General features: G+C 44.4%; 1 protein-coding gene across 1 annotated transcript; it reads right to left on the bottom strand.

The window, feature by feature from the left end:
• Positions 1–52,837: 52,837 nt before the first annotated feature.
• Positions 52,838–107,882, bottom strand: LOC308372709 (ephrin-A5-like). Its single transcript, XM_080847994.1, has 5 exons — positions 107,022–107,882; positions 63,484–63,776; positions 57,697–57,762; positions 56,820–56,900; positions 52,838–55,858 (listed from the first exon to the last, which is right to left on the bottom strand). Exons 1-5 carry the CDS (start codon positions 107,147–107,149, stop codon positions 55,734–55,736), a joined length of 693 nt encoding a protein of 230 aa, XP_080704120.1. The 5' UTR covers positions 107,150–107,882; the 3' UTR covers positions 52,838–55,733.
• Positions 107,883–117,500: the final 9,618 nt, after the last annotated feature.

Consider the following 117,500-nt stretch of genomic DNA (forward strand, 5'->3'; position numbering starts at 1 on the left):
TTGTATTAGTTAGTGCATGCACTGAATTGATGCTGACATGGCATGCAAACTGTTTAGGTGCAACATTGCCAAATGTAAACAATGTGTGGAGATGTATGTTGCTGAGAGCATGATATTAATGACAGTTTTCACTGAAATGTTCCAGCAAACTGAATAGCAGCTGTTGCATTGGAGAAACCCAATGACCTGCTTTCATTATTATCACTGTTGCTGATACACAGTGGACAACCCAGAAACCTGGCTGGTTGCAGTGCTAGTTGCGCCCCCTCGTGGCCATCATACAAATGGCATACAATTGTTTGGATTTTCATTATTCTTATTGACAATTTTCATTATTCTTATTGACATTCTCATCACAATTTTTGTCTGCCAATTATTTCTGTTTATTGACCTAAAACTGGATTGTCATTTTAAGCCAGTCAAAATGAATCATACAGACACACACTAGTTGTGCGTCCTTTATTCTACTCGGCTGAAGTAGACGCGGCAGCAGTGAGACTGCATCAGAACGACAGTTCCATCTAGTGGCCAAAACTAGAAATTGAAAAGATATGACAGGACGATCAGAATAGGTCTATTTATTTTAATCGATCGGTGAATAATGCTGTTCTCTCACAAAGATGATTTGGTTTAGAAAATATCATTCATGCACATTGTTTGGTCGAGTGTCATAATCGGATCCTATAGATCATTAAAATGATCAATTCAAAATTGTAATTTAATTTAGAGCAACATGAATATCACTGTATTTTGTTGTGGCATAAAAACAACATTGAACAGTAATTTGCAGAGAAATAATGAAGGGGTATGAAAAACAAGGGTAGTTTTTTAGGGCAAATGTCAAGTTGTGCATAATAGAAAACGCCAAATAACCAATTTAGCACACTAATGAGACAAAGCAGGGAACTGGGTACATCTATAATTACAGTCTGTGAGAGGTAAATAATATAGATGAGGTCAACACCAAAAGCAAAATGGCTCCAAAACAAAATCTTGAGGGCAGAGAAGTAACTGGTATCTGTCAACGTGGTCAGCCTGCCCTTAGAAACGTGCCCAATCATCTGAGCTGGAACGGGCACGGACAGAAGGGGCGAAGGCTGCCTCACCATGCCAAATGGACCACCCACCACGCCTGTAATTCTCACTAGCACGTGCTCCGCAGAGAAATCATTTTCAGTCCTGCAGTCAACTGGAGCATCGATTTCCCCTCTAACAGCCTGCTGAAAGGCTTTAGCCACATTTGTATGCAATCTGCCAAGCAAGCAGGACCCCGAAGGCCAGAGGGGAGCTGTGCACGTAAAAAAAATATCCAAGAAAATCAGGAAATGTACGAATATGTTAAAGACATGGAGGTGTGGGGCCTTTGTGAAACATATGTGAATGTGTGACAGGCTGTAAGGTTATATGCACATATAAACACACACTGACAGACTGGCATACATGACCTTACATAAACAACCACATACACACATTCACAGACTGCACACACAAGGACAGATAGCACACACACACACACACACACACACACACACACACACACACACACACACACACACACAGTCACACACACACACACACACACACACACGTGCACACACACACACACACACACACACACACACACACACGCGCGCACACACACACACACACACACACACACACACATGTGCACACACACACAGAGGGAAAGTTCACATAAATGATGATGATAGTGTTTGAGAAGGCAATCCAGGAAAGAGAATAATCAATTACTCAGTTGCACGTTAGGCTGAGATCACATTTTTTGACAATTCCTCTCCGGCTTAACCAAGCAGGATGAAGTCTGACAGGAATCTGGTCAGCCACAGCTATGAATTTATCAGCGGCTCACACCAACTAAGGCAAAAGGTTCAGAAGTGAGCACTGATGTGGCCCTGCATGTCAGACTGATGCTGCCGGCAAACCACATTACACTGCACTGCCATTTATAAGCAGCGGTGAGGGGGAGTGAACACGGCTGACTAATTATGATCTGGCCCACCACTGAGAAATGACAACTTAGAGCCGCTGGGAGGGTTTGCTGCATCATTTGATCTCTGCAATACAAAATTTGACTCATGGCTGTCAGCCAACACTGTTCCCACACCAACAAACCTACGTTGCACACTGTTTTGTCTTTCTGTATCTCTTTCTTTTCTCTCTCTATCTCTCTCTCTCTCTCTCTTGTTCCCTCTCCGACCGCAAGAGAAAAGCACAAGACGTTTCACAGCGGGAGCGGCGTTTTTAATCTGTAATTTTACGAGGAAGACCTCCCGTTAGAAATTTCCATCTCTGTTCTTGGGCGGCTTGCTGCATCATTTTGAATGTACCAGACCAAGGATAATGAGCAGCACATAAAGCTGAATGTTTTTGTTTTCATACCCGCCAAGGCAATTAACTGGGATCTGCCACTGACAGTTAAGGGGGTGTCAAAACAGTATTGGCGCCTGGCTCAAAGATGAATCTTGGCTCCAGTGAAAATGGCTTTTGTAAAGAACAGCAGCCCCATTAGCCAGTGAAACCTAAAAGAAGACCTCTGCAGGATGCCACAGATGGATATCTCATTACAGCAAACAGAGGAATTCAATTAACATCTAGTGGTTGCTGATGAGGCAACATGGCAGCTAGATGTCGTGATGGATTACCCACCCTTTACTGTAATGCTCTCTTACAATTATTCTACCATTGCGACTCTGCCTCATTGGGGTTTTCTGATGACAACAGGTTAAGGATATAAGCTGTGTCCGAACCATATTAATCAGGTCCCACTCTTTCTGCTGTTCCATGTTGCCTCCCCAGTGCCTCCAACTCAACTTAGTGACAAACATCAGAGGTTATTATTTCTAGAAGACAAGGAGACAAGGACACATGAGATGATAATGAAATGCTGCCTTGAGACGTTGACTGGGATGGGATTTAGGGCCAGGCGAGTGTGGGGCAGTCCACGCCAGGCACATGTGAGTTCATCAGAGTTTCCACAGGAGGCCTTAATCCTGGGAGAAAAGGCCTCTGCAGATGAGCTCATTATCAGTCGCCCCACTGCACAGCCCAGAGACACGGGCGCCGCTGCATAGAAGTAAACCGGGCTTATTGTGGTCATCCGATAGACATTTCCACCGCCATGACCCCCGCAGTCATTAAGAGGACCTCATGCAGAGGAACACAGGCGCTGCATAATAGCGGCACGGATCTGATAACATTTAGGCTTTTGTATTGGTTGTAATAAACCCTGTCAGAGACCAGGAGGCAATGTGGAGTCTTCTTCCTTTGTCACAAGTGAACAGCACTAGTGATTCAGATGCCCAGAGCACAATAACCTGTGTGAGCACGTATTGGACTACTGTTGCTTTTCATCAGGAAGCTGTCAGTCTGTGTCTGCTATCAGCGAGATGAAGATAAGGCCGACACCATCCATGACTATTACAAGCTGTAGCCCACTTTTTGTCACCTCTTTATCCGTGCTGTCCAAAAAAACCTTGCCATCCAAGCATAATCAAATTAGCCCTTCACGCCCTATTCCACACCTCGGTCTGCCTTTGCTATTGTTGGCGCTGATTCAAGTAGGAGCTAGAGTAACATGGTATTAACACAGACATAATATGAGCTAATATGTCACCATTGAAATCAGGCGTAAATGGAGCTGAGTGTTCATTTCTTCCTCTGGAAGACAGGGACAGAGGCATTGGTACGGGTGAATCACACTTTCATGTGGCTGCTTCACTGGAGCCAGTGTTCTCTGGAGCAAGCATGTAATAACACAAGGGTTAGTGTGTGTCTAATGAGGGTATTAATAGTGTGTGGCTGACTGAATCATTCGATGAGAAAGAAAGATGAGGGAAAGAAAGAGAGAGAGGGGGAGGAGGTACAAGGCTGCTGTAAAGTCTGACTGGATATGAAGCGAATGCTAATGCTATTTAAAGAAGGACTTGTAAACTTGACGCAGAAGAAACTCCTAAAATATTGAAAAGTTCAATTTAAAAGGTGTCTGGTGTTAAAAATTGTGAGACTTTTTTAGTCTTCTGGAGATGTTGTGACTACCTTCAAGGTTGAGGGCAGGGTCAAGCTGATAGTGTTGTATGCTTTGTAAATAAATGTGGCTATAGGCTAATGTCTTTAGAATATATTCAAGCATCTCCATTCGTTCAATCGGCATGAAAGCCTGCTTATGAAACAGATTTCATCAACTGAATGTGCAGGGTTTCTTTTAATAAATTCAACATTACGAAACATTATTCACAGCCTTAAAAAATGCAAACAATAAATATGCATTTTCCACTACATTACCAGCATTTTGTAAGGTTTATGTGTTGTGGTACCACAGGCAACACAATGACACCAGTGATAAATGGATCCAAAACAAATGTAAAGTTGCTGCATATTTAATTCAGCTGAAATAAATGATATACTGATGGTTCATTATTACAATGCTGAAACGAATGCAACTGTTCGATTGGGCTGAGCAATGTGTCTAAAGGCTGAAATATGCACAGCTGCAGGGGGCATAAATTACCTCAGCCCCTCTCTCTGTCTCTTGTTCTGTCTCACTCTCTCTGTCACACACACAAACACACATACATGCACATGCACACACACACACACACACACACACACACACACACACACACACCATATTACAGTTTGCGTTGCGATATATTTTCTCTCTGTTCTGCATGGCGTCAGGAATGAGAAAACCATTAGAGTAGATGTGCAACAACAAATAAATATAGCCATAGATTATGTCTCTCTCCCTATCTTTCTGATTTTTAATGTTACTTATAACTTTTGTATGTTAATTGCCTTTTTGTGTCAGTGTACACGTGGGTTTCTGTGTGTGTGTGTGTGTGTGTGTGTGTGTGTGTGTGTGTGTGTGTGTGTGTGTGAGTGTGAGTGAGTCACAGAGTAAAGCTGCCATTATACTTGCCATAATGGTCCCTGATATCGAGTTGTTGCCTTCATTTAAGACACAATGAGATCCTGAGAGTAGGTTGCATGTCCCAAATGGCTGTCACTGATAGACCCGGTGAAGACGTCTCATTTTGTTGATAGTAATAGGCAGTTGCACTCTGCAAGTGCTATCACTTCAGAGCCAGATGAAATGTGAGGTTTAAATGCACATGCTGGCAATCTTTCTCAGGCAAGGCTATCAAGGCTGGAAAAAATTGCGTTACCGATGTACATTTGGGGCTATTGATGTCAAAAAAGACGGCGTATAAATATCAATATAACACAATAAAAAAAAATGCTTTGTGGGCCCCAACAGCTTCACAATTGACCCTTCCGCGACCACTCCCCAAAACGGTAACTGATCAATCATAGCATAGCAACGGTTAATAAGCTCGGGACCTCAGTCAAGCGAGCCATTTTGATGAATGGAAGTCAATGAGAGAGACGTCTGCTCGAGAAGAGAAAATTAAACGTTGCGCTTATGGAGTGTGTAATTCTGACAGCCGATATCCAAAAAGGCTGGAGGGAGGGGTAACATTTTATCCCTTCCCGAAACCCAACACCCAGAGAGAGAAATGCCTGCTGTGGATCAAACAATGTGGACGACCCCCCCCATCAGCTGAATGTCAACAACGTAAACAGAAGCACCTACGTTTGTTCCAAGAAGCTATGTGGCTAAAATCTGCCCACTGCATCGAAAACGTGAGAAAACCCTTGCTTAAAATACGATTCAGTTTTACCACCTTACATGTTTGCGTAGCGGCGACTGTGTAAATAATAGAACACATAAACATAGCTGGAATGAACCTGTTAGCCTTAGCATTTGTCTGTCTACAAACACGGCATTTAATGTCGTGGTTGTAGCCTATATAAGCATATTGCAGACCATTTTGCCTGCTTCGATCTGAGATCTTGCCGTTTTTCCAAAAAATGCTTGTGATTTCTTTGGGTAGAGCTGAAATTGACACGGTTGAAAACATGTTGCCACGCCATTCATACCAATGCTGAGAACCTGGGAAACGTGAATGCTTGACTGATATAGCAGTGGCGGTCCGTCAGGGCCTTCAAGGCCTTCTCTGCTGGCCTAAACATCATCAGAAAATAAATGTAATAAAATACATTTAATTTTAATATTTTATTTTCATAAATATGTATTAAATGATTCCCCATAGTCCATTATCTTCATTTCATGCTTCCAGCGTTGTTCATTTATGTTAGAGCTTTCATCCAATCATATTTCCGCTATCATGTGTTGCCACGCTCCTTGAAATCTTCCCCGAGAACAGAAATCTTCCCTGAGGCCTTCAGAATTCACATTGAAGGCCCGTGTACATCTGATTGGCTATCACAACTTGCTGTTTCAGTTCGTTTAAGTTGAATGAACTGAAACAGACAGTTGTGACAACCAATCAGATTTCGAGTTGGCGACACTGGGCCCTCTAGAAGGCCCGGAAAATTTCTTTCCTCGCGTTGAACGTGACACGTAAACGTCCTTTGATTGGATACTGAGGCAGACCGGTGCAGTGCTTCAGTGCTCAGTTTAGCTGGCTAAAACGACGTACATCGGTTTCAATGCTTATTCTTCTAGTTGTTTCAATTGGTAAGACTAAATATAATTACATTAACCAACTCAAATAAATTAGTTTACACAAACTTGATAATTCCAGTTTTGATACAATTACAACGCCATTTTCAAGACGGAACTTTCAAGAAAAACTGGATATCGTGAGGATGGGAAGTTTAATGAAACTGCTTTGCAGGTGGGACAATGCGATGTTACTTGTTAAACTTGTTAAACCTCACATTGAGTCACATAGGCTACTTTTGGTGGACTTAATAAAACTTTGTAGACTAATCCCTGAAAATCGCCTTTTATTTTTAAGTTGTGACAGTAATATCCAAGCGATCATATAACTTAGAGTTTACTACTCTTAATGTATTGTTAATACGGGTGTATTGATTTGAAATGCTCCGGAAATATTAATAAAGTCTGTTGTACTCGACTATGTTAAGGTGATGCAATGCTCACTTATACTGCCTTTCTGTATAAAATATACTGGTTCGAGAGCCATGGCGTCATAATGATGGTATTAGGAGGTGGATTCACTCAGTTTAACATCGTGTAGGACATCGCTGAAGGCCTAGTCGTGAAATGCACGGACCGCCACTGTGATATAGCAACCGTTGCTAAGGGGGGCGGAGTTTGCGGAAGGGTCCATTGTAATCACACTATTGTGCAACATCTGTATTGTTTTTTAAATTAAGTTGATCTTCATACACACCTAACAGAGAGGAGTTTGTCAGTTTCCAGAACTGACTAGGCCTACCAGTTCAGAACTGACTAGGCCTACACAGAGCCATAGAAAAGAGAGTTGCGACACGCTTTGATGTCGTCGCTAGGGCTGTCACGCCTCAATAGTTCCTAAGAAACCGCAAGCTGTCATTGACTTGTATGGTACAGTGAGCTATTGCATTGTAAATATCAAATCGTAAGCACATTTATGCTGTATGTTTAAGCAATAAGCCCCAAGAGGCCGTGCTTTGCGCTGATTTTAGAACAGGTAAGGGAGTTGTTAGGCACGACGCGAAGCGGAGTGCCGTTAAACCCCCTTACCTGTTCTAAAATCAGCGCAAAGCACGGACTCGCGGGGCTTATTGCTTTTCTAAACCTGTTACTACACATATTTGATATGGTTTCATAAATAAAGACAATTCAATTTAAGAAACAATAGTTTAATGATAAACCGTCATTCTTCCGCCACTAAAAATTATAGTTCCTAAATAAATCGTTGCCACGCAACCCTTGAAGCAACGCAACAGCCAGATGGAACACTGGGTATGAAATGCGCTATATGAATGCCTTGCCATTCGCTGCGCAGTAATATGGAATGTAATCAGGTCAAATTGTAAGGTAATGCTGGATTTTACAACGGCTTTTAGCCAATCACAATCAAGGATTTGAACAATCAGGTTTAGAAAACGTATTTTAGTGTGGTATGCTTTTGAGCTGTGGTTAAACATGGGAAGTACTGCATTTATTACTTTTGAATAATAATAATAATAATACACGTTTGGAGGGAACAGTTCGTGTTAGCTTGGATAGGTTACTTACGTGAGTGGTGCTTACCTTACGTTCTGCATTTGCACTTAGATAACCAAGTTACCATCTAATTTATTGGACTCTAAGCACTCTCAGCACTTTTGTTACATATCAGCTTTTCCAAAAAAAAGTACTTTTTATCTTTATTACCAAGTTTAGTTATTTTGAAAGGACATGTAGACTAAAGGACATTAAATGACATTACATTTTAGTTATTTTCGTAGGACATGCATCAGAACCATGGAGATTTTAATATGGAGCCATGTATCAGATCTATCAAACAGCCACTCATTATGACTGAATATGTCAAAACAGTCAATAGAACCAAATCTAACTCTACAAGCAACTATTCACAGTTGCAATTTATGTCAGAGATGATGAACTGGAATAATAATATGGACTGGAATAGACCAATACACAAGCAAACAAGATCTTTTATTAAAGTTCCATTCACACCGTTCTCATGCTTTTCATCGGTATTGATATAAGCCTGGCTCAGAGCAGGGAACAGAGAAGGGAAGGCCACACGCAGAGTAGCTATGTATGTATTAGATTTATTAAATGAATCAAACTGAACAGAAGTCAGTATTTGAGTTGGAAAATAAAAGTGTAAGCAATCAGTATAATGCGGTGCAGTGAATAAGCAAACAAAATCCAAAATCGGTGCGGGAGAGAGACAGAGCAGCGGCGGACCCCCTCCAGTCTCGTCTGAAGCGCTTTTAAAGGCCCAGACCCCAGATTAGTGCGACTCCAAGCACCTGCGCCCGGCTCACCTGTAGGAATCAGATGCAGAACACAGACAGGAGGAGGAGCCAGGCAAAGCCGTAAAAAAGTAAACAGGGTCAGGGAAAATGGTTAGATAACACAGCAGTTAGTACTTAATCTATACTTGATATAACACATTGCCAGCATCATATCAATGGGTGATATAGGTGAGATAGACTGCTAGATAATGGCATGGGCTTGGGTTGACCAGCGCCAGGAGGAGGCCTGCTATTGGTGGACTGCCTGTGTGCACTGAGGAGGAGGAGGAGAGGAAGAGGAGTAAGGAGAGGATGAGGGGGAGAGGAGAGGAGGAGGGGGAGAGGAGAGGAGGAGGAAGAACAAGAAGAGACAGAGGATGAAGAGGTGATGGAGAGAGAGCAGGAGTAGTAGAGCGGAGAAGAGGAGACAGAGAGGGAGAAAGAAGAGAATGAAGATGAAGAGAAGGAAGAGAGGGAGACAAGAGGAGGAAGAACAGGTTTTTAGCTTTGGCTCTCTCTAGTAAACCCACTGATCAAAACACAGGCTTACTTCAGAAGAGCCACACTCTATATACACTCTCATTACACACACACACACACACACGTAACACTGAACACGTGTCCAACACTGCGATACCCTCTTCAGACACACATTGAAAGCACACCAGCCTGGCAACACTATATTACAGCACTAATATTATTGTATGTGTGTGTGTGTGTGTGTGTGTGTGTGCAGACCAGCCTGGCAACAATTACTGCACTAATAGTATTAGCAGCAGTGGAATTATTTTGGTAATGTTTTAAAACCTAACAATCAAAACAACTTTACATAATAATGTCACCTGACAACAAAAAGTTAACGGACTTTTCACGTTAATTACCTCACGAAATGATCACGTTAATTACAGTGCATGAAATGCCCTGTATTGTTATTCCTAGGCTTCTTCTTCTTCTTCTTCTTCTTATTCTTCTTATTCTTGTTACTTTTTTCTGCGATTAATTCAGCCCGAACCGCTTAACGTAGAAACTTCATTCAAACTTTGTCGCGTAGGTCTTGTAAAGGACACTTATGCTATGTATTTTTCACTTTTCTAAACTTTATACTTTTTAAGATATTAAATAAAAACTAATCGAAATTTTCCCATTGACTTACATTGGGCCATTATGACATCATAATAGGATCTTTAAACTGGCTTGCACCTGTGCTTCACTGACAGCTGCGCCAAATCAAAGGAACCTCTTCTCTGTCCCTCTCAATTTAACTGTTACTAGGAACATTAAGACAACTTCCATTCTCTACTTTTTTTCTCTCCATCTCTCCATCTTTCTCTCTATCCCTCTCAGTCTACTTTCTCTCACAATCAATCTCTCTTCTTCACTCCGTTTTTATCTCCTTTTTTCAATATTTTCACTCTATTTTTCTCTTTCACTCTTCTTTCCTTCTTCCACTCATCTTTCCTTCTTCCACTCTTCTTTCCTTCTTTCACTTTTCTTTCCTTTCTTCACTCTCCTTTCTTCTTTCCTTCTTTCACTCTTCTTTCCTTCATCCTCTCTTCTCTACTTTCTTCACTCTTCTATCCTTTCTTCTTTCATTCTTCCACTCTTCTTTCCTTTCTTCTTTCCTTCTTTCACTCTTCTTTCTTTTCTTCTTTCTTTCCTAACTTTTGCATTTCATGCACTGGTATTTCCTTCAGGAAATGCATTTTCTAGTTACCTCACGTTAGCCTCCGTTACCAAGCTTTAAAATGCTGTTATTTCATCAACTTACCAGTAATTGTTCTTGACAAGCCGTTGAAATGAACGGGGCTACGTCTTGTGTTGGGAACTATTGGTGTCTCCATAACCCGGAAGTGTCGTCCGCCATTTTTTACAACGGGAGTCAATGGAAGTGTCGCAACTCTGTTTTCTATGGCTCTGGGCCTACAGTACCAGTTCAGAACTGACTAGGTTTACAGTACCAGTTCAGAACTGACTACGCCTACAGTACCAGTTCAGAACTGACTACACCTAAAGTGGCAGTTCAGAACTGACTACACCTACAGTGGCAGTTCAGAACTGACTACGCCTACAGTACCAGTTCAGAACTGACTACGCCTACAGTAACAGTTCCGAACTGACTACGCCTACAGTACCAGTTCAGAACCTCCAGTGGCAGTTCGGATACAGAACTTTTACAGTTTACTAGAAGCACAAGCCAACAGTTATTTTCCTAATGTATTCCTTTCCTGTGCATTTTCCTGTGAAGCACAATGAGCACTTTCCTGTAAAATATGATCTGACAAGAGAAGGTAATGTACTTTATGCCTCTGCATGTAGAGTAGGAAGACACTATGAAAAAAATTGTGAAAAGAGTCGTTGCCGGGTGTGACAGGTGTACCAACTGTAGTGCTAAAACAGCATCTCCAGTGGTGAATGTGACACCTCTCCCATGAGCATTGCCCTGACCACCCACTGGCAACTAGGAACATAATTAAGGGTCACTCACTCACCACACATTCAAAGGCCCAATTCCCACTCAAACTGAAAGCTATTTAAAGAAGTCAGTTTTACATTTCTTTGTTGTATTAATCTTTTCAAATCATTGTTCATTAACATTTATCCATAATTCCCTCTCACAAAATCTCGGCCTTTGCAAAGGGACTTAAACCACCAAGTTTCAACAAGAATTCAGGCATAGGAACCCCTGGCACATTCAACCTGCCCAGTACTGTCACTCTGTTCATGAGATTACAATGAAAAGTGTAATAATAATAATAAAATAAATACATAATATAATAATAATAACAATAATAATAAAGTGGAATATAATAATGACTTAATGCATTGTAAAGTAATAACTTAATTGTGCTGTTTTCCCATAAAGTTTAAGATAAGATTATGTTCTCAATATTCAGTTATTTGGAACAGTCTTATTGGATTTGTGACTCATCACGGTTATTGTTAATACACAGTGGGCCCTAATTCCATTGATGGGCAACTTGCAACGAGCAAAGCAACGCAAGAATTCACGCTATTAAAATTACTTTGCAAAATAATTTTGCTAATTTAATACCCTAAATTTGCAAGATCCTAAGCGCTAACATGGGTGGGTCAGCGCAATGCCCACATGCCACACGATGAGCTTTAGTTTAAAGTGACGGACTTTGCTTGTTGCTTTGCTAGTTGCCTGTAGTTTAGTTTCAATGAAATTAGGGCTCCATATTTTTTTAAGAATCCCTTAGCCATTTATTTTAATTTATTTAATTATAAATATTATGAACAGCCATGATGAAAAAATGTGAACTGAAAATGAAGGTTGCAGTTGGGCTCAACATACTTAGTCAAATGGCTGTAAGTCCGTCAATAGCAAAAGCACAAAGGAGGCCTTTGGCAAACTGACAGAAATCCCAAAGTAGCAAACCTAAACTCTTTCACTTCAATAACTCAAAGGCCTAATTCCATTTTCAGTCATTTGCCTTGCAGATCTGAACCGCAAATTAATGAAAAATAATTACATGAAAAAACATTTCATAACATTTGGTCAAACTGCGGCATGGTTGTGTGTCAGAGATGAAAAATCTGCTCTGGAATATTCTTGGCTCTGCATTAGCCAACCACTCCTGCCTTCCCCAGTCAGAGAGTGCACCCTTGGGTGCAGCATGTTCCAGAAAGATTGCTTCATTAAAGGTGATGGAGCCTCCTAACAGCCCCCAGACCTCCGTCAGCATGTGTAGGCCACAGGTCTGCCCGCTCTCAGGCACTGTGGCCCAGGAAGGTTGCAAGACATTGACGTTTGTGACGTTATTGATTTTCTGTGCATTAATGACAGGACTGTGGTACACTGCGTCTTCAGAGAAGCTTGTTGGTTTAGCCCCAAAACGCCCTTCTTTTCCACATCCAACCCCACTAACTACCCAATTACATCTGCCCACACTCCAACCCTCCCTTACCCACCTTACCCACGCCACATGCGCATCCTGCCAGTGCAGGCGGAGGCCCTTGGCTCAGCAGTTGTGTGAGCGGAGTGCGTGTTGGATGTGGGGAGCTGAAAAAGTTCCATGATAAATAAACGCGGGGCTTCTGGCGTGAGCGGGTGGGGTTGGGTGAGGCGGGGGGGGGGTGAGTGAGTGGGAGGTAAATACATTAAAAGGGTTTAAGCCAAAAGAGACATAGAGAGCTGGGCTGCTCTGACACACTGTCTGGCAGCGGCTAAAGTCCACTAATCAGCAGACTTTACTGCTTACGCTGCCTTGAAACGGGTCTCTCTTCCCCCCCTCTGTTTCTCTTATTTGCCTCCTCTCTCGCCCACTCATTCTCTCTCTCATTCTTTTTTCTTTTCACTCTTTCTCTCTCTGATATCCCACCCTCTCCGTCTCCTTCTTGCCAGATGGATACAAGGGAGAGAGTGCAGAGCCTGCATTCCGTGGGTCAGGAGAGAGAACCACATGTTTTTCAATGAGCCTCGCAAACTGGACTCAATGTTGGGACCACATGCGATGCAGGGTGCATTCAGCCATACTAAAAGTGCTGTGCTAAATGTTTGCATAGGGTCTTGTTTTCCGACGTGTCTGTCACTTGACAAGAATTAAAGAGACTGAGATACAAATCTAATCCAGAAACTTCTAATACAGGGGGGGGGGGGGGGGGGGGGCTCTAGTCCAAGTCGTTTATGGGGTACAGGAATGATTTTATGGGAACAGGCATAATTTTCTCTGGTATTGAATTCTAATCCAGTAATAATTTTCTACAGTTAAAGGTTTATTCTAATTTTATGAAAAAATTAAAAGCAATTCTGGAACAGGTGGTAGTGAAGGTCAACGCCAGACTTTTGAAAAAAAAAGAAAAAAAATGGATTGCTTTGAAAGACCTCAGGCTGAATACCTCCTCTGTATGAGTTAGTGAATGTCTGATCTGTGTCCTTTTAAGTGTCGAGGACAGTATCTAGAACTGCGCTTCCACCTGAGGTTAGAGCAGTGGTGTAGTGGTCCCTGGAGAAGTGGGTATAATCTACATTTTTTTAAGCAGCCCATACAGCACCAGATAAACGCCCTGTTTTGAGAAGTGGGTATATGCAATGCTGACTGAAAAATAAGTGGGTATACTCCGCATTCCTGCGTATACCCTGGACTACACCACTGGGTTAGAGTATATGACTTAAAACACATACACATGCCCATAGACACACTCTTAATGAGTTTCAATTTAGAAAAGGATCACTAAAGGCCGAATTATGCTCTGTTTTAGACGTAACGCCTAAGCACGTAATTTACACAAGGCACTTGTTTTAGACAAGTTTTGATTTAAGGTTCGTTTTAGACGCAGAGCGTGTTGCAAGGCTTGTGTTGCGTGTTGCAAAGCAAATTGACGCCAGAACTGTAGATTTATTTTGAGTTAAGTAAGCCTATTTATTGCAGCAGGACAAAGGAAAAAAACTTACCGGAGCATGAAAGTGTAGTGGGCGAAAGGCTTGATGTTATGAATACATGTGTTACACAAAATACAAATGTTGGCAATTCAGTACCAGTGGCGAAAAAGACATGACGCAAAAGTTCGTTTATTGACATCTTTTAATGACTGCGACAGGCTTTAAAACGATGTGTTTATGAATTACATTATTTAAGATGAGGTGGTAAACGGTGAGAGAATCTCATCATGTTGTCAATGCTTGTAACTACAATGGTGCTGGCCATCAGTTAAGCCCACGTTAATGTTAACTTTTGTATATGAGCAGACCGGGCTCATTCTATCAAAATCGCGGGTGCAATTGATTGATTCACGTCAATATGAACTCAATGAATGATACCACCATGACTCACAAGTGGTGGAAAATGAATATGAAAGTATTTGTTCGTGAATTAGCACATTTTCTCCTAACAATCGCGGGTGAGAATGGGATATTCTCTGAGGTAACGGCAGGTTACTGTTAACTTTTGTAGCCTATATGAGCAGACCGGGCTCATTCTATCAATCTCGCTGGTGCAATTGATGATTCACGTCAATATGAACTCAATGAAAGATATCACCATGACTCACAAGTGGCGGAAAATGAATATGAAAGTACCTATTTGTTCGTGAATTACCACATTCTCTCCAAACAATCGCGGGTGAGAATGGGATATTCTCTCCATAAATTCGCGGTAATTTAAGCATTCTATAAGTGTTTAAAGAGGATTTGTAAAGGAGTTCATGTCTTTGGACCTCTTCTGTTATGTTTGTTCCTAATCGATAAGAAAAGGCTTGTGAGACGGTCTGCAGGGTATTCATGATTTTAAAAAATGTCTGGGTCTAAAAAAGGCTGTAGTATGCTATTAACCCGGAAACGTGAGACTCTGTGAAAGGTTGTTGTAGCCGGCCAATCACAGCCTTTGCGAGCTGTGTAGGGCCGTAGTGTTTTAGTCGCATAGTCAGGAATTTTGGGCGACGCACTTAAGCACGTAAGGGGGGATATTTTACCCCGCAAGGGGGGGTTATGTATCTTACGTGCTTACGCGTTACGTCTAAAACAGAGCATAATTCGGCCTTAAGCTGTTGCCCTGTTACGTAATGTCAGAAACAATAGCAGGGAAGTGCACACCTCAACTAAGGTGGATGTTGTAAGGTGCATAGACATGCCCCGTGTCCAGGAGACCCATGGGCGGTGGGGACGAACGGGCAAACCGGGCAGTTGCCCAGGGCCTCGGCCACCAGGGGGGCCTCGTCGTAGTTCCGATTTGTTTTTTTTCGAATTAAAATAAATCACTTGTCATTGCTAAAGAATGACAATTCATAATAAGCATGAAAAAACGATTATTTTATTTTCAGTATCAGCCTAAAATGTATCTTAATTCCATCATGAAACAAATTATTCCAGGTCACGTGACTTTTCTGTCACAGACAATTTTTCGTGTGGTGACGTGTGTGGTTGCAAAGTTAAGCGTGAAACGATTTTTAAGTGGAGGAAGAGGAAAGGGGAGGATGAGAAGTTCAGGGAGAAATAACCTAAGGTAACACACAATTTCCAATTAAGGAATTTGTCCGTGGAAGTGGAAGAAATATCTGATAATGTTTCGAGTTCATCTGATAATGTTTCAAGTGCTGCTGAGCCAAGTTTAGCGAATGCTAGCAGCAGCAGACAAGCAGCTTGTAGTAGCACCAACTAGCTCTGCCTGCTTTGCTTCTACAAACGGTGAGCCATCATGGGGACTGTGACAGGTGATGACAATCAAGGCAGTGCAGACAATGAGACCCAGGAGGACTAAACGAGGGAAACTAACAGGACACAGGAGAAACCAATAAGACAAACAAACCCGGTGATGATTAGGAAAAGGTGAGGGGTGGAGAGACAGACAACAACACGAGGGCACATGGCAAACACAAACAAACACGGGAAAGCACATGGTGAAAAGCAGGAAGTGCAATGACTAGACAAGGGAACCGAGATCACCTGACACACAAGGGAGACGAACTAATAAACAGAACAAGCGGAATGACAAGGGGAGGGCGTGAGGAGACAGACACGAAGATACAAAGGTAAACAGACACAAATGAAGAAACACGTAACACGAGGGATACATACAAGGACACAAGACAGTGAACGATGTGACCGAACGTGACTGTGAAAGTGCAGATTGGCAGAGTGGGTGATCTGAAAAGGGGGCGTGGTCGGCTCAACATTGTTCTTTGCCCAGGGCCTCCAATTTGCTAAAACCGCCCCTGAGGAGACCCTTTGGTCTACCGTACCAACTACCTTAGCCAACATAACTTTGTCCACACCTGCCGTATTCACAAAATCAAGCCATCAAAATGTCGACTCACAAATCTGGCACTCATAAGACACTATATAACATTCTATAGGCAAGGGAGCGATTGGCTACATTTCTTAAACAAAACCAACATGTTTAGGCATCAACACAGCAAGGTGGGACATTGCTTTCAGAGCCAGCTGGCGCAGACTCTAGACCTGAAACATGACTTCGCTATCAAAAAGGTGTGGCGGACAGTGGCGTGTTCAGGGAGTGGCCTAGGGTGGCACGGGCCACCCCTGAAATCTGATTGGCCACCCCAATATTAGTATGTAAATTATGTGAAAGTGATAGATGCGATATTAGTATGTAAACTAGAAAATGCATTTCCTGAAGGAAATACCAGTGCATGAAATGCAAAGGTTAAGAAAGGAAGAAGAAAAGAAAGAAGAGTGAAAGAAGGAAAGAAGAAAGGAAAGAAGAGTGGAAGAAGGAAAGACAAAAGGAAAGAAGAGTGAAGAAAGGAGAGAAGAGCGGAAGAAGGAAAGAAGAGTGAAAGAAGGAAAGAAGAAAAGAAAGAAGAGTGAAGAAAGGAAAGAAGAGTGGAAGAAGGAAAGAAGAAAAGAAAGAAGAGTGAAATAATGAAAGAAGAAAGGAAAGAAGAGTGAAGGAAGGAAAGAAGAGTGGAAGAAGGAAATAAGAAAAGAAAGAAGAGTGAAAGAAGGAAAGAACAAAGGAAAGAAGAGTGAAAGAAGAAAATAAGAAAGGAAAGAAGAGTGGAAGAAGGAAAGAAGAGTGAACAAGAGTGGCTCTGGATGAAGAGATAAAGAGAGAGTGAAAATATTGAAAAAAGGAGATAAAAATTGAGTGAAGAAGAGAGATTGAGTGTGAGAGAAAGTTGACTGAGAGAGAAAGATGGAGAGATGGAGAGAAAAAAAAGTAGAGAATGGATGGTGTCTTAATGTTCCTAGTTACAGTTAAATTGAGAGGGACAGAGAGAGTAGAGGTTCCTTTGATTTGGTGCAGCTGTCAGTGAAGCACAGGTGCAAGCCAGTTTAAAGACCCTATTATGATGTCATAATGGCCCAATGTAAGTCAATGGGAGAAATTTATATTTGTTTTTCTTTAATATCTTAAAAAGTATAAAGTTTAGAAAAGTGAAAAATACATAGCATAAGTGTCGTTTACAAGACCTACGCGTCAAAGTTTGAATGAAGTTTCTACGTTACAGTATTTCTCTGTTCCTAAAACACATTTTTTCAAAACATGCCTCGGTTTCTCTGAACACTAAACCCAAGTGCCAACTCCCTAAACCAATTCTGCTAAACTTTAAGCACAATTCTCTGCTTTCAACACAGATTTCAATTGTTAACCGCACTTTCTTCAAACCACAACACACAATTCTCTGCTTTAGACACAGTTTTCAATTGTTAACCACATTTTCTTCAAAACACTAAACACCATCCTCCCTACTTTGCATGCTTCATCAATGCCAAAACCTCATTGTGTTCAAACAGAAAACACTGCTAATCAAATGACAAAACTTCCATTTCCAAAGCTGTTGTGCAATTTGAAATCAAAACTTTAGCTCCTAGTTTGGAGAACAATTTATGGCAACATTGAAGTGAGTGGTGATCAGAGGGGCAGAGGAGTGAGAGTAAGAGGAGGAGGAGGAGGAAAATGATGAAGAGGAAGAGCAAGACGGAGAGACATTACTGTATCTCTGATGAGATTCAGGCCAATGTGTTCAACCATGTGGTCAACATGGGTTTGACCATGCAGGAGGCTGGCAAGGCTGGCCAGAGGGTTCAACCAAACATAAGCCGCTTCTCAGTTGCACCGATTCTCCAGACATTCAGAAGAGAGAATGGGTAAGAAACACTACTATGACAGTAAAACACTAGTTTGAATGCCTTACTGTATCAGGAGCATAGTATTCTTGTATTTTACTGTAGAATATTTTACATTGTACTGTATTTGTAAAATTACAGTATACGTAAACAAATACAAAGTGCAACCATTGATGACCAAGACATATTCCTAAACATCAATACAAAGAGCCTAGCCACAGTGGACCATGTTCTAAGGCAGAACATCTCGAGAATGAAGCAGGTGTACAGGGTGCCTTTTGACAAAAACTCTGATAGAGTCAAACAATTACAGTATGATATGACTATGTGCAAGTAAGTCATATACGTTTCCACAACTGATTACGTCCTATCAGCACAGAAACATTACTGTACTGTATTGTAATCCAATCAAATGTTCAAATCAAACTTTATTTTCAGATGTTTCACAACACAACAATTGTCGATATTGTCTTGAGCAAGAACAGGATGCAGTCTAGTTTTTTTGTCCTTTTATTGTTTTACATTTTTCTTTCATTTTTGAGTTAAAACATTATACAGTTACAATATTTTACAACAGAAGAAAGCGTACAGTAACACTGGAGATGAAAAGGCATAATACTCCTGATAAGGCCTTCATACTAGTGTTTTCCCATTTCATAGTAGTGTTTTCCATTGAGCACATCAGTGTTCAATCAATGCTTAGAATGTCTACTCAAATAATGGTCTGTGTTTGTTGTTTGAAAACAAAATGCCCTTTTGAGGTGATATAATAGTGTTTTGAAACCAAAGTGTCATTTTGCAAGAGATATAAAGGGTTTTGCATTTTGTGTGAGTGGTTTTGGGATTTGTGTTTAGAGCTAAGAGAAACCGAGGCATGCTTTGAAAAAATGTGTTTTAGGAACAGAGAAATACTGTAAGCGGTTCGGGCTGAATTAATCGCAGAAAAAGGTAACAAGAACTAGAAAATGCATTTCCTGAAGGAAATACCAGTGCATGAAATGCAAAGGTTAAGAAAGGAAGAAGAAAAGAAAGAAGAGTGAAAGAAGGAAAGAAGAAAGGAAAGAAGAGTGGAAGAAGGAAAGACAAAAGGAAAGAAGAGTGAAGAAAGGAGAGAAGAGCGGAAGAAGGAAAGAAGAGTGAAAGAAGGAAAGAAGAAAAGAAAGAAGAGTGAAGAAAGGAAAGAAGAGTGGAAGAAGGAAAGAAGAAAAGAAAGAAGAGTGAAATAATGAAAGAAGAAAGGAAAGAAGAGTGAAGGAAGGAAAGAAGAGTGGAAGAAGGAAATAAGAAAAGAAAGAAGAGTGAAAGAAGGAAAGAACAAAGGAAAGAAGAGTGAAAGAAGAAAATAAGAAAGGAAAGAAGAGTGGAAGAAGGAAAGAAGAGTGAACAAGAGTGGCTCTGGATGAAGAGATAAAGAGAGAGTGAAAATATTGAAAAAAGGAGATAAAAATGGAGTGAAGAAGAGAGATTGAGGGTGAGAGAAAGTTGACTGAGAGAGAAAGATGGAGAGATGGAGAGAAAAAAAAGTAGAGAATGGATGGTGTCTTAATGTTCCTAGTTACAGTTAAATTGAGAGGGACAGAGAGAGTAGAGGTTCCTTTGATTTGGTGCAGCTGTCAGTGAAGCACAGGTGCAAGCCAGTTTAAAGACCCTATTATGATGTCGTAATGGCCCAATGTAAGTCAATGGGAGAAATTTATATTTGTTTTTCTTTAATATCTTAAAAAGTATAAAGTTTAGAAAAGTGAAAAATACATAGCATAAGTGTCGTTTACAAGACCTACGCGTCAAAGTTTGAATGAAGTTTCTACGTTACAGTATTTCTCTGTTCCTAAAACACATTTTTTCAAAACATGCCTCGGTTTCTCTGAACACTAAACCCAAGTGCCAACTCCCTAAACCAATTCTGCTAAACTTTAAGCACAATTCTCTGCTTTCAACACAGATTTCAATTGTTAACCGCACTTTCTTCAAACCACAACACACAATTCTCTGCTTTAGACACAGTTTTCAATTGTTAACCACATTTTCTTCAAAACACTAAACACCATCCTCCCTACTTTGCATGCTTCATCAATGCCAAAACCTCATTGTGTTCAAACAGAAAACACTGCTAATCAAATGACAAAACTTCCATTTCCAAAGCTGTTGTGCAATTTGAAATCAAAACTTTAGCTCCTAGTTTGGAGAACAATTTATGGCAACATTGAAGTGAGTGGTGATCAGAGGGGCAGAGGAGTGAGAGTAAGAGGAGGAGGAGGAGGAAAATGATGAAGAGGAAGAGCAAGACGGAGAGACATTACTGTATCTCTGATGAGATTCAGGCCAATGTGTTCAACCATGTGGTCAACATGGGTTTGACCATGCAGGAGGCTGGCAAGGCTGGCCAGAGGGTTCAACCAAACATAAGCCGCTTCTCAGTTGCACCGATTCTCCAGACATTCAGAAGAGAGAATGGGTAAGAAACACTACTATGACAGTAAAACACTAGTTTGAATGCCTTACTGTATCAGGAGCATAGTATTCTTGTATTTTACTGTAGAATATTTTACATTGTACTGTATTTGTAAAATTACAGTATACGTAAACAAATACAAAGTGCAACCATTGATGACCAAGACATATTCCTAAACATCAATACAAAGAGCCTAGCCACAGTGGACCATGTTCTAAGGCAGAACATCTCGAGAATGAAGCAGGTGTACAGGGTGCCTTTTGACAAAAACTCTGATAGAGTCAAACAATTACAGTATGATATGACTATGTGCAAGTAAGTCATATACGTTTCCACAACTGATTACGTCCTATCAGCACAGAAACATTACTGTACTGTATTGTAATCCAATCAAATGTTCAAATCAAACTTTATTTTCAGATGTTTCACAACACAACAATTGTCGATATTGTCTTGAGCAAGAACAGGATGCAGTCTAGTTTTTTTGTCCTTTTATTGTTTTACATTTTTCTTTCATTTTTGAGTTAAAACATTATACAGTTACAATATTTTACAACAGAAGAAAGCGTACAGTAACACTGGAGATGAAAAGGCATAATACTCCTGATAAGGCCTTCATACTAGTGTTTTCCCATTTCATAGTAGTGTTTTCCATTGAGCACATCAGTGTTCAATCAATGCTTAGAATGTCTACTCAAATAATGGTCTGTGTTTGTTGTTTGAAAACAAAATGCCCTTTTGAGGTGATATAATAGTGTTTTGAAACCAAAGTGTCATTTTGCAAGAGATATAAAGGGTTTTGCATTTTGTGTGAGTGGTTTTGGGATTTGTGTTTAGAGCTAAGAGAAACCGAGGCATGCTTTGAAAAAATGTGTTTTAGGAACAGAGAAATACTGTAAGCGGTTCGGGCTGAATTAATCGCAGAAAAAGGTAACAAGAACTAGAAAATGCATTTCCTGAAGGAAATACCAGTGCATGAAATGCAAAGGTTAAGAAAGGAAGAAGAAAAGAAAGAAGAGTGAAAGAAGGAAAGAAGAAAGGAAAGAAGAGTGGAAGAAGGAAAGACAAAAGGAAAGAAGAGTGAAGAAAGGAGAGAAGAGCGGAAGAAGGAAAGAAGAGTGAAAGAAGGAAAGAAGAAAAGAAAGAAGAGTGAAGAAAGGAAAGAAGAGTGGAAGAAGGAAAGAAGAAAAGAAAGAAGAGTGAAATAATGAAAGAAGAAAGGAAAGAAGAGTGAAGGAAGGAAAGAAGAGTGGAAGAAGGAAATAAGAAAAGAAAGAAGAGTGAAAGAAGGAAAGAACAAAGGAAAGAAGAGTGAAAGAAGAAAATAAGAAAGGAAAGAAGAGTGGAAGAAGGAAAGAAGAGTGAACAAGAGTGGCTCTGGATGAAGAGATAAAGAGAGAGTGAAAATATTGAAAAAAGGAGATAAAAATGGAGTGAAGAAGAGAGATTGAGGGTGAGAGAAAGTTGACTGAGAGAGAAAGATGGAGAGATGGAGAGAAAAAAAAGTAGAGAATGGATGGTGTCTTAATGTTCCTAGTTACAGTTAAATTGAGAGGGACAGAGAGAGTAGAGGTTCCTTTGATTTGGTGCAGCTGTCAGTGAAGCACAGGTGCAAGCCAGTTTAAAGACCCTATTATGATGTCGTAATGGCCCAATGTAAGTCAATGGGAGAAATTTATATTTGTTTTTCTTTAATATCTTAAAAAGTATAAAGTTTAGAAAAGTGAAAAATACATAGCATAAGTGTCGTTTACAAGACCTACGCGTCAAAGTTTGAATGAAGTTTCTACGTTACAGTATTTCTCTGTTCCTAAAACACATTTTTTCAAAACATGCCTCGGTTTCTCTGAACACTAAACCCAAGTGCCAACTCCCTAAACCAATTCTGCTAAACTTTAAGCACAATTCTCTGCTTTCAACACAGATTTCAATTGTTAACCGCACTTTCTTCAAACCACAACACACAATTCTCTGCTTTAGACACAGTTTTCAATTGTTAACCACATTTTCTTCAAAACACTAAACACCATCCTCCCTACTTTGCATGCTTCATCAATGCCAAAACCTCATTGTGTTCAAACAGAAAACACTGCTAATCAAATGACAAAACTTCCATTTCCAAAGCTGTTGTGCAATTTGAAATCAAAACTTTAGCTCCTAGTTTGGAGAACAATTTATGGCAACATTGAAGTGAGTGGTGATCAGAGGGGCAGAGGAGTGAGAGTAAGAGGAGGAGGAGGAGGAAAATGATGAAGAGGAAGAGCAAGACGGAGAGACATTACTGTATCTCTGATGAGATTCAGGCCAATGTGTTCAACCATGTGGTCAACATGGGTTTGACCATGCAGGAGGCTGGCAAGGCTGGCCAGAGGGTTCAACCAAACATAAGCCGCTTCTCAGTTGCACCGATTCTCCAGACATTCAGAAGAGAGAATGGGTAAGAAACACTACTATGACAGTAAAACACTAGTTTGAATGCCTTACTGTATCAGGAGCATAGTATTCTTGTATTTTACTGTAGAATATTTTACATTGTACTGTATTTGTAAAATTACAGTATACGTAAACAAATACAAAGTGCAACCATTGATGACCAAGACATATTCCTAAACATCAATACAAAGAGCCTAGCCACAGTGGACCATGTTCTAAGGCAGAACATCTCGAGAATGAAGCAGGTGTACAGGGTGCCTTTTGACAAAAACTCTGATAGAGTCAAACAATTACAGTATGATATGACTATGTGCAAGTAAGTCATATACGTTTCCACAACTGATTACGTCCTATCAGCACAGAAACATTACTGTACTGTATTGTAATCCAATCAAATGTTCAAATCAAACTTTATTTTCAGATGTTTCACAACACAACAATTGTCGATATTGTCTTGAGCAAGAACAGGATGCAGTCTAGTTTTTTTGTCCTTTTATTGTTTTACATTTTTCTTTCATTTTTGAGTTAAAACATTATACAGTTACAATATTTTACAACAGAAGAAAGCGTACAGTAACACTGGAGATGAAAAGGCATAATACTCCTGATAAGGCCTTCATACTAGTGTTTTCCCATTTCATAGTAGTGTTTTCCATTGAGCACATCAGTGTTCAATCAATGCTTAGAATGTCTACTCAAATAATGGTCTGTGTTTGTTGTTTGAAAACAAAATGCCCTTTTGAGGTGATATAATAGTGTTTTGAAACCAAAGTGTCATTTTGCAAGAGATATAAAGGGTTTTGCATTTTGTGTGAGTGGTTTTGGGATTTGTGTTTAGAGCTAAGAGAAACCGAGGCATGCTTTGAAAAAATGTGTTTTAGGAACAGAGAAATACTGTAAGCGGTTCGGGCTGAATTAATCGCAGAAAAAGGTAACAAGAACTAGAAAATGCATTTCCTGAAGGAAATACCAGTGCATGAAATGCAAAGGTTAAGAAAGGAAGAAGAAAAGAAAGAAGAGTGAAAGAAGGAAAGAAGAAAGGAAAGGAGAGTGGAAGAAGGAAAGACAAAAGGAAAGAAGAGTGAAGAAAGGAGAGAAGAGCGGAAGAAGGAAAGAAGAGTGAAAGAAGGAAAGAAGAAAAGAAAGAAGAGTGAAGAAAGGAAAGAAGAGTGGAAGAAGGAAAGAAGAAAAGAAAGAAGAGTGAAATAATGAAAGAAGAAAGGAAAGAAGAGTGAAGGAAGGAAAGAAGAGTGGAAGAAGGAAATAAGAAAAGAAAGAAGAGTGAAAGAAGGAAAGAACAAAGGAAAGAAGAGTGAAAGAAGAAAATAAGAAAGGAAAGAAGAGTGGAAGAAGGAAAGAAGAGTGAACAAGAGTGGCTCTGGATGAAGAGATAAAGAGAGAGTGAAAATATTGAAAAAAGGAGATAAAAATGGAGTGAAGAAGAGAGATTGAGGGTGAGAGAAAGTTGACTGAGAGAGAAAGATGGAGAGATGGAGAGAAAAAAAAGTAGAGAATGGATGGTGTCTTAATGTTCCTAGTTACAGTTAAATTGAGAGGGACAGAGAGAGTAGAGGTTCCTTTGATTTGGTGCAGCTGTCAGTGAAGCACAGGTGCAAGCCAGTTTAAAGACCCTATTATGATGTCATAATGGCCCAATGTAAGTCAATGGGAGAAATTTATATTTGTTTTTCTTTAATATCTTAAAAAGTATAAAGTTTAGAAAAGGGAAAAATACATAGCATAAGTGTCGTTTACAAGACCTACGCGTCAAAGTTTGAATGAAGTTTCTACTTAAGCGGTTCGGGCTGAATTAATCGCAGAAAAAGGTAACAAGAATAAGAAGAAGAAGAAGAAGAAGAAGCCTAGGAATAACAATACAGGGCATTTCATGCACTGTAATTACGTGCACGATGACATCCTCACATTATGAACACCTGCCTGGCTGCGTGTGGAGCAGAGGAGTTATGAATAAAATTTTCTTTAAACCGTTGAAGGCAACACAAGTCTAGTTTTCTTTAAGATATATAACAATTAAGTTGCACTGACTGATTTTTATACTCCTACTCGCGATCTGTCTTCACACTTATGGTGACTATTTTTCGATTTTTTTTTTCACTTAAATGTGTTTTACGGACTTCGGAAGTTCAACGTAAGAAAATATCTCCACCATATTAATTAACACCTGAAAATTGGTTCTAACACAGCCGAAGTGTTATCAGCTGTGCCGATTGAGGTAGAGGATTCTTAAATTTGGATTTGCATACATACACGCAACACGCCCCGCCAGGGCACGCAACCGTAGTGACGTGTGCAGTCAGCCCTTCTAACACGGATGAGGCAAAGCTCGTGGCTGCCTCTGTCAATCTGTTCAGTCAGTCTAATTTGGTTTTAGGTGTTATTAAATATCAATTACTCTAGCCTGCATTTAATTTGGAAAACCACCGACTGGTAACAGTGATAAGGTAAGATGTGGCGTTGACTTTGCCAAATGTAAGCTTGCTATTCACAGATGAGGTAACGTTCCCTACAGCTAGCCTAGCTAACGGTATGTCTTAAATTGAGACCGTTATGATCTGGTAAAATAAGCAAGCTGGTGCTGTTGTCAACATAGAGTTATCAATTTTGTATTGTTCGAATGGGATTTTCAACACCTGACAATACACTGTAGAGCATATTGTAATGCAACGTTGAATGGATGAATAGCTTACATAAGGGTACCCAGCACTTTTCAAACCACACTCAAGCTTATGGTTATTATCCCCACCACTTCTAAAAACAAACTGACACCCTTGCATATCGCACATTGCAACGTGTTAGTATTGCTGTGTTAACCATGCTAACCACGGTTCCACTTATGCATGTGAGAAATCTATCTTTAAATCTTTCTCACATATGAAAAATATAAAGACGAACCTGCGCTAGCGGTTAAATTATGAAAGCCTCAATGCTTGAATGAAGCTTCACTCCACTGAATATGAGCCAGACGACAAGGCCATCAGCAAGTCGCATTAATCTCTGGGTAGGCCTAATGTTCAATTAAAAAATGGTAAATTAATGCTTCTAGTGCAGTGCCCGTAGGAATTATGCATTCTGTAGTGTTAGCAGACGTAGGTGTAGCTGTTGGGTAGTGTAATAGCAAGACAAATTTGCACTCCACATAGGTACAGGTTACACTGAAGTATTATTGTGATGCATGTTTCCTTTTCATTAAGAAATGTTTTAATGTTGTATAGCCTTTTTGGAGATACACCAACAAATAAAGTGTGACCGGACTGTCATGAATATTGACAAAGACTTTGAAATCGACAGCAAAGATGTACTAAAACAATTTGATGCAACTGACAGAAGGAGAATTAACTTCAATTAGAACCCATTCTTTACGCGCGCGTGTGTGAATGTGCGTGCGGGGTTTTTTTTGTGTGTGTTGCCTACTTCACAACTTTTTTCTGCAGGCGCCCCTGCCTGTTGACATAATATCAAACGGACATGCGAATGAGAACAACTATAACTATTTTAAGCAGTCTGCTTCTAGAATCTCTCTCGTAGCCCCTGCCTGTTGACATGCTATCAAACGGATATAATTTTAGCAACGAAAACAGGTAAGAGACATTTTTGTAAGTAGGTAGGCTATTAGTGGCCTTCAGGTTTTAGGGGGGAGGGGTGAATGGGGGTCATTCCATTCTATAAAAAATAGGTCCCTAACTTTCAAAGAATAGGTCCCTATGCAACTTTCAAAATGAATCAGTTCGATGCACGTCAATAGGCTAGCTAATTCCAATGCAATTAACGTAAACAGGTTACATTTACTTACAGATGAGCAGGCCTACTCCAGACGTCGAAGTGTGTGTTCATCGAAGTGTGTGTTCCTCATGAATAGCCTACACTATAGGCAATTTTACGCGACAAACCCTGGGCCGCGCCCTCTACAAACGCAGTTCACCTCTTTCTCTGAATTACTACACTACCCATACTGCCTCACTACCCATACGGCAAACGATTACCCAAAGTGCCTACGGCAAACGATAAAATACAAATATCTCGCGAACTATGGATTCAAAAATCTTCAAAATCAAGGATGCACAGGTTCATGACATGCGTAAGCTACATGCGAAATCTCATAACTAACGTAACTAACGTCGGGGAGATACGCCCTAGACTGACTGACTGACACACAGAGATTTCTGGATTTATAGATAGATGCCGACACCTGGGTGTGGGTGTGTATTTTCTTGTGTGTGTGTGTGTGTGTGCATACGTGAGTGTATATGTCTGCGCAGGCGCTCCTGCTCACACTTCATGCCACCCGTGCATATGTCAGTGCCCCACTGGTGCCACCCCTATCAAAAATGTCTGGACACGCCCCTGGTGTCGGATGGCAACATAAGGGCGTAAATTCACTTTTTACATACGCTCGCTTAGCTCACATGTGTTATTGACCAGGGCCTAGTTTCCCGAACGCTAAAAAGGACTTGAAATCGGTCGTAAGAGGGATCCTTGCAGAGCGGTTTCCAGACGCCGCACTTACGGCTATGATGAGTCTACGATGTCGCCAAAATCCACGTAGGCCGTTAAGATACGTCGTTATCGGGAAACGAGGCCCAGAGGTGTAAAAAGTACTGAAATATTGTACTCAAGTAAAAGTACCTTTACTTTGATTACATTTTACTTAAATCCCCGGGGACAAAGGCCTGCTAGACTTTTTTAGGTAGCCTGGCATGCTATGAAGTTTTTGTATATTTCCTCTTACTAAAAACATTGATGCACGGGTGGCATATATAAATGTTTCTGGGGGTGTTCTTTTTATGACTCTAGGACAAAAACTCACAGAGCTTTAAAGGCATTTTGACAACAAGAACAAAACATTTAAATATCCCTCCACAAAGGGATAGATTACCAAACGGGCCAACTGGGCCCAGGCCCAGGGGCACATGAACTCAGGGGGCCCCTAAGCCAGAGCTTCTGCGTGAAGTCGCTGTTATGTATCTCTTATTTGTGGTGGACAGAGGTGTATTTTGTTGATTTGCTGTTGGCTTTATTTCAGTGTATTTGCGCTGTGTTAGAAAATGTGCATGTGCACCAGGGGCATAACTATAGACAATGCAGCCAGTGCGGAGGGTTCGTAGGCAAAAGAGACCCTGCCTTGTTATTTTGCTCGGACATATGACTGACAGATTGTTAGAGTTTTGCTAGTTTAATTTGACTGTGATCAACAATGAATTTGTTTTTAAATTACTTTAGACACCTTATGCTATATTTGCCCTCGAAATGGCAAACCTGTCTCTGTCATGGTTTTCATAATTTTTGGGGGGAAATCGTCAGTAGCAATCTATAACACAGTTATATGCTTATCCTACAGAAACTATATAAAAAACGATTCAATCTTTATTTATCAATATTTTCTTTGTTATTTTTGTCATATACAGATATACAATGATGATTGCTGGGTAATATGTATCTTGTTGTCCAATGTCAAGTCTCTATTTGATCATGTGACGAGACGGTACAATATAGCTTGTTTAGGCGCAAAATCTGAACTTCAAGACCGATAAGCTGACCGACACAGCCAGAGACACAGCACACCTGCAAGCCGAACTATGCCTTTCAAACATAAAAGTGGTGATGCATGTTTTGCTTTTTGAGTGGACAGGGTAGCCAGCCCATTCAGCCTCTCCTGCCCCAAGCTGCCCCTCAGGTAGGTCTTAATGAGTTTCAATTTAGAACAGGATCACTCTGCTGTTGCCCTGTCACATGTAATGTCAGAAACAATAGCAGGGCAGTGCACACCTCAACTAAGGTGGATGTTGCAGAGTAGACTTTGACCAATACAATAGGCAAAGTATCTAATTCATCCGTAAAATGCAAGACATTGTTGGTAAATATATATATATGTCTAATGGTGTTTGTGTGTGCGTGTTTTGCGTGCGTGTTTTGCAGACATTTTGTCCAGGCCCAGGAGCCCAAGGTTTCATAATTCGTCCATGCCTCCACAGGAATATGTCCCCAGAGTTAGGAAGTTACCCATCTAAAAATCTACTCAAAATGTAAGTGTGAGGACACTTTTTTTGTTTTAAAGACAGAACTGAGGATTTATTTGATAGCAGACTGTGCTCTTCCTAAGTAATAATGAGACATGACGGCAGCAAAACGCATGTGTGTAATGTTGTTAGAGCACCTGTATTAGTTGTTAATAGCGGATCTCCTAAAAAGCAAGTGTGTAAGATAGCATAATATGCTAACGTACTGTAGCTTGCTAACCTTTTTAACAAGTTGGAACAGGCAAAGGCTATCTAGCAAGCTTTCAGTTGGGAATTGTGCAAAACTACTATTGAACATACCAATAAACAACCAGTATCTCAATTAGCTAAGTTAAATATCTAGCATCACATCACACACAATTTGTAGACACCTTGAAGAATATGTCAGCTCAAGATATTTGTTTATTCACGAAAAAACTGCAAATTATACCAGGATGTTGGAAGAAAATTCGAGACGCCTCACTAAGCAAATAGCTATTTTCGCTGTCTACCTTAGCCCGTCAGAAAGTAATGTTATTCATTGATAATACTGTCACTCCTTGCCGTTGTATTAAAATTTTGTCACTTTATCCAGCGTCAATCGTTTTCCTGTGCCATACAAATACATTTACTTTCGGCATATCACAACAGTTTTGCTGGAGGCACTCTCTACCGATGAACAGTTTGGAGTCTTAAATTAATGTGATAACTCGAAAAGTTATTGCAGTGTTTTTTTTTTTACTCAGTAACGGATGTGATTTACAATGTAGCAAAGTACAATACTTCAGTCAAAATCTACTATCACTGCCCGGTGGTAGTCGCTACCCGATGGTAGTCGCGCATGCGTCACTTTGCGACACTGTCCACAGCGAAATACAATCGCTAGCTACAGCTTGTGGAACTTCACGAAAAGACTATCACTAGCGACTATCATCGGGCAGTGACATCAACTAAAGTAAAAATTGCAAAGTTCTCAAAAAAACTACTCAATTACAGTAACGTGAGTAAATGTAATTTGTTACTTTACACCTCTGTTATTGATGCACACTCACTTAAGAATTTCAAAGCGATGGTCAACATCATCATTGGACATTTGTTAACTTAATTGGCTAGGATACTTATGTGATTTTGTATTTTGGATTTCTATTTGCAACTTTTTATATTTATGATGCTCAATGTTCTCATTTTATTTCGGGGGTCTACCTGAATAGATTGACATGCTTCAGTGTTCAAAAAGCTCATTATTTTTCTCATACTGTACATTCACCCCCTTTTTTGAAACGCTCTGTTAAATGTTTTAGCTTTGTAACGTTGCAGACCACAAACAGCAAAAAACACACTAAAATAAAGGGAAACACATAATAGGTCCTCTTTAACTGGGGTGGTTTCAGTAATTTTGTCTCAGGCCCAGGTCTCATGCAAACCTGTATAGACATGCCTGGTGACCAGAGAATGGTATTTTTGTATTATTAGTGTGCTTGCTCCTTGCCACTCCTTTTTTATTCCTCTTTTTCCATCACCTTTTTTCTCCATAGACTTGCATGGCAGAACTTTGAGGCATTATGACATCATAATAGGCTCATTAAACTGGCTTGCACCTGTGATTCACTGACAACTCTCACTGACACCTGCGCACGGTTCCTCTTCTCTCTCTGTCCCTCTCCATTCAACTGTATAACTAGGAATATTAACAGACACCTTCCATACCAGGGCTCTACTCACTCATGCATACTCACTCATGTTTACTCACTCGTGCATACTCACTCGTGCATACTCACTCATGCATACTTACTCATGCATACTCACTCATGTTTAATCACTCATGTTTACTCACTCATGCGTACTCACTCATGTTTACTCACTCATGCATACTCACTCATGCATACTCACTCATGTTTACTCACTCGTGCATACTCACTCATGTTTACTCACTCATGCATACTCACTCATGCATACTCACTCGTGCATACTCACTCGTGCATACTCACTCGTGCATACTCACTCATGCATACTCACTCATGCATACTCACTCATGCATACTCATTTGTGCATACTCATTTGTGCATGCTCATCCAGCAGGGAGAGCTGGAGAGCTGACACCTGCCCCAATTCCAAGGCACTTGTTCTCTCGGTCATGGCCGCAACAGAGCAAGCACACTCTCGCAGTTCGTTCACGAAACGCATTCTAGTTTCTTTTTATAATCAATTTTTCTCATGCTTGCAGACAGCTGCCATAGCAACATTGAAAAATGATAGACAGCTGAGACAGCAAAATTTGCCAGTTGGGAATGTAGAACGAAACAGTGTCAGAATCCAAAAATGAAAAATAAAAATATTTATGCATTATTTGAATTCAGATCCTGCTGTTTGATCCGAATTTGGACAAGCAGTTAACAGACAATACCATGACATTGCACTAATACCCAGGAAATGAACCCAGAGAGAATGTTAGCATTCACTTCTTGTCCATCCACAAGCAGAAATCATGTGCTAGCAGCAGGATGTGGGAGCTGCCTAACAGTGGCTCTCACCTCCCACCTCACCTCCATCTCCTTTTGTTTACGTTAATGTGGAGTGCTGCTGCTCCCGGGGGTCAACAGCGGGTCAGGTATCGACGTGGATGAAAATTGAAAAGCGAGGCATCCATTATTCATCGGGGCTTTGGCTTACGCTTGTGGTGGCACGGTAACGCCGAGCCGTGCGGACCCCCGCACCACCCACTCGGTTTTCGGCCCTTAATCCCCTCAGTCGGCGTTTGGCCCGCGGGCGACATGGCAGTCAGTCGTCTGGACACATCTCCATGGAACAGTGTGACCACTGGCACCACTTCAAGAGAAGAAAGAAAAAAAAAACAGTAATAGGGGAGAGAAAAAAAGTGTGTCCTTTTCCAACCTTTTTTGTCTTGACTGAACATGGAATCACATGAAAATGATCAGCTTTATCAGTGCCTCATCGTGTTTTAGCTGTGTCGGCCAGAGTATAACAAGTGTGACAAGTGGTGTTGTACAACAAGGTGTTCACAGATAAACAAACTGGGCCAGCTTGAAGATTGTAAACCTGAAGAAGTAAACCTGCTTGAAGATTGAATACGTAACATGTAGCGCGTTCCCTCTCTCTGTTCTAAATGAACATTCGAGACAGAAGCCACAGCGCTGGTGCACATTGACAGGGCTTGTGTCTGGGGCTCGTGCTCTGGTTTGAAAGAAAGCCATCGGACTCATTAGTGCCCTAGCCAATGAGACGAAGCACAAGATCTTTGCCAGCTGTCTGAGTCAGTTTGTACAGTTCAAAAGGCCATGTCTGACTCACTCATGAAAGCCCAAAATGAGCTGAAAAACACACAGGAATAAGCAGCCATCACTCTTTGATGGTGGAAATGGGGTTGCTTTAAACATTAATAGTCAAGACTATCTTCAAAGCACTAGATCAATATTTTGTATGGCAGTCACATTCAAAAACCAGAGAAGCACAACATTTCTGCAGTCAAGTCCAACTGGTTTTGTTAAACCAGAGCAAGCTGGTGCTTATTTTTAAGAGATTAATACCTTTGTTTGCTTTCTTTGAGAGCATAACCCTACAGGAGGAGCAGGTGGAGATTGGCTTTCATTAGTGTGCACGTATGTGACCCTCTCCTGAGAGGACACAGCCATGCATATATTTGTGGGACAGTCTGTCAATAAGTCACAGAGTACAGCGCCTGTCTGTCAATCTCTCTTGCTGGTGACATATCACCTAGGTCAGCTCGTGTGCCCCTAGGGTGGAACAGCCAATACAAACAAACATATATTTCCCACGTCCTCACGAGCATGTACAAATACCAGCGCCCAAGGTTAACCGAATTCTCCTTTTCATCTTTGTCAGACTGAATCGCAATAGACAAAAGACTGCAATTACATTACTCTGTCTTGGCTACACACGACTGAAACCATGGATTTGATGGGTGCTTTTTCTAAGCATACAGTATGTTTTATGTATTGCATAATTACCCTTGCCCCTACATTCCAGCATTAAGAAAATTTGAATTGGTTGAACCCAGCATGTTAGATCAATAGATCAACAATCTCATCAAGCATCATGAAAAAACTGGTAATGAATTACTATATCATGGAGTCCTGTGATCCCCATCTCAATTTGCAGTAGGATAATGACATTTTCCCCTGATTCTCATTCCCAGAATCTTGATGTGTTTACAGCACCTTGATATAAATGAAGTGAGAACTGTCACTTCAGTCCTCATCAAGCCCAGTGGGAAGCTTTGACATGGTGTTCAGCTGGCTTTTGGCTGTCATGTCTCCAGCCTGCCTTGAATAGCAACTCCTTGTGCATTATCTGGGGATGTGATTGTTGAAAATATCCCTTTTGAATTTATTGAAATTTGTGTATCTGTATTCTGTATACATATGTAATTGTGAGTGAGTGTTTGTCGTTTTGTGTGTGTGTGTGTATTGTGACCAAAAAGTAATCAATGGTGGCCCTGCAGAGCACACAGCATGTAGTTTATTCTTGAGACAGACTATGTGCGACAGGCTTTATGAATCCTCAGGTGAATAGGTTTTTCTGCTGCTATTCATGCCGGCAGGTCTGTCTGGTGTCTGCTTTTGAGTCTCAGTGCCGTCAGCATTCTTTTTCTGGCCAAAGTTTCCATTTGTACTCTACCTTGGACTGTTCAGACGCACTAAGGAAAGACACCAAGTGCAATGCTTGCTAAAAGGTTTTTCTTTTTTAAAAGAATGCTTGTCTGCATTTCTCCCTTATGCATCATCCCAGTAGGTCAGCTCAGTTTGGATGTATGGTTGTTAGGCAGCAAAGCTCTTGAATGTCCAATGCCTTAGTATAATCTTGGACTACAAAAATATTTGCTTTCTGCAAGAGAAGGAATTTAGCTTTGGTTAAGGAGATTTATGTGTCTGGCTCTGGCTCTGTGCTTATCAGGATTGTTTTTTGGATATGCATTGTACTTTTTTTACTTGAACGTATATTTCATTTAGGGCAACTACATGGCACGTTCAGTCCGATTTGCTTTGTTTCGGCATGTCGGCCAACTGGCAGAGTGCATTGCATCAAATTGATTTAATATTGACATAAAACTCACGGAACAACCCGGAGATTCGTGTTCCACGCATGCATCAATTTCATAAACCCTTCACTGTGTAACTCTGAACAAAGACATGCAAAGCCACAAAGTCACCATATTCTTAAAATATGAGCTCTTTTAAAATAAAGTGACTGACCTCCACATCCCCTAAAACTACAGTTCAAGACCCAGCCTCACGTGCACACAGGGGTGTCATTGAGCCAAACAGTATTACCATGTGGTTCTGAAACAATATTAATGAATATAACCCCGCTTCAGTTTTACAATCACGCCTGGCCTGGAGCGGACTCTCGACAGACATAAAAATGCAGCTACGGTTTCCATGAGGTGTCAATTCTTTAAACAGCTTTTATTCCTCACCAAATTCCTCATCTTGTAGCGCATTAAGGTCTTCCAGACATTCCCGTAGAAGGGGAATCGGGTTACCTTCATTCCTTCCCAATCAGCTCCTGCGAGATGCTTTATACGTGTTTTTATCACGCCATATTATGTCTGGGACTTAACTCAAAACACGTTTGGCAGCCAGCTGCCGCCACTGAGCAGGGCACTATTTGAGACACTATTATTCTTTTGCGAGGTTTCTGCTGTCCTTACTCCATCTACTGTATACCTGGAGTCATTTGTTTCCTCCTGGCTGAGTGGCAGATGTCACCTGATAGAGAGCCCTCAGTTCTCCACATTATCTCTCCTACCACTGCTCCCCACCAACTCTTAGCCTACACCCATGACTGAAACATGGCTTAATTGGCATCCCTGCCAGGGCTGTGCTTTGAAGCATCCCTGCAAACGTGTTCCTGGTTTATTCCCTACAGGAGGGCTGGGACAGTGATAGAGCACAGGAAACATAATAAGCGCAATGACAGGGAGCATCCAGAGAGAGCTTACAAATGAGGAGAAACAAGAAAGAGCTCATTAATGATGAATGATACGCTGCCCCTGTAAACATTATTGCTTTTTCTTCTCCTTACATACCAGAGGTCACCTGTGCGGTCAAGAGGATAATGAAATATGAAAATAGATTATGTTCTCTGGAATGCGTACCTCTGAAAAATTGCCATAGTTGTTGTCATGGAAGCACTGGTGTGGGGGTCACCTCTGCTTTGACCTTGATGGTGACCCTCATTGCTTCCCAGTTTCTCTGGGCACTCTGTTTTCCAATTTCCCACAACCCTCAACGCATTTCCCTTGCCAGGTGTACTTCTATGTCATGGAGGCAATCAGATAACATTGTGTTTTATTCATTTATTTATTCACAATGTCTTTAAGACTTAAACAGCAGAATAAACCTTGTGACACTAAGAGGGTGGAAAGAAAGAGATTAACGTCAAACAATAAAAACGTATTTGTTCTCAGTATCTAAGCACTCAATCATACCTCTTGTCTTGTGATAGTCATGAGGATAAAATGTGAACATGATATCTGATTTGAGTCCTCTTCAAGAAAATGTTATCAGTTATTCATGTGTGGGAAATAGGGCAATCGAAGCCGACTGCCACCGTTTCTCGCAAGTTAATTTGAAATGCTATAATCAAACACCCGTGACTGTATCTGTGATTGTTATATTGTCGTTGGCGAGGCATGGTCCTCTACTCAAGTGCTTCTGTGCCTATATTTAGGAAACAGCATTGTGGTAATGTACTGATAAATGGACCAAGTGACATATCATTTGAGAAGGAATCTCTGAAGTTAAGCTCAAAAACACAGACACTGTAATTATCCCTGCGGGACTATCGCTCATAAACTATCGCACGGGAAATGGACACGTTGAACGGTTCATGGAAAAACTGCACGCTGGGTTAAACAACATATAATTCATATCATTTGAAGGTTAATATGCCCCAATTAGATGGATTTCTCAAAATCAGCCCGTTGAAGAGAAAGCGGGTACTCATTTTAGCGTATTTCTCCCGCCGTGTTTTATGTTTGTCATGTTTGGGTTGTGGTTTCAAGCTCCTGCTGAATTTTAAATGATCTGAGTGGAGTACCTGAGTTTACCGGAGAAATCCAGCAGAGGGCGCAAGTGTGTTCAATCTCAGTCGTCAATTTATTCCCACTGTAGGGAGGCTGTGTGGAGCAGAGGTTTGTCTTTCACAGCCTGTACGGCCTTAGAGTACAGAGCCAACCTCAGCAATCTGCAGCAACCTCAGTTTAAGTACATTTCCTATGTCAAGCACTGTCAAACTGATGGACTCCTGGACTGACTGAGAGATGAAGTGCCTGGCTGTGGAATGAGTTTTCAGCAGTGAGGGGAGACTCATTATCACTGGCACTCAATTACCATTTATCATTTACAGGAAAGCCTCGGAGCCCGGAAGAATTATACAGGAATTGCATGCTAACTCACTCTTACTGTCCTGTCAGACTTGTGCACACACACTCATTCACACACACGCACACACACAGACACTTAAATGCGGATGGCCCCTCACATCCACATTGCACGCCGCACACACGCACCCAAGAAATTAGCACTTAAATGACCTGTCTGGTGAAATAATGGTTAAATTACAGCATTGCTCACACCCGAGCCACTCAGATGATCAAATATTCTTGGATTGGAGTCATAAACTCATTCCCCCTGTGTGATTCTAAGAGATAATGGGGTCTCAAATGTGCCCTCCTCAGCCCAGTGTATATGTTTTTATTAACTGTCACTGTTGCACTAACAACTTGATAACCCGGAGAACCCTCGACACATTCCAACAGTCCTACTGTTCATGTTCGACTCCGCTCCCCTTGGGTTCTGTGGCCTCTGCCAAAGGATGAGGTATATCTCAATATGCCTATTAGCCCAATCAAAAAGCAATCATGGTTATTTACTTAGTAATTACGATCTGTTTGAGCGGAACAGGAGTGGGGGGGGGTGGAGCTCGGTGTTTGGCCCCCGTGGTGCCGAGGAGGAGGGGGGTGGTAAATATGAAAATAAACTGCAGCACAGGAAGGCCCTAATTAGTCTGTCGCTGTCGGTGTTGCCTTCGTTTTCTGGCCCTGACACTTGTGGTCGTGAGTGTCAGATTTAATCTGGTGGCGGGGTCGCCCCAGCCCTGAAGCTCCGGCGAAGACATCCATCACGGAGCGGCCAGCCACCCGTGTGCAATAAAACACCTCACAGCAGTGTTTGGTTAGCTCCATCTCTCTCTCTCTCGCTCTCTCTCTTTTTCTCTCAGAAACAGATAGACACACACACACACACACACACACACACACACAATCTCCTTCCCAGTGTATAAACTTTCTTTTTTTCTCCATCCATCCATCCCTCTGCCCTTTCTCATTCACATCTCCCTCATTCCATTTCTCACCCTACCTCCTTTCCTCTGTCACCTTATCTCCTTTGCACTTTCTCTCTCCTGTTTTTCTCCTTCTCTCTCTCTCTTTTCCAATCCCTCTGTCTCCTTTGTGCACTCCCACTTTCTTTCCTCCCCCAGCCATCATCTCTTAGCCATAGCCTCTATGAACCTCATGAGCGGAGCCTGGCTGATAGATGATTTTTTATAACTCCTTCAAATTGGCTCATTATTTACGGACATCTCGGAGTGACATGTGCATTTCCTCCATCCAGGCACCTCACAGACGTCTGCATTCATCTGCCTCCTCGTATAATTACCAGTGTTGGCCTGAGCCAGGAGAGATGATGTAGGCATTGGTACGGCCAATACTGTGTTTGCACGGCGCACACATTGATTCTCCATTACCCAAGAAGAGTCTGGGCATCTATCTTTGCACAAGGACAAGAGGCTCAAGCCACCATTTGCTGCTCAAAAACAAAAGGCTATTTATCCTGCTTAAATACAAATGTTTTAGGAGAAATATATGAGACTTCTCAAAGCTAGCCTGTATGGTATGTCTAGAAGCTACATTCTGGTCAATGAAAAGTCAAGCACCAGTCAAGCCTGTTTACTTCAGCAATTGAACGATAGCAGAATTCCAGCATCCCCTAGAGCTGAGGGGCTGAGGGGGTTGATTTGGGGGGGTGAAACACAAATGGGCCCTGTGGAGTTGCCGGGGGTCAGGGGTGGATTGGCAGGGGGTGTGAGAGAGCCGTGTCCCTCTCCCTCCTTAGGGGGGGATGACCTCATCCTGGACCCTGAGTGGCCTGGACCACTCAGCCCCTGTGCCCTGCAGGTCAGGGTAGAGCCCCCAAATGTGGGAGTCCATAGATTCAGCCCCATGCTCTTAGTCTCACTCAGTGTGTTCACATGATGGCAGTACTCAAACCCCGACTTCTGTCTCCACGGGGGGTTAACTGCGTTATCACACGGCACATGGCAGGGACAAATCCAGATCTTGGCCGCGTCAGTTCAAATCAAATGTGGAATGTTTACAAGCGGGCATCTGCTACCGTTGATTATACAGTAAATAAGTTGTGAAATGAAACAAAAACACACCACAGTTAAAGTTGTATTAGTATTGATTGATTCACATCAATATGAATGGATTACATGACTAACAAGTGGTGGAAAAGTAATGTGAAAATATTTGTTCAGTGAATTAGCACGTTCAGTCGTTTCAGTTTCAAAGTTTCAGTTTCGGTTTCAATATTTCAAAGTGAATGAGCGGGAGCACAAGAACCTTGAGCGTCTAGCAGCGATTATCATATCATGATAGCATGTATATGTCTATGGGCAGGATCTCAAGCACGCGCAAAAGTTGTTGTTGTCCAGTTGAAATCTAGATTCGAGAGTCACATGCGCGTTGTCCAATTTCCAGCGTAATCTCATCACTTATCTGGGGGTGTACATCGGATTTCAGTCGGACACAGGAAATCTAGATTTGGGGAGTCACATGAATTGGATCTTCAATTGAAATCGGACTACGCTCGGAAACTGGACACATGTGTCCGCACTGTTTCTCACATCATTTGGGCCTTTTTTTGACTGCCTCTCTGTCAGAACTGCAAATACGTCTAACCATTTTGTTTGTACGTCAGTACTCAGAAAGGGAGGCGGACAAACACAATTTGAAGCAATTTCTGCTATACCTAAAACATGTGTGCACTTGTAAGAGTGAATGGTAGCCTGTGGTCTGTTCTTAGATTTTCCTGCTTTGATTCAATTTAGATCTGGCACACACACACACACACACATCCACACACACACACACACACACACACACACACACACACACACACAGGCACACACACACACACACACAGGCACACACAGACCTGCACACACATACACTCACACACAAGTGCAAGATTTCCAGACAGTCTCTCAATGGTAGTACGTCCATATTTTTGTGTTCAATATTCAAATAGAGTATACATGCCTAAAACGTCAGTCCTTGATGGGGGTAGGGGTTTGTAATTGTCTAGAGTAGCTTCAAATTAATGAACCAGATGGTATTTTCACAATAACACCTGTGATGTTTTGGAATGATATACAGTACACTGTGGAAAAAAGGATGGGGAGGAGGGAGAGGAAGCAAACGGTCTCAAAAGTCTACTGGGCGCTTTTCACACTTTCTCACCTGGACTCCCTTTTTCCTCTATTAAAATGTCAGTTCGCTCATTTAACCACTCTGCCATTGCGCTAGCATCACGCTAGAATATCCTCAGCTGTCACTTTCATTTGGTTTTCCAGCACATTCTGATAGAGCGAACTACCCCCTTTGGTTTCAATTTTTGTAGTTTACAGTAATCCCTTCAAGAAAAAAAAAACCCTGTCTGTCTGGGCTGCCTTCCAGCAGCGCAGAGGGGTAGAAAATGCAAAGAGCCAATTTCCATGTGTTGGGTACTTATAATTTAATATGCAGCCAGAGCCTCTCAAAGGAAAACTGCCATGGCCGTCTCGCAACCCTGGCTAAATTTATTAGCCGGACAGATACAACGGCACTACATGACAGGCTAGGAATGCCCAGACAAGTATGACCAATTCAGAGTTCTCTGTTTTTTTAATTTTTTTAAAACCACATTCATTATGTTGTCTCCCTGTAAAATTGCCAATTACTCCATTAATCTGTCTCCATTTACGGTACCCCCCCCCCCCCTCTCTCCCCAACACACACACATACGCAGATGGAGCCTGTGAGGACATACATGGCACCGTCAGACCATCAACCTGTCTAATATGGAGCACTTACAGTATGTTAAGTGACCGCAGTTTCCTACAGACTATGAATACATGTCTGTCATACTGTTTCAGTGAGCTAGAGCCAAGAAGTTTTCAAATATTGAAGATGGGTATCTGTGCATTCAATCATTCAATGCCACTTCACTCCTGGACCCACCCATTTGTGTTTCAGAGTTCGTTATCAACCCCAGGAATGCTGACTGCATGTGAAGTCATCCCTGACCAAAAGGGGGTAGAGAGAATCGATATTTACTATCCATGTTGTGATGAAAATGCATCGATTTTTTTGGATGTTGTTTTTTAAGCTGATTGATAACCTATATCCAGTACTGCTTCCAGTGCTATGTGTCTGTGTCTGGAAATGTCCATTGGAAAGGGCGTTTGATTTAACGTTCAGGGAAAGGAGGGAATGAATCATTTTCCGTCCTGTTCATGGCATCAACAAGTAATAAACGAATCAGGTTCAATCAGACAGTGTGCTGAATACGGAACTACTGGTGATCTCAGCCCGAATAATAAAGACTAATCAGAGGTTATTAAGCTACAGGAAAATCTCCTTAACCTGTGTGTATGTTTGCGTGCGCACAAGTTTGTGTGTGTGTGTGTGTCCGTGTGTGTGACAGAGAGCGAGAGAATGTGTCCCTCTGTGTGTGAGTTAAGATGACGGGATGGCTGGGTGTGTGGACTGAAGGGAACACACCCCTTGGCTGACGGTGCTTCTAAATGTCACTAGAGAGCTGATGCCATGAGCACACAAGACAAACTCTCCCAATGGGACTTATTTCATTCTAGAGAGTTCTGCCAGACATCAGTACATTGGAGGGGGTTTAAGGGTGTGTATGTGTGTGTGGTTTGTGTGTGTATGTGTGTGTGTGTGTGTGTGTGTGTGTTTGTGTTTGTGTGTGCGTTGGTTGTGCTTGCATGAAACTTTGGTGTATGTGTAAATGCTAAATGTATATGCACGTTTAAATGCCTACATAATGTAAATTTTTCTGAATGTGTGTATGTGTGTGTAATTGAGAGTGTGGGCTCTCTGTTTGCACGTGTGCTGGTGCATCTGTGCTGGTGCATGTGTGCTGGTGCATGTGATTAATTCTCAGTTTCTCCCGAGGTCAAGGGTCACTAACCTACGGTCCTGCGGCCCGCCCCATCTGACCCTATCCACCATAGCCTCAGGTAGCACAGCCTGGGAGACTGCGTCCATCACAAGCCTTTGTTCCCTCACCGCTCTCAGCTGCCAGTGAGAGGAAACAGGAAAACAAGATTAGACTGCAATCATTTCCTCATAATTACATTTTCATTTGAGCTTAAATCCATTTGATTTTTGTTGAGTCTGAGCGTCTGAGTGCTTGAACATGTGTTCTGGGAGTCTGCCCCCTACAGGGGACATGAGGGAGTTAGGGAGGGGGGGGGGGGGGGTGGGGGGTGGGTAGTGGGAGATTACGTTAGGTATTTCATTTGTGGGTTTTGCTCAGTTCTAAGAGACTCTAATATGACGATAGAGATATAGCACATGAGAACATCAAAAAAGAAACTACTCCCATAGTCATGTTTAGAGAGGCCTATCGAATGTCAGAAATGCTTAGTAGTTATACACAGAAGCTGAAGGTTTTGTTTACATTTAACTCTCCAATGCTCTAATTATGCTATGTATTTATTTGCATGTTGCTATTGCTAGCAATTCCACATATACTCACATACTATTAAAAGCACAGTTAACATACATTATATGAATGTATGTACATGTATTTTCTGCATTTATGCATTATATGCAATTAGTTTACATGCATAACATGCATTTAGCGTATTTTGTATATCTGATGTTGACTAAAAAGGATAAATACACCTCCTACGGCGTCTGTGTGATGAGTAGGTCTAGTAATGCTTGGGTTATTGGCTGTACTCATGATATATCTATGTGAATGGCAGTAGATGGCCCCACGTGGATAGTATGTCATTGTGTTCAAAGAAAGGCTAGTGGGCTTAGGTAGCCATTTATGCAATGTGTGGATCTAAAACGGCTGCACAAGGTTGTTTAAAATAACTAAGTATAGTGCACCGGGCCATATATAACCATAAAACTGTAATCAAATCTGCTGGGTGAACATTTATCTGCGTTTGTGACTAAACGCTGCCGGTGCCTGACTGGCCTTTGACTCATCGCGGTGTCTCCGTCAGTCCCCGCGTCTCCATAATGTGCGGTTCCTGTGGTGCGGTTTCCCCTTAGTTTGAAACCTGAGATAAGGGAGCATTTGACTCATTTAGTGATATGGCCACTAAATCTGCCACATGAGAGCACAAAGAAGGAGGCTGCTACCTCCACTAGCATTAGCCCAGGGCCATTACTGAGAATCATCTCTGCACTTACCAGAGTTGCAACCCCATGACCTAACCTCTACAGCTTGCGGTTTACCTCTGCGCCATTGTCCGCGTAGGCGCAATGGTTTGGAGCGGTTTATCAGTCTCAGCGTACAACACAGAAAAATGCCTTCCTTGATGAGATAAAATATTTATACTGTGTGCTAGAGGAGGCCCGTGTGCCACCATGATTTACGGCTCCCTCTGCATGAATAATATGTTCCACGTTTCCTGGCAGCAATGCGGAAATAACAGACATTGTCCTTTATGTCCTTTGCACGGTCTGCCAGCCGGCTGCGCTGGCACCAAGCGGGGATGCACTTTTGGAACCTGGGGCACTGAGATGGGGCTCGTTATAAAACAGTATGGAAAGGAACTGAGCAGAACAATGCTTCAATTGTAAGGCTCTTAAAGACATCGGACAACAACAGATTCTTGAAGAAGTCGCAGCAGAAAAATTAACAGATGTGAGGATTGTTTTCAAGAGGGACACTAAGAGAACTATTTTTCAGGTTTATGCATCTACAAATATCGAATGGATCTTGCTTGGAAATTTAATTATGATTTTTTGCATTTCTAAAGAGTCAGCTACACGCTATATTATGGTAATACACTGAGGCCTCACGATCAAATTCATTCTTTGAGCTTTCATGTTTCATAACAGTGTTCTGATTTAAAAAGACCACAAAACCCTCATTAATTTATGGAAAATGCAAAATAAGGCTTTGAAAACAAAGGAGTCAAAAGAATGTATTCAGTGCATTCAGCATTTTGGAGGTGAAATGAATTGCCATAGTATAGCAGTTGATTTAAAACATTTCAAACATGAGAGTCAGTAGGCTGCTCATATCTTTGATGATTACTACAATCATCATCATCATCATCTTGGCTCACCTGCCTAGAGCTGATGAGATCTACAGTTAATGTGACTTCCATAATCTGCCTCTGTGAATACATCTTCACTTACAATATGTGCATTATTTCTAGGACATTATTGCCTTTTCACTATATTTTTCCAATCATGGCTTAATGTATGCAATTGACTTCTCCAGTCTGCTGATGGATGTTATGTCATGGAAATGAGAAACACACAGCTAGTTCTTCCCCCAGGTTGAATGGCTGCATGGCCAGGGGCAATGTGATCTCTAAGATTAAAAATAAAGCTGTTATTTGTTGCTAAGCAACATCCCATCATTGAAGCATGCTGTCTCATCAGTCCCTCTCCATCTATTCACATGGCTCTATTACCCTAATGCACTTTGTGTGCCTGTTTGTGTGTGTGAGTGTGTGTGTGTGTGTGTGTGTTTGTGTGTGTGTGTCTGTGTGTGTCCACGCTAGTGTGTGTACGAGTGTGTGTGTGTGTGAGTGTGCATGCTAGTGTGTGTGCGAGTGTCTCTGTGTGTGTGTGTGTGTGTGTGTGTGCGCACGCTAGTGTGTGTGAGAGTGTGTGTGTGTGTGTGTGTTTGTTGTTGTTGTTGTGTTGTGTGTGTGTGTGTGAGAGAGAGAGAAAGAGAGCGAGACATGCCCTCCCATTGGACAAGACCCCGGTACTCAACCCTTCACCCATGGTCTGGAGTCTGCAAAAGAGAGAGATGCAGGAGTGAAGGGAGAGGCTGAAACTTTTCTTGATGGCATAATGAGCCTCTCTTGTGGCTGAACTGTGATATCCGCCTATTAAAAAGAAACCCCTGGTTTGCAGTCGTTAAAAACAGCAGCTGTGCTTGTGCAGGTCATGACTGATACAAGGGCTCTTGCCTTCTGAGTGGTTCTTGTGATATAAGCTAAGCTAATTGCTAAAATGCTCATTAAATCAGATAAAGTAGTGCATAAATCACACTGACGGTTTGAACTACGGTCAGTGTTTGCCACTCTGGCAAGAGTTATTCTCACCGGGACTTTTAGTTAGGGTCTTAGATCTTATTACATCTTTTTCCTGTCAGAGTTCCAGCTCCTCTGATACTGTAGAAAATTCTGCTCTCACAGGCAGCTGGTTTCCGTGGTTTCTGGATGAAAGCCGTGCAGTGCTCTCACATGATGTCACTAATCTAAGCATGAAATCAGGGTTTCTTTATTTTATTATATAAAGTCTAGAGAAAATGGTAGCATGAAAACTGATATGTTTTATGGTTGTTTTAATTATCTCACCAACTTGGCTTAAGGCGGTCACGAGGATTGCTGACCAAATTTTCCTGTTTAGAATAGACATTTCAAAACAGAAAATAACAACTACCCAAGTCATTCTAGTTTCTCCCCATCCGCCTGCCGTTATTGTATCGAAATAAACAGTTGGAGCCGTTAAAATGTCATTTGTGCTACAGCAGAGCTTGAAGATGAATGGCAGGAATTGTTAGTTATAAAACATTGCCTTTATTTGCTCTCCCCTGATTCTTGTTCATGAACCATTGCCCATCTGAAGGCTACGGTCCATCAGGGCCTACCGAGCTCTTGGAATGGCCAGGAAAGGCATTAAAGGCCCCATTTAGAGCACATGTTGGGAGAGGAGGCCATACGCTGACGTGCTACGCTAGGGGCTCGGCTCACTGACTCTGCTACCATATGACGAATAACTCACGGCAGGATGTATGACTATGTGCAAATGGATGGCGTCGTCTCCCATTACTGTCTTTTGTTCTGGACTAATTGATATTTTACTGCCGTGTGAAATTAGCCTGCGTGTGGAATGAAATAACGGGCCAAGGACATTCATTGCCTCAAATGAAGTCATGGCGATGTGTCCGGAGAGAATTAACACGCCAAAAGTAAATCCACTTACAGTGGTCCCACGACTGTTGTCAATCATCAGTACATGCGCATAACTAAAACAAAATCCACTCTTTCCTGCCAGATATGTTGCCAAGTGCTGTGCCTGGTCAGGGTATAATGAGAGAGAAATGGCCGCAGTGAGCTGTGTAACAAGGCGATGTTTCAATGAGGACATGAGTGATCCTCGGGCGCGCCGGACAGCAGGGTTAGCTTCTCCCCCCTCCTCGTCCTCTTGGCAGTCGGGAGATTTGTGAGACAATGTGGGATTTCGAGCGCGAGGGCGTTATTCTACCACATGCCTAATTTCAAGCTGACAAGTCGTGGGCCAAGAGCAATATTCATTTCAGGTGTCACTGTGACTTTAGATTATCTGGCACATTTTGACAGCAAATGGAAAAACTGAACTGACACAAAAAGTGCCTGACAGTTGCATTGTTAAAGCCCAGCGCAGAGACCTCTGCAAGGTGAAGAGTGAAAGAACACGTCAACACAGTGTTTATATTCAGGGTATGTGTTACACCCTGACCATTCAATCAGTCTTGCCACAGACTGGGCCAAGTAGTTCCCTCCACAGAACAGGTAACATTATTTATTAATGGTGCACATACAGAGAGGTAGAAATAACAAAAGAACAAGCCCAAGTACCACAAAGGAAACGGACCCTGCCAAAGCAAGTTTAATTGTGTGGGAATGGTTCTTGTTTCTGTGAATCATTTTGGGTGGGAGCTCTTAAAAACGAATACCTCCTCATAAAACCTCTCCCCAGTTCATCTCGAAAATTATTTGCATGTCTCAAAACTGGGGCAGCAGAATCCCATCAGATCCATCCCAAATCCCTTCTGTATCCTGCCATGCCATATCTGCAACCCATTAGAGCCCACTCAGTGTGTCTGAGATTTGTGGTAAATCAGAGCAGTCATCAGCAAACCCTCACGCTCAGCCACCTAAAGATATACGGCCTTGACAAACACATGTCTGAGAGACACAACGCTCTCATCACAGCGAGCTGGGCTGGGCAACACAAACCCATAAACCACATTGGCAACACAATGCCTATCAACACCCACAGCTGCACACAATTACACACACAGACACATACACACACACACACACACACACACATGCAAACACACACACACACACACACACACACACACACACACACACTTTACAGTGTTCTGCAGTACAGGGTGGATAGTCAATTAAATTTCAATTAGCGCTCAGCTAACGTTTTATTTGTGTCACAAATAAATTGTATCAGCACAGAGGCTGTGTCATCAGAGTTTAATAGCATTTACTTTCCTGGTTATTTTGGAAGGAGACTTCATGGCGCGAGGTAAATACCAGAAAAAAGTCTTAAACTGAAGTTAAATTACAGAGGCAATAGACAACATGTCTATAGCCTTTTATAGCACCTGCTGTACTGTGAAATAATGTAACTAAGCCCAAAGTTGAGTCCCTTGTTAGAGGAATGCTTAGGGCAGCAGCAGGGAAAAGGGGAACAGAAGTTTCTCTAATCAGTTGCAGCCACAGTCTTGCCTCCTAATAGCAGACTGCGCACCATCCATAAATTTAACATTAGAGTTCAGGGTCCCGCTGATGTCCTTTGTGCCAGGATACATTTTCTTTGCTTTTGTCCCCATGTGCTATTTCCAGCTCACTCAGAAAAGATCAGAAAACAGGAGGCGTGCAGCACAGACGGATATATATCTACTGAGACAAAGAGTGCAGCAGGGTCAGTCAGTAGTTTCTTTTGTCTACTTCAAGTACAGTAGGAAACTCACTTGCTCTGTTCAATATGCAAGATCAGTCCAGAACATGTTTTTTCCCCTCTCTTCTTGTACAGAACACAGACGCCTGCGGGATTCTTCTCAGAGACGCTGGTACCTCTGACACTTGTAGCAGGTATCAGCGTCCTGCAACACTGACTTGATGAACTGTGGAAGCACATTACAGAACCCCAATTAAATATGTGCAAGCATTGTGTTAGCATTAGCGATATGCAAACATTATGTTGTCCAGCTACGGAGGCAGCCATTAAAAACCTGAGTGCAGGAGTCAGAGGGAGAGGGCTGGTTCAGAGGTGGGTCTCTCTCTCTGCTAATGGAAGATCCCAGGAGCATGGGGTGGCCATAAATAACATGGTTGTGAAATACAGTCCTGACAAAGGCCGGTAACTCAAGCTCTCTGTGGGCTTATAGGTAGCCACCGGCAGCGTGACTAAGGTAAGGGTCATAACACGGTAATCATCAGAGAACAATCTGTGGGCAGAGGTAATTTATTACGGCTTCCTGCACTAGGCTCCTGCTAACAAGGCCTGCCTGAGGGCACCATTGCGCATCAGCCGCACAAAACGATTCTACTCCTCTTGTCTCTTTTTTTCTCTTCTGTTCTTGAAGGTAAATTGACTGCAAATACAGTTTCGAGACAGATGGTGCATGATCAGAAAAGGAGAAACTTTTACTTCTGAAATGTTGGGGTTAATAGAAGTTCATTCGGAATCCTCATATCTAGCATAATGAAGGCTTGGAAGGCTGGGAAGTGGGAAATGTTTTTTTCCGCATCTCTCTCACGTGCCATCCTAAGACACCAGCTGGTGCTACTACAGTGTAGTAGCATGGAGTAGGGCGATAATTTCTGTTAATGGGTGTTTGGAAAGACAGCTTTTCCTCCCTACTTTGGTTCCCATGGTGGCTCTTTCATACAGACACACACACACACACTCAGACCCATCGTTTCCTGTCCTGGATTCAGCCCTGTGCTGTTTATCTGTGTCTGTGGAGGGTTGAGCTGCTTGTACAGCTGTTCCTCCGCTGTCCCTCCGTTGAACCGACCCACGGGGAGGCGTGTGTAATCATCCAGGTGCTCCTCGGGGGGCCCCCTGTCTGAGAGAGACACCTGCCACATTCCCCCAGAGGTCCTTACCGTACTACACCACAACACAGCCTACACAGCGTCTCGCACCGCCCTGCAAAGCCGCCGTCTGGTTCTTCAACACAAACGTGGTCCTGTTTTCAGGGTTAATTCCCACAGAGCTGCGTCGACTCGCTGTCGGAGCATTGTTTTGAGTGGAGATCGATGTGGATGCTTAAAAGTTGTGCTCATTTCTCGTGTTTTGTTTACAAAAGTGTGGTTCTTTTCCTCTGTGTAACTCAATATGTAAACTGCCAGTGAAAATGAGACCATAATTCTTTAAAGTTTAATTGTATTTTTTCCTCTTCTCTCAAAGGTCTGTGGAAGCAGACAAAACTGTTTTTACACGTCGGTCCACTCCAGTAAGAGGACTACAGTCAATCACAGGGCCTTATTTTTGGCCTGATCCTTGTCCTTGGAAATATCTTGCGCCTCCGGCTTCGCCTGTATTAAAGGAGAAATGAATCCGCTCAGCCGCAGCGTGTGAGTATTTTTAGCCCACTGAATGGAGTTGCAGCTGGGCCACAAGAAGCTGAATAGTGTTCCATTTCAGCATTAAGGGCCGAGCGCTGGCTGTTCCCATGCAGTCGACTGGCTTTTATCTCCTCTTCAGAAATGTTAGCCTCTCACACATATGGTATTAAGATTTTGATACAGCTCTCCTCTCCAAAGACCTGCTTCCTCCTCCTCATCCTCCTCTTCAGTGCGGTTCAAAGGTTATAGGCGGCACGAAGACCTCCCAGTGAGACGAGTTGTTAGTTTTAACGCCGTTAATTCATCTACTCTCAAAATCCTTATTTTTAGTAATTTGGTGAGTGTGTAATACTTCAGTCTTTAGAGGAAAGAAAAACTGATGAATAAGTCAGACAGAGAGAAAGGGCAATGGTGAGAATTGACCTGATAATCCTCAATTACGCTGCCAGATAATCGCAGCAAGTGCATGCAGACCACACAGAGAGCCGTTCCTCAGCATCAGACAATATCCAGGAGAAAATCACCATCTCGATGACTCACAATAATAGCCATCATTTATGCACCTACGCACATTTAACATCTTTAGGCCTACAGCCCCCAAACACTGTTTGGATGTATGTTTCAGGATTGAGAATATTAAAACCATAAATCATGGCAAAATGTGCCGCTCAGCGCTTGTAGTTTATAGGGACCATCAGCACAGGATTCATTTTATTTAAGCGTCCTTATCCTCTCATATATTTCCCTTTATTATCAAAACTGGGTTGAATGTGCTGAAAGGGACTGGTTCATGCCTCATGATTCAAATGTCACAAAGTCCTCTGACTTTCCTCAATTTCTTGGCTTGTCTCTTTCAATCTATCCTATCAAATGTCAACATATTATGCCACTTCCTGCTCTATATGAGAGCATTGCAGTATCAGTATTATTCTTAAACATTGAATTGGTCCATTGCCACCTAAGTTAAAATGGAAAAATAAATTGCAGTCTAGGGCTTTATATCATGTGAGAACATACAGCAATACAGCATACAAATATGGTGTTTCGGCACGTCCTCTGACATGTAAAGAGCAGGGTTGTGTTCTGTATCGACTTCGAACGTTTACTTTCCCTGATGGTGAAATCTTATGGGTTTCATTTAGAGTCTCTCAAAGTCGAAATGAAATGTTTGTGTGTGTGTGGTGTGTGTGTGTGTGTGTGTGTGTGTGTGTGTGTGTGTGTGAGTGTGTGTGTGTGTGTGAGTGTGTGTGTGTGTGTACCACATATAACCAGCATATTCTTCTCTCCACTCCACTCTTAAGTTCACTTTCCCACCCAGGTCTACATCCTGGACCAATGTACAGAAAAGACTGACTTCAAACTGATATCACAAGCATCTTTGAATGTGTCCTCAAGTCTAAGGGAGGAGGTAACTCCTCCAATGGTATGGTAACGCCCTAAAGGTTAATGGTGTAACCGCAGGCTGGACTGACTCCAGAGGCTCTTTAATGAGTTCTTTTTAAATTAAGATGCACCACTATGCAGTTCCATCCCAATGCACAGCAGTCCTAACCAGGATTTGCCCTGTGCATCTCTCTGAGCAGCAGTCAGTGTCCCTCACTGAAAACAATATCTGGCAACCTTGAACTCACCTTATTAATATTCATTGATTTTATCATTGGCTATTGAATGCAACGCAGCAATTTAATAATGCTTCATAATGGAGGCCGGTGGGGGCGTCAGAGGGGGTTTGTCAATTTCCCGTCCTCGCTCGCTCTAAATGCATAGCGTCTCTCTCACTGTGAGAGCGTCCTCGCTCGCTCTAAATGCATAGCGTCCCAAATTCCTCTGATTTTTTTCTGCTCTTATTATGACATAATGACATGATTGATGGCCTTTTGAGCTCTAGCAGGCAAACAGTGTCAGACTATCAGTCTGCCCTGTCACCCAGCAGATTGGTCCAACGGCAACAAGTACCATAGGCAAAGTTCCCGAGGTGGCCCGGAGTGACTCTGAAGGTGAAATGGCCGTGTTTTTTCCTCAGGCCATTTCACCCTGTCATTTCTCCGCCTCCCCCCCCCCCCCCCCCCCCCCTGACAAACGACACGGTTCATTCATTAACCATACCTACAGCCTGTAGGTACACGAACACTGACAGAAATGTGCATCTGGCGCGTGAGCACTGCCAAAAAAACTGCCTCTTTACGAGTCCGCTATTGCTGACTGTCAACACATCAGTCATGTTCGAGAGCGCCGAACAGACTGCATGGGCTCGCCCTCGAGACGGCTGTGGCTCTGGTGACGATGTTTAATAAGAGGCACAGTCTCTTAATTGTGGCGTACAGCCATTTGGTTCCTCATGAGGGGGACATCGTCTGCGCTTATCTGCATGGCACTCGCTTCTGTCTGAGGCAGCATAGCCACATCCAGGTGCGTAAACACGACCAAGTGCCATCAAATCAGATCACAAAAATATCCTAAACTACCCCTTAAAATCTCTCTTTAATCTATTTTTTCCCTTGCGTTTTGGTTACATTCCAAAGGCCTTGGACAGGAGGTAGACTAAATGTCTGATAAGACATTGTGGTTGCTGTAGACGTCCTGTGAAAGTTAAGGGAAAATACTGGATTCAAGGTCTTTGCTTCAGTAAATATTTTTCTTTCTATTGGGGTTCAGAGTAGCTATTCATATTGGGTCTGCAGACCTTGCTTGCAATAATAAAAGACAGACTATCATATATATAATTTGCTGTTCCCCATTGCAGATAAAATGGTTGCTTATAGGGTATTCCGTGAAACAAAATTAAAATTCCACCCAAATTGGCTCATTGAAATTCCTGTCAGTATTCCATCAGATAAGTTGTGCAATTCATGTTTGTTCTGCAAAACTGTGATGAACACAAGCTGCACAAACAATGATTAACATTTTTCAGTGGTTTCATACTGATGTTTTCCCCTGCTTTCTCAGGCACCAAACAAGAGAAAACCAGCATTTACGAAACAAATTGGAGCATTTGGTTCTTGTTCAGACTATTTTACAGAGTGGTGTTTTACCACCTAACGAGACTGAAATGATATTGCTATGCCTGAGAAAACACCCACTTGTCATCAAATCGGCAAGTTTCAAAGGCAGTGAGTCATTCACATGAAGAAATGAAGACACTAAAAAAGTACAACAATGACAAAGAATTTTTATTTAATTTTTTTTTTGTAATTAGTCATAGCTGCTCCAACAAGTGTATTTACAAATAATGGCCATTGGAGATATAAATCGGTGTTCATACCACAGTATGTCATCACTGCACCATCAGAGGCAATCTGTCCCACATAAAATGCTTGTCTGAACCACATTTGTTTTACACTAATGACCCATGGGAGGCTGTTGTCCAATTGAAGTTGGCCTGAGAGAGAGACAAACTGGATATGTAAATGGTGCTCGGACAGCCTTGTCACAGAGGAACGAACAAAGACAGTAACAGCGAAGCCACAACAGGAATCCACCACTGGCAGGAAAAGAATGTTCTGTTACTTTGAGTTCCATCTGCTTCTCATTTGGCTGCATTATTTCTATGGGATCTGTACAATTTTCATATGTTCCTGGACAGGTAGGCTACTCCCATTCGAAGAAGAGACAGATGTTCCATGACACAGGAGGGTGTGGAGACAAACTGTAACAGACTCACAAGGCCGGAAACATAAATACTTAAGAGACGTTTGTTCCATTCAGCAGAACAGCACCCAGCCCATAACAAGACACAGGGTTTTGACGTTTGAGCACTGAATGAGCTGTGGCACTACAATACCTTCATTTTCTGACACTTGTTTTTGCTTTGTGTACAAACATCCACAAATATGGCTAAGTACAGAGTCCGTGGGGGGGGGGGGGGGGGTGGGGGGGGCGACATGTACATGAGGAGAGGGTAACAAAATCAACATTCCTATTTCTTGAGTTAAGTCAGTATACAAAAGATCACGTCACAGTACATACAAAGGCCATTCTGGAGAGGCGTCCGCAAAATAAAAACAGAACAAAACAAATGAACAAAAAATACAAAAGATGGTCAGCCCGGCCGGAACGACTCTCCAAGTGCAAGGATTCAACACAGATGGATGTGACGCTTCAGACAAGCATTCACAGACATCAACACTTCAAAGGAGCTCAAGACTACTCGAGTGACCTAGGTGAGATCCAGTTAGGGGGGGGGGGGGGGGGGGGTTGGGGGGGTAATAGCACTTTATGAAGTCCTTGGGTTGGAGTGCAATTCTACTGGTGACGTTCTAACGTTCTATGTCTGAATGCAGTGTTCCACAAACACACACCCAAGGGCTTGGGGGGAGGGTAAATCAGTCCATCTTAAAAGAATATGTGGGATCTGAACAGTTACGATAGTCCTCCTTGAAATGAACAGACTGTACATGTGGAGTAGTAAGTACAAGAGAAGAAGGACCAGAAGGCATCTTTATCTCATACAAAAAGCACATCAAAATGAAATTAATACTTTGATATCAAATGTTATTAGATTGTTTTTTTTTTCACTCTTTCTATGTGTCTCAATTAATTATTTTTTTTGTCCTTCAGGAGAGGTACAAAATACACTAACACTGCATGTTATATAGACTAGCTACGGATACACAGTATCCACAAAAGTGAGCGCATTGGCATTCCCCTGTGTTATATGTCTGAATAATCATATTAAAACCTAACTAATGCAGTGGGACACCGAGAGGGCGGTCGTCCACACATAGGCCTACTGAATGACGGCTTTACAAAGAGCATCTACTTTTGCTATGTTTTACGTGTACAACTTGAACAAAGAGCGACCGACAAAATCATAAAAGAGAAACCACCACTGTATCACACAAGCGACAACACGACAGTGCTGGCATAACCACCACAGGCTAACTGCACCTGATATCTGCAGGGATTGAAGGAGGGGTGTAGTGAATGCTTCCCCGTGGGTTAGGTTTCTTTGTGTGTGTGTGTGTGTGTGTGTGTGTGTGTCTGAGTGTGTAAAAAGCCAATTTCTATTGATCACAGAGGGAGCGTTCCTCTCTGCAAGCAAATCCCCCCCACTTCGTTTTGCAGCAGTAAGGCTACTCCACGGCTGAACCGGACACCGAGCCTCCCCCGCTAGAGTTGATTTTTTAATTCCAGAAATAACCCAGCGCAAGGCCTCCCAGTATGGGGCCTGCATGCTTTGACACTCTGGACAACATCAAAGAGCCCATTAAATCATGCCCGCGTGTCAGCTGCATCAGCCGGCAGACACTAACGTTCTGTCAATGTTTGGGCACTGTTTCAGCGCAGTGGGCATGCCGCTGCCAGCCAAGTCAGCACCACGTTACTGGGGATGGGGGAGATGGAGGTTAGGTGTTCAGAAGTTTAAAACAACAAATTCCAACAATTTCATCCTCAGTTTTTTTTCTTTCTTTTTTGCTAAAGGTTCAAGAAAATAATTTATTTTATGTTGACTCCATGCTTAAAAATGTATCAATCCCTGAAAGCAGTGTTTTTTGTATCATTCTTAATACGCATGATTATGTTTATGATCAGGAGGGGAAAAAAACACATTTGATTGGGAGAGAAATGAAAACTTGAAACTGATGTGAGTCTGGGATGGGGTGGATTGGCTTGCTGCATTTGAAAGCACTTCATTACAGATGGTGTTCTTCTCCCTCCCCTCACATGAGAACCCAAACTTCAAGTTGAAAAAAAAAAAAAAAAGTCTGTTCAGAAACAACCACAGACAGATGATGCCCATGGCAAATATGGTGAAAAGCATACTCTTCATCCCTGATTTTTGCTTGACAAGTGGTTCAACTCAAATAATTACATGTCTGCATCAAATACTGACATCGTTCTTTCCATTAAAAAATTGGGCATTTTTTTTTTTCACCTGCATTCAGACAATTGGCAATGACAGAACAGGGACAGAACTAAATCTGAACAATAAATAGGAAAATACTGTTCTGCCAAAAACAAATTAGGATACAGTGGAACAAGGCTGTACTCGAACACTCTATGTGAAATGCTCTTTAAAGATGCAGCCTCCATCTTTCCCTGTCTTTACTGTACACCTCATACAAAGCAACCCACTTGAGTGCTTCTTTATCCGTCTTCTCCTTTCTTCTAGCAAAACATCAAATCAACTAACCCATTCACCCAAAGAAAGCTCCACCAAAGCCCGGATAAGAGCCTTCCTCACACAGCGGCGATAAGTTTCAAAGCATCAATGTCCATCATCTGGTCTCCATGGTGGTGGCGTCCATGCTCAAAACCCCCCACCCTCAAGTCCAAATGGCTGGGGCACTCAAGGTCCCCTGGTTGCCTCCGCGTTCCCACTGGTAAGAGTCTTCCAATGAAACAGTTCAGGCTGTCAGGCTGTCTTCAGACAGAGTCAATCTGTGACCTGAGGCAGTCCACACCACATCCATTTCTCTCCACATTAGACCCATGAGCAAGTTGATTCATGTGGGTGTGTGTATATGTTGGGGGGCGGGGGCGGCAGGGGGGACACAGTAAAAAAAAAAAAACTTTGTTGGACAATTAGAAACAGTGAAGTGTCAAAAACACTTTTGGCATCTTACTGTAACTGCAACTCTTGAGAGAGAAAAACAAAAGAGGCCCGTCTCAAGGATAACAGCCGACTGACGCGAGTCACGGACGAAAAGATAGTCAAAGAGAGAGACAGCAAGAAAGAGACAGAGAGAGAGAGAGATATGAGTAAAAACTGGTTTGAAAAAGTGCTCATTTGAGTGGCCCTCTCCGCAGGTGTGTGTGTGTGTATGTGTTTGTGTGTGTGTGTTTGCTTCTCGGGCGGAGGCTATAACGAGGCAAGGGCAGCCAGAAGGAGCAGGGCGGTGGCCAGCAGCAGAGCAGGGGTCCTGCGGCAGGGGCTGGCGTTCACGTCCCCTCTGGAAGGTTCCGCTGACTCGTGACTTGTGTCATCTGAGGGGACAGGAAAGGAGCAGAGTGTCACTTGTGTCATGGCTGACACCAGGTGTCTTTCCCAACCACTAATTTAGCCTCTCAGAGGCAGGTGAGAAAAAAGGGCCTTGGATCTAATAGCAGCAAGACACTTGAACCACACAGCTCATTACATTTACCAAAGTAATTCATTTTAAAAATCAAATAATCAAAATCAGTAAATGCACCTGCATGTTGAATATATTTGCAAACAGGGAACAAAATGAACTTTTTATCCATCCAGCTAAAGTGGCTGGTAGATAAAAGTTACCGGCCAGGCATATTTTTTACAGCCAAAATGTATTCATTAAAATAAAAAAATAATTTGAATTCTTGTTCCTTGCAACCGCTCTACAACCACTGCAGTGCCATGCACTGAATACTTCAGCCATTCTTGGGCTTACCAAAATCCATTGTAAGCCACCTCACATTGAATGTTCTCACCCCCCTTAGCAGTAGTAGCTGTAGCAAGGTTAACTGAGGTAATGCTGGTTGCCTGTGGTTCAATAACATCATGGTAGCTGTACAATTTCTCTGAATTGTGGAAGAAGGCGCCACTCCAGGTATATATCTCCACATTATGCAAACTCGAACGTTTAGTAACCGAATTGTGTAGCTGGTGTTATGCTCTGTGTGTGTCCCCTCTCCCTGTTGTATAGATATGGCAAGCCATTTTAACATGATTAGACTGACGAGACAGACAAGCCAAATCTTTTTTGAAGATGTATGTGACCGTATTTTACACACCAGTTACTGCCATCATTCACCTGCCAACACAAAATTCTACACACCATCTGCCCTTGGCAGGTGCTAGTTCTGTTCCCTGTTTACATACAAATACAGCTTTAGGTTATTCACACACAATACAGCTACCCACAAACTTTCAGAAGCTAAGAGTCTTTTACAGAGAAAGAGTGAAAGAATAGGGGTGTCCCATACAAACCTCGTGGCTCTATAGAATTATCCACTTTGTCATTGACGTCAAACACTTGATCATGAACAGTGATAGTTTTCACACAGTTGTCTGTAAAAGACACAGAAAAGCTTTGTTAGTTCTGTTAGTAATGGAAACCAAACATTGTGCCCAGCAGGAAATAAACTCCAATTACCTCTACATTAGATGATTACATCACATAACATGCACATGATTTTAATGTATAAATTTGGCCTCTATATAAAAGCCCTTGCTAGTGCTAAAATAACATATCCTAAATGAAAAGATATCATCTTACTAATAAAGTTGCACAATATCCTTGCAATCTGGCGCTCTGAAGAGGATCAACAACTAAACTCAACAAGAGTTTTCACACCGCAGCAGGGCGGCCCATCTACTCAGGCCTTCAGGCTAGCGCGGGGAACAAAGCCCAAAAAAAATACAAAAGAGAGAAGAGAGAGGCCGCAAACACAAAAAGAGAGGCCGCAAACACAAAAAGAGAGGCCGCAAACACAAAAAGAGAGGCCGCAAACACAAAAAGAGAGGCCGCAAACACAAAAAGAGAGGCCGCAAACACAAAAGGCATAACAAAACAAGAACCTCGAAGATGCTCTCTTCCGTAGTAAAAACAAGCACACAGTTAGAGGGCCCAAACAATTGAAAAAACTTGAGATGAAAACAACAAAAGAGATGTTCCCCTCATGATGTAAACACAATTTACACAGTGTGCAAAAACACTCTTTTTTTTCATAGTGTCCCTGAAAAGCTGCACCACCTCTAATGCACTTCGAAGTCTATCACACAAACTGGGCATGCATTAAGTCAGTCAGTCAGTGTGCCAAGAGCAGCAGTGCCAGGGATCCAGTGAGGGCATGAGGGGACTTACTAGCTGGTCTGACGAAAACCTTCAGCCTCAGGCAGCTCCGTCTCCCGTTCTCAGCAATGGTGGAGGCTGAAACACACACAGTAAAGAGACATGTTTACTATTAAGAGCAGGCAATCCACACCAGATGTTTCTCCCCCCTCCTCCCCCTGTTCTCTCAGCACTCACCCCATGACCCATACACACATGGAAAAAAAAAGGTAATTTCTCACACCAAAACACTGAAGAGTTGAGGAGCACAATCTGTCCTCCTTTGAAAGACAAGACAAATGTTCTTATCACTGTTGTGTTTAAAGAAAATAGCAACAGCAATCCTGGGAGGAAAGAAACTGATGGGATGTTGCCGCCTGGGAATATGCAGTAATAGTTATGACACATATCCTATCCTTTTACTGAGGGGGGAAAAGAAGTCATGTGCATTACAGGCTATTTCGTCTGATCCTATGTTCACCATATTGCAATGGTACAGTGTGCAATGTGTGTGTGGCCAAAAAGAGAATGTTGAGAATGTTCTGTAAGCATTTTTTGGCGTTTATGAAACTGATCCACCTTTGTGGCTTTTTCTTCTACCTTTGTTTTTTGTTTGTTGGTAAAGACACCTAATTACCAGATTTCAATCTTTACTTGAGCGCATCCTGTAGGAACCTGCCCTGTAAGAGACAACCCAGCGTGGCACATCCTTGTCTGGGCACATTGTGTAAAAACACACAATCAGGCTCTGCCACCTTCCCCCCTCCTGGAGAACAAACACACACTTGGCCCCTCACAGTGTGAGATGTTCTGGCTCGCTGTCACATTCCCCCCGGGCTGTACCCTTCCCCCCCGTGCCCGACCCAACTCAATTTGTTCCCTTCATAATGGCGAGCTCATTCAAGTCTTAAGGAAAAAGAGTGCACTGATGGCTGCTCTCCTCGCGGGCCCACCTTTACACGCCTCGTAACACGATCCGCCGTTGTCAGAAGGGCGTGGAGATGAGAGGAGCGAGTGGAGGGGCCAGGGGCCGTGACTCTCGTGGATCGCTCAGCAGGAGAGAGCGATTGAATAATGAGGAGAGGAGAGCACTTCACAAAGCCAACCAGCACCACCACACACAACCCCCCACCCCTGCTCTCTATTCTATGAGTGCATCAGCCGTGCCAACACTGCTGAATCATTTTAAAGGCACTGTCTGTCTACTGTGGGAATTCACAGCGCGCCCAGTCTGTTTTGTACAAGTGTCCCAGCATGTTAACAAGCCTCGCATTTTTTCCTTTGAGGTTGCAACAAATAACAGACCTCTTTTCTTTTTTTTAGGTGGCCTGTTCCTCGATTGAAATAACACGAAGGACAACCAGGCATGCCGGCTTTGATGGTGAACAAGCATCTCTGTCTGAAAAAAAACTCTGAGCATTTTATTGGCTTCGAGTGACCTCGGCACCTGCTCCTTGAAAGGTGATTGGCCATGAGAGGCATTGGCACCTGCCTCTCAGACTTCAACTGGCCACGACCCACCACCACACCTGCTTCTGAACTTTCAATTGGCTCCAAATAGCTTCACCACCTGCAACCGGCACCTCCAAGTGCCTGCAACCCATACCAACACCTGGTGCTCATAAAAGTGGCTGCCGAAGACCTGCCCTGACTCTGGCTGGCACTCAGATCACAGACACCATGTTTAGAGTCCTTGTGCACAGAGCTCCAGCCCGACTGGGGATAGGAGATAAATATCGCAATCTGAGGAGCCAGACTTCTGCCTCTACATGAAGCTTGAGTCATAAACAGGTCTGTAGGTGGGGACCAAGGAAATATAATGCCAATGCCACAAAACACACACAGAACATAACCTTTCCTCTCCCTCTGTGTGTGTGTGTGTGTGTGTGTGTGTGTGTGTGTGTGTGTGTGTGTGTGTGAGTCCATAATGAAGTACAATATATGTTCTGACTCCCCTGGATCCCTGCTGTGTGCGGTCTGTGTTGATCTCTGCCATGTCTCCGTCTCCCGAGCCCACAGCTGCAGGGGATGGGTTGAATCAGGGGGCTCATGTGCTGTCTGCTCTGACATACCAGGGCTTTTCGCGCACCCTTAATCACATCCCCACAAGCATATTTACTTTGATTTGGGCAAAATTGCTTTTGTCTCATTCCAGCAGTCTGGCCTGCTCCAGGGGCCAGTCCCCCCCGCCCCCGACGCTTGATTGGAAACATCACATGAGAGGGTCACTTGGCCTGGGGGGCCACCGTGAGCCTCGCTTGTGTCGGTGTGTGAGGGATGTCTGTGTGCTTGCTGTGTGTTAAGTGTGTTAGGGATTTATTTTTGTGCTTGTGTCAGTGTGTGTGTGTGTGGGGGGGGGGGGGTATGTTTTTGTTTGTTTGCATGTGAAGGCTGACGTGTGTGTGTGTGTGTGTGTATGTGTGTTTGTGTGTGCAGTGCACACATGTGTTTGTCCTTTAGATTCTACCCTGTGTGTCGAATGTGTGTGTTAGCGTGTGCCCATGTCGTCTTCATGCTAAGCGTGTGTGTGCATGTCTTTACATGTGTCTGTTTGCAGTCGTGGTTCAGTATGTGTGTGTGTGTACGTGTGCATGTGTGTGTGCATGTCTTTACATGTGTCTGTTTGCACTCATGGTTCAGTGTGTGTGTGTGTATATGTGTGTGGGTGTGTGTGTGTGTACGTGTGCGTGTGCGTGTATGGGAATCCATTTGTTTAAAAATTCTGAGCAACAATACCTGCTGGGCATTCTTCCTCTTCTGCGAGACCAAAAACAAGTAAGTGATTCCACAATATAAAAAAAGAAAAAAGAAATGCTCTCCCATTTCAAAGCCCTCATCACAAAAAAATCCCACCAGAACAGCAAAAAGGGATTACCATTCTCGACTTGACAGTGCTAATTACTCCAGCGCCTCGTGAAGGGACAGTCACGTCAATCACCCGGAGGCCATTCTGACTTTGTCAGCGCGGATCGAGTAACTTACCTCACGCCGGGCTGCTGACAGACATGCAGGGTCAGACAGACGCTTCCAGCGCTAACTCTGGCCAGAGTTGCTCATTCTAGTCTGCCGCACACCGAGGGCGGTTCCGTGACCCCTCCCCACATGGCTGACACTAGATCCTGGTTAGTCCCCCCAACCCCCCCGCACACACACTTCATCATCTCCAATGAAGTTCACCCCCCCTTCGCCTCCATCGTGTAGACACCCAGGGGGTGGGAAAACCACAGACGCTGTAGTGCCCACGCCTGACTGAGAGGGGGGGGTGTAGTGGTGGTGGTGGGGGGGGGGGGGGTACTGGATGCTTGCTAACAGTGAGGTTATGAATGGGGAGTGCTGGATGTAGACTGATTTCCCTGGTGTGTCTGGATAGGTGTTTTTGTATTCGTTTTTTGGGGACATTTTCTTTCGCACCTCCAGTACCTCCACCTGATCCCCAGCGAAATTAAATAGGGGCTTGGTCAGGCGTGAAAGAGCTCTGTCTTGCTGGACTGCAATGTCCTCTATGTTTCAGGAGTGTGTCCTCTAATTAGACGGCGAGGGAATGTCCCCCCCTATCTGTGTCATTACTATGACAGGAGTCCTGGTTTCAGAAGGACGGCTCCAGCTTTTGAACTGGGCTTATGTGAGATGCAGTGCAATGCCACTGGGGGCCTCTTAGGGTACAAGACTAGACAGATGACAAACCGCCCCCGAAATTGGATTTCTATCCTCCGAGATTATAATCAGACTTCCATGTTGAGCCCAGTTGGGGTAAAAACATGATGCCTTTAAACCCTTTCAGATCCAGGGTTCAACTGCATGTGTCGCCTGATATTGACCTTTGGCCAGGCGCTGTCGCCCAACTGATCCCCCACCCTGCCCTTTCCTCACTGCTCGACCCCCTTCTCCCTACACAAGTGCAGGGGGCAGTCTGTACTGGGACTTAAAGCTGACCTGGTGTTGTCTATCATGTTGGGGTTAACAAAGACGCTCTTGTGCTCGTGATGAAGACGAGAATGAGACACCACCGACAACCGAGAGCTGTTCACAGTCACAGAGAAGCAGCCACTGCCGTTTCTTTCACATTTACATCCTCCATCAGCAGGGAGCCAGTAGTCTTAGGGAGATAAGAGGAAATACAGCCCCTCTGTCTGACCTTTGGCTATCCCAAACTCTGGAAAGTCATAATTCATGGGGATATGTTTGTGCTGCACATATGCCAGTTTCCTTCAAGTATGCACTGTCCAAACTAGTCTGGGGGCAGCAAAGCTACTGAATAAAAACCACCCAAAGGGCATATCAGGGGCTGACAAGGAAGTACGCTATCTATGGTTAAAGAGAGAAGGCAGAAACTTCAGATAGAATCCAGTGTTTTTTCTTGTGTGCTCTGAATCATAAGGATAAAAGGGTAATATAGTGCTCTCCAAATCAGTGGGAGTTCTGGTGCTGATATGAACTGCACACAGCTTATTCCATCTGCACTCCGCCAAAGGCAATATCCCTCCGGACCGCCAGTGAATGCCTTCTCTCAGACGGTGTGGTTGCACTCCGATTTCATTTCTTAAGCGTTTGATTTCGGGTTGGATCATTTGTTGTTTCTCCGGCCTTTCTTTTTTGTCCAGGGCCACGGCACTGGGGAGACAACAAGGCTCTTTTTGTTTTATCGGGTCGGTTAGCGTTGAGTCATAAAAAAAACGAGTCATTCAGGAAAAAGCCAGGGGTGGTATGAGTCCTCCCATTTACTGTAAAGTCCCTCAGATTAGCCAGAGGCTAATCTCCTCAAGGAAGTCTAACCTGACAGTTGACGCACAAACCTCAGAGCCCTGAGCTGTGCGCTGGAACATCTAGAAAGGCTGGGAACTACACAAGATAGCTGCCGAGAGGATCTTAATGTAACAAACTCTACATTATTCTTTATCTATTCACTTCCCAACTTTGTCATAGCATTCTGACGGTGTGGGAAGACCTCAGTTTTGACTATCACGTGTACGTACACAAACACACACACACACACACACACACACACACACACACACACACACACACACACACACAACCACATGCCAGCGCTCCATGTCTCCGGTACATGTGCACATGGAAGAACTCATCTCAGATGGTCGGGCCGCTCCTGTGTCCTATTTAGTCTTCCTTGCAGGCTCCCGGTGGGGATCTGACTCCAGTTGTAAAAACACGACTTTGGATGCTTGTTTTTCGGAGCCCTCTCACAGGCCGGAGTAAGCTGAGACCGGGGCTCCGCAACAAAGCTTTCTTCTGAGGGAAACCGCGAGAGGCAAGATGTTTTTCCCTAAAGTTAATGTTTTCGTTCAAGTCTGTTTGCCAAGACTCCTGAAAAACAAAGTCGCAGTTTGACCGCGGGAGGGTGGAGGCGGGATGCTTTTCTATATTCCGCGCTCGGAATCGACGGCTCGGTCCTGAAAGCTGACCGTTCAATTTAAGAGCAAGTGGTGTGATCACCTGCCAGAATGGCGTCATGCAAATATAACCATTTTATATCATTATAGTTGGCCAGATATTAAAAAAATCTTAAATTCCCTTAAAGATTATTTGTGTCGGTAATGTTTGGTACACAAACATCTAATTTAAATGCATGTTTCCTTGCAAGAGACATGACCACAAATAGTATCAAAATGTATCATCAATAGTATCAAGAGTATTTACTGTATACTATATACCAAAAGATACATTGAAATGAGGCAGACATGCAGAGAAGACAGTGATCTGATACTTCTCAAACAGGTTATTGTACACCAGCATAACAACCAACACCCACACACACACACACACACACACACACACACACACACGGGCGCGTATACTTACAGATATAGTAGTACTCGCGACCAGGCCTGAATTCGAAGCCCAGGGAAAAGGGTGTGAAGAGCTGGAACTTCTCTGAGAACTTCAGCGGGCCGTTGGGCGAGATGGGCCGGTTGCACTCCCAGCGCTTGAAGCCCTTGGCGGTGTGGTCGCAGGTGCTGTAGCCGTCATAGTTCACCATGTAGAGCACGTAGCGCTCTGTGCGCTCATCCGGCACCCCCTCCATGTAGTGGGGACAGTAGACGTCCAGATAGTCATTGATGCACACGTCAATGTGATAGTCTCCCCGGTAGAACCTGCCATTGGAAGAGAGCAAGAGGGAGAGAGAATAGGTTCATTATTTATCTGAATAAGATTCTGAATCAGGCAAGAAGAAAGACAAGAGAGAGCGAATGACAGAGAAATATAAACACAGGCTTGGACAGATAATGGAGGGGGTGGCTGTCGAGAGAGGGAGGCAGTGAGGGAACGTTCTAGAGAGGAGGAAGGACGACAGAAGACAGGCATGGGGAAGACAGCGAGGGAAGAGTGAGATGCCGCAGCACACAGTCTGTCAGTCAGCGCTCTGGCAGGAGGCCAGTTCCTCCGCTCAGGAATAACACACACATACAAGCCAGTCTAATCCCATATTTGTTGTGAGATCAATGGGGGGAACTCACACTCACACTCACATCTCACACACAAGCTGTTAAACCCTCCAGGAGAATGACATTTTCATCAGCCTTTGGAGACAACAAAAAGATGAATGAGTATCAAAACGACAACGTGGCCAAATTCATTTTTCTTTTTATTTGGGGGGGGGGTTTGAAAGCCCTACACACACACAGGCGTTGCCAGAAGAATCCCACACTAACAGATTTACATCTTGTTTTTGGTAAGATGAGAGGACCTCCAGGGGCTTTGGCGGAGTTGCATGTCAGCGAGATATGCACGGCATTCCCTCGCAGGAAGCCGTTTAGGGAAAAAAAAGAAACAACAACATATACTCCCGACGGCTCCATATAAGGTTGCATTGAGACAGCTAGGAGTCAGGCGGGCCCAGGTTCAACCGCTGAGCAAGCTGACCGCTCTCCTGTAGCCTGAGCAGCTCATAGAGCACCTCTGACAGGCGGCTGTGGTTTTCACTGAAGCACAGATCAGAGTCGTGACGCACAAGTCCGACATCAGAGACCGTCAGGATCAGGGAGTGGGTCTTGATGTGTGGCAATGTGTTTTGTGGTGTGTGGGTGGGTTATTTATGTGGGGGGGACATGAGTACTGCATTATGTGTGTGTGTAAGTAAACATATGTGTGTGTGTGTGTGTGTGTGTGTGTGTGTGTGTGTGTATGCTTCCTCATGGAATGTGTGGTGTGAAAAGCAATTGGGTAATGTGTATTTATGTTTGTGTCCATTTTTGGTGAGCAACGCATCTGTCTATGTTTGAGTTTCTGTGCATGAAGTTAATGTGCTGAATCTGTGTGAGAGAGGCCTGTATATGGATGGCCTGTGGCTGAGGTCTGTGCATGAATGAGGTAATGTATCATACATATGCTCACACATGCTGTGACACTGGGGGAAAATATGGCTATATGTGCATAAACCGCACATATGAGATTGTGCTCCCAGTGGAAAGGATGTGGAGTGTGATGTATGTGTGGATATTGGTTTGAGAGAGAGAGAGAGAGAGAGTTTGTCTGTGTGTGTGTGTGTCTGTGTGTGTGAGACATGATTCCTTACGTGGATGGGGCTGTGTGGTTTTAGAAATGTGCTATGTGTGTATCTGTGTAAATACCATTTATTTACGTTCACACATCAACCCTTTTCTTCTCCCTCTGGGGATGTTTTTCATCCATATGGTGTGATATATACGTTTGTGTTAGTGTGTGTGTGTTCAAGCAGACAGCGCAGGCAACCCTTTCTCCCTCCCTGAGCACTGCATGCACTGCATGTAACGCGTGAGACCATCTCCGCATACAAATTCCCCACATGGAGGTGAGCGGCCGTGTATTGGGAGGCCGAGAGGGAGCTCCATGATTCTCTGACCCCAGCGGTGGAGCTCTGCCAGCGGACGCCCAACCTCTGGGTCTCCCTGCCGGGGCTAGCAGAGCTCTGGAGGTCGAAGGGGGCCGAGCGCGGCCGCACAGCTGCTCCTGCCGACACAAAGGACTCCACTCAGACCGGATAATAGCTGGGCCCTGACTGGTGCGAGGATGAGATCATGAGGTATCGGATTATCGTTATGTGGATTCCCAATATGCTGTGCCGATCGTTCATATGTACCGCAGGGTTTTCTTTTGGACGACCAACAGTGGTGCACCGTTGCGTGTCTCTGTGTAAGTGTCTCGGTCCGTGAGAATGTGTTTGCGTGTGTCGGTGTGTGTCAGTGTGTGCTCAGACAAGAAAGAGTTTGCATGTTTGTGTGCAACCTGATCCCAAAGGCACATCCATTGTTGTCTGCAGTGGCGAGCAGAAGACAGATGAAATAACCACCTCGCTTCCAGCTCCAGGCCATGCATATACATGAGAGGGCGAGAGGACATGTCTTCCAAGAGAGCTAATGCTTAAAACTGTTACCCTACCCTGGAAAACAAATAGCTACGGTGATTTTGGGGCTGTGTACAGAATACATTTGCTAGAAAATGGCTTGACTACTCAACCATCTTGACATGCCAACACTACATGTTCATTATGGTACACCACATCAGTTCTCTAGACATGCCACAATATCATTGCTCTGTGGATCATCATGAAATTGACTTAATGAACTGGCTGCAGTATGCATACATCAGAAACATGGCAGTGAACGTCATAATAGACATGCACCATGTTCTTTCTATATAGCCTGCTTGCATGAGTGGTTGGCTAGAAGATGGCACTTAGCTCATTCCAAGCAGCTAGTAGCACAACAAGAGGGTATAGGTCATTCATTCTGAAGCTAATAGTGCAGAGTGGGTCAATGCGGTTTCTCAGTGACAACATTAGAGTTTTAGGTTTCCCCTACTCTCTCGAGGAGTGGTTTTGCCCTGGGCGAATGAAGACACACACAAAGGTACACACAAAAGCACTCGTACAGTACAAGCACAAGCACGTTACGCAATATCGCCAGCACTGGTTCCTTCATGTGCACTCGAGTGATGTTTACACATCTGTGTTGCCACGTGGCTATCTTTTGTGTGTTGTCATTTGGTATGTGTATCTGTGTGCGGTATGTGCGGTATGTCTTTGTGTGCGTGCATGTTTGTCCATGCCCTTGTGAAGCCTCTCCCAGGCTTGGGCAGTGTGGGACACTCTACAGTGAGTCATCATCAGCTGCTCCTCTCCTCCCATCTCAACACAGGGCTTTCTCCTGAAGTCACACGGCCACACACACGGCCACAGCGCAGCGCAGCACAGCACAGCACAGCACCATTCACCTGCTACTCAAAGTCAACCTGCCAGCTGTCAAACCTGTTAACCAGGATTTTCACAATCCATCCACCTCCACCCCCAAACTCTTCCATTTAATGTCCCCGTTCTGGGAGATATCGACTGGTCTTTTCTTTCTCCAAGACACAGAAAATGAAGGGTGGATTTGTGTCAACGTGTCTCCAGAGGAAAGACAAATAGAGAGAGAGAAAAAGGGAAAAAGTGTGAGGATTAGCTCGACCCCGCGTTGGCCGCTGGCAGGCCTCTGTGGGTGAGATGCTGGCACAATCAAAGCCTAGCCAAACGTTAATCCCCTGCTCCTGTTCTGCCACCTTACCCTCTCCGGCTCAGTGCGGAGCAACCTGGCCCCGGCTCGACGGCCCTGCCCCGGTGGGCCAGGAGATGACCAGTCAGCCGTTGGCTTGTTAATGACTTAAAAAAAGTCAGCTTAGCGAGAGAAAAAAAGGGAGATTTGCACAAAAGGTCCTCACTAGAACTGAATCGACAAAAAAACGTTGGCAGGGGTGTTGGGGGGGTATGAATGCATCGTCATCCTCCACTTCAGGGAGCCTTCTGCACTAACTACTTCATTTGCTCGCTCAGGCACTCGCTGACTCCTTTCATTAATTGGCCAGAAAAACAGCCAGCCCTGGTCAATAATCCCCCCTGCCGCAATCCCATAGTAGCCGAGTGGTGAGGATGAAGAGAGAGAGAGATGGAGGGAGGGAGAGAGAACGATGGAGAGAGGGAGAGAGGGAGAGAGAGGTTCAATGAGTGCGTTTATCACACCCACTTAGACAAACACACAGTGCAAGGCTGGAGCAAGGACAAACCTTTCTTAACAAAAGCATTCCTACATAACGCTAATCCTCTTTCACCCTTTCACCTCCTACAAGAAATAAGTGGAGGTGATGACTGGGGCACCAGCAGAGAGAGAGAGAGAGAAAGAGAGAGAGAGAGAGATAGAGAGAGGGAGAGGGAGAGAGAGAGGGGGGAGAGATGGGGGGTAGAGTGGGAGAGGGGTAGGGGGGGGAGAGGGTTGTAGAGTGGGAATGCTCTCCTGGTGTTCGCTTTAGCCCCCTGTTTTGCTCTGGGTCGTGACAAGGTCAGATTCCTGGGATTTAACAATGGCTTGAAAAATGAACGAGACACTTAAGTCCTGAATTATGTGGAGAGCACTGACCTGCATGACAATGTATCTCTCTTTTCTACTCTTTTGTTCCCCCTTTCTTCTCCCTCTCCGCCCACTGTTTGATTCAAATATGGTGACGTTAAACAAATGACTATAGGATCAGGCAAACACAAAGAAACCAGATGCGAGAGCAAATAAAGAGCTCTCCACCTCTTTCCTCTGAAAACAGTGGAATCAGTGTGCAGTAAGTTAGAGACACCCTTCTTTATTCTCTTTGCTAATCACTGTAATGATTTGGCCTATGAGAAAGTGGCCCATTGTGGCTACTGGAGCTTGGTGAAACAGGCCACACACCCGCTCTCTTCTATTTGTTTGTTTGTGTGTGTGTAGTGTGTGTGTGTGTGTGTGTGTGTGTGTGTGCATTTGCCCCTAAAACACATACTCTCTCACTCAACCTCAAACACAAACACGCATGATCGCTGACACCTAAATGCACACAACACACACGCATGCACACACATACAAACAAGAACTCACACATATGATCACATATACAAACACACACACACACACACAAACACACACACACACACACACACGCGCCCACACACAAACCTAACACTTCCACCTGCTAGTGCTGATTTCGCCTCTCCTCTAGAGGGAGCTCTTTAGATAATTACCAGCCCCATCACCCACCTCTCCCCCAGGGAGGAGGCCCAGGTCAGGTGTTACCCTGTGGCCCCGCTGGCCTGTCCTGTTAGCGGCCAGTGCAGATGGACGAGCTCCTGCTCATGTTTCAGCTCTTCGGGCCCCGCCGCGGAAGCCCGGGCAGAGCACCACTGGCCCATCAGTCATGGCGGAAATGAGCGGAACATCCTGCTCGGCCGCAGGTATCATTAATTCGCCTGTCCGGGAGGACGCTTGCCCTGAAGCATTACCATCACGCAAACGGCGGCGGAGGAGGTGGTGGTGCTGTGCCAAGAGCAGGATGGCCTGGCGGGAGCCTCTAACCGTGGGGCGGGGCTTGGGATTACATTAGAAGACAAAATTCGACTTGGGCCCATTTCTCTTCTTGGGCTTCCCATAGATTAGGCCCCATTGTCAGAGGTTCTTTTTCCGTGTTCAAATAACAACTTGATGTATGGACCCTTATATTAAAAACACATTTTTGCGTCTCAGAGACATGCCTTATGTTCACATAGACCGCGGATGTAATGTTTTTAGCAGAGGGGTTTCAAGAAAAAAGGGGCCTTTGAGAAAGTTAGAGGAGGAGCAGGAGGGAGAGAGAAAGAAAGACAGAGAGAGAGAGAGAGAGAGAGAGAGAGAGAGAGAGAGAGAGAGAAACTTCCTCTGAAACACAGCCCATCTGTGTGAGCATGCATATGTGAGAATAAGTGGGTGAGACACTTGTGCACATGTGGACAAGTAGGAGCGATTCACACTTGTCATACACGGACGACACATGGAAAGTATTCACGGTGGCACAGGTTAATCCAGCCACTCTGTGCTGGACCGATTAGCAGAGAGAGAGAGAGAGAAAACGAGAGAGAGAGAGGGAGGGAGGGCGGAAGAGGGAGGAGCAGAATGGTGGGGACTGTCACTCATCACCCCACACCCAGCAGGTTTCTGTCACTCACTCAGCGGTTAACCCCCCCTGGGGGCCGACAACCAATAACACAAAACCCCCTCGCCCCCGACAACTGACCTTCAGACAGGTTGCCATGGTACCGGCTCATGATGCTACGCTCTCCTTGCTTTTATTGAACACACACAGACTCTGTCTAATAGAACACACACACACACACACACACACACACACACACACACACACACACACACACACACACACACACACACACACACAAACAAACAACCCCCAAACACACACACACACACACACACACAAACAGAGAAGAAATGTCCGCAATGCCCTGCATTTAAATCTTCGTTACCTTAAGTGCCAAGCCATTGTTTGCATGTCAAATAAATCTATAGATATTAATCTGGAACCGTGAGTGATCAGTCCGTACACTCATGGAATGCATTAGAGAAGGGCTCAGAGAGAAGCCAAGCGACCCAGTGAGGTCAGGCTGGAAGGTCAGGGGTCACGGATGGCCCATTATTAATGAACCTCTCTGTATTCAGGACGAGGGGACGCTTGCAACCTGGGGTCATCAGTCTTCTGGAAGCTTCTGTGAGGGTCATGCACCACACAAGCGGCAGGAAGTGTGCTCAACGCCTTTGCGCGCAGATAAATCGCCCGATGGACAAACAGGGACAAATGATCCCCCTTCTCCAGGAAGGGGAAAACAAACAAGTTTGAGAGCCAGCGGTGCCAGCATAAGCTGGGACAGAACATCCTAGAAGGAAGCATCCTGGTCCTCCTGTGTCTGAGTAAATACAATCCCGCTCCCCCCCACAGTCCTCCCTGTCAAACCAAGGGAGAGAGACAGATATGACCTCTCACACCGGGGCCATTCGGACGGCCTCACCACGGCCCGCTCCCCCCTGTTGTCCCCCGGATCGTTTTACCCCCGCCTTGGGGTAAACGCTATTCCACTGAGAATCGAAACAACATTGAACCAATTAAAGTGAAGGAGCAGCAGTCAGAGGGAGAAACCACAAAGGGGCCTGGGTCCAATCAACGAGCCACGGAAATTGTCCGCAGCGCTCAACCAAACTGATTTACGGGTGAGTAGGAAAAGGGCTAAAACACAACACGTTTGAGCTCGTGTCCTATTAAAGCTGCAGTGCGTGAACATTTATCTTTTCAAGTAACACTTAAACGTATAATGAGTGCAAAGTAGGGACAGATTTGGTGGAGGAAGAGGAGGAGACTAGTTGAAGGAGGGGGGGGGGGGGATTAGGGGATGTCCTTGTGACTTTTCTGGCCCAGCGATAAGACAGCACAGAGGGAGAACTTGAGGGGAAGAGAGACAGAGATAGAAAGAGACAGGGGTGGTCCAACAGCATTGGCAAGAGCCTGCATTTTTTTTTTCCTGCCCTCTACAAACAGACCACAGAGAAAAAACAGCACATGTAACGTCATGTAACATCTAAACATAGAGTGACTGCAGAGTGCCAGGCGTGCCGCTGGTGGGCCCCAGGCACCTGGCCCCCTCAATCTCACCCCTCCTGCCCCCCTCCTCCTCCTGGCCCCTCAGCCCCAGCCACCACTCCCCTCCCCAGCACTCCTGTCAGAGCCTGCTCCATCAGCACACAAACACAGCCACCACTGGGCCAGTGAGAAAGCACAGGGCTATGCACACCCACCCCCCCTTATTGGGAACATTATTTAAATACACACATGCCTCCTTATGGGGACATTATTCACACACACACACACACACACACACACACACATATACTGATCTATGGGGGACATTACTTGCACACACACTTATGCTGCCTTATGGGGACGCACTGCATATTGAAGGACTGCATACAGTAGTAACCATGTAGGAAGTCATTTGCTGTCTGTGGGTTAACATGTGGAGAAGCTCCATCATGCACAGGAGCTGGGAAGGCCATTATTTAAATTGAGCCATAATGACGTGCAGCAATTTACATGGGGGTTTAGAGAGACATTATGATCATTCATAGGGGAGCAGAATAGCGTTGATGTGTCCAGCAGCATCAATCTACGGTAATGTGAAAGCAGAGAATCATGGAAATATACACCTCATCTATTCTGTAGACCTTACAATAGTGGGGATGCTGAGGTGGACAATCACCCAGACACCCCTGTGGACATGCACCCTTCCCCAGTAATAACAAGGAGGGACTGAGGAGCAGAATAACATCCTGTCATGTGTTACTGATTTTTTTCCATAATAAACTCTGCAGATAAAGTAGTCTGCGAAATCACACACATTTTATGTGATTGATTTCAATGTGGACAATGTTCATTAAATGTATTAAATGATGCAGTAGCTCTCTCCTCTAATACAGAGCATTTTAAGCCATGCACCCAGTTTTGGAGGAAGGTCGGCATCTACTTGCAGCGCTACACATGCTGTGATTAAACCCTAAACCTGGCCGGATTTAAACACGCTGCTGCCGAAAGGGAGAGATGCTTACGCCCACCGCCTCCGTGGGAGCAGCTTTTGACTCCACACGTCCGACTCTGCCCAAAGACACACAAGCTTGGGTTTAAACAAACCGCTGGAGGACAACATGCCCCTCCACTGCAGCAGGCTGACGGCCCCCGCAGTCAGAAAGGTGAAACCCCACCGGGCCTGGGCCAACAAGCAACACCGACACCTCGGCCTGAGGGAGAACATGCCTATTGTTGCACGCATATCGAAAAAGAAGCCCTCATTCAAAATGAATTAGACGCAAGCTTCTCTGAAGTAGGCAGGCTCAGCACCACAGGGCGAGGTCAGCATATCGAACACAGATAGCATGACCAAAACATTGGCATGAGAGAGAGAGAGAGAGAGAGAGAGAGAGAGAGAGAGAGAGAGAGAGAGAGAGAGAGAGAGAGAGGAGAGCGAGAGGGAGTAGGTGCGGCTGTCCAAGTGTAAATGCTGAGATTTAGCAACACAATCTGATGAGGGGTGATAAAGTGGACACACACACATACACACACATACACACACACACACATATATATACACACACACACACACACTCATCCCTCCTCCTGCTCACCATTGTCCAAGCCAAACAGTTCTCCCTCTGATGGATATGGAGAAGGTGAGAGTGTGTGTGTTTGTCTCAGAGGGTGTATGTGTGTGTGAGAGAGAGACAGAGATTAAAAGAGAGACAGAGAGAAAGAGAGAGAGAGGGAAAGAGAGAGGAAAAGGGAGGGCAGCGACAGGCAGAATGCACCCAGCAGATGTTCTCCATCTCTCTGATGGCTTACGCACGTGAAGCTGTTAATGAGAGATGTGCATTTACTCCTGGGTTGCCAGAGGCTTTGTGTGTGTGTGTGTGCTTGTGTGATGTTTGTGTGTGTGTGTGTGTGTGATGTTTGTGTGTGTGTGTGTGTGTGTGTGTGTGTGTGTGTGTGTGTGTGTGTGTGTGTGTGTGTGTGTGTGCGTGTGTGTGGGTGCGTTTAGATTCGAGAGCAGAATCCCTGCTCCAGGGGACAATCTCACCGCCCCGCCTCCCTATCTCTCCCCTCCATCTCTCTGAGCCCACAGCACGCAGGCAGGTCCGAGTTCAACAGCCTAGACACAAAAAAGCTTTTCCTGTTTGCCAAGGTCTCTCAATCAACGTGATAACATTAGGCATAATACCTTGGCAATAAAATAATTCCCCATTTTGGTCATGAATTACACCGTTGTGAAATCGGAGGGCTTTGAGTGTGGAGTCAGTGTGACTCCAATGGAGTTTGCGCTCAAAGAGAGACGGCTATCTCTAATACAATCAAAAGATACAATAAAGATACGACTTTGACTTGGAAAGCGGCTGCATTTTCTCAGGACAAAACACAATTCATGTGGAACACCGTTCACTGCCTCTATGAAACCGCAACAGCGCTTTGGGAGTTGGATATCTTTTGTTACGCAGCCTAATGCCTTTTCTACTGGCACCGAGATAGATTGATTGGGTGTCCTTGGCCCTGAAATGGTTAAGGGAGGAAGACACTGGATCAAGCATGGAAACGGAATGGCAGAACTGCAGCACACTACTATGAAGGAAATGTATATTTAAACACGCCGGTCTCTTGTAAATGGTAGGCATTCTTCTCCTGCTTATAGCCACTGGAGAGGAGGAACCAGGGAGATGACTTCGCCTGAGAGCCACACTCCGTCAAGACCCCGGTGGGCCTCCGTGTCCAACTTGAGCAAGAAAGCCAGGTGACACCATGTGCACATGCTATTTTAACCTGCTGAGAATGTCTCTGTGTCTCAGTGGAGGAAAATAATGTCTTAACTGCTTCATACAAATCAATATGTGGATATTTCTTTCTGTAGGATGCTTTTAGCATTCACACAAATGTTTGCGCCTTTGTGACAAAATACTGTAACAAGCTTGTTAAATAATAATTGTATCTTGGAGTTCGATACATAAGAATATAAGGTGATGATACAAACACTGTTTTACACCAAGAAGCAGAACAAAGAATTCCCTTTTGAACACCTCATTCATTAACTATTATTCTTTTTTTCATCTGCACCTTTCAGTGAAAATGTGAGGCTTAACCCTGAACTCATGTTATCACCACCTATCCAATTAACACCTGCACCTGCTGCAGTGTGTGTGTGTGTGTGTGTGTGGAGGGGGGAAGGGTGTGTTAAACGAGAGATTTGTTCCCTCCTTTCCTTTTCTCCATGATGCTGGACTGTATTTTTTTTAAGTGTATGTCACAAGCAGTTGAGTGTGTTCAGATGACATTCTTGTTGGTGCAAGTATGAGTTCCACTGAGATCACTCTATCTCCAGGTATGTTTATCTACCGCATCTATCTGGCCACCAAAAAAAGCTTGCAATGAGAGGTTAAGGGAGAGGAAGATTATACTGGTCCCCTAGGGCTTTTTCAAAATTGTGTTGACGCATTTTGCAAGAACTCACAAAAAACAGAGGCATGTAGCTCTCTGTAACTGGTGCACTATGCTCTCTATTTTCCTCACACACACACACACACACACACACACACACACACACACACACACACACACACACACACACACACACACACACACACACACACACACACACACACACACACACACACAAAGAGACTAACTCATGACAGGCTGACTTATTTAAAGAAAACACCTCCAAGGCGGGCATTCATTCAACGTGACTCAAGCCTGATTTAATCCTGCATATCTGAATTAGTCAAAAGCACGAGGTCATGGCCACCTAGGATGTTTCCATCCGCTGAATGTGCAAGTTATATTCCAGCTCACAATGAACTGTAAAACCTTATTCTGACTCACTATTCAAAGTGAGAATGGACCAAATGTATTAACTGTTTTCCTAAAGCACACACACACACTCACAAAGAAAGCTGTCTTTACAGAGTCAACGCTGCCCTGTCTCTCTGAAACACACTGCCAGGAGGACATTTGGTGGCACCAGACCGTAAGAAACACACAAACAAACTAAACACAACAGAATCGCCTCAGAATAACTCCTGGAGTTAGCATTTATTATGCTAGCAGCCAAACACCACTAAGACTCGAGAGGCCATGTATGGACTCCAGCATTTTGGTTCTGTTCCACTACTCTAGCTGAGGGGGTGGGGGGAGTAGAGCGGAACTCGTCTCCTGTCCCAGTGGATTACTGCCAGTGGGGGGCTAACACGCAACGTTCACTCCCCGGTGAGTGTTAAGCGGGCAGGGGGCGTTGGAGGGACAGGTCTAGACCTGCAGCCTGCAGGAAGTATCGATGGACCCCATAAAAGGAGGCTAAGCAGGTCTGTCACAGCGAGACTGATGATGTTGCTTTTTCTCACGGCAGGTAAGGCAGCTATAATCCTCCATTCTCTCTCTCTCTCTCTCTCTCCCTGCCTCCCTTTCTCTCTCTCTCTCCTTCTCTCCCTGCCTCCCTCTCCCTTCCTCTTATCAAAAGCAGGTCAGTAGTGACACAGCAGTGGAACGGACACACTCAGATACACCTTTGGGTGCTGGAGGCGACGCGAGAAGAAGGAGTGAGTGTCGAAGAACAAACACTGCAAAGACAAAGACTGTATTTAACACCCAGCACACTAGAGAGTTCTCCTTCCTAACAGTTAATCCATAAACACACACACACACACACACACACACACACACACACACACACACACACACACACACAAACAAACACACACATAGTCGAACACACTACCTTTCCTCTCCCCCTCTCTTTCATGCACACAAACACAAAAACACACACACATACACACACACACACACACACACAAACACACACACATAAACACACACACACACACACACACATATATACACACACACCTCACTCTCTCCCTTTCTCTCTCCCTTTCTCTCGCTGCCACACTCACTCTCTTTTAGAGCAGGCCAGGGGCACCCATCCACTGGGCCTGGCTGTGTGCACAGCATTCCTGAGTGCCTGCTGGCTCTTGTCCCTCCGCACTTGTCACACTGAAAACTCGGCCACTCCAAGGTTTCAGAGTCATCTGAAGAGTCTCTTACGGGCCCTGTTAGCGCGGGGGGGAGTGTCAGGTGACAAATCCCTGCCTAAAGACTCACTGGGGGCCCCACCGCGCACCCCCGCCACTCCAGCTCCGGTGTCGGCACAATGGCTAATTGGAGAGATCTATTGGGGTTAAAGGAAGCGGGGCATAATCACTCTTTAGCACCATCTGGCCCCTGTTTCTCGCCGGCTCCTCCCGCCGCTCTTTCAGGCAAACGGGGAGCCGTACCTGCTCAGTGGAGGCCCTTGGCCATGGGGCCAAGCCCAGACCTGAAGGCGGAAACGTCCTGGAGGCGGTAGAGCTGAGAGGTGGGTCACCGGGGCAGATGCATGGCCCGCCCCATCAGCCCATAAAAGCGAGATGTTTTATTTCGTTTTTTGGGGGGTACGATTGGAGGAACGACAGTGCCCTTCCACAAACACAGAACAGATGTGGGGCAGGTTTCTATTAGCGCCGACCAGGGTGAAACAGGAGGTTTATGGTACAGTAAAAAAAAAACAAGGCCAAAGACATACATCCTGAGTTGGTACAAACACACACACACACACACACACACACACACACAGACAGTGTTCTTGGCCAAGCAGACTGGGTTTGGCTCAGCCTGGGTTTGGCTATCTCTGCACTGACGGATTAGCAGCTCTTTCTTGACTCTCTCTCTCTATCACTCTATCACACTCTTTATCTACATCTCCTTCCCTCCCTCTCTATCACTCTATCACACTCTTTATCTACATCTCCCAGCCTCCTTCTGTCAGCCCAGTCACTCATAGAGGGAGACGGTCATCTCTCCTTCTGCAGTGGATGATCAGAGAGCTGCCAGTGCTTTGGTCTGGGGGCTCAGCTTGAGCCATTAAGCACAGACTCACATGGCTGACGGATGGCGAGCTTGCTCAAGACTAACACAACACACGGAGGGAGAAAAAAAAAGCCAACTCCAGCCGTCTCTGCTCTGTTTTCCCCCACAAAGCCCAGGATAAACAGAGGCAGGACCGGAGAGGGATTAGAGGATTCCCGAGGTAAAGCAAGCCATTATGAAGGGTTAAAAACAGCTGTGCGACTCCAGGCCTCTCTCCAGCACACAGCCCAAGCTCAGGATGTATGCCTACAACAAAGTAAACGCCAGCTACATAAAAAGAGATGAGGGGGAGGTTAGAGAGAGAGAGAGAGGGGGAAAGGGAGAGAGAAAGAAAGACATATGTTTGTCTGTTTGCTAGCTACATGTTGTGTGCTTTGACAAAATTGTATCCTTTCACGGTCATGCCAAAAAGTTCTTTGAAGGAAGAAGGGAAAAACACAGAGAAGACAAACTTGTACAGCTAGAAGAAGAAAAATAAGGAAAAAGCCAGCCTGTCTCTTCGTCTAAAAATACCGCTCCACTCCCACAAAGTTCACATTTCTTGAGAAGGGGGCTCACGCTCGCACTCACTGTGATTAGGCAGTAATTTCCCCCTGATAACCCTGGGCACATTCAGTGACGCAACTTTTCCACTCAGCCTGAGGAAAAGAGAGCAGACATCAGCTCCATCCATCCTGGTGGACAGATCTTGGGAACCACCAGTCTCAGGCCTGTTATATCCATTACACTTGCTTCTCTTCCACTTACTTCTGCTCTTCCTCCATTCAGGAGAAGATGAAGGGATATGGTTCATAAGAAGCGGGTAGCATGTTACAGTCTCACACTTTCATTGCTGTGCACAGGTTTTGGGATCGAGCTCATCACCCCTCAACAACACTCGCTCTATTCTGTGAGCTGGGTTTGAAGCGCACATCATCAGTTCCACTTCTCACTGCTATTGTGCCCAGCACAAAGAAAACATTGACAATTGAGAGAATGAGATAAAACAGACAGAGAGGAAGCGAGAGAGAGTGAGAAAGAGAGAGAGAAGAAGAAGAAGAAGAAGAAAGTAACACCTCCTTCATGATTTTAAACATATCACTGAATTCTTAATGACTTTCACACACACACACACACACACGAACACACACACACACACACACACACACACACACACATACACAATCCTTCTACAACAGATAAGACTCACTCAGTTATCCCCTTTAATGAGTCTAAATCCTCCCTTCACAAACAGGATACATTCCATTCCTGCCATTCACACATTAAACGCAATCCTCAAGAGGGGAACACACACTCTCACACACACTCTCTGCTAGCCTACTGTTGACAGGGATAAGAAACCTCCAGGATATGGTGAGAAGAGCCAGAAACTAATGTGTGAACACACACACACACACACACACACACACACACACACACACACACACACACACACACACACAGTCAAACACAAACAAAAACACACACCCACCCACCCACAAACACACACTCATTCCAATTGCATGACATGACATGGTATGGATACACAAATCAAAAACCTGATAGTATCAAGCCCCTCCCCATACACACATACACACACCCAGACATACAGTATATATTCCCACGAGCCCTCACACACACACACACACACACACACACACACATAGACACACACATAGACATACACACACACATACACACACACACACACACACACACAGACACACACAGACACACACAGACACACACATAGACATACACACACACATACACTCAAACCCACACTGTCCTCTCCACCACAGCACAGAATAATAGACACAGGCAGGAGAGAGGCTGCCTGGAGGATATGGATACAAGGATGAGGCTCTATTTCACCGACACCATGTCCCCCCCAGCCTCCGCGTGTGGGGCTCCACAGAGTCAAAGACCAGGAGGGGAACAATGGTGCAGTGTAAGCGACCCAGGTGTGAACACGCCGGCCACGAGCCCTCTTCTCACGCCTGTTTCCTACAGGGCGGCCCATCGAGGCGATCGAGGAGACCGGGCCGCAGTGGCTGGTGGAGACTGGCAGGAAGTTTAGACAAAGTTTTCCCAGGCTGATATTTCAGAATGTGAGTGCTTTTGTGTTTCAAGTGTTTTTTTCTCCATGATCTACTCCCCACCCTTCAGTAAAAAAAGCACTCCATCTTGTCATTTACTGTATCTGGGCCTGAGTGTTGCACACTCACACACTCACACACTCACACTAAACAGGTCTGCTCTCTGGGAGAGAGTGAGCCGGCAATCTGAGTCTTTGTTCTGAGTCAGTGTATGAAAGTAAGGAGCGGGGGGAGAGGTGCACAAGCATCCATTATCTATGTGAATCAGCACCTGGCATTATTTCGCTGTGATACACCATCCCTGTCAGGTGTTACACATGGCTTTCCCGTATGCACCAGTGATGCAGGCCTATTTGGACTTCGGGTATACACATTTCACACACTTTCATGCACTTGCACACACACACACACACACACACACACACACACACACACACACACAACAGTGTACTAGTTTGCACACGTGATAACAGAAACACACACTATAGCTTTCTGCACACATACATGCACTCACACATACAGTACACTGACTCAGAAACACACAGGCACACACACACACAAACACACACACACACACATACACACACACACACACACAGACACACACAGACACACACAGAGACACACACACACAAACACACACACACTTCACAAAGTGCTAGAGGCCTTAGGCTGTCACAGCTGATCAGTAAACCCAAATCTGCGACCAAAATGGACTCTGTCTGTAACACTTGAGGGAAGATAGCCTCCCCCTTATCTCCACTGCAGAGCTAGCTTTAGCTGAGTCTCTTGCTAGCAGCCCTCCCATCTGCGTGCCCCTGTGTCCCACATGAGGACCTGCACCCCCCCATGAAACCCCCCAGTTTATCTCAGGAATGTGGGAATGTAATCTGTGGAACACTTGGGGGCTGGCAGAGGACCCTCTGCGTTGACAGTGGGACTCTTCAGGCGGACACCTTGGGGCAGATCGGAATGCCGGAGCTGTGGCTGGAAGCTCCGATTAGAAGCTGAGCTCAAAGCATCGCCTTTCCACACATACCACACACTCCGCGAAGTCTCGCACACACACCAAACACACACACAAACAGGCCTCTCACTAACCCCAACCCCGATTAGACCTATGTTGCTGACCAAACAGTTGACCAAACACCACAAACACACCCAACCCCAAAAGCCCACTTATGCACAATGGCATGTGCTAACCACAAACACACACACACACACACACACACACACACACACACACACACACACACAGACACACAAACACACACATATACACACACTCACACACACACACGCATACACACACAAACGCAACTTCTTTATCTTTACACAAAAGTGTGCTTAAAGAATAAGCAGCATTACATACCTAAAAACACACCCAGACACACCAGGGTCATTTCCGCTTTTGTCGTATTTAAAAAAAAAAAAAAACATAATAATAAATTGCCAGTTAAAATGTCTGGTAATAATTCAAAACATACAAAACATTAAACTTATCCGAAAACAGGACATTTGTGTTGTAACCAAAGTAAATAAATCACTATCAGAACTATATCTTATTATATTATTTTATTGATTTCTGCGAGTCACAAAATCTGACCACTTCTCACTCCCATTAGACAAGATGGGGATTTGACCCGATCATGTTTCAATCTCTCTGAAGCTTCAGCAACCCTTCAGATCCTTCTCCATGTTCGCAGAATTGGCAAGGAATAGAAAACCTCATTTGGATTGTCAGACACATCATGGTGATTAGCTAATCAAATTGTTCTATTTCTACACAGAGGGTGTAATCTATGGGAAACATCAGCGGTTCTCTGGGTTAGTTTAATAACATGGTAAATGCCTTGAACCTTAGGAAGGGTAAGAAGGCTGATTCACTTCACAGGTGCAGGTCTGTTCACCCAAACCATGATTTACTGACAAATAAAAATGTATAGGATTTTTCTCATAGTGACATTGCTATAACTTAGGCTATAACTTATAACATAGGTTATACTATGGTTATATAGACATAGCATAGGTTATATCTCACAATGACCTAGCTCGCAACAATGAACAAGGCGTTTCTGTTGTTATTTTCATCCTAGAATGAGAAGTGTGTGTATAAAAGTGCAGTTGCCGCCTAGACTGTTGCAGACGGCTAGAGTTTGGACATTATCTGTTCATGTTGAATTTAATTACCTACCCTACATCCGAATGCCTACCCCAGGAGTACATCCTGGTCACACTCAAGCTGATTTGAGGATGTTTTCATTCTTTTGTCAAACTAGGTGTACATTAAATAAGCTACATTATATTTCCATTTGAAATTTGTTCGCTAAAATTAATTATTTTCTGAACGCCGGGCTGGCAAGAAAAAATATCATAGCGGAAACCCTGACACACACACACTAACACACAAAGGATATATCAAGAAGTAAAGAGCACTTATCATAACAGGGGTTAGTCTGAAGGCTTGAAGTGAGATAGCTGCTGTAATAGCAGAAGTCAGCGGGGGAGTGAGAGGGGAGTGTCACGGGAGGTCAGTACGACGCTCAGCTGAATTAAATTACCAGCTTGAAATGTCGATAATTGAAAGACAAAAAGTGTCTGGAAAAATAATCACATGAATAAAACGTAATCAATGGCGAGGGTGCAGGGAGGTCACCGGAGCTGCAAGCGTCTCCGTCCTAGAGGGGCTCCTCCTCACAGGAGATGGGGAGAGAGGCTGCTGATAACGAGGCTGTGCTGCTGCTATGGAGCGGGGGGCGAGGAGGCCTCTCTCCGCTCCAGCAGAGTAAGAGGGAGCGGTCTGGGGGGACAGGCCCGCTACGCTATCTCCAGCAGCCAGCTTTCACTCTCATTCGCATTCTCTCCTTTCTCTCTCCTGATTCCCTCTCTCTCTCACTCTCCCCATCACTCCTCAATCACTAGCTCTCTCTGTCTCTCTCTCTCACACACACACACACACACACACACACTCTTTCTTTCCCTCTCACTCTGTCTCTCAAACCTCTGTAAGCCACTAACAAAACACAGATCGGTAACTATTGACACGCCGCCACACACCCTGTCGGCAGCGGATTTATCTTCGAAAAACAAACGAGACAGAAGGAGAGGACAGACGGATGAGAGAGAGAGAGAGAGATTAAGAGAGGGATAAAGAGAGAAAGAGCACAGGAGAGAAAAAGTGAGAAGGAAAAGGAAACTGAGAGTTAAGAAAGGTGAGAGACAGCAGGGAGTAACAGCCAAAGAGAGAAAGAGAGGACATATGCACTATATCACACCTTCCCACACATCGGACACCGTGCAGTATTTCTGCCTTTCCATTCGCCGTCAGAGGAGAGAGAGAGAGGAAGATGAGGGAGAGGAGAGGAGAGGAGGAAGAGGTCCAGTCGAAACCTGTTTGACGAATGGCTCCCCTGAGGTTTACTCTCTCTCTTTCTCTCTCTGTGCTTCTCTCTTTCCCTCGTTCTTCCTTTCCCTTCCTTGGCTGGCCGCCGCTCGCTCTTAATGACCGCGGCGTTTGCCGGCGCACGCTGTCTGCCCATCAATAACCGCCCATCTGGCAGATCCAGAGGAGGAGGATGAGACCCAGCACACATCTGCTCCAGCACCGCTGATCCACCAGCACCTCCTATCTCCCTTGCTCTCCTTCTCTCTCTCTCTCCATCATTCTTTTTATTTCAGTCTTTTCACCACAGCTCTGTCTTTAGAACCCCCCTCCCCCTTTGTTCATCACTCACTTCTTCATTCTCATTTTCTACCTTCTTTTGATCCTGTTCCTTTTCTCCTCCCTATAAATCTCTCCTTTCTTTCTCCCTGTCTCCTTATCTCCCTTTCCATCTCTTTGTTTCTTCCTTCCATATTCTCTCTCTCTCTCTCTCCCTCCATCTCCGCTCTCCTCCCCACTGCATTCCTCTGCACTGAGCGGAGGGCATTGCTAATTCACATTGTTAGGGCCTGCCTCGTTAGCGTGCCGGTGCTGTGCCGGCACGCTTTATTTATTGCCGGGCCTGCATGTGTTTCCATTGAGTGTAATGTACCGCAGATGCTAGCCGACATGCAGCTTGGGTTCCGCATATCACCCCCCCACTGCCACCAACCCCCCCTCCCCAACCCAGCTTCTGAGCCTGTGACCCATGGGGGAGCAAGGACGAGCTGCTCAGGCGTGGATTGGGTTTCAGCTCCTGATAACTGCCAGCACGGTAGAAACAACGGGGATCAACACAACACCACATACACATACACATACACAGACACACACACACACACACACACACACACACACACAGACGGACTGACAGACAAGACTGAGGCTGGCTCCAGACACAAACACATCTGTGACGAGCGTACACACACACATACACATACAGGGAGAGAGAGCAAGAGAAAGCTAGAGAGAGACAGCACATAGTATTGATACACAGGGATAGTGTTGACTAATCATTCCCTGATGAAAACAACGATCTCTTACCTGATCCAAAGGCAGTCGAGTCAGAATGTCAAACAGCATCAGGGCAGCAGCACAGCGGAGAGGGGTTGGGGATTAGGGAAGAAAAAGAGACAAGAGAACAATATCATTTAGCATATTCAGTCTAACTAATGGCACAGGCTGACACGCACGTAATGGAGGAAGGCCTGGGTAGCCTTCTGGCTAATCTGGTGACTTACAATACAGCACAGTAAACAGCAGAATAGAGAATAACAAGACACGTCATTTTGTCATGTTTGAGCCAATAGCTTTGGATAGCCAAACATCATGTGCCATCTGACTGACTGACTTGTAATCAAAGACATCACCATCCATCCACTCATTAATTAAATGGCCGATTAAAGCCCTAATGCTGCCAGCCCCAAGTCCGCATGAGCATAGATGGTAATGGTGGTAAATTACTAAGGACTATTAGGGGTGGAGGAGAATCGCACTGTAGAGAATTAAATCGCACCCCCCTCCACACACAAAAAAAAACATGGAGTATATCTCTGAGGTTTACCTCACTTAGTGGGATAAAAAGGAGGCCCTTCACCCCTTCTGACCTTCTGCCACTTCATCCTGAGAGGGCAGTTATGACACCGTGTGCATTATCTAAATGGAGAGCACTCTGCCGTATTGATCAGTGGCCGCTATCACTCATCTGCTATCGGCGGGCTCCCTAATAACCCTCTCGGGGGTCGGGGGGCTAATGATCGCACGGCGTCCCTCGGCCTTCGCTGAGAGCGATGCTGGCTCGCAGGCTGAACAGAACAGACCCCGGGGCCAAGATTCGACTAAACGCCTGCCTGCCCCACGCTTTGATGTCTCACCACAAGGGCTGCCAGAGTAGGCCCCCTCCTGGTGTCCAAATGGGCTCGCCGGAGAGGGAGAGCGGTCAGTGATTCATCCGTCCCATTCGCTCGCAGTTTCCACTCGGCAGCGCCACAGCACTTTTACTCGCCCAGCTCCAGACATGGGGGGGGGGGGGGGGGGGCACATTGGACACATTACAGTTTAATCAAACCTATCATCATCCTTTCATTCACTGGGTCCAGTGGCTGGGATTTATATTCTGTTTCGACGAAATTTTAAGACCAAAATCTTGAGTTTGATCTCAATCCGAGAAACAGCTTTTTGTAGGAAAAAAATGATTATCTTAAGGCTGGCCGGGCTCTTCACCAGATCTCTTCTAGAAAAATCCCCTCAGCATGGAGGCTGGGATGTGAATATCTCAGGTAATTCAGGCCCATATGTTCTCACAGAGGCATTCATGCTGAAGAGGGGAAAAAGGGCTGAATAAGCTGGTCGCTGGCCAAACCACTGCTGGCTAATACTGATTTAAAGGCCCATCTCTATGATATATTGATCTATTTGAAAGTATTCCACAGACCTAAGGTAACAGCAGCGCGCCATACAGCTCCTCTTGTGTTTCCAAGATCACAGGAGGAAAACAAGCAGGTGGGGGTGGAGTGGGGGGAGCACTGATGATGTCATATTCCCTCGTCCTGATGTCCGGACACACACACACATACACACATACACACATACACGAACACACACAGACCACACTCATAAAAAGCACATGGGACTTCATCGTATAATGAGGCATTTCACCTCCAGCTAGATGGCATCTGTCTTTGCCATTTTGATTTAAGGAAGGAGGGCACTTAGATTTTTTCATTGGAATCTCTAATATGTTCTAAGGAGTAGCATTTCACCACTGAACAAGAGCTGAAAGCAGCATATGGTTCAACTCATGGGATCCTTGTTGATCCAGTTACATTCTCTGCACCCACCCCCCTCTCCACACACACGCACACACAACCTGCCTGATGACACAGCAATACGGTGAGACATTTCACCTCCAGTTGCATAGAGTGCTGACCTAGACCTAGACCTAGAGTCTGAAAAAAAAGCCTTGCAATTCTGCTTTGGAACTTTTTATGTTCATTGCAATCGATCGCATATCAATGATAATGTCCCGACTGCAGACCTGTCACCTAACGCTCTGGATCTCTCTGGATCCATGTCGATCCAATTACACCCGGCAGTCCCCTCCTTTCCCTTGCGGGCACAACGACATCGAGTCACCCAAGCGCTGCCTGCGCCTGCACACCCCCGGCTCCTCAGGCAGTTGGCACAGTGGCAGGCCATTTGATACCGGTGCCATGGAGCTGTAAATTAGAGCCCCGTGTAAATAAGATCAAGAGACGCACAAACAGACAGGAATGCTGATAACGCCTGTGATAGTGCCGCGCCAAGATATGCTCTGTGAGTTCTCACACACCAAACAAAAAGAGCAAGCTGCGATTACACACACACACACACACACACTCAGAGAGACAGAGAGGGTGAGAGAGAAAGAGAGAGAGAGAGAAGACAATCCCCCTGTGGTAAAATTCACACACCCTTTGTCAGGTTCCTCTTAAAAGGATTGACATTCTGTTGTACCCACTAATTGTCTCTGTGCCACACTGGCAGCCGAACAATCACCTTTCTCATCATGCAGATCTGCAAGAGAATACACCAAAGGCCTACTGCCATGTACCTGATACTCCCTTTCAGAGGCTACGCAAGGAGATTACATCCCCCTCCCTTGCCTACAGAGAGAGACGGAGAAAGAGAGGGGAAGAGAGAGACAGAGAGAAAGAGAGAAAAGAATGAAAGCGATTGCTTTTTCGAGAGGGTCGGGGAGTGTTGGGGGGTTGCTGACATTCACTCTATGAAGGGTGTGTGTGTGTGTGTGTGTGTGTGTGTGAGAGAGAATGCTCTCTTGTTGTCATTCTTCTGATGACTGACATTTGAGCCCCTGACAGATTTTGACAGAGGAAAGGTCAGCGTGTCAGGACCTGCGGGGATCTGGCTTTGCCATGACATCAGGCCTCACCTAACACAGACACACACACACGCGCGTACACACACACACACACGCACACGGACACAAAAACACACCCGCATTCACCCCCAGGCCTAAGCTGGTGGCGTGACAGGGAAGCTGTGGGCTTCAGCGTCGCATGAGAGAGCTGCTCTGCTATCACCGAGTGTGCACCATATGGAGCAACCACACAGTCTGCTGGCCGACATGCTCTCTCCCCGCCCCCCCCCCCCTCCTCTGACTCTCTCTTTCTCTTTCCTTCTCTCTCTCTTTCCATCTCTCACGCGGGCTAATATGGCAGATAAGCTCATGCGTGTCTGTGAGAAATTCATGCAGGTGGGTTCGGGGCAAAGATGCTATCAGTGATGCCGGCTGGGGCCGCCTTCCTGCAGGTGCCATGGAGAAAAACACATGGTGCAAGGTCGTCGTGGAAACACTCGACTTTCTGTCTTCCACTCTCTCTTTCCTTCTTTTCCTTGGTGGCTGGTAGAGAATGTGTGTGAGGTGTGTGAGAGAGGAGAAGGGTAGCCACTGGCACTTAGGGAATTCACTGGCCTTTATTCAGAGAGAAAGAAGGGAGGAGAGGAGAGGAGAGGAGAGGGAGAGAGGAGAGGAGAACAAATGAATAGGGGAGAGAGAAGATCATAGCTGAGGCACAGGGAGACAAAGGGAGACTAAAGTTATAGTGAGGACAGACAGAGTAAAAGAGAGAGAGAGATGAAGAGAAAGAGACAAAGAGCGAAACGTCTCTTCAAATGCGGAGGTTAAGTGTAGAAGGTAAGCAGCTGCCGGTGCTTCCCCTCACCGCCTCTCCCACCACGGTGAGTCAGCGCCCTGAGCCTCGTCCAAACAGAGCCCGCCGCACTTGGCTCTTCTGCGCTCCAGGAGATTTGCCTCACCTCATCCTCTCATGGACCAGCAACATGGAGAAAAAAAACTACAGTTTTGTTTTATTTACAGCTTGTCGCAAACAACAAGTACCGCCTCAGAGCCCAACAGTTAAGTTTAGTTTTTTTTTTTTTTTTTGCTGTTGTTGTAAAGGTTATCGCTGGGCCAGCTTTAAAGAGAAGCACATGTGCTGGCCCCACATGAAAGGCCCTCGTCAGAGAAACGGAGAGACTGAGAAAAGTGTGTCTGCGTCCAGCCCTGGCTTCCACTGACTAGCCAGCCTCTGCCCCAGCTCAGGGCTCCGCACGTCAGACATGCAACATTTCTGAAGCCTCATCGAGTTTTATTAGCGGCGTAGTCATCAAGTGCAAAAAAGATGTCAATCTCAGCTTTATACGATATTAAACATTATGGGCGGACGGCGGGGGCTTTTTCGATGTGAGCTCGCGTTGGCAGTTGTTGTTCTCCGAGGGCAGTTTTGCTCATGATTTTTTCCAATCCCCGTTCCCCTTTGGCAGGACACGACAGAGAGGAGCAGACTGGCCCCAACAATCTCCACCGCTTCAAAGTCCAGGGCCAGAAGCACACACTGCAAAGGGATCTAATGAAAGCCCAGTGTGTGTGTGTGTGTGTGTGTGTGTGTGTGCATGTGTGTGTGTGTGTGTGTGTGTGTGTGTGTGTGTGTGTGTGTGTGTGTGTGTGTGTGTGTGTGTGTGCATGTGTGCGTGTATGTGTGTGTGTGTGTGTGTGTGTGTGTGCTTGTGTGTGTGTGTGTGTGTGTGTGTGTGTTTCAGAGCCTGTGTGAAATCCTATCAATGTCACAAAGGTCACGCTTGCTCAAGATAACCCAGAGAGATTGCTGTGAAGATCCTGGGATTTTTCCCTCCTTTTCTTTATTTTGTGATTAGGTGTCATGAGAATTTCTCTGGTGTGACAATGAAGCCTTTCATGTGGTGGGCATCTTGTGCTTTCATGGCCGATCCGGGCCATTCAGTGCCAGTGTTGGGCTGGGAATGGTCACCTCTTCCTCAATGCTCATTCAGGCCACAATGGTAAACACACCGACTCTTCAACACACAGGGAACTCTAGCTCTTTTTTTCTGAGTGCAGAGAGAGTATGTGTAATTCCCACAGGAAATCCACAAGAGAAAGTTTGGTGTTTTTTTCCACCCTCTCGTCTATCCTCTTCTTCACAGTGAATATAGAAGCGTCCATTTGGTCGGCCTTAGCTGCTTGCGGTGAGGCTTATTGGAGTGAGTTATGTTTGAGCGGACTTTGAAAAGGGCCAAAGTCAGCACAGGGGATCACTGGGGCTGAATGAAGCGGCATTAAGACGAGAGCTATCTAAACACACTCAGCCCACAGCTCGGCAAATATGTCACCATGTTTACGGTGACCATGACAACTGATCTACGAATAGCTTCGCCTGACGCCAACATGAAAGCGCCCATCTTTGTTATTCGTGCCCATTTACACTGCAGTCATTGTCCATCATATAATTTGAACGCTGCCGCATGTTTAACAAGTGGTGTACGAGGATCTGAGTGGATGACTACTGGCATAACAAGCTGTAGTCCCAATAAATAACTAAAGTATTACTTTGTGTCAGCGTGTCTTTTTTTTTGTATATTGCTCCAGCCGACACTCAGCCTATTCTTGACATATGGAGATGGGGTGGGGTGGAGGCGGGGAAGGGTTTGGTGTCAAAAGGTCAAGATTCCCCAAATCTAATAAACAGTCGCTTCCTATATGTCTGGCAGTCACAGTGGGGTCTAAAATAGAAAAAGGTTTACGGCTACAGTACGTGGTGGGTGAAAATACAGCCCCATATAAAAGGCTTTCCCATAAAGTGTCCTCATGACAACATGACAAGCCGCCGTAATCTGAGGGATCATTTGCAAAAGCAGCAGACATGTCTGAGGCTGCAAATTAGAGGCAGGGAGCGGCCAGACAGCAGGATGACACGCAGCGCCTTAATGAAGCTCAGCTATACTGGACCAGAACCAGTGTCAGTAATGAGACCGGGAGCTTAATGAAGCTCAGCTATACTGGACCAGAACCAGTGTCAGTAATGAGACCGGGAGCTTAATGAAGCTCAGCTATACTGGACCAGAACCAGTGTCAGTAATGAGACCGGGAGCTTAATGAAGCTCAGCTATACTGGACCAGAACCAGTGTCAGTAATGAGACCGGGAGCTTAATGAAGCTCAGCTATACTGGACCAGAACCAGTGTCAGTAATGAGACCGGGAGCTTAATGAAGCTCAGCTATACTGGACCAGAACCAGTGTCAGTAATGAGACCGGGAGCTTAATGAAGCTCAGCTATACTGGACCAGAACCAGTGTCAGTAATGAGACCGGGAGCTTAATGAAGCTCAGCTATACTGGACCAGAACCAGTGTCAGTAATGAGACCGGGAGCTTAATGAAGCTCAGCTATACTGGACCAGAACCAGTGTCAGTAATGAGACCGGGAGCTTGCGCTCCACCTCAGACAGCCAGGCATAGGGGCTGATATGAGGGTCCATATAGAGCTCTTGTGGGGCATATAGGCGTTTCGACTGCAGCTTCATACTTTGTATTCATGTGGGCAATAGAGGAAAAGAGAGGAAGTTACACGTTGCTGTGAAAACAAATCTTACCAGGAAAAAGGAAAAGAAAGGAAAGAGGAGGAAATGAACGGCAGAAGACAAGAAAGGGAAAAAATAATAAGACTCATCTATTCTCGGAACAGACACAAAACAAGATAAACACAGCCTATAAATGTTTTAATACAATAATGTTGGTTAAAAATATCACAGAATGACACAAATAAGGCATGTGTTTCCCTCGTGATTCGCGCCCTGTGAACCGTAGTGGGGGCTCATCCCCCACAACCCTCTGGCTGTCAGAGCCCCCTGCGGGGGGTGTCAGGGCATCTCAGAGCGGGCCACTTTGTTATGTTGATGGAGGTCTGGTGCGGGTCAGCCTGGTAGACTAGGGCACAAAAGCGCCACTTGTATCAGTCACGCTGGGCTGAGCCTGGGGGGCTCGACCCTGCCCACTGAGTTTCTGTACCGGAAGTCGGGGTGGAGGGACAAAGGGCTTTTTGACCACACCACAATTAGCCAAACACCCGCGCCTCATACGGCTTTGACAGGGCGCACACTCTCTATACACTCTCTAGACATTCTTTTGGGAGAGGTTGTTTGGGTTCTGAGTTTTGTGTGTGTGTGTGCGTGTGTGTGAGTGTGTGTAAAGATTTCTGAGGGAAGGAAAAAATTAAAGTCTTGGTTTTATGGGACTGCGCTAGCCAAATCGCGCTGGATTATACGTCTGTAGCTGAGAGGGAGCAGCTGCAGACAGCTCAGCCCAGCTCAGCCCAGCCCAGCCCTGCCCAGCCAGATAGGGAAGAAGAAGAAGGGGGCGAGGATGACTGACAGCTGGGAGGCTCTGGCGTGACCACGGAGCAAGACGACCTCTGACCTGGCCCCGGTTCAGCCTCAGAAAGCCCGCTTCCTTGGGAGGTGGAAGTGAGAAGCAGGACGAGTCAGCGTGAGAATGTGAGGAAAAGGCCCCGCTGAGGCATGGAGTCACACTTGCGTGTGTGAGTGTGTGTGTGTGTGTGTGTGTGTACTGTATCTGTCTGAGTGTGTGTGTGTGTGTGTGTGTGTGTTTCCTCAATCTGTGTAAAACAGCCCACTCTCTCTCAACAGGGAGAAACGCATACATGTGGGTGGAGTGGTCACTCTGGCGTGAGATCCCAATCGCCCTCAGCGTTTGTGTTTACTTATCGCCACTCACAATGCAAATGTGATGCCGTGAAGTTTATTCCCAACTGGTACAGGCCAAGAAGCACTCCGGCTCAACCGGCATGAAAGCAACATTACTTTCACAATGGTCATGAACTGAAACACATTTTTTCCTTTTTTTCTTACGTACATAGTGCAAAAAAGCCGGAGAAAAGACACAATTGTGAGAGAGAGCGTTGGAGGGGAAAAAAGAAGTTGAAATAGGAGGGGTGAAAAAAAGTCTTGAGATGCTTCAGAGAGATCCCGTGCCCGCCGAAATCTCGCTGACGTGCTGAAAAAGCTTTTCTTTGCCAGGGGAGAGACGTGTCAGACACAATTAGATGCCTGCAGCTTGGCACCACATGGACAAAAGTACAACTTGTCTTCCCTCGTTTGCACTGATTCCTCTGTGCAGGTTTTTTCAAAAGCCATTCATTTGAAAGACTGAACAATAGAGCACAGAACCAAACAAGTGAGTGTGTGTGTGTGTGTGTGTGTGTGTGTGTGTGTGTGTGTGTGTGTGTGTGTGTGTGTGTGTGTGTGTGTGTGTGTGTGTGTGTGTGTGTGAGTGTGTGTGTGTGTGTGTGATTGTGTTTGTGTTTGTGTTTGTGTGTGTGTGTGTGTGTGTGTGTGTGTGTGCGTGTGTGTGTGTGTCAAGCGAGACATCGGCCCGACTAAAAAAACTTGGCTTTTAAGCCAGTGACTGAATTTCCCATTAACATCTACAGGCGCTAACTAACTGACAGCCAAACATATTTCTCTATTATTCCTGTAGGCCCTAATGCGAGAACAAAAGCGGACAAACTGTTGTTCATCAGTGAGGATCACAATAGCAAATCTCGTTTGCATTAGGGCCGCTTGTGTTAAGTGTTCTTTTCTACACCATTTCACTAATGAATCCGGGTTATCACAGGCCAGTAATTTGATAGGCCTTAGGAGAACACTAAAAACGGTGTCAAAAAAAATGAAAGAAGCAAATGAACCATGACTCACACTAACCCCGGATCAGCTTTCGCAAGTTTTAAATATTTGTGCTAAAAACGCCATCATCGCACCTCCTGAAAACGCCACAGGCTCTGCAGTAGGAATGCGGCCAAACGCTGTGCACTAGATGGGAGCGGTTCTCTGGCACACAGTCCAATTCAATTAGCACCTGAAAGACAGTGGGCTCCTCTGGGTAATTATGTCATCTGTTAGCCCGCTCTCTAATTGGAGTGTTCTGGGTGTCCATCTGCTGAACGTAGCCGTCGTCAACCACTCCTGACCGCCATCCAAATTTCCAGAGCCACTCATTTGTTAAAACAATGGCCTCAGCGGCTCTTTCAGTGTGATTATATTAGCCAGCTCTGAGCCTTGTGGAAGGGCTCACTGAGTATGAAACCCTTCATTGGTTACCCTGGGGCCCTTAGTCATTCATTTCACAAAGGAGCCGCCATTCTACGCATTTTCATCATTGCCCCTGCCATGCTTTTATGAAGGTAGAGAAGGGATAGAAGATAGAAGAACCAAATGAAAGCAAAAGAAGCCAATCAATAGTTTTATGGTTTAGCAATTTCATTTGGGAGCAGGGAGAGCGAGGCGGCAGTCCCAGGTCCGTGGCCGTTATTGTCAGTGAAGTTAACCAGGTGCTACAGACTATTAAGTTGAGGGTCTGATTTCACTGGCCAACTCTTCAGGGCTTAACTATCTACTAATGGTCTAAATCCACTTTCCACTGCTAGACTTGGCTCCCTCCCTCCCATTTACTGAAAACATAAAGAGTGAAAAATTTAAGCCAGAACAAAACAAAAAAGAAAATCCTAAATACATATTCACCCGCTAACAATTCCTAAGACGTGACTGACGCACATTGTGGCTGGCTGAATGTAATAGTGTAAACAGCCTTTGTGAAAGCACTTCTTTCCCTGTGTTGTTTCGAGGCGCTTTATCACTAGCATGAAGATAAAAACACCCCGGTGACAGTACGAGGTGACAAGGTCTTCACAGCGGTTCTCCGACTCATAACGTGTGAAAGGACTGTTGACCCCCACATGTGTTTACCTTAAGCGAGACACAGATGACTTTTCAAGTTGATGTCTGGGCCAGATAAGCGTTTCCAAGGCATCATAAACATGGAGGAGCGTGGAGAACAGCGATTAGCATCTGCCCGGAACCCAATCCTTCATGGGTGATACTGCTACTGCCACAGCATGAGAGGAGGGGAATTGGAGGCCCACTGCCTTATGGGTGTGACCCGACCGCATAAACCTCTGGCTTTAACGTGACTGCACTGCCACAAGGTCAGCGTCACTCTCTTTCTTCTTTCTCCACAAGCGGAGTGATCTTTCATTCTCTCGGTGGGAAAAGACAGAAAATAATGAACCGTTAGACCCCAGATATCACGTCGCTTTTCACACGCGTCATCTGCAGTCTGGAGCGGAACAAGGGGCCAAAGGAAAAACACACGTTGGGAGGGTCAGTCTAACAGCGTAGGCATTCATTGTGAAATCCGTTTGATTCTTTGTTATTCTTCCTCCCCTCAGTGCCCTTTCCTTAGGTGTAGCGATAAGATTTAGTGGTAATGAGGGAGTTGGATTCAAACAGTTCACACGTCCAGGCCCAGCTTAAGGACATTCTGGATTGCACTTCTTAAGAATCCCTCTCGAATTCATCCAAAAATGACAGCGCGCAAAGCCAACGAAAACCTCCAAAAATGAGCTAGGCCCTTCGTATTTTTGCTGTGGAGCCGAAACACGTGCAAGCGCTGTACTTTCTCGAGCAGCTCCTCCGCCCTGTCTGCAGACTCATTTTCACACCAAATGAAATTAGCACGTCCGTCTGGGCGAGGAGCGGGGACTCAAATTAAAATCACGCCGTGCCTCGCAATCAATTGAGAAGCATCTGGCCCAGAACTACTCCATATGGAGGAGAGAACCACCACAGAGTCATACCACACCCATGCAGGTAGCGGGGCACTAGGCCCTGGGTATCACACGGATGGATTCACGGAGGAAGAGAGAAAGGACAACACAACGCTGTGATTGCAGCAACACCCACACCAACACACACATATATATATATATATAGAGAGAGAGAGAGAGAGAGAGAGAGAGAGAAAGAGAGAGAGAGAGATATGAGAAAGAGAGAGAGATTTCAATGGAGATTTCCAGAAATTGTGTGGCTTGTGCTAACGCGCTCCCCGTGATCTCTCCTGAGCTGATCCTGATCTCATCTGATTCTCAAGCACCGCAGGAAATAAAAAGGGGGGAAATTACTGAACCAGCCAGCAGAACCTATACATCACATGGAGGGATGACTCCTCCGAAGGGACCCGCCGGCCATGTAGGATATTATCATCGGTGGAAGTGGCCATGGGGAGGGGGAGATGACATCAGAGGGCTCGAGCCTGACAATGGAAGCTGGATGATCGGGGAGCGCCGCTCTGGGCGCTAGCTAGCCCCAGTCATCGCAGACCCCTTACAGATCTGATATCAGGCCTGAAGACGGGAGTCAACGGATGTGGCAGACGACTGGCGACGGGACAGAGGGAGAGGTGGAGGAGAGGAGGAGAGGGAGGCCAGGGGAAGGGAGAGGAGGGGGTGAAATAGAGAGACGAGACATTCAAGGAAAGAGTGGAGGGTGGGGGACTGTAATGGAGAGAGTGACAGAGACAGAAAGGGGAAGGGAGCGTGTATGAATGTGAGGGGAGGCAAGCGGCAAATAGTGAAATGGACCATGTGAGAGTATAAATAAAGAGAAAGAAAGAGTGAAAGAGAGAGCGTATGTGGGTGAGAGAGGTGATAAAATTGGAGATCATTGGCACGGAGAGATGCTGTATCCTGTGAATCTCTTGCATTCACACTGGATCTGCCACCTCAGCCACAGAGAGTGAGTAGAGAGAGTGTAAGGGTGCAGTTGGGGAGCGTTAGACTAATAGCAAGAGGAGAGGATGCCTCCCTTCAGCTAACCGCCAAACTAACTACAGCAACACCCTAACATAGGATGCTTTGCTCAAATAAAGACAACGGAGCCAAGACATTAGCGCAGGTCAAATCACCCCATTCTCACTCATGTTGTGTCTGGTTTATTTGTTAGCTGCGATATCTTTGAAGCCACCATCAAACACTAGTGTGTCCTGCGCCTTTGCACAACTGCAGTATTCCAGACCTGTGTAGAATTACTGCCACAACTGCTCACATGGGGATTTTTTTTTGAAAGAGTAACTTTATTAACATTATGGAACTGGTTTGATCTGAGAGCCAGTGCAGTTTGAAGATTCTGATTAAGATTGTGAAAATGGAGCCATCTGGATTCTCCATCAGTCTGAAAAGCAGCTCTCCTGCCACTGCATTGTACACGACAAAATATTAATCACTATCTACACTATGGGGTGGAATGTCGAGCAAATGGCACATGCTTAAGAAAATGGTGACCCTGACCTTGATCTAAAAGCTCCAGCGCAACACTTTACCCAATCGTTGTCCGCATTGCACGTCACCCCTGCAAGACGTTTCACAGAGTCGTGCCCTATTGGTCTTCGTGACCTCCTGCTGAGTTTTCATTGGCCCCCCTCTAAACCACTCCTCCCATTCCCTCTGTTCCATGTTCTAGTTTTCACATACTGTAGATGTCTATGAGACACTTCATGCACAACAGCTTTTAGTCACGCGATGCTCTTGAAAAACCAAACCCATCCACAGCAACAGCCTGCACCACCAATAACGCCAATATAATAAGAATATAGGGCCCACATACGGTATTAGCCATTTTCTACATCTATCAAAACAATCGATTACAATTAATCACACATTTTCATACATTTTCTTTGGTGAAAAAAAAAAGACATAAGTAATTGAGATTTTCCATATGGCCGTAACCATTCTAGGGCTTCTTTTTTTTCACACAAATCACCAGGAACAGGAAGCCTGGGGCGTCTTGCGAGGTGAGGTGGTGATGGTATGAGAGGTGTGTGCCCTGGTGCTGTGCAGAACCATCCCCTGGGCCTCGCGTGTCTAGACCTCACCGGCAGGCAAACCTTTGATGGCCCATGTGACCAAGCAATGGTCACAGGACTCCCCGAGCCGGACTGTTACCGACTGGGGATTTATTTTATCAGTTTTTCTTTCAGTCTCTAATCATTTGTGAAGCTCAAGCGAGCATGACAGAGGAGAAGCGACAGACCCTGGCACGCAAACGGGTTTCAAGCAAAAAACGCCAGTTAACTCATTCACACAAGTAAAGGTAGCCTATATTCACATTACTTATTTTAACTTTACTTTCAAATAATAAGTAAAAAAACATATATATATATTTTTTTTCAAACAGTTTTGGAAAATGTTATACTATTGGGACATTATTAGATGGACAACATTTAAGATTTGTATTATATAAAATGCATCACTCATTTTTGTCTTTAGGGTGAATTAAATTAATATAAAACACAATCGTGTTTTTATAAGTGAACCATCTATTATTATATAAAAATAATAATCATCTTTTAATTCTGTTACATGAAAGTTTTCATGATTGCACACTAAAAAAGGAAAAAAAAAAATATTTAAAGAGTAATATACAAAAATACTTTTTTCTGCTATGATTTGTAGGTATATTTTGTATTTATTTTTTACAAATTCAAATACATTTTTATAATACAGTGCACTCGTACAAAAGTACACATTTTAGTCCGTTGCCTATTTTTATTATAACAAATGTATTATATTTAATCAAGGAACAGAATACATTTTTAGAGTATTTTTTTTCTGTACATTTTCCCCCTTTTTACTACATACTACACAGTTTTTTCTATGTTCTACACAGCCATCTTCTCTGTCCTATTATTCTGTGAACTCTTACCTCTTAAGTGCTGCTTAGGAGTATTGGTTCTTAAATTCGGTCACAATTATTAGTGAAACGTGGTTTATAAAACCCATTGGAGCGATCACTTGATGTTGATAATTTCATGCAAACTATGTCATTCAGAACCCCACTGGCCGTGTGGTGGCCCTGCCATATAGTTTACAAAACCTGACCCTAATCAACAGAAAGTTACACACACACACACACACTTCCAGGATGTGAAAACATACAATCCCCCACACTTCTCTGTTTACTGAAATTCTTGGCATTATGTTCTGTGCAGAGCCCATGCCACTATTTATACTCCACCAAATGAATCATTATTTACACAACCAACTGCTGCCGTTCTCTCAAAGCCAATAAGGCAGAGTATTCCAGCAAAACAGTATAAAGTTTCCATGCTAGGATGCGGCTCAGCTGTGTAGCCACAAATTAAGATAGTAAATGATTCCAAATAAAAATGAGGCCAACGTTACACAACCGGGCTTAGTTTGCCGCTGTGGGGGCTAGGACGTTCTAGGAGAGCGGAAAACAGTGAAAGGGCTGGAGGCGAAACCATAAAGATGGTTTATTTGTTTCCTGCGCGCGTTTGGTGCTTATGTTTCCATCGGAAGTCTTTATGGCCCGCCGTAATATTTATACCTGAGACAGATGCTTGCTTTTGACTTATTAGAGACCAAATTTTTCCCTCCCCTTGACCACATGGTCAAAGTTAAATTATAAGTTAGCGAGTAGACGAATTGGGCTGTTTATTTTGAATCGGGTATTTATTCTTGCTTGGGTTTGAAAATACTGTGTGGCTCGGTGTGGAGAGCTTCGGAAAGACATCTGTTTCTTGTTCACACTGATATTCACACATTCAAAAATAATCAAGTGTTTTTTTTCTGTCTGTTAAAAACTAAAAATTGTACTACATCACACAAAACCTCGCAAAACTGAACTTACACTCCCAGAGTACTGTTTCACAACTTAACTATGTTATTTCAATGGAATATTTTGGTTTTGAATAACTTAATAAATGCTCTTTCAATATGCTACTGTAAATACCAAAAAACATTGCTGGTAATATAATGCCCATGAAACAGTGGTAGGCACCCAAAAGCAGCAGAAACTATATGTATTTTAGAAGCCTTTTTCAAATCACTTTAAGTGAACAAAATTCACAACGACAAGTCCCATGTTCAATTTCCCTAAGTCAGACCACTTTCGGAGAAAAGAGTGATTAATACTGACTGATATCAAATTCCAGCACCTTAAAACCAGTACTTCGGGTTGCTTTGGCTTTTTTTTACCCCTTCCTTTTTTTCTTTTCAGCATGAATTTCAGGAAGAGATCCGTTCATTTCCTCAAGGGCTTTTGGGAACAGTAGTTGGGCCCCTTTGAAACAGGACTACCCAGGTTATCAGTGGTCACAGCTCATTGTTTAGCAGACAAAGTAGAGCTGTTCGGCCATTAGCACCTCTTTGTAGGGCCTGTTCTAGGTGTGACACACACCTTGTCACTGGAGACAAGGAGCCTGCTCGGGTATTTCCCCCACAATTGGCTCCAAGGCAAGGTACGACGCCTAACACCGAAAGTATAGGAACAAGGCCAGCGTGCTCACTGCATACCGATCTTGACACCAATCTCATCATCGTTAGGACTGAATGAGAGACAAGCCCAATTGGAATCTCCATCTCTTATCTGTGGCCATGTTGAACATTGCTCCTGAGTTGAGGAGGTAATGAGGTGTCTTTCAGTGGGGTATGGTGAGGGACGTGGGACGAGCCTGATGGAAAAGCCTGGGCAGAAGGTCACGCACACTATGCCCGTGCAGAGCGTGATTGACTGAAGGCTGACACTTTGTTCCAGCTTTATGTCAGGACCTGTTCCTCCCAGAGCCCTCTCGTCCCGAGCAATGTTTGCTGCCCCACGCACGCGATCCATCTCTCCACTGGCAGCCAGGCGCTTGTCCGCTCTCGCGCTCTGCTGCACCCTCTCATCGCATTACTTCTGCTATTCTAACTTTTCCATCAATTATGCACTAGAATAACTGAGGCCTGGCTGAGGGAGGGGGGGACATAAAAGAAGATTATGAGCCTCCATGATTCCAGCGTCTGCCCAGCGTGGTCCCCCACACCACTGATACAAGGGCCATGTTCCCAGTGGAGGGAAGAGGACAAGAAAAGAGGGATGAGGAAGATAAGAGAGGGAAAAGTAGACAAATAGGTCATTGGTGCGGTTTCAACGTAAATCAGGTAATAATGAAGTCCCACTGGGACTGAGAATACGGTACCAGTGGCGCCAGTGCCAGAGCGAGAACGAGAGCCACAAAACATAACTGGGCATTGTTTCAGGACATGAAACCAACACGCTGGCACAAGTTTGGAAAAAGACAGCCATACTGTCATAACAAATAATACAGTGATAGATATTGGAATTGAGTGAAATTGAGAAAAAGAAGAACTTAAATATGAAATATTAGGGAATAATTAGGATAAAAGTACTATGTAAATAGGTAGAACAACAAAAAAACAAAACACAAAAAAACGTTTGGGTCCTTCCTGAATCATCTACTCTATATTTTCCAAAATTTGACATGTTCGGGGGAGAAAACAAAATGGAGACAATTTCAAAAATGGCTGCCTTAAGAACCCCTCCCTGTCTGGATGTATCAACAGACAAAGGAGAACCCCTCCTTGCGAAAAGGAGACACTCTGACGACCAGCGAAGCCAATTATATTAAAAACCTTGCTAAACCATTTTCGGAAAAAAATAACGCCATAACAGAACCACCAGAATTACACTCATTCTCAGAGCATGCAAAATCATATGACGTCAAAGCGAGGCAGAGCCCATGTGCAATACAGCTCTGAGACAAAATGTCGACCCTGACATTCCAATCATGGCCGTCTTGACCTCATTTTCCCCACGTTGCGTGTGAAGGTTTGTTGGCCAGACTCGACTCGGAGATCGCAAACAGCTTTTAATATTTCATGGGTCCCAAAGCTCAGTGCGTGCTCACATTCGATACAAGGAAAGGCTCTATCGCTTCCTCCATAGACTAATAATGACCAAAAGTCCAGCAAAGTCACTCCAGATCTGAAAAAAAAGATACTTCGCTCCCCACACAATTTTTAAAGTTACTTATTTTTCTGGTTCGCATTACGGCAAAGCAACAACAAAATGACTTACTTCTCTGGGTGGCAGGATTTTATTGATTGCTAGCTGCCAGAGGAATCTTGCCGACAGAGAATTATTTTCCCACCACACATGTCTATTATTACGCCAGCAACTAACACCAAACACAGATTCGGAAATTTACGGCATGTTTCATTGGCTTATTCATTTTCTCAAACTAGAATGAGCAGCATGTACCATCCGTTTAAATTATGTGGCTTCATTAAGGTGGTTGTCTGAAAAGGTGGAGAGTATTTATTGCCTTCATGGAGCAAAATGTTCCTGAATTTCAAAACATTAAGAGAAAAAGAAAGAAAAGTTGCAGGCAACCAAACTAAGGCTACCAAAAATGTGCGTTGTGCGTTTAATTTTACGTTAACTTTAATCACATTTTGTTTAATGATGTGCAGACTTTTCCTGGCAATTTAAAATCATCTGGAGGGCTACGATATACTGAAATCTTAACCTTAAATGGCTGCCAGTGAGGATGATGGTTGTATCACTGTGCCAAGTCTGAGTGCCATGTCTTCCACACGCCCAACTCTTAATCCAAGTTTTGCCAAGAAAGTAGGCCCACATGCAGCAGTCCTCCCCCCTCTCTCTTGCTCATTGTTTCTTTAGCTTTTCCCTCCTCACCATCTTAACTCAAGAGAGCCCTGTGGTTCAGGCATGGGCTGATATAGTGAAAACCAATTACACTGCTCCCTCAATATGAATAAATTAAAAAACGGAGTGGGGAAAAATAAAGGAAAGCATGGGAGGACACTGAGTAAGCCGATAATATTCATGTACTTGATACATGGCCATCTCTACAGCTATTTTTTATGTGCCCCATGTGGAAAGAGTGAGCAGAGCTGGGATACAGGGCAAGCTATCCAAACACTCTATTCCTGTTCTCTCTTATTTCTCTTTCTTTCTCTCTCTCTCTCTCTCTCTCTCACTCTGTGATTCTCTCTTCTCTCTACTTCTCTACCTCCTGCTTCTCTGGCACCCATTCCCTCCTCCTTTTCTCTACTTTCCTTCCATTTCTCTCTAATCAAGCAGCTCAGTCCTTAATAAGAAAAAAAGGAAACTTTTGATGTGCTTTAAGTGTGCTTCACAGAAAAATGTTACCTCTATTGCTTCTCTCTCTCTCTCTGATTAAATGGTTGCTAATGGAGGAGACAGAGATTGGATGGGTCTTTTCTGCCTGAGATTGCGCACAGAGGCCGGGCATTTTTTCCTACAGCTTGTGCTTATCAAGTCCTGAGTGGGGGTTCAGGCACTTTAGGGCTCTTTCAGGGCCTTTATCAGAGTCATTAGGGGCTAAGGCTGATTAATATGAATGGTCAGGCAGGCCATGGCTCTGTGAGGCTATGGCAGAGGGGGTGAAGGGCCTTGGAGGAAGTGTTTTGTGTCTCCACACAATGGGTTGATGACCTCTTAAGCCCCTTAGTGCCTCTCTGTTAATACCTACACCGGCTTCAAAGACCCAGGGGATGCCATTTCACCAATCACATTTAAAAGCTAGCCTAAAAAAAACAAAGGAAAAAAAGAAAAGAGGGATAACCCGAGAAAAGAAAACAGAAAGAGTAAAGAAACATTCAAATAAATAACTGGGAATCATTCGACAGGCTGTCATTGAGAAGGCACCGAAAAGGTTACAAGCATACAACGTGACAGCCACATGAATCTCACTGCTTGAACTCTTCCAAGACTTCCCATGCGCGGCAAGGATGTGTAACACTGTAACAACCAGAGAACTATGAAAAAAAGAATTATATGAAGGACACAACCAAGGAGAAGGATTCCCTGAAACACCGTGAAACACCGAAGCTTCCGGACTTATTAGCGTATCGGGATGTATTAAAAGCTGCAAGAAAAGGGCCAGGCACCTTCCTCTGTATACGGGGTCACAAACCAGCAGGATGTGCTGGTTACACTGCAGGAGAACTTTCTCTCCAGTGAGATCCTCCCTCTGACACCCCCTTGTTTCTTGAGAAAGGGCCAGCTAAATGCTTCCCAAACCCCGGAGTCTACTAATCCATGCCGGGGAGAGGGCAGGCGGGAGAGCAGGCGGGAGAGCGGGCGGGCGGGCGGGCGGGCAGTGGGGATGGTGGGAGCTCATTCCCACTGGTGCTGAGAGTGCTCTCCCACCCCTACCCTTGCATCTTGCCCCCGTTGTGCGCACTTGCTGTATTCAGGGAGACAAGGCCTGCCGTACCCAGTCCTTGTGTTACAGAGGCCTACATACTTTAGACCCTGGCAAAGGGCTAAACGGCTAAGGCAGGAACAATAGCGCCCTTTCACACGGGTCTCGTCCTGGCTTGGAAAAGGGCTGAGGTCCTAAGACCCAGTCAATATTTGGACGGGAGTTTTTTTTCTCTTTCACTTCTCTCTCTCTCTGTTTTTTGTAGCCGTTTAAAATCCAAGCGGAACCAAACAGCGGGGAGCCGGGAGAGACAGAAGGGGGAGAGGAGGGTAAACACGTCGAACAATGCTAACTGAACTGCGCACAATAAGACGGAGCAGCTATCACAACATCAACTGGCCACAGAACGCAAAATGGAGGCTTTGTTTCTTAAGTGGAGATTAAAAATGAGCCTGCATGTAAAAGAGAAAAAACATGTGAGGTCATTCTGTCTGGCGCAGACCTCCGTACTGTATATGCGGTGGAGGCCGTCCAGGCGAAGGGCAAGAGGAGTGAGGCGAGAGAGGAACTGCCGACATTCTACATTTCTGTGGTGTGTGACCACGAGCAGTTGAAAAAAATAAACATTTAAAAATGGCCAGAATTGCTTACAAGAAGCAGCTTTCTGTAAAAAGCAACGTGTCATCCCAGATGCTCAGGCCTTAAGTTGGGGTTATTATCGAACTTGCAAAAAGTCAGAGATAGAGAATGTGTCTGCCGTCTAAAGGGAAATGTGTCACATCTGTTATTGAGAGCTTTGAGGGGGCATTATCGGAGATTAAAATCAGGCCCTAGGAGGACACTTCTCCACCAGAACACCCAGACCCCCTCCGCCCCCAGCTGTTGGGGAGCGGGGTCCTTCCAACGGCTCTCTTTGATGAGCTATGGTATCAGCTTCCATGGCACCACATATACAAACACTGAGAAGATTAAGGCTGCAACTCGATACGGATTCTCTGTTGATCCCACCTATCAACAACAAATAAACAGGTCTCATTTTCAGCAGGAGATAACTTCCCACACAAATGAATAATCAGAAAAAGAAAAGGCAACAACACTGATGCAAATTCAGAGACAATTAATGATGCAAACAACTCTGAAATGAAGCTCATTATTCGAGACGCGATTCCTTTCAGATGTGAATATGCTGAGAAACATACTTCAACTAGTCATTCCCTCATAGACGAAAAATGAATACTCCAAAGAATTGAGTCAATACTGTGGCAGTATCAATATCTGTAACCAGATGCCACTGACTTGATTCACGCAATGCAAGCGGACGTGCGCAGTTATGCTGTAAAGAAGCTCAACCCCTAATGGCGCCAAAGAGCTGTGTGTGGGACACAAAATGCGACATGGTCTGCACCTGTGTGGGTGTTGGACAAACCTCTGCCCCCACAACAGAGACCAAGCAATGGACAAATCCCCTCAGGAATCCCAACAGCACACACTGCACTCACTCAAGTGCGACTAGGAACAGTCCAAACCTACACACACACACAACCCCCGAAATACACGCTCTGTGGTTACATAGTGTAATTTGTTTGGTAGCCGCCATAGTTCATTATTTTCAACAGTTCGAAGTTGCATTCTGTATTAAGCCAGGCTTTCGGGATAATGGATCATGAAAATGGATTTTTATGTTAAAAAAAAATCCTCACAGTTGCAATTTAGCATGATTTGTCGTTTGATGTCAAGGAATGAGTTTCAAACAGAAAATAATTGGGCACTTGAAAGTTATTGGGTTGAAGAGAGCAAATAAAAAAACACTTGTGCAGTGTCTTGTCTTCTGTCATAAAAGTGCAAAGTGCCATTGAAGTATTTAATATTCTTTTATTAAGAATTTTTTAATGAAGCCTATAACTTGCCTTCATCAACCGAAGTATTAATATTTCACAGCATGGCTCATGGCTGACTAAACCTCACAGTTGAACTCTTGCTCCGCTGCTTTTGATTCCTGTAATTTGCAGGCATTAATGAATCACATTCAAGAGAATCAATCCAAATGGATTGGATTGGAGACATTGAGGGGGGGAGGGGGCGTATGTATAGGGGTGCTTGTGTGAGAGTCTGTGTGTGTGTGTGTGTGTGTGTGTGTGTGTGTGTGTGTGTGTGTGTGTGTGTGTGTGTGTGTGTGTGTGTGTGTGTGTGTGTGTGTGTGTGTGTGTAGTGGGGTGGTTGTGCAGGGTAGGGTTTTATGTAACGGCAAAGGCGCTTTAACACCCGACAAAAACCTGTATTTGTTTGTGAATAGAGCCAGTGAAAACAAGCAGGAATTCCTTTGCATTTCCATTCTTCCGCGATCCCTTTTCCCTCCCCAAAGATCACGTCCATTTCAAAGTCCTGGTGGAAACGCTCACAGACTGAAAAATGCTGACAACACTTAACAGAATTCTCTCTGCTCACCCAAACCATATTTTGACAGTCCTCATATTTTTAAGGGGGGAATGGGTGAGAGAGAGAGAGAGAGAGAGAGAGAGAGAGAGAGAGAGAGGAGCTGGGAGGAAAGAGATGGGAAGGCTGGCCAAAGGTCTTAGCAGTGAGCGTAGATACATAATACAGCCTAGCCAGAGAGCTGGATTAGGCCACTGGGTGAGTCCATGAATGCGAATGAGAGACACTCATTTAAAGTAACTCATTTATTTAGCCAAGGGGCCCCATTCTACTCAGACAAAACCCAGGCGGGGTGCCTGTGACATGGCCGTTTGGAGGCCCAGGGCTCGCCCCAGTTTTAACCCTGACGACGGAGCCTCTGCTGCCGCCCTGCCATGGCTAACCAGAGGCCTGTTTTGGTTATCGCAGAATGTGTGACCTCCGTATGTGCCTCTCTCGCTAAAAGCATGCACCCAGCTGGGCGCAGGCCACGGCTGAAAAGCCCCTCTGTGTCTCAGTATTGTCCTGGCCCAGCGTGGGGCTGAGGCGCGGGCCAGACCCATGACAACTGTGGGGCAGGAGCTGGGAATGGGAAATAGCCTGCAGTCGCTGGCAGGACACAGGGGGGACCCTAACCTGGGCCCTCGTGGCAAGAGCTGGAGACAGAGATCCTGCTTCTCGTGCACAGAGCGAGAACTCGACTCATCTTCACTATTCTGATAGGTACAGTGGGAGGCAGTTTAAGTGGGACTTATCACATATAAATCTCAAGAGAGATATTGCTGTATTCACTTTTTATTCTGATGTACAATTTATGTCTGATGTCCAGTTAGATTTAGATTTAGAATTCACAGCATGTGAACCTCCAATTAAATCAATTGAAAATCGTCCAGCAAGACTTCCTTTCACTAAGGGGTGCACCCAATCATTTTCACCTGTTAGGAAAGGATTTATTTCCTCTTATCAAAACCGTGAAATTAGGACAAAGCACTTAAGTAGCCTACTCTACAACCACAGTGTCGGCTTTAATGAAATTCTGTTTAGCGCTTAAATCATTAGCTCTTGAAGAGATCTTCCATATTTTCTCCCTTCAGATACATGAACTGAAAGTTGAGGGATAAAGAACAGCGTTTCTCTCCTGAGCTGCAAACGGCCAGATTCCATTCCCGAGATGCTATCTGGCTTAAATATCGGAGTGGAGGAATCAACAGTTCCCATTCCACTGGGGAAAGAAAACATCAACAAACACTTCCCCAACACGTCTCGCGGGAGCCAAAATCACAAAGGAGACTGGATTCATGTAGGTCTTGAAGCTGACACCCCCTCATCGATCTACACTTTAATATAGCCTAATAAGCTTAAGAGTTAAAACAATTTTAAAAACAGTTCAAATAATGTAATACACACCTACGTGTTATAACAATGTATAACCATTTCACGCTCACTTAGCGCAAGAAATGTGACATATCAAAAGCTCAAAGACACATTCTACGTAATTGTCACAATTATTTGCACATTTTTAAGCGGGAATTTGCTTTTCACAAACGCAAGACAAACGTAATTTGGCCTTAACCTGGAAATTCTACTTGTCAAAACGAGTTCAGTAGTGAGAAATAGTGTGTTCTGTTTGGAATAGGCCTACAGTTCAACAGTTAATACTGGGATAGCATTTTCGTCGTAACGGCATGGTGCAGTAAAAGCTTTTGAATCTCAAAAGAAGTCCCTCAATTCAACTGCTAATTCAAATGAGCCGAAACTGTCCCATGAATTTGCCAAGACATAGTACGACAGTTTGCCGACGAGGACAAGGTTTACGGGAGCGGTATGGTCATTCATCAGGTTTCCGTGAAGACGGGGAAATGTTATCACAGGTTTGGCAGCAGCCTGCCTCCACAGACCCACCGATTGAAAGAATATCCACAGACTCCGCGTTAGGCTGTCTGTTGTTCATAACAGCCTACCACAAGTGCTGTAATTTATACAATACAAAAGTATTAGGTGGAAGAGTGGGATCTACAGTGTTTACAATATGTCGCTGCACAGGCTATTCTAAGATACAGAGCTAAGAGGAAACATCCATAAACATACGAAATTATGTCAGTGATGCAAGTGCTTATTATAATACGAGTCAATGGTAGACTTATGTTTGCGGTTTCCTATTGCGTTTTGTAAAAAATGTCCTTGCTTAACCTAGGACCATTTAAAAACTGAATTACATTATTTGGGAGAGACAGATAAATGGTTAATTCGTTTGTTCATTCTTTTCGGCAAATAAGCCTATAAAGGTTAGCCTCCGCAGGTCTAATTGTATTTCTATCTGCCTCCAACCAGTTTTTTTTATTTTGAAGAGTAAATATTTAAATAACTTCTGGATAGTTAAGACACCAACTTTGATTCAAGAATTTCCTCAGTGAAGCATCGACAGATTATGCCGGACTCACCTGGGGTTTGTGCGGTTCCAATAGACCGCATAGCGATCGGCAACCACCTTGGAGGCCGGTTCTTGAGTGAACACGCACGTCCAGAAGATGTGAAAAACAATCAGAATCGTTTCCAGTTGCGGCATCATCTAACTTTGACACGCCGTTCCTTGCGATGCGGCGTCTTCGGTGCAACTTCAGTATGAATCGATAGAGCGGAGCTCACATCAGAATGTCCGGCCTTTTAAAAATGTGCTCTTCGCTTTCTCAACTGAATGAATGAAATACAGCAAGACTAGATCACTGCACCTGAGCGATGGCGATTGTCAACACTGTAGTTTGCTTTGCAACTGATGTTACAGATTACTTAAAGGTGGTGTTGAAAGTCATCCGTTGCCAGTATGAAGTCTATGTATCCTGCGTAAAAGGGTCGCAACAGAATTTGGTACTCACAAGTGACAAAGTTCTTTCAAATGGAGCTGAGCGACTGTAGATATGAAGGTTTCCTTTTATTCAACAGTGCGGTCTGATCGTGTATTCATAGCAACAAGCGCATCCCTCCTCGCAGCAGCTTGGAGACTCGGACACCAAAATTCGCAACCCGGTTGCAGTAAGAATCCACAGAAAATGTCCAAGATGTGTAGATTAATTCAGATTTATGGTCTGATACAAATGTAGTTTCCACGGTAAAACATCCACCAGTAGGCTACTTCCCGAACCACTAGTTACTTGTACTGTGTGAGTAAGTTAATTTGAACGTTACAAACCGCATGTGTGGAAGATTCAGATCACATTACACCATTCCGGGTAACCTGCAAAAAAGATCCACCCAAATCGTCAAGTTCAGTTAGCTCTCGTCGTCTTCCACACTCTCCAAGCCGAAGCCGGATCTATATCCTCGGCGTTGTCTTCAAACTGTCATGGGTAAAGCAAGACCGGGGCCAGCCGACCAAACGGAGACCGAAAGACCTTTCTTTGCGCCTAATCCTCTAAAATTGTGTTGGTAAATCCGGATACTAAAGGTTACTATGTCAATACGTTGCCAAAATGTGACGAATGACAGCAGAAATCACAACGTAACAGACAACCGTGCAGCGTAGTTTGCCGAAGTGAGCAAGAACAGTCCGCATTCAGCCATGCCTCCCTGCCGAGAGGGAGAGGGTACAGTTTCAGCCTCACTCTCCGTCTCATTGGTTTGAATTTTGAATGATGGGCGTCTCGCTTACAAAAACAACAACCCTCCTCCTGAAGAAGGGGGTATCTATGCTTCCTCCAGCGACTAACAATTCAGTTTACCGAACAGATACTATTTCATTGTAAAAGGTATCAGGCATATGAACATCGCAATGATATTCAAGTAAAAGTACCAGGCTTTTTTTCTTCTTCAACTTGCTCTCTCGCGATACGATGGCGTATTTAGTTTGAAAAAGATTTAAGACCTTTTGAAGGCAAGTAAGGTTTCAGTTTGTAATATCACTGTCATGCCGTAGAACACCGTTTGCTGCTACATGATATAATTATTATTAAAAAAAAGCTTACACATAAAGCTACAGACAAATATGAGTCTTTCCTAATGGACAACGTGGGTGATTGAGCGTTAGTCAAAGATTACATCTGATATCATTCTTGTAAACGGCAGGACATCATTGTATACGTCACATGGTTATTATTTCTGATGGTTTCACCTATGACAGTGCTGTCAATCCCATTGCGTACATCAGGTCCACATGTGTTCTAGGGTAAGATGCTTTAGTGGTTTTGATTTCCATTTTCTTGAACATTGCATTTTTTTTGATATATTTGGCCCTTTCGGGTTGCTTTTTGCAGGGTCTTCTGAAAGCCACTCAATGCAGCTGTTGCAAAGCACCCAGAATTTGAGTGCAATGAAAGTCGTAAATGCATGAATGTAGGCTGTTACGTCAGGTGACTTTTCTTCGCCCACACACTGACACACCCACTCTCTCACCCGTCTAACCTGCCTCATAAATGAAAAATAAAACTTCCTTCTTTTATTGTTCAACCTCCCCACAAAGTAACCAGCTCATACCAAAAAAGTAAAACCACCAGTAACTCATTTCCAGCCCATGCATTAGTCATCCACACTGAAAAGATAATGATATCACATAACATGACTGTGTCCTCTCTGACAGTAAAGTCTAAGCAATGTGGGGGATCTTGTGCGGGTTATGTTTGTTTAGGTTGACCGCTGTGGTGTCGGGTGGGGTGCTATAGGAGTGCTCTGTTACGTCAGCAGCCGAGATCCGTCAACCCCAGCAGACTAATCCGTAACTGTTAATCGGCTCATCTCACCCCTCTGGACGGAGAGTCTGTCCCACTTCGTGTGTATGATACATGTCTACACTGGCTCAAGACAATGAAGTCTTTTCAAATTAGGGTCAGTGAGGCCTCAACTTAGCGCGGCAATCGGTTGAATTCCAGCCAAGTGTAGCTTCCTTTCTCAGGGTCTTGTCTTCGGTCAATCAAGGACGGGAGAGAAGACAGATACAGGCCTTTTGTCTGAGCCATGGGATTGAGATGTTCCTTATTTCAACTTGTTATTAATACACTACACACCACCGTTGTCATCAAATTGTTCAGCATGTTTGTATAAGAAAGCACTCACGATTCCCCCAAGAGTCCCATTTCATTAGACGGGATAAGCTGTCAGTAATCGCATAATAGCTACACAATTTGTGGACCAGAAATCCCTGAATACATTTCTCATTCCCTCCTTAGTAATCTTCTTTCAGCGAAAGCGTTGTGTGCTGAGAAACGGCGCTCTGATCATCAGAAGGCCTCGTATCGCGGAGCCTTGAGACTCTATGCTCAGATCGTGCTTCGTTAAAGGTCCCTTTGTTTGACTTAAACAAATGCTCTGAGGGGGGCTGATGAGCAAATGAGTGAAACACACATTGTATATCATCGAGCACTTGAAGATTGTGCTGTACTGCTCTCACCTATTGTCTGCGTGGATGGTTGGCTCTCAAGCAGAGACACTTGGTCGAGGCTTGGCTGCTTGGAGTCCAGAGTGTGATTTGATGCTCCACTTCAGCCAGGATGCTTTTTTTTCATTCTTTTAAACCTTCTCTCTCTCCGCCCCATGTCGTTGCTCATGCCGAACGTACTTTTGATGTCCCCCCCACTAGATGCCTCAGCAGACCCATCTCCACGGCACAAACCCCCTTCAGGCAGAATAAATGTTTATCTCTGTCCCAGTGAAGCGGTTTATTTCTCTATGTCTGAGAGAACTCTCCTCTCGAGAAAGTTAGTCTGAAACTCTAATGTGACAAAGTCCAGCTGGACTCTTCTGGCCAACCTACTTCCATCTGGGAATGCTGTGTATACTTGAGAGAGAGCGGGGAAGAGAGAGAGAGGTTTAATCAGTGACACACTTAGCTTATCAGTGACTGTAGGGTACAAGGGAGAAGTTCAAAGGAAAAAGTGCAAAATGGACCTCCAGTATGGAAGCCGTGAGGCCATTAGTGATATTTTGAGGAAAGGGGTGCCGGACGTTGTTGAATTTCAGGTTTGGAATATGTCAAGACATGTGTGGTAGCCAGCTTCCAGCATTAAATTGCAGGGTATCCAATGTAATGGAATTACCAGTCCCTCATTTCCCAACTTCTCTCATTTTAATTACAACGTGTAATGCAGAGGTTTTGGCCTGTGTGACTGAAACTCAAATATTATGTTGGACTTACAAGAATGAGGGCTCAGCTTTCCAGGCATTGCCTTGGGCACCAGAGTTCCTGTGATTTTTTTGTGTTCCAGACTAATTCATTTGGAAGGGAGCTCGCTCAAGTGACAAGCCCTCCCTGATTATCTCTCTTCCAATAGACCACGATTTAAATTAAGTCTGTAAATTGTCAGTGTTTCTCTATCTACCTTACACAAGGACACAGTCCATTCTGATTTTTGGGAACTAATGTATAATTCTTATTCAAGGTGGTACAGAGGTGGGGATGAGTGCATTGATGAATGCATTAATAATACTTTAACAAGAAGCTTGGTGGAGCTAGATTGTGTGCGGTGTCTCACTCACTACTTTTGAGCTACAGTTTTGAGCAGTCAAGTATAATTCTTATGATCTTGCATGCATATGTTTGTGTGTGTCCCAGTGGGTGACCTCTCTTATCTACAGCTGACCCAAAGAACACCTCCCACACACCCCCTTCACACACCAACACAGCAATCTACTTGTCATGCGTCTCACATTTACGGATGGGGAGACGGTCGTGGTGGTGGTGGTGGGGTTGTCAGGAATACATGTTTTCATAATCAAGATCTCACTGCCTCAAGGTAAGAAATGCCCATGACCCATAAAGACTCTGCTGTTCAGGCTCATTGTAGGAAAGGAGCGCACAGCTGACATTGGAATGCCAGCTATGTTCAGAGGGGGAAGGTTTTGCCCAAGGTTTTTTTTTTCAGTTTCCACACTAACAGAATGCCATGGCCCTGAGAACACAATCTGAGCTGGGAGCAAGAGCATTAGGCCAGGAGGTATGAGACATGGTGGAACCCAAAGGTGTATTGCATGGAGAAATGGGGAGACAGATCAGAACTAGATTCTTATGCTTCACCCAAGACATCCATAGCATGGCCAGATGGCTGCAGAGGCTTTGTTCTTTTAAAAGCTATTCCAGGAATCCCTCTCTGTTTATATCCAGTTGTATGACACTAGAGGAGAGTATGTAATAATGTAATGCACTAAATAACACAGATCGCTATAATGTACCACATTAATTGTGTAATTACAGGGCAGTTTATGATGTGGATATGAAGTCACAATGCACATACCGGTATAATGGTTAACTGCCGCTTAATTGCTTCTCCCAGTCCTATCTTTAGCGTAATACCTATGTTTGACCGTATTTAATGGTAATTATAAGTGCCCATTACATTTAAATTACTTTAGATAATCAAAAAGTGCTGCATGCGGTGTAAAATGCTGGACATTGGGTGTGACTTTTCATTGCGAGGTATGGAGAATATACTGCATGTTTTTTTGTTTTGTTTTCTAGAAGCATTGTTTGTGTACGTGATCCAAACTTGCTGTGTTGCTCATCTCCTCGTTCAGCAGTCTTTGAAGTGGGAGCGTTTCTATTCCAAAAAGATACTTGTCGAGGACAGGACCAGGGGGACCTGGGAGTTTGATCTACAAAGACGTGTAAGCCTTAGCAGATGTAAAGCAGATCTGAGACCTGTGTGTGTGTGTGTGTGTGTGTGTCTTAGACAGTGACAGAGAAAGAGAGCGGGAGAGAAGTACGGGAGAGACAATGGGTCTCTCTTCGCATCAAATGAAATCAGCCGGGATTTCCCCGGCGTGTTTGGTGATCTAGGCGTGACAGGGTCCACAGACGCACTAGGGGGAATACACTGAGAAAGAGGAATGTCTGGCTTCATTTCCGAGAGATACCTGACCCTCCTCTGGGAGTCCTGAATGAAACAGACACACGCATTTCAATGAAGTCAAGGGGGCCAGAGGTGGCCCTTTTAAAAAACCCGACTCAAAAGACACGGTCTGCCCAAGTCGTTCCCCAGCCTCAACACACAGCAGATGATTGACAGGTTGACGAGGAAATGGTCTGTATGATGGGAGACGACCAAGAGAATGCCTGATAAGTGATTGAATTATGACCGTATGGTCACAACGCCAACACAAGATGGAATATGCATGAAGAGTACGTTTTACTGCGCAGATTCGTTCTGCTGTCTGAAGGAAGAAAAAGTCCTACCATCAGCAGGTTGGGAAACCAGGAACAGTAATTGGTCCTTTGGTTTTTGAAGACGTGCATTCTCCCTACCTCGTCTGGCAGCTGATGGCGAGATAAACTCCACACTGGTTAATTAGTCCAAATACAGTCTTCAACACCCTTCACTGTAGCCGTGGGAATTAATGGATTCGTCAGTGAATGGCACAGCTCTCAGCGTTTCACGCTAATAAAGCGATCGTGACATCTGGAATAACAACCATCTGTCATGTCGCCATAACTGTGTCATGGGTGAGTGGCACCCAGCTTTGGGTTCTCTGAGGCAAGTTCACAGAGCACCGTGTATCATTAGGTGACTACAGGCAAAGCAGCCAACTTCAAACACGACAGAGCAGCAAATTATCAGTGACCCGCAACTCAGGTTGGGTCGCTCGCCTCATTTTTTTTCTCTAGCTGAAACAGACTCATTATAGAACCATGGGCTAAATATTGTTGACAAGACACTTGATTTATTGCTTTCTTGATGTCTTTAAAAGGCTATTTCTATTAAGATTTACGACATCCGCCACGCTAATGATTAATCTGTGACTATTCCAACTATATTTCCCATTAAAGACAAACTAAGAGCTCAAGGTTGAGGTGCTCGCACCATGCAGCTCTCAGGAATCCTCTTCTGCGTGCACTTTATGAAAGCACTGTGCTTAAAGTTGCATTGCAAATGGATCTCAGTTGCGTAGCCCTTCAGTGTTTCTCTGCACACAAGTTTATTTGATTATGTGAACAAATTCTAGAGATATCTCACTTGAGAAGATTACTTCAAATGCAATGAAGCTTTTATGCATAGAACTAAAATGTAGATGGTTTTTGGCATGGATCAAGGAGTCGTGTTTTATTCCAAATCTGAAACACACAAAATGCTGTTTGGATTCGACTGCAGAGAGCTTAACTGCCGTCTGAGGAGCAGATTCAACATTAGACACCGAAAGCCATTGTTTTCCCTTTCCCCTCATTGGTGCCCTTGTCTCAAGGCAACCATGAATGTTTTGGGTCCTTAAGGAGAGGGAGGGCAGTGTTGTCTAGACCGCAGTGGCTGATAGGTCCAGGCATTGCAGGGTCAGAGGTCCCTCCTGGAGTTCTGATGCGTGGCATCATAACGAGCTGCCTTCTCATTCACCCTGTCATAGAACATTACTCCTCACCTCTGCACCGTAGCCTTTGCCACTCTCTCTATCCTCTTTCATTCCTCCTGTGTTTTAAGCTCACTTCTCCCTCACTCTATCCCCCTCTTTGTCTTGATTTGTTTTTCATCCTTCCTTTGTCTCTGTCTCTCATGTTGCTGGTGTTCTCTGCTAAGAAATCATTCGTGCAAATCCACTGAACTTCGATTCTCTAATTAGCAAGTCGTAAAAAGCACCCGCTCACATTCATCAGAACTCAACTGGAGGGGGGAGGCAGCGTTGTACATGCAATTACGTTTTATTATTACTCTCCATTGCCAGTGGTGTCACGTAAGGGCCTGCTTACCCATAATCCCCCTGTGGTGGTGGGAAAAGGCAGCCAGCCGTAAACATGTGGATTTGGAGCGGGAGCCCGGCGGCTCTGGAGGCCCAGGGTGGCCTGTGCGAGGCTGGGGCCTGGCTAGCGTCAGCCTGGAGAGTACCATGCGGTGTACGGACCAGCTTTACCGTCTGTTTGCACATTCTGCACGCAAAGAGGTTTGCCTTTTAATGTGGCCATCAGTCACTGAGGAGAGAGGGAGAGAGGGGGAAATGGTGGGGGGGATGGGGATGCTGTACACGCATGCAGCATGGTGTGACAAACACAATGAACAGGCAGTGCATTCATGGTGTATTTCACCAAAACCATGTACAAAAATCTACATGCATATGCAAGATTTATATATATATACTGTATACAATATTTGTATTTATATGTGTGCGTATAGCTGAACTTTGTGCATACAGAGCACAACAGTGCATGGTAGAGTTTGCATGTGGGACCATATACCCTCCTTCAGTAAATCAATACGCAGTGACAGTTATCCCCTCCTCCAGTTACGGTATCTCTCCCCTGTGAGGTATTGTACATCCTCTGTCCTGGGCTATTCCAGGCTACTGCTTTTTTTGTAAAAGCAAACTCAGACGCACAATTTCCAAAAGGAATTCCATACACATGCAACAAGGAAAAATCATTACTGAAGCAACCAGTTAATATTAAATTCTTAAACACTCCAACATTCAAACGCAAACACACACACAATCCTCACATTCACACCCAAACACATAGGTGTCAACACCCACACACTTCCTATGAGCTCATGGTGATACAGACACACAGACACTGTATGTCGGGTTTACAATCACCGACTTGGCTTCATACATCAGCGCTAGCAACCGTCAACACTCCCTGCCGACCCCCCTCTCTCCAGCAGGGCTCCCTGAGGACCTCACAGCTAGAGCACGGAGGAAAGGTGTTTCTCTCTTTCTCTTTCTCTTTCTCTCTCTCTCTCTCTCTCTCTCTCTCTCTCTCTCTCTTTGTCTCCCTCTCTCCCCCGTTTTCTTCTGTGACAGAAACTGTTGATATGTACTCTGAGGGACTAGACAGCCATTCTAATGACATATTACATCAAAACGCCCTTTTAGTGGGAAATGTTCAACTGCAGGAGTGACCAGTGGAGGGAGAACAAAGAGAGGAAGAAGAAACAGAGAGAGAGAGGGAGAAAGTGGCAGGAAGAGAAAGAGATAGAGAGAAAACTGGTGACACTTATCAGACTTTAATCCAATATCTCGTGATTAGGTCACAAGAAAATTAACAGCAAAAATCCCCAATATCTGATGGGCTTATGGTGCATCCAACACGAAGGTAAGCTGAGACAGGGACTGTTGCTCCAGCATGTCACCTCTTCCTTGTGTGTGGTGGGGGATGGGTGCTGCTGAGAGGAGAGGAGAGGAGAGGACGATCCCAGATTTATTGTCCCCCAAGCACAGCCTGTAATGATATGGGAGAGAGCGGGAGAGACTCATTATGAAGTCCTGCGCACACACTATGGTCATGGACCACAGTCTGTCATATATCCTGCAACAGCAAAAGGGAGAAAACGTGTGTGTGTTTGTGAGAGGAAGAGAGAGAGAGAGTGAAAGAGAGAAAGATTGGAAGAGAGAGAGTGAAAGGAATGGAGGTTAGAGAGTGAGGAAAGAACAAAGAGGTAGAGTGAGAAATGTATGGTGGAAAAAGAAAGATGAGAAACAAGGGAGAGAAGGACACTATCAACAAGCAGAGAGGCAGGAAGGCACATAGTATATGAGGGACACAGAGCACAAGAACGAGGTCATCTGCATTTAAATGTAGTATTAACAGGGAGAGGAACCATTCATTCAGTGCAGCTAGGAGAGAAAGTCAGGCTCCGTGACTGGGGGAACTATTAGAGGGGAAAGAGATTTATCCACACGATTTAAAGTGATAATGAGTAATAAAAAGCCAAAACGAGTATAAACAGGATTTATCAGCAAAGTGAGAGCAGTTTCCAGGGATGTAAAGTGAGCTGTTAAACCTCCCCATGTGATTCCAATTGTGGCATAAAAGGGTCAGGCAATAAGCTAATCTTGATTAGATCAAATCAAATTAGACCTCACAGATCTGAGCAAACTGTTAGTTGTTTTCACACGTAACAAAAGCAATAAAGCCGTTTTGGTAATAGGTGTAAAGAAGTATTACAGTATATAAATGGGGGGAAACGACGGAAATGGACTTTGTAGACTGTGGTAGCACTGTAACCAGTGCACCACGCCTGTGTTTGTCCTTGGACAAGGAGCTCGGTGCAGTGGCAGGGAGCATTGTTGGCAGATCCAGCCAATGAATCACTGGGCAAGCAGCGGCCCAATTTATGATTGCATTCTGTCCGCTCCCATTTGCTCTTTATGAAAATGGCATCTTTTTCAATTGCAAATTTGGTGAATGAATAAAATTACAATCCATTGGGGCAGGCTAGCCACTCAAGCAGACAGTGTGGATCCACTCCTCAGTCTTCAAATCAATTAACTGCGCAGCCAGACTAGGCAATTTCGGTGTGTTGCCGCCATGGTAGTATAACCGGTTCTTCCACGATTGTGCCAGCTCATCGCCTAACTTGACTGACTCACCAAGGTGAGTTTCAGGTGGTGAGGACAAAGTGACTCTTCCAGGGGTAGATCAACCCACTTCAAACAACAGCAGAGACCTGGCAAAGATGTTAAATATTCACGCTCCTCCTTCTGGTAAATGGTAACACAAGGGTGTGGCAACTGAAACAAAGCAAAGAATTTGCTAGCCAGCTAAAAGATTAATACTGATAATGAATTAATAAAGAATGAATTAAGACCTCCTCCTGTGAAAAAGTTATGAGCGCGGAGAGAGGAAAAGCCAGGTGTAGCTGATTTGCACATTCATAGCTCTGCAAATCTAAATGAGGCAAAGGGTTAGCGTTACACCCAAGCCATTTTAAGGCCATGGAGGGATCCTAAATATCTAATTTTGAGGAAGATACATTACTTTTTAGGGGTTTAATTAATGGCAGGAGAAGGACTTTAATCATGTGGAGTTACAGTAGTGCAAGTCTCATGTGGTGGTGATTATGACCAAATTTCTTGAGTAGACATTTAGGAATAATTCCAAAAAGGACTAATTCCTTTGGATGTGGCAAAAATAATTAAAAACCAGCCCACAGTTGGGAGTGTGAAGACAAATAAATCACTCTGCTGACGTCTTCCAGTCGATTTTAATGAAGTCATATGTGTTTGTAAATGGCGATATT

This window comes from Sprattus sprattus, assembly GCF_963457725.1.
Source record: "Sprattus sprattus genome assembly, chromosome: 11".
In the NCBI taxonomy this organism is placed as follows: Eukaryota; Metazoa; Chordata; class Actinopteri; order Clupeiformes; family Clupeidae; genus Sprattus; species Sprattus sprattus.

Coding starts and splice junctions, on each gene's coding strand:
- LOC308372709 (XM_080847994.1), bottom strand. CDS start 107,149: ATGATGCCGCAACTGGAAACGATTCTGATTGTTTTTCACATCTTCTGG. Junction 56,901..57,696: donor GGTTTTCGTCAGACCAGCTA/GTAAGTCCCCTC, acceptor TGTCTTTTACAG/ACAACTGTGTGAAAACTATC. Junction 55,859..56,819: donor TAATTCTATAGAGCCACGAG/GTTTGTATGGGA, acceptor CTGTCCCCTCAG/ATGACACAAGTCACGAGTCA.